We start from the raw sequence: 113,106 nt of genomic DNA on the forward strand, positions 1-113,106 counted from the left end.
ATTTTCCATCAATCTGAACTTAAATACAGGCTACATTAAAACTTCAATCGTAAACAAGTTGTTACCATGTTCTTTGGCTGTAAATCACAACCATCGTTATTTATAGAAGAGATGCACTTGCACTTGCATTCCAATGAATACAAACGTGTCACCAAACTTTGGACTAGTACACCAACTATCAATGGTTTTGATTGACAATTTAGTATGGAACAACTTGTTCATAGTTTATTGTCACATTAAGTACCAGTCAAATGTTTGTATACACTCCTGCATTGTCTTGAATAGGGAAGTGTCTCTACATTTTTGACTGGTACCCAATGTGCCAATAAACTATGTCAGTGGTTCTTCAATTATTTTCACCAAGTGCCACCTCAGAAAAAACACCATGATGACCAACATTACAATACAGTAGCATAGTAGGCCTAAGTAATCATTAAAACAAGGCAGATGTTTTATTTAACAATTATATTCAGTCATTTTGGCATCCGCACAGCAAACCACCTGCTTGCCAAATGTATAATTACAGACAGCTGTATCTTAACCACATAATGTGTGATGCATTGGATTTTTCTGACTGTTGTGGCTCTTGGAAATGACGATGAACCACAATATATATTTTTTGCTCGTTAAAATAACACATGTATAATAAAATATGTATTTTAATGTACTATGGTACGGCAGGTTAGATGTTTTTCTGTCACCTTGGGAAAATGGCTTATGTGTTCAAGAGTAAGATGACACAATAGTGTAACTTGGACAATGATGTACACACAACAGGGGATATTTACCGTATTTTTCGGACTATAAGTTGCTCCGGAGCAGGGACGTGCACATGATTATAGAGGGGCAGGGGCTCAAAGTCAGAAAAGGGCAGGAATTTTTTTTTTGGTCCTTTACACAATATGGAAATTAATGTAAAATTAAATTTGCTAATAGGAAGCTAACTACTTAGCTGTGTGTCCTTTGTAGGTAAAAGTGATTGCCAATTCTTTTGTGTCAACAAATGATGGTCATAATGAGTTAATTTACATTATCATAGGCTTGGAAGACATGAAAAGCAACAAAACACTGGTTTATTATTAGGCTATTTTTTGTTAAAGATAAGCCCTTTAAAATTGAACATTGAACAGTGCAACATGAACTTTGAAAAAAAATACAAAAATAAATACCCAAATGGAAAAAACTTCAATGTGAAAATCTGTCCTTCTTCCCTTAACTTGATGAAAACACCATCAAGTTGTAGCTTATGGTCTATCTCACTTAATGCTCAGACTAAACAACTGAAACGCAATACAGGGCCAAAAATATGGACCAGGGGCCAGTAGAGGGCTGTATCCTTTCTTGTTTTGGCTTTGGGCTGCAGGCATAATCAGGGCCGGCCCGTGGCATAGGCCGTATAGGCAAATGCTAAGGGCGCCGTCCATCAGGGGGCGCCACGCCAGTGCCACAAATGTTGGAGAAAAAAAAAAAAAAGTTTGTACTATTATTTTTTTTAAATAATCCCATGTTAATTAAAATGTAAAGTAAAGCCTATTTAATAGAAATATTATTTGTTACAACATTACGCCCCCCCCCCCCCACCCAGAGAGACGTGCGCTCTTTGTGTGTGTGTGTGAGAGTGTGAGTGTGGGGAGGGAAGAGAGAGAGAGGGGGGAGGGGGGCGTGTCTGATCATGGCGGAGCTGCAGTCGAGTTTGTTACATGGAGATATTTTCACTACTTTTCTTTAGTAGAGCACAAAGAAAATAACATTTTAGTTAAATGTAAATTGTGCTTTGGATCAAAGATCCCATCTACTGCCCAAAACAGCAATTCAAATGTGCTGAAACAAGCTACATAAGCAACATGCTTCGACGAAGCTAGTAAAGAGAGACGGAGACTCCAATGCTACTTTCCCTCCACCACCACCACTTAAGGATTAACTCTGCCTCTGCTCATCATTCAGCACTGAAGGTACACACTCTGTCAATCAATGTTCCCTGTAAGTGTTCATGTGTGAGCAAACACAAAAACTCCCTGAGCATTCAGTGGAGGCCATGTGAGCAACATCAGACGTGCACACTGTGGCTACACCAGCAGCACACCTGTCCCAAACCTGACTAAATAAAAACTTTAATCTCCATCCATCCATCCATTTTTTACCGCTTGTCCCTTTCGGGGTCGCTGGAGCCTATCTCAGCTGCATTCAGGCGGAAGGCGGGGTACACCCTGGACAAGTCCCCACCCATCGCAGGGCCAACACAGATAGACAGATAACATTCTCTTATTATTATAATCAAATTACAGCAGTCATTTCCATTTCTAATACAGTGTTTAGGCCCACTTACAATGACAATAACAACAAATATTGTTTTTCATGAACTGTGTACTTGTATTGTTTGTCTGGGTGGAGGTCCTGCTTTGGAAATAATTTGTACCCCTTTCAGACATTGCATTTAGTTCCCATTAAAACATTCACATGTTGCACAATGAGATGTAAGCAGGGGATCATGTGTACATTCCTGCAACTTAATATATTTTTATTAGTGTTTATTTAATATACTAACAGCATTTAATAATTAATATTTATAAATTAAGATTCCTAATAAATGACACTAGAATAAGCACACATTTGATTGGTAAATCATGGTGTAACGACCTGGAATGACACTTTATGTGTGGTGTTGGAGTTGTCCCACTTTTTGTGTGGCTGTAAACGCATCACTGGCTAAGTGCCATATGTGCATGTGTTGGCGCAAGTGAGAAAGAGCGAGTGGCTGCTGTTGATACAACAAAGTTGCTTTTGGTCTGGTTTGTACTGCAGAAAATGACCACTTTTGCTAGATATCATTTTTTTACTAATGTTTTGGTGATATGTTTATGGCCGACAATAAAGAGTTTTGCTCAGTAAAGTGATGGATGGAATTCATGTCCTCAAAGCGTCTCGACAGACGTTACAATATTTGAACAATGATGACGAAAACTGTTTTCTCTGTTGTGTCGAAAATTGTTATGCACTTATTTTTTTATTTGATTTTGTGCGTGGCATAGATTTGCCGTGCGCAGAGGACGCTTGAGCAGTGCGCAATTGCACAGGCGCGCACCATAGAGGGAACGTTGCTGTCAATTCTCTTATATACTCTTTCATTCTAGACTTCTAGAGTGTTTAATTATCGCATCACTCTAAATGTATAGACTATAAAGTTCACAAACATAAAGAGGGATGCTAGTGGGCCAGGCCAATCTTTCCTTATCTCTAAACTAAAACTGGGGAAATGTGTAGAGTGTTCTGGGCTTCAGTCATGATTTTGTGTCAGAATTCCTTGAGGAAAAAATGCATGGTTAGGCTTTGTGTATGTAATGTGTGCCTTTCTTGCTTTTCAGCTATGCTGTTATTATGCTGTTTGTTACTTATGTATGTTATGTTGCAGCTATTTAAAATAGTTTTGTCAATTTGTTCTGGCCAAAAACAAATTGGCCCTTTGAAACATATCTTTGTCTTTGTGTGTTGTATGTAGAGCACATTGCTTAGCAGAGTTCAGTGATGCAAATGCATGTCAAGTTGATCAACACATTGTATTATTCTCCAGTGCAATAACAGTACTGAAATGAAGGCTAAAAGGGCATTAATGGGAGCTTTAAAAAAAAAAAGAAGAAAAAAAGAAGTAACTAAATAGTTACTTTTCACAGTAACGCATTACTTTTTGGTGTAAGTAACTGAGTTACTTTTAAAATGAAGTAACTAGTAACTATAACTAGTTACTGGTTTTCAGTAACTAACCCAACACTGGTGATAGTAACCTGGCTTTTTAGCATTAGGCTAATGTTACATGATTCGGCAATTGCTAATCAATAAATAGCTAGTTCTGTTTTAACGTCGGGTTAATATTGTGGAGGGGGCTAAATTGTTATGGAAAATAATAATGTAACGTTAGGTAATTACAGTACTCCCACGGTCCCACCTTACATTCCTCAGGGACATTTGTATTAGATCTTTTAAGCAGGTTTTTTTTGTTTACATTGTTATTGCCTTCTGGTTATATAATGTTTGCCCTGCAGGTAATAGTCACTTGTCCACCCCTTTATATATTAGGTATAGTTGTAAGCCTAGTTGTTCAAGTGCACATCATTAATGTTAATTAAGCAATATCACATGAGAGGGAATGCTGTTTTTTAATTTGAGCACTGCTGTGATTCGGTTAAAGATAATCATAACATAACATTGTCATATAATATATTATACTGTTACTTTGCATTCTGCTATTCAGCATTTCACTGTAATGATGACAATAAATTGTTAGATATTCATTTTTTATTTTTTGTATTCATTTATTTATTCATATTTTTTTTTATCTTGTTAACTATTCTGATTGTTAATTTGCTTTCTTTAAGTAAAAAAAAAGGTCAAAGACAAAGCTATTCGGTTTCTTGTGAGTATATACACTTCACTGCCGATGTGGGGGGGCGCCACCTAAAATCTTGCCTAGGGCGCCAGATTGGTTAGGGCCGGGCCTGGGCATAATCAACATGAATCAAGTTTAAATACAGATGGCAATATTCCTAACAGATAACCTACATCTTATATCCCCAGAATGCTGAAATTATTATTATTATTATTATTAATAATAATAATAATTATTATTATTATTATTATTATCATTATCATTGTTCTTCTTCTTCTTATTATTATTATTATCATTATTATTATTATTATTTTGTTAACCCACACAGTAATAGCAAAGTCACAATAACCTTATATCTAAAACTCTACTGTGAGAGAAATGTGATCCGCCGTAAACGTGCATTTTATTTTGAAAATTAACCCGGTGTTTTATTTTGTACATTACTTCCTGTCCCGCACGATCCGCTCTGCTCTGTGCGGACTTGATGTGCCGTGCTCAATTGATGCGCCGTGCTCCGACGTCCGGCAAAAACAGAAGCTGACACATTGACTAATAGAATAATACAGCGTTTTTCTGAAATATTACCCATATTATATGCTGAATAAGTGGACGGCGACTAGACCATAACTCGCAGGTTCAAGTTGCTCCACTGTCACGTCTGAGTAACCATGGCTGCAGCCCGCAGATCGATGAGGGGCTAAACGTTTAAAGGAAGCGGCAGGCTCAAACAACCCGGTATTACAAGAAAACGTGGAGTTTTTGTACCGCTGTTTTTTTTTTGTTTTTTTTTTTTACATCCCTGAGAGGAATTTATTAATGTTGTTTAAAGAAAAGAAACAAACACACACACATAGGCAGAGTGTTGTGTTTCTTCCTTCTTCATTCATCTTCAATGAATACTCCAGTTGTATATATATGAAAGATGATGGTTTATTTTAAGAATGGTTCAGTACAATGCCTCACAGCACCGGGAAACAAAACATCGGTAACTGTGGGAAAAAGAACACAACTCCATCGAACTTTTCTGTGTGTGTGACGTCATTTCCTGGCGCGCAGTGAACCGGAAGAGATCACCTGACGATAGCGCGGATGAACCGGCACTACCGTATATAACCTATTGGAGGCGCATAACAACAACGGCAAGCCTCTCTTCTCATGATACACAGAAACAGCATTAATAACAATGAGATCACATTTACTCAACACCCCCCCTTGATCTCATGACCATGAAACAGTGAAACACATTAGTTTCCAAAAAAGAATAATTTGAATTTGTCAATCTTGGCTCTTGTAGTAGGTTTTGTTAAAATGTCTACAACCATGTCTTCTGTAGGACAGTAGACTAATGAAATTTTCCCTTCAGTGAGTGCCTCACGAATGAAATGATATTTAACATCAATATGTTTGGACCTCTGTCTATTAACTGGATTTTTGCTCAACAAAAGAGCCCCTTGATTGTCTCCATGAATTGTTGTACAATCATACAAACATTTGTCCATGCCACTCAACAGTTGGGTGATATAAATACTTTCTCGTGTAGTGGTGGATAAGCCAATATATACAGCTTCACAAGTTGACAATGCAACTGTTGGTTGTTTCTTTGATTTCCAGGATATAGCTGGACCTTGTTTTGTTAGACCGAAACAATATCCACTAGTGCTGCGTCGGTCTTCCACCGATGATGCCCAGTCTGAATCGCTAAATGCAATCAGGTTGAGGCCTTCCTCACTTTTCTTGAAACTTAGTTCAAAGTCTTGTGTACCCTTGAGATACCTTAGCACACGTTTGGCAGCAACTAGATCCTGTGCTGTTGGCTTTGCCAATGTTTGTGATAACCTACCAACAATCCAGCTGATATCTGGTCTGGTGCAGGTCATGGCATAGATCAAACTACCAATGATTTCACGGTATTCTTTGGGGTTTACCACTTCGGTAGTGTCACACTCATTTTCATTTGTAGTGCTCAGTTCTACTTTCTGTTCAGAAGGAGTGCTTCTAGGTTTGCATTCGGACATGCCAAATATTTCAAGCATCTTTTGTATGTACATCTTTTGATCCATTTTGATTTCATTCTGTTTCTGTTCAAAATGAATACCCAGGAAATACGATATCTTACCTAGGTCTTTCATGTTGAATTTGGCTTTCTTTGTGTCTTTGAATTGCTCAAGTGCTTCTTTGCTACTTGCAGCAATGATCAGGTCGTCCACCCAGATGATAACAATGACTGTTTCATTTTCTGTTTGTTTTCGGTAGACAAAATGATCAGATAGGTTTCTTTTGAAATTGTTTTGCTCTAAATGGTCATTTAGAAGTTTGTACCAATTTCTTCCTGATTGTTTTAGACCATAGATTGATTTCTTCAACCTAAATACTAGATTTTCACCTGTGTCCGATGTTTTCTGAAAACCTTCTGGTTGTTCTAGGTATATCTCTTCATCAATGGGGGCATGTAAATATGCCGTTTTCACATCCATCTGGTGGATGGTGAGGTCATTTTGGACAGTTATTTGCATCAATGCACGCACAGAAGTAATGTCTGCGGTTGGTGCAAATGTTTCTTGATAATCTATACCTTCAGTTTGACTGTATCCTTTGGCAACATATCTAGCTTTGAAAAGCTGTCCTTTCTCTGTGTTTTCTTTGAGAGCATAAACCCACTTTCCGCCTACTGTATTTTTCCCTTTTGGTAATGTTGTTAGTTCAAATGTGTCATTTTCTTTGAGAGATGCCAACTCGTCTTTCATGGCTTTTTCCCAGCTGGCTGCCTCTGATGACATCAGGGTGTCTTTATACATCTGTGGGACTCCACACACTGCCCTGCAACAGTGATCAATAACGTCATGGCTTTCATTGATATCATCAATGTTTGTTACATATTCCTCTAAGTATTTTGTAGGAACAATTCTCTCTCTCTCTTTGGGTAACGACCTCTTTGTTCTGTTCTAGTCTCTATGTTAGTTGTGGCATCATCTAACACCACATCTTCCTCTACTTCCAGAGTTTGTGTTTGGTTATCAACATCATTTTGAGCTACAGTTTGATTTTTGATGCTCACTGATTTTTCTGACACAGTGTCAGGTAGTTTGGTTTCATTGCTTTCACAATCTGGGATTTCCAAGTCATACGCATTTGTTTGTGTCTCTTTTTCTGCAGTGTTCTTTTTGGTGAATTTTAACAGTCTGTGTTTTGACACCTTTCTTGACCGTGGATCATAGACCAAGTATGCTGGACTATTTTTACTATAGCCCACAAATACTCCTTTCTCACACCTTGGTTCAAGTTTCTTGTGACTGTGAGTGTATGCGTAACACTCCGAACCAAACACCCACATTTTTGAAATGTTGGGCTTCTTTCCAGTTAGCATGAAATATGGTGTGTTCTTTGTTCTGTCATTGTAACATCTGTTCCGAATGTGGGCGGCACTTTGAACAGCATAAGGCCATAATGTTTTTGGTAACTCTTTTTCTAGTAGCATACACCTTGCCATTTCAAACAGTGTTCGCCACTGTCTTTCAGCTGTACCGTTTTGATGAGGAGAATAAGGTGATGAGGTTTCATGTCTGATACCTTTCTCTCTCAAAAGTGTTTGAAAAACGTTTCCAGTGAACTCAGTTCCATTATCTGAGTGCATACATTTTACGTTGCCATATGGGGAAACGTCTGCAATGAACTTCTCTGTCGCAAGGGTAGTTTCACTCTTATTTTTCAAGAAGTAAACAAATACTGCCCCTGAATAATCATCAGTAAATGAGACTGAATATTTATGCCCATCTAATCCAATGGGGTCAATGGGACCAGCCAGGTCAGTGTGCACCAGCTCTAGGGGTGCACTAGCTTTGACATCAGGTAATTTGTTCCTAGTGTTAGTGAATTTTCCTTGTGTACAAATGTCACATTCTATTTTTGCATCTCCTGTAACTGTCATGCCTGTCACAACATTTTGAAGCTTCAACACATCATTCACATTGCAGTGCCCCAAGATCTCGTGCCATGTTTTCACATCACAACATAGGTTCACTTTGTCTTTTGACATCATGTCATGCACAGAATCATCATACAGTTTTTGATGGTTTACCGTTTTGAGGTAGTACAGTCTCTCGTGTACTTCTATCTTGAAGGTGTTTCCTTCTTTCGTGATGAGCCGGTTTTGTCCTTCTCCGAAGATCACTTGAGCTCCATTAGTCGTGGCTGCTTTCACCGACATGAAGTCTTGTGGGTAGGTTGGGATGAACAAGGCGTTCTTCAGTGTGACGGGGACGCTTCTCCCCTCTGTGTTGCGTAGAAGAACCACTGCATCGCCTCTCTTCAGCGCCACGTTGTTCTTCCTTGTTCCATCGGCCAACTCCATATAGTGTTTGTTTGGGTTAAAAGTCTCATCAAATCGAGTGAATTTGCTCTTCTCAGTGATTATGTGTGACGTCGCCCCACAGTCCACCATCAGTCCATTTTGTTTGATGCCGTCTGGAAGCACCAAATGACTGGCTTGGAACACAAAGGAGGTGCCGATTTCCTTTGAATCTTCTTCTTTCTCCATAGTTTGTTTAGCAGAGTCAGGCTTGGTTTTTCTTCTGCACGTCGCGTCTGTATGTGTTGTGCTTCGGTGGTAGTTGCACCACTTTGGTGTTGTTTTGTGGGGACAATTTTTCGCCAAATGTCCACGATTCCCACATCCATAACAGGTCGCTGACGCTATGTCCACTTTCATTACATTGTCTGATTTTGGTTTGTGTTCAAATTTCTCTGTCTCTTCGTAGCTTCGTAGTTTGCTCTTGAACTCCACAAAAGTCACTTCATCGTTGCTCTGTGTCATGTGAATGACGAATGGTTTGTATGGTTCCGGTAGGCCCCGCAGAACCATAGCAATGCTCAACTCATCGCATATTACTTGCTTTGTATTTCTTAAAGCAGTCACTATCTTTTCAGCTCTAATGATGTAGTCTGTAATAGTTTCTTCTGAGTCTTTCTTCAGGGAACACAATTCGTTGTACAGGGAAATAATTCTTGGCTTACCATCACTGGCATAATGGCGCCGTAAAATTTGTAGTGCTTTGCGACCATCGTCAGCAGCGTCTCTCATCACCAACGACAGACTTTTGTCGTCTAGGAATTGGATTAGCTCTGCAAAGCATTCTGCATTCTTCTCTGGGTCCACCTCACCAGAGGAAAGTATTGTGTCCTTTAAACGTTCAAGTCTCATGTGACCAAGAAATTTTACTTCCCAAAGTTCGTAGTTGTCCTCGTCTCCATCGCAGATCAGGCGCTGCCATCTTCCTCCCGTTGCACGTCTGGGCCCATAACCTGTTGGGTTTCTTCCTTCTTCATTCATCTTCAATGAATACTCCAGTTGTATATATATGAAAGATGATGGTTTATTTTAAGAATGGTTCAGTACAATGCCTCACAGCACCGGGAAACAAAACATCGGTAACTGTGGGAAAAAGAACACAACTCCATCGAACTTTTCTGTGTGTGTGACGTCATTTCCTGGCGCGCAGTGAACCGGAAGAGATCACCTGACGATAGCGCGGATGAACCGGCACTACCGTATATAACCTATTGGAGGCGCATAACAACAACGGCAAGCCTCTCTTCTCATGATACACAGAAACAGCATTAATAACAATGAGATCACATTTACTCAACACAGAGGGCACTTTTTAAGACGAGGCAAAAAAGGGCAGGGGCTCAGGCACCCATAGGGCCCTATGTGTGCACGTGCCTGCTCCGGAGTATAAGTCGCACCGGCCGAAAATGCATAATAAAGAAGGAAATAAACATGTATAAGTCGCACTGGAGTATAAGTCGCATCTTTTGGGGAAATGTATTTGATAAAACCCAACACCAATAATAGACATTTGAAAGGCAGTTTAAAATAAATAAAGAATAGTGAACAACAGGCTGAATAAGTGTACGTTACATGACGCATAAATAACCAACTGAGAACGTGCCTGGTATGTTAACGTAACATATTATGGTAAGAGTCATTCAAATAACTATAACATATAGAACATGCTATATGTTTACCAAACAATCTGTCACTCCTAATCGCTAAATCCGATGAAATCTTATACGTCTAGTCTCTTACGTGAATGAGCAAAATAATATTATTTGATATTTTACGGTAATGTGTTAATAATTTCACACATAAGTCGCTCCTGAGTATAAGTCGCACCAAACTATGAAAAAAACTGCGACTTATAGTCCGAAAAATACGGTAGTTAATTTTAATTTTTAAGTAATTCTTGTTTTTTTTCTCAATCTCTTAATCATCCAGCTATTGATTTCTGGATTTCTTATTGAAAGAGAACAAATAAAGTGCAAGGTACCTCATGGTTTTAATTGTAGTGATACGCGCAATTACAGTCTGACGTCGCGAAGGATTGAACCCACGTCTTGTGGCATAAAAGGACTATGCGTACAATATTAGAGATTGTTGTACTGTTTGGTAAGCAGCTCAGCTCAACCTCTACCTGATCTGAACCAAAATTGATCCCCAGCAACTCTTCGAAGTATCAAACAGGTTTATATGTGGTTATAGTGTACATATATGTTCTCATTCTGTTTTGCACACTCTCGGAGTCATCATGTGCACAGTCATGCACATAGTGTCATGTACATAGTGTCTATACCCCACCCCTCATTTTTTGTATATATTGTTTTTCAAATCCCCTGACATGTATACTGTGTATATGTACATAATTTAGCAATTTTTTTAGTGTAATTGTTTATATACATGTTACAGGTTGTATATATTTTATTATTGAATGTATCCAATGTGATGAATATTTAATGGACCACAATGGAAACAAGCCTTTTGGCTTCTTGTGCCATTAATTTGCCTTTGTAAAGCATTAGATGGATTAAATTCTTTAAAATGTCAATAAACTTCTCAATCAATCAATCAATCAATCAAATATCAGCAGTTCTGTACTGCTGGCAAAACAGTAGACATCTTGAATTAAGTTTCCGTCAAATATGATCATAATGTGCTGTTATTGATTCTGTTGGCATTAAAAAATATATTTGTATTCTTTATCCAAATTCCAAACTGACTGCAACTCTCAAAAGCCCTCATTTTAACAGACTTAGGGGTGGTTCATGTGTATCTACCGGCAAACTGACCTGCGTCCTAAAGCAGTCACGTAGTACGGCTTCACTTATCATTATTTCCAGCTACTCACCCTACATGAAGCAAGCCTCGATCTACGCGTTTTTCGCAAACGCCCCTCCATTACTCGACACGCCTTGAAACCTTGCCACATTTTGTCCCATCACTACCATATCATGGCTCTGCATCTTGGGTTTACAGACTGACAGAAATAATGTAATAATATTGTCCAGCTTTTACCTTGGGGAGTATACACTTGTGTGGGCTTCTCATAGGAGCTGCTTCTCCGTCATGTGACAATAGGAACTGTTATTGATTTTTTATGTTGCACACGGACAAACAGGAAATGTCAAAGTTGACAGCAAACTGTGGCTGTGTACCAAAAGGTAATTGTCCAATTTGTGGATTTAGGTCAGGACCAAAGAGATCGAATTAAAACTGCAACGGTACAGGGAAAGAAGAAGACGGCACAGAGGCAGGGACGTCGTATAGCTCTAGGTGTATTTATTAATATAATATAATGACGTGTGTACTTAATCAAGATACGTATGGTGTGACTATGTGTTGTGTTTAACTGAGTTGTTGAAGGAACGTGTTTTCCAGGGAGGGCAAGGCAAGCTCGGAGGTCCTTGGGCAGGGGAGAGGTCAAAGGCAGGAGCGAGGCGTCAAGGTCCATGTCCAGGCGAGAGGTCGAGATCCAGGAAGGCAGCCAGGGAACCAGAGGGAATTCGGGGAGACGAGTCACACAGCTCGAGATCAGGAAACGGAGGAACGCTGCGGGATGACGACACAGGATACAAGACCATGAGCACAGAGGAGGAGGAACAGAGAGAGAGAGAGAGTGTACATAGGGGGAGAGCTAGAGACATGTAGGCTTAATGTAGCATACAGGGGGCTACGTTCTGGCACTGGAACGCAGGACACGCTGGCTTAACCTCTTAAGGCCCAAGCTATTTGTTAACATGATTTTTGGGTCACCCACATCTGCAGTCCTCTCCAAGGTTTCTCATTGTCATCCCACTGGGTTGAGTTTTTCCTTGCCTGATGTGGGATTTGAACCGAGGATGTCGTTGTGGCTTGTGCAGCCCTTTGAGACACTTGGGATTTAGGGCTATATAAATAAACATCGATTGATTGATAGGCGCCGATCCCATAGGTGCTTCGGGGCCCGAGCACCCACGTGGGACTGATGGCAACTTTCAATCTTTAAAATAATTTTTGAAAAATCTATCTTGTTGTAGTTAATTTTGTGGCAAGTTTGGTCTGTTTTACAAAATAATAAAGCCACAAATCATATGGGATTTTAAATTTGCTGAGCACCCACTGGCAGAAATGTAGATCGGCGCCTCTGGGTACCACTGTGTAATACAGCAAAAAAACAGATAAAAAGCTTTGTGTAGCACGTAGCCAGCCAGCAATTAGCATCGTTATTATGAACTTCATTCCCTTGGCGACCGGTGGTCAACTCCTGGCTCCACATGGCATCCTTTCAGTCTGGCATGGTCACTGAAATGCCGTGCAAGTAAGGGATGCGGACATCTTGCATGCTTTTTTACTGCAAAGTGATGTTTCTATGGGTCATGTTTATGAGAAACAAAAGGTAACGTTGAGCGCCTAAGGCCTGGTGGAATGTTGTCCTTTCCCGGCTGTGCCGTGACATCACGGAGGCCAGTGGCCATGCAATCATCTTCCAAAGAAAACACCTTCCAAAGTGCTGACTTTGATAACACAGGGGCCGTGATTGTGCCTGCGTGCACTTTAGCATGAAGGCAGCTTCCATTCCCACGTGAGCGTGTTTCCTAATGACTCGACTCTCCCTGTGAACATTTGTGCAAATGAAGGTTCGCCGGGTGCAACGTGGCTTTGATAACGTTTATGCACGGTGCACAGCGGCTTGGCCCGGGAGATCATGCACGTCTTTTGTGCTGCAAGAGGCGAGGGAGCGAGCGGTGGAGAAAAAGTGTTTGTGTGCGTGTGCGTGTGTGAGTGTGCGTGTGTGCGTGTGTGTGTGTGTGTGTGTGTGTGTGTGCGTGTGTGTGTGTGTGTGTGTGTGTGTGTGTGTGTGCACGTGCTTGTGTGTCAGGAGGTGGGAGGAGACTTTTCAACATGTTCATAAGTTAGATTTGTATCAGGGCAAAGAAAACATCACTACATTAGCTTGTAATTATTCTAATGTGAGTTCAACAGTTCTTCTATATCTGTATCTATTATGGACTATATTTATATCTAGAGAGTGGATTCATACTTGATTTCACACATCTCACTATGGTGAGAAGTGTTTTTTTTTTTTTTACCATGACAATAATTAAAAATAAATATGAAAAAAAGAAATTGAACAATGTGTGTTATAAAGACACTGTTTGTCCTTACATTTGAAATGCATTGTAAATTTAAACACATAAAATCAGTTTTATATTGTCTACATTAGAGATGTCCGATAATGTCTTTTTTGCCGATATCCGATATTTCGATATTCTCCAACTCTTAATTACCGATACCGATATCAACCGATACAATTTATACAGTTGTGGAATTTACACATTATTGTGCCTAATTTTGTTGTGATGCCCCGCTGGATGCATTAAATTATGTAACAAGGTTTTCCAAAAATAATAGAACAACTTCAACTCAAGTTATGGAAATAAGTGCCAACATGGCACTGCCATATTTATTTTTTAAGTCACAAAGTGCATTTTTTGTTTTAACATGCCTCAAAACAGCAGCTTGGAATTTTGGACATGAGAGCATTAGGAGGTTGAGGTGGGCGGGGTTAGGGGGGGCGGGATTGAAGTGGGGGGCGGGGGGTAAGGGGGTAGCGGGGGGGTGTATATTGTAGCGTCCCGGAAGAGTTAGTGCTGCAAGGGGTTCTGGGTATTTGTTCTGTTGTGTTTATGTTGTGTTACGGTGCGGATGTTCTCCCGAAATGTGTTTGTCATTCTTGTTTGGTGTGGGTTCACAGTGTGATGCATAATTGTAACAGTGTTAAAGTTGTTTATACGTTCACCCTCAGTGTGACCTGTATGGTTGTTGACCAAGTATGCCTTGCATTCACTTGTGAGTGTGCCAAAAGCCGTAGATAGTATGTGACTGGGCCGGCACGCAAAAGCAGTGCCTTTAATGTTTATTGGCGCTCTGTACTTCTTCCTACGTCCGTGTATTCAGCAGCGTTTTAAAAAGTCATACATTTTACTTTTTGAAACCGATACCGATAATTTACGATATTACATTTTAAAGCATTTACCGGCCGATAATATCGGCAGTCCGATATTATCGTACATCCCTAGTCTACATTATTAAAAAAATCATTATATGAAAAAAAACAAAAGTGCTTTTATCCAATAAATGTTATCTATATTATAGTTTCAGATACAAATAACTCAATACATCATAACTATTGTTTAATTATAATATTAAGTGCATGTTGAATTAAAAAAAAACTAAAATCATACTGTATTCAAAACATAAACATTTGTTTTATTAACTCATTTATTGTATTGTAAAATTACTTAACAATTATTGTATTGTTTCCCCTTTTCAGCAAAGCGAGTACATTTTTGGTTTATTTGCAATCAAGGAATGCACCGATCTATCTGCCACCAATCAGTATCGGTCGATTCCCATGAAAATGTACATGATCGGTCAATGCCGATTAATGCCCTTTCAAAGCCAGACACAAAAGTCGATGCCATCTGGATGATATTGAATTTATTTTTGGTCCCCCGGCTGACAGAGGTGGCCAACAGCGTAATATATGAGGACACACACATATATATATATATATATATATATATATATATATATATATATATATATATATATATATATATATATATATATATATATATATATATATATATATATATATAGTATAGAGCCAAACAAACTACATTTCTTGCAAGTACCACTATCACTGGAGGACTGGAGGAAGAGGCTAAACATGTTAAACTGCGAGAAAGAGCAAAGCAGGAGCAGACTCGAAGGCCTCCTAATCGTTAGGCTAGCTTGAAACCACACAAAAAATATGTGCTTAGTATACCTCGGGGAATTGTGATGAGCCGTAGTACAGCAGAAATTAACCAGCTATGAACAGGGAAGTAACAAAATTAATAAGAGTCTTGAGAAACGATAATATATTGATATTAATAATAATGGATTAGATGTATATACTCTATTGCTATGTAGCAGCCAGGCATACATGTAAGGGTAGGGCAAACTGATGTATATATGGGTAGTGTCGATACCAAAGAATGTTTCAGTATATGATTGATATTCGAGTGATTGTATTAATAATTATATTTTCACAAAACCATTTTTTAACATTTTTGTTATTATTTACAAACTCAGGAAATAAGTCCCTGGACAAAGAAAGGCACTGAGGGCCAAAACCAAAGGATTTTATCTTTGTTTTTGTTAGTTGTTGTGTACTACGGTCTTTGTTTTGCTCAAAGAATTGTATGTATAAAAGAGATAGGAACTACTGCATTTTAAATGTTGTGTTTATATTGTTAGACTTTCAGTAGCACACTCCATAAATAAATGATAACATTTACAATTAATACATGGGATTTGTATTGGACGATCTGGAATACCCTTTGTACTCACAGGTAGAAGTGTTTACCAAACCTAAATGTAATCATTTTTAACATCTCACATATTCTAGCGTAGTAACACATCGTCTTACGACGGCATGCTACGGCATAAGCCGTAAGTTAGCTTCTGCGTCAACAGTTGAATGGCGTTTGAGTTTGTAATACAATGTGATAGGACATCAATCTGTACTGACTGAAAAACATGAACAATCATCTTGCAGTATTTATAAAGTATTAGCCCAAATTTCTTGTTTTGTTTGTACACAGCTAGCTGTAAGTAGTTGTACTAACAATAGCATGACGTGCTGCATGTATCATGATCAATAGTATAATGACTCACTCAATGGTCTCTGTTTGGTTAAACCAGCCAGGATTTTGGGTAAGCACGCCATTTACGTCGACATAGTTTGACTCCAAGCTCCACATTTGCAGCGTCAAGTCACGCCGACCACACTCTCTCAGCTTCTGTCTGCTCCAACGTTCCTCTGTGTCTTTGTGCTGGCTTTTATAAGCAGCAGTTCATGTGTCGTACATTCAGCTTCAAAAAGATAATGTTGTGAATCCTCATTTGCCAGAAATTTAGTCTTCGTTGTCTATTACCAAGTCTGCTTTGATTAGAAAACACTTGCGTTTTTATCTGGAAGTAGGAAACCACATTTGATGCCGGAGCTCGGAAGTGCACTCCTATGGGAACGGAAATAAATGCGCCAAAGAAATACGTATGCATAAAATTTCCAAATTCTGGTAAATATTGTACATATTACATATTATGAATGTGTCTGTTATAGGGTTGTACGGTATACCGGTATTAGTATAGTACCCCGATACCAATGAATCATATTCGGTACTATACTGCCTCTGAAATGTACCGGTCCGCCATTGGTGGATAAACAAACGCCATTGGTAGATCTACACATATATCCACTGTAATGATACTAAGTACAGGAGTGTATGTAGTCGATACTACTATGAATTTGTCAATAATTTTTGGCATCACAACATCTTCTTTCTTTTTTAAATGTATATTATGTTTATAAAGTCAGGAAATATGTCCCTGGACACATGAGGACTTTGAATATGACCAATGTATGATCCTGTAACGACTGGTATCAGATTGATACCCAAATTTGTGGTATCATCCAAAACTAATGTAAAGTATCAAACAACAGAAGAACAAGTGAGTATTACATTTTAACAGAAGTACAAATAGAACATGTTAAAAGAGAACGTAAGCAGATATTAACATTAAATGAACAAGTAGATTACTAATTAATTTTCTACCACTTGTCCTTAATAATTTTGACACAATAATAGAATGGACAATGACACAATATGTTACTGCAGACTAATTAGGAGCCTTTGTTTGTTTACTTACTACTAAAAGACAAGTTGTCTTGTTTGTTCACTATTTTATTTAAGGACAAACTTGCTATTAGAAACATATGTTTAATGTACTCTACCATTTTTTGTTAAATTAAAGCAAATAATGCAATTTTTTGTGGTCCCCTTTATTTAGAAAAGTACTGAAAAGTTTGGTACCGGTACCAAAATATTGGTATCGGGACAACACTAGTCTGTTCCTACGTTTTATATATATATATATATATTTGCAAGGTGTATATAAAACGTTGATGGAGTTGTTTTAAATTGTTCTGGAGGGCTTTGAAGGCTGCATCTGCATCTTACAAGCGTTTTTATTTATCAGGTGTGTTCATGTCTCTCATAATGATTGTGAACGATAGTCAAAATTCCCAAAAATGTGCAGTTCCCCTTTAACACATTTTTTTTAAAGCATGACTTATCATGATTCATTGTACTAATTTATGAATTGTGGTGTATTTCTAGTTCTTTTTTTTTTCTTCTTTTTTTATTGTAATAGTCAAACACTTTAAAAGCACTTTATCCTCCAACCTTGAACATGTGACATTACCCTTCAAGCCTTTTCAAGAATCCATTGCACATGTATGACCCTCATTCCTCACTCATTCTTTCAGTTATCTCTCATTCCTTGTTTCCATTATGTCAGCATGTGTTGCATGCAATGTGTTCCAAGCATTGTTATCCTCTATGACCGAACGCTGCTGTTACACATTACAAACCTTCACATCTGCTTGTGATTATTGGCATTTTGTGGAGGTTTAAACTCTGAAGCGACAGCATAACCGACCGTAAAAACACCTGTTGCTCGCATATGGCGCGCGTGTGTGTGCGAACACAACACAATGAGAACAGAATTCAATAAGTGGCAAACGGAGGTGTATTTTAACACTATACGTCTGCATGCCTTTGCAGATGGTAATGTTGATTTTGGAGGCCTCACAGACGGCTGGCTGCTGCGGGCCAGGAAACATCACTAGCACTAGGGCCATGTGGGACCTCGCCTTAAGAAGAAGAAAAAAGAAACCTTTGGAGATTTTTTTCACAGCTCATTGTAAGCAATCAGGCAAATAGAAACTTGCAGTGGAGTGGAGTGCAGTGCACAGGAACTGACAGGCCAGCCAGCAGACGCTAAACAGACCACTGGGTCTCACGTAGCACTTCTCCTGGATTCACCATCTCTTGCTGACTAAGAAAGACCTGCAGATGCACCTGAGCAGAAGCCTTGCATCACCCCAAGTCAACCTGCGCACAAACCCTAGGGGATGTTTGTTTTTTTGACGGAGCTACAAGTGTTTTGACTTGAAAGACACTTTTTAAGGGGGAGTCATGATGTTGCCTGTCATTGTGGTATGTGCAGTGTTCATGCTAGCCGGGTCGGGACAGGCCCAGCGACAGAGCCAGCGACAGAGCCAGAGTCGGACCCCGAGGCAGGACGGCTCGACCACCCCGTGGAGGCAGGTGATCCAGTGGGAGAACAACGGCCATTTGTTCAGCTTGCTCAACAGTGGAGCTGAATATGTTCCATCCGGAACTGCCGCCCAGGACCGGGATCACACAATAGTGGTGGCCGACACCCGCCCTCAGTCGCCCCGAAGGACTCAAGGGGGCAACGTCCGCAGACAGGCGCCCTCGAGGGGATCCTCGGAGACGATCCGAGGGCAGGCCAGGCATCCTTTTGGCTTTGGGATAGTGCCTGATAACTGGAGACAAACTGCAGGTGCAACAGGTGGAACTCGCTTCCAGGGATCCACCGGGACTCGAGTAAGGCAATCCACATCCTCCTCATCTTCCTATCCATCATCTCCATACAACATACCGTCATACCCTCAGTATCCCGTCCCTCAGCAGCCTGTCTATCAACCAGTGCCATTCGACCCCAGTTATGGAGAGGCACCATACCAGAGCTACGAGCCACCCTTTCAGCCGGTTCCAGGTGGGAGTTATGGCGCTGGAGGATATGGTGCTGGACAGGGGTACACGGGTGGCGCCCCAATACTGCCAGGTGGCGCTCCCATACTTCCAGGTTCTACCTCTGAATTCACAGACGACAGTTACCTATACTATCAGCCTTATGGCTATGGGACCAACCCTGTGGCGGCCCCACGTCCTGCACAGCCACCCTTTCAAGACGGCCTCGATCGCAGATATACTCACAGTCTCTACAACGAGGACCCTGCCGCTGCAGCTGCTGCTTCCGCCGCCGCCGCCGCCGCCTCCGTCCCCGAAGCCACAGCAGTCCAGTCCGGACCAGGCCCAGGCCAACCCCCGGTGCACAGCCCTCAGTATGAGCAGTTCCCACCATTTGGAAGACCCCGGCCACCCTTCTTGCAGCCCATCCCATCCGGAAGAAACTCTCCAAACTCTGCCATCGAGCAAAGCAACGTCGGGAGCGTGTACCAACAAGATCGAAGAGGTAAAGTAAGCTTTATTTTTTGCTTCGGGTAGAAAGTGTACACATTTTGTTCAGGAAGTTGGAATGGATCTCTCAGGGGGAGAGAGGCTGGGTTTGAAGAAGACATATTAAATATTTCACATAGTCGGAACGACTTCACTTGCAGCCACTTGGGAGATTTCTGTCTTTGAGAAGATCATCATGATTCCTGGTAGGAATTTGCATGCAAAATCCAGCAGGTTTATCAGATGTCTTAAGCAATCAGTGTAAAAGTCATCCAAATTCTGCCTGTGCTGTGTTTTTAAATTGAGAAATCCCAGCACACTAGAAGCACTGTGTTTGCATATGAGGGAGGGGGGGGGGGGGGGGTTCTGTGCGTTTCACGTGCAGTTTGGTAACGCCGAGGGTGACCACATTGGGTCTGGCGGGAAGGGGGGAGGACAAACTCTGGCACTTGGGGACAGGAAAGAGTAAGCAAAGTTGGAGAGTATAGGGAGAAAATGGGAGGGGTACAGCAATTCACCACTCCCTGTGAACTAGGGAAGGAGATATGGAAAGTCCCCCTTCACGAGTCCTCTGAGGTACAATCATTTTGAACTTGCTTAACACAGTTACATTGAACATGTTGACATTTGCATAATTCAGCACGTCTGAAAAAGGAGTGGAAAGAAGGCTTTCATTAGGACTGTCAAAGTGAGCGTAAGTTAATAAAACATGTGGACCACAACAAGAACTACTTAAAAAAGCTTGCAGCTCTCAGGCGAGCCCCGCGAGTATAGCTGCTAATACCAAAAACAAAAACAAAATTGACGCGTACAATGTGAGATTTCCGAGGTTCCCCGTGCCTTCGGGCTGTTTGAAGACGAGGAAAACAAAAAAGCTTTTGTGACTCAACAATGTAGATTTTTGTTTTAGTGAGCAGCAAACACCAGCATTTGGCCTTTCGAAAAGTTGAGAGCGAAAGCTCCCATAGCGTTAAATAATATCAGGTGTGTCGACGTCACATTAATCTCTATAGTAGTTTTACACACACGGAATGGGAATTAGAACTATTACCGATAATAATACCATAGAGGATCTAAGTCTCTAAACACCAAATTTTGCGCTTGTCTTAATAACGTATTTAATTTACTTTAGAGTAGAATTTCACTGTGTTTGGTCAGTAGCTAAAAAAGCAAGAACAATGTACGTATATGCAAACTATCATAAACATTAGCGGGATGCTAGCGCGTGCACGACATTTTTCTTGAACTGAGCTCTAACATTTTGTTTGTACAAAATGTTTTTATATTTGTGTCCTTCTTACTACCATCACATTAAATGACTTACAATGATAAGTAGTGGTGATGCTTGCTATATGGTTTTATTCCGTTTTAAATAGGGATAGGTATCGTTTACATTTCAACAGATACCAGAACCAAATCGGTACCAAAGAAAAACGGTGCTGGTACTCTTAACAGTGCCTAAACCGGTACTTAAGAATGGAAAACATTCAACATTTTTGTAAAAAAAAAAAAAAAAAAAAACTCAACTAAATAAAACATGTTTATTCTTATGGAATTTTGTGATATCGTCTTAAAATCATAATACATTTAAAAAAAAAAAATCATAAAAGGCCCCTCAATTCCCCCCAAAAACGGATTAACTTGATGGAATATAAAGACAATATAACATACATCCTTAAACGTGGATGCATATGCCAAAGTGCAATATATTTATCTTTACAGTAATCTATCTATTTGTATCCTTACCTTATTGCACTTTTATCCTGCACTAAAACGAGCTAATGCAACGAAATTCCGTTCTTATCTGTACCGTAAAGTTCAAATTTGAATGATAACAAAGGAAGTGTAAGTCTAACTTTAAAACTCACTTTTGTTATTTTTGGCTTTTAAATCGGCATGAGTCTTGTGGTCCTCTGTGTCTTTCATTGTTTAATTTAATTGTATTTATTAGTTTTTTTTTTGTTTTATTGTATTTTATTGATGTCTTTTATTGTTTTATTCTTCTTTTTTTTTCTTTTTTTTTGCTTATTTAATTTTAAATGCTTGTAATTTGTTTACTTTTTATTGTTTCTTTTGATGTGCAGCACTCTGGAAACAGTTTTGTTGTTCATAGTGCTGCATAAAAGGGATACCTTACCTATTTTTTTCAGCTGAACTGACTAGTAATTGAATTACTTTAATGATATAAAATAAATGATAACTAAGGAAAACATTCAAAAACAAATAAAATACAATACAGAACATTGATAACGTGCAAAAAAAATTACTCAATACTATTTAACATAGGGAAATTGATCCACAGATGATAACATAATACCTACATCATAATATATTGGACATTAAAATGTGAAATTATATGAGGCTTGTATTGACACTGTAGTTATTTTGGGGTGAAATTATGACATATTGTTGTTTTGAGTACTGCTCCTCCATTCATCCAAGTGATGGATGACAGTTTATTGTAGGACTTACTCACTTGCTGTGGCAAAGACGTGTTTGAAAGTGAGTTTATCTAAAATAAATACACACTTTGCACAACACAGCAATATGGCCTTCCTCTAATATTCATAAACAAAGCCGCCGGCCATCAGGACTGAAGAATAATTAGACAATAATTGGCACTGATTAATTCATTAAAAGGACGCTGCAAAGCATGCTAAGTTATTTTGCTCATTAGTCGTAGCCTGGAAAACTACTAATGATCCAATCAAACAAATTATATTATACACTACAAGCTTGATGCCATGTTAAGGTTTATTCTATAGATGAGCTATAGTAATAGTCATAATAATATGTGAACTAATGAAAGGAAATGGACATCACATTAATTGTAAATAATTAGCATTGTGGTAATCAAATAATCACATCCAATAATATAGTGATTCTCAAACTGTGGTATGCAATATGAAGTATAATTGTTGAGGATGTTTGTGCTGTGTGTTTAATGTTATAGTGGCCAAAATATTAAGTATTTAAATGAAACCTCTGCCTTGTTTTTAATGAATACTTGGGCCTTCAATGCTACTCTATTTTAATGTTGGTCAGTATGGTGGTACTTGGAAAGCAAAGTTTTTTCTGAGATGCTACTTGGTGAAAAAGGTTTGAGAACCACTGCAATAATCCATTATAATGTTGTAACCTTATGATTAAAGTAATGTTTATTTTAAATAATCACAATAATTAAATTGTATCCACACCCTTTTTGTTCAGTGAAAAAAACTGTAATTAAATGCAATTAATATGCATAAATATCAGTGATTAAATTTATATTAAAATGCTGAGTTTATTTACTAAAACTAATATTTTCTATTTATTTAGACAAATCCCAAAAACCGAGTTTTCCCGCCTGATTTTCGCTGTGCCAAAACAAAATTGTATTTTAAGGAAAAAAATAAAGATAAACAAACTCAAATTACAATTATATTAGAAATAATCATTGTGTACCCGAACAGCATTTGTAAATTTGTTTTTTAAAATAATCGCAACGTTTAAATGATTTGCACTGCAGAAGATGAAATCCGATTGCACACCAAATAAATGGTTTTGCCTCATTTTCTAACCTGTACTTTACAAGTCGACACATCATTAAAAAAAAAAACTGCGCTAAAACTATGACTCACTTCTTCTTCGTCTTTAGTCCGACCTCAATAAATGTGAAATATCCGGATGTGTCGCTGCCTCTGTAGCTCACACAGTCTTTAGCTTAAAAGTATGTTAAAGGCAGCCTGCGTGTCCCTTATTATTATTTTTTTTTTTTTACTACTTCACTGGTAAAAACGCCTGGCAAGATCTAAGTTCTCCAAAGCGTGTCCCACTTAGAGCGTAATACTTGGTTTTGTCACATGCTGTTGAGAGCCGATCAGCTTTTGGTCTCTCCAAACACTTTATCCTTATAAAAGAGACCCAATTTCTCATTTGAAAAGATTAAAGAACAAAGTCTTCCTCGGTGGAAGAGAGAGAGAAAAGGGAGAGAAAAAAAATGCTGTGGTCTCACACGGCTCTTCCAATGTTTACATGGTCTGCCTCAGGAAGTGTGGCCCTGTCCTACTACATCTGCCTCAGAGTGGGAGCACTCAGTGGGGTGTTTGCATAAGAGCCGGCAACTTAAAGTTCTTGTTCAGACTGTGTCATGACGGCGAGACTCACCTGGTTGTGAAACACTTAGCAAACATTGCGTTTTGGAACGTCCAATGTGGTTTTTATAAGCACGCCATAAACATAATACCATAAAAATGTTGTTACAGATGCTTGAACATCTGTTGAAATTGTGTGAGCTCAGGGCAGCCCCTGGCTAAATTAAGGCCCTGAGGTTTTTCACACTCTTTTATTTATGTGAAAACATTTAATTTGATGCATTTTTTGTACTAAAACTAATTTATAGGAAATAAATTGTCCAATTGTTTTTTTTTTTTACTGCAAAATGACGTAAAATAATTAAAATACACTGTTGCACAGTACTACTGCCTTACAAGATCAGCACTGAGGATAGATAGATAGATAGATAGATAGATAGATAGATAGATAGATAGATAGATAGATAGATAGATAGATAGATAGATAGATAGATAGATAGATAGATAGATAGATAGATAGATAGATAGTACTTTATTGATTCCTTTAGGAGAGTTCCCTCAGGAAAATTAAAATTCCAGCAGCAGTGTACAGAATTGAGATCGAATTTAAAAAAGTAAATAATGGGGGTATAAATGGAAACAAAATAGAAAAATATTACAGTAGAATAAAAACAAAAAGCATCAATGAGAATACAAATATAACAGTAAAATAAGAATATAACAAGAGAAACTAGGCATTAGTGACCATGTTATGAAAACGTATTACACTGTTATTGTTTTGCATCCCGTCATTCTAGTACCCCCCTCCCTCCCAGAGAGGAGTTGTACAGTCTAATGGCGTGTGGGACAAAGGAGTTTTTTAGTCTATTAGTCCTGCACTTGGGATGAAGCAGTCTAGCACTGAACAGGCTCCTCTGGCTACTGACAACGGTATGCAGAGGGTGACTGGCATCATCCAGGATGCTCACTGAGGATGTGGGCCATGAAAACAGTGGAAATGTTGAGGGTAGTTTGCCATTATATTCTTATCGGTGATGGTGCAGGAAGGGGCTCAGAATACGTTCGAGGTCAAATTTCACGTGGAGCTAATTTCACATGCACGTCTTCATGCAAAATTGCACTACAAAAAGTCAGTGTTCAAAAACAAGAAAGCAAAAAACAAAAATTAGGGGTATTTTATTTGAACTAAGCAAAATGATCTGCCAATAGAACAAGAAAATGTGGCTTGTCAAGACTTTCCAAAACAAGTAAAATTAGCTAACCTCAATGAACCCAAAAATACCTTAAAATAAGTATATTCTCACTAATAACAAGTGCACTTTTCTTGGTAGAAAAAAAAGAGACCTTTTTGCTCAATATGTTGAAAAATATTCTTAAATTAAGTAAATTCTAGTGCATACATCAGTGTGTGAATGTGTGTGTGTGAATGGGTGAATGTGGAAATAGTGTCAAAGCGCTCTGAGTTCCTTAAAAAAAGGTAGAAAAGCGCTATGCAAGTACAACCCATTTACCATTTACCATCATGATTTTTTTTTCATGCTTGAAGTAAGAAATTATTACTTTAAAAAAGTAGTTTTATACTTGTGAGTGTTGATGACACAGCTTTGCAACAGTCTATATTCTAGTTTCAAGCATGTTTTACTCAATATAGGTCATGAAATCTCAGCTACAAGCTTTAATATCTTACTGAGATCATTTAGGACCAAAACCCTTAAAACAAGTAAAACACTGTAATATAAAATCTGCTTAGTGAGAAGAATTATCTTATCAGACAGAAAATAAGCAAATATCACCCTTATTTGAGATATTAAATCTTACTTAGATTTCAGTTTTTGCAATGGGGCCGCACCACGGTCCCATGCATAGCGTGTGATCTGCGTATATCTGTGTGTAGTGTCGAAATATGATGAGTGGAAATGCAAATCCCAGCAACCCATTGAAGACTGGATTCAAAACTACACTGAAAAAAACTTATTGAGATAAAAACATAATGTGGCTTTGATGTAGGCTTTCTTTTGCCTGTTTGCAGTCCCTACAATGTCAGGGCATGGTGTAGCTCTGTTCTTAATATTTTTTGACCATGTGGCCCAATGTTTCCAGTGCAGAGGGGCCCGCTCAAATATTAACAGTGAATTACAGTACACACTAAAAAAATGCTGGGTTATTTTGATAACCCAATTTATGAGTTGCGAGTGTTGGGTTAAATTTTGGAGTTAATTTTATGAAGAGCAATCCATTTTTTTATTATTTCAACTCAATTTCTGGGATTTTAAAACTATGAACCATTTTTGGACTGTTTTTCAATGAGTAACGCATTTTTGGGTAAAAAAAAAAAAGTACCTTTTTTTTATTAAAAAGGTACTTTTTTCTCGAAGGGAATTTTATTAAGGATTAATCTCATTACCATTATTTACAATCACACATCGTATGTATAGGGCTGGGTGATATGGCCTTTTATTAATATCTCGATATTTTTAGGCCATGTCACGATACACACAGATATATCTCAATGTTTTGCCTTAGCCTTGAATGAACACTTGATGCATATAATCACAGCAGTATGATGATTCTATGTGTCTACATTAAAACATTCTTGTTCATACTGCATTAATATATGCCAGATTCGCACCTTCTTTCTCTCGTACTACCACTCGCACCACTCCGCTAGCATCACAGCTAATGTTACCCATGCTGCTACCTCTCTGCTCCGCGAGAGCGTATGACGTTGTACGTGCGACAATATGTGGCGTATGTAAGAAGGTGCGCTTGTTTTAAGTCTCTGTGAGAAGGAGACAAGAAAGAGTGAAAAAAGCCTGTAGTGTAATGCCCGCAGCTAAAAGTAACTGCGTGAGAACGTATACTCGAATATCACGATACAGTCATTTTCTATATCGCACAGAGACAAACCCGCGATATATCGAGTATATTCGATATATCGCCCAGCCCTAGTTTTTATGTACATGAAAATATTTGAGCATGCTGTATAGAACTACTATTGTCATGATCCGTTGCCCGGATCTTGTTTGTTTAGTTTTTGACTCCCTCAGTTCTTGTTCTGAGCACTCCTAGGTTTGTGTTTTATTTGGCATGACTGAAGATTGTTTTCACCTGCCTCTGATTAGTGTTCATGACGCTCACCTGCTCCAGGGCACTAATCAGAGAACTACTTATTCCCTGCTTTTCGCCACACTCAGTCTGGCTTTCTTATTTGCTTCCACGCAACAGTTACGACGGCTACTGATTTGATTCCTGAGCTAAGCTTCGCCTTTTTGTTTGCCTGTTTACATGATAAGCTTTTCTTGTTCGCTATTCCGTTAGCTTCCCGTGCTATCGGCACGCTGGTGCTCTTTTGTTTGTATCCCGCATGATTTATGGACAATAAATCCCAATACAAAGGTCCTGGGTTCGATCCTGCGCTCGGGATCTTTCTGTGTGGAGTTTGCGTGTTATCCCCGTGACTGCGTGGGTTCCCTCCGGGTACTCCGGCTTCCTCCCACTTCCAAAGACATGCACCTGGGGATAGGTTGATTGGCAACACTAAATTGTCCTTAGTGTGTGAATCTGAGTGCGAATGTTTTCTGTCTATCTGTGTTGGCCCTGTGATGAGGTGGCGACTTGTCTAGGGTGTACCCCTCCTTCCGCCCGCTTGTAGCTGAGACATACTTGCCAACCTTGAGACCTCCAATATCGGGAGGTGGGGGGTATGGGGTGGGGGGAGGGGGCGTGGTTGGGGGCGTGGTTATTTACAGCAAAAATTCACCAACTAGTGTATTTCATATATATTTCATATATATATATATATATATATATATATATATATATATATATATATATATATATATATATATATATATATATATATATATATATATATATATATGAAATACTTGACTTTCAGTAAATTCTAGCTATAAATATATATATATATATATATATATATATATATATATATATATATATATATATATATATATATATATATATATATATATATATATATATATATATATATATATATATATATATATTTATTTTATTTACATAGAAAAAAGAAAAAAATACTTGAATTTCAGTGTTCCGGTGGCTATCCATTAGACGGCAGTATTGTCCTGTTTAACTTCTCCGTTCATGATGAGTATATAATTTCGGCCACCGTGTTCAATGGAGAAGTCTGTTCTACAAAATTTACAGGCAACATACACCTTCCCCTTCAAACTGTCCTGGATGAACTGAAATTCTTGTTTCCATTCGTTTTGGAACTTGCAAGCGTATTTCTTCATCGTGCTCGTCGACGGCATCGCCATGTCTGTAATTTCCTCGTTCTTCTGCTTCGTCTCCTTGTTGTGTGTGCAGTTGTGCACTCTACTCTCTAAAAGCCCTAGATGTTATGACGTCATTGGGCAGGCAAGCTGTTTATATTGTGGGAAAGCGGACGTGAGAACAGGTTGTCCCCACTCAGTCTCAGGTCCGCATTGAGCTGGAGGGGATGTGGCCTCCAGCTCCGGCTGAATACCGGGAGTTTGTCGGGAGAAAATCTCTGCCGGGAGATTGTCGGGAGAGGCGCTGAATACCGGGATTATCCCGCTAAAAACGGGAGGGTTGGCAAGTATGAGCTGAGATAGGCTCCAGCACCCCCCGCGACCCCAAAAGAGATAAGTGGTAGAAAATGGATGGATGGGATGGAAATAATTTCCTTACCTGCACCTTGCCTCCGGAGTTCCGTCTGGATCCTGGGAGAAAGATCCACGTATGACCATACACGGCAATTCATGTAAAAAAACTGTCACTCATGTCTTGCTTTTGAGTATATTTTAATGGAAAAAAAATAATTTTGACCAGTAGTTGGGAAGGAGTAGGACAAACCAGCAGTAAAATGTATAATTTTTAACCAACTATTGGGTCAAGGAGCGCTAAATTGCGCAACCCAATAGTTGGGTCTGGAATAACCCAACATTGCAGTGAGCATAACTCAGCTTTTGTGTGAAATACATTCAACCCAATAGTTGGGTTATGAATCAACCAACATTGATTTAGCATAACTCAACTTTTGGGTTAAATAATTCAACCCAATAGTTTGGTTGGGAATAACCCAACATTAAGTTATCATAACTCAACTTTTTGGTTAAATAATTCAACGGAAAAAGTTGGGTTAAAAAAATACACTGAAAATGTTGAGTTAAAATAACTCAAATAAAGTGTTTGTCTTTTTCTGAACCAGCAGTTGGGTTGAAATTGGGTTATGTTTTAACCCAACATTGTTTAGTGTGTAGTACCTCCACTTACGAGTAAGGATGTGTATTGAGTATTGATACTGCTATCAGTCATTTTTTATCCAACTGACCGTTGTAGTTATGACACTGTCATTTTAATTCAGGCGCTGCTGCAAAGCATGAAAAAGAACACGGTGGATCAGCCAATCAAAGTCGTTCTTTTAACGCCCCACTTCCCAGTATGCAGAAGTGAACAGAATCGCGAACGGAATCAATATTCGCTAAAAACAGAATCTAAATACGGAAAGTCTTGTCTTGTCGTAATGTGACTGAGATGCTGTCATTGAGAGGAAAAGGGAAACATATTTTCAGCGTAATTGACAAACACTCACCTCCATGGAGCCGTGCCAGCCTGCGGCCAATTCTCTATACACAGAAGCCCTGCAAGCCGTGCTTGCCTCCGGGACACACAGCCACCTCAAACTACCAAACTAAACTCTAAAATACAGAGCCAAACATTTCCCAAATTATTTTTAAGTGTCAGGTGTAATGTTTGTTTTCCAAATATGATGACTACTTGTCGCATTAAAGCTGTGTGTATACCTCTCACATGTCAGTAACTATCTCATTGTATCTTCACAACTGTAGAAATAGTTCATGAAATTCTTTACAATGTCACAGAGCATGTTTTGAATTCATGTTTGCCTCACTGAACTGCAGCATCGCTAGTCCTGGCAGCACTCATGCAGTCCCAGGCCACCATTTATACATTTAATCAATCAATCAATCAAAGTTTATTTATATAACCCTAAATCACGAGTGTCTCAAAGCCACAAACCTTGGAGAGGACTGCATATGTGGGTAACCCCCCCCCCCCCCTCTAGGGGAGACCGAAAGCAATGGATGTCGAGTGAGTCTGACATAATATTGTGAAAGTCCAACACATCAGCGAGAGTCCAGTCCATAGTGGGGCAAGCAGGAACCATCTCGAGTGGAGACGGGTCAGCAGCGTAGAGATGTCCCCATCTGATGAACAGGCTAGCGGTCCACCCCGGGTTTGGAGCAGAGTAGAAAAGAAAAGAAAAGAAACGGCAGATCAACTGGTCTAAACAGGGAGTCTATTTAAAGGCTAGAGTATACAAAGGAGTTTTAAGATGAGACTTAAATGCTTATACTGAGGTAGCATCTCTAACTTTTACCGGGAGGGCATTCCATAGTATTGGAGCCCGAATAGAAAACGCTCTATAGCCCGCAGACTATTTTTGGGTTCTGGGAATCACTAATAAGCCGGAGTTCTTTGAACGCAGATTTCTTGCCGGGACATATGGTACAATACAATCGGCAAGATAGGCAGGAGCTTGACTGTGTAGTATTTTATACGTAAGTAGTAAAACCTTAAAGTCGCATCTTAGGTGCACAGGAAGCCAGTGCAAGTGAGCCAGTATAGGCGTAATATGATCAAACTTTCTTGTTTTTGTCAAAAGTCTAGCAGCCGCATTTTGTACCATCTGTAATCTTTTAATGCTAGACATAGGGAGGTCCGAAAATAAAACGTTACAGTAATCGAGACGAGATGTAACGAACGCATGAATAATGATCTCAGCATCGCTTGTGGACAAAATGGGACGAATTTTAGCGATATTACGGAGATGAAAGAAGGCCGTTTTAGTAACACTTTTAATGTGCGACTCAAACGAGAGAGTTGGGTCGAAGATAATACCCAGATTCTTTACAGAGTCACCTTGTTTAATTGTTTGGTTGTCAAATGTTAAGGTGGTATTTTTAAATAGATGTCGGTGTTGAGCAGGACCAATAATCAGCATTTCCGTTTTCTTAGCGTTGAGTTGCAAAAAGTTAGCGGACATCCATTGTTTAATTTCATTAAGACACGCCTCCAGCTGACTACAATCCGGCGTGTTGGTCAGCTTTAGGGGCATGTAGAGTTGGGCAGAGGTGGGACCAAGTCATTGCTTTGCAAGTCACAAGTAAGTCTCAAGTCTTTGCCCTCAAGTCTCGAGTCAAGTCCCGAGTCAAGACAGGCAAGTCCCGAGTCAAGTCCAAAGTCAAGACTGGAAAGTCTCAAGTCGAGTCCCAAGTCCTGCATTTTGAGTTTCGAGTCCTTTCAAGTCCTTTTAACCACAGACTAATATTTTTACACAGATTGTGTATGCTTTTAAAACGCTGTATTTATTTATTAAAACAAGTGCATTTGAAATTGCAGGAAAAAAAATAGTGCTGACATTGCAATTCATAATAGCACTATTAACCAGTCATTTTAATAGTTTAAACAATTTTAAACATTTAACTCATTCCTTTACAGAATAAACACATTTGCAAAAACAAACATTAACATACTATTGGTTGTATTTTATGAAAATAATATTACCACAGAGTTGAGAAGGAGCAAAGATCTTCAATATTTGTATGTGAAAATCACAAATAAATCTTCTGGGGGAGGATGACGCCCCTACAGGGGTTTGGTTTACAAACTTTCAGCCCCACCTAAAACAAAATTCACCAGCCGCCACTGATTATGATGCATTCTCATTTTAGGCAAAATATAAGACAATACTTTCTTAACAGTATAATTGTAACCAGGAATAAGTCTTCAAGTAACAATATTCAAATACTAACATTGTTGGGTAAAACAGCATTTGGTTTTATTCTGAATGTAGTGAAACAAATTGGTGGTTTTAGCTGGTATAATGACTTTCAGGTGTTTATATATGTTTAAGTATTTGGCAGACGCTTTTATCCAAAGCGACATACATAAAAAAATACATACGTAACAATCACTGTAAACATGATCATTTAAGGGAAGAATGTAATACAAAATATCAATACAAAGTGTCAAGACAGAATAAACTCTCTGCTGCTGCAGCAACAGAGATACAGTCTATAGGTCCCTAAGATATATAGATATCTAATGTATTCATACATTGTTTATGTAGGATATACGCATGTATATATAACCTAATCATATTGTTTCTTCAATTTAAAAATAGCTTACCGTTTTTTCCCCCTTCTCTGGGATTATATTCCCAGTTTTGATCTCGGACGTCTGGTCACTTATAGCGTATAAGAATATTATATTACTGTTAAGCAAACTATGAATAATAAAACTTGCCAAAACATGTGTCCGTTATCATAGCTACACGTATGACAAAAAACCGCGTGAAAATCAGTGGTATTCAGTGAGGTAAAATGAATTAAATGCGCTGACAGTTCATTGCTCCTGCCAAATCAATTGCACTGAGTGGAGCGGATCACCACTCCAAGATGGCGGCCCCGCGTCTCGTCTGCGCCAGTAGGCAGTAGCGCTCGATGCTGCGTACCCTTAGAACATGTCTATGTTTATAACGTTAGCAGTGAGTTTACAGCCTCACTGATTTAAAGCAAATAAAAGTCATGTTACTTAGCCAATAAACGTTATCTTACATTCAAAACTTACCCTTCTTTGTGCAACTTCAAATGTCGAAGGAAGTTGGAAGTTGTTGCGTCTCCGTCTGTAATATTCGAACTGCGTGATTTGCATACGCAATTCGTTTTTTGTTGACCAAGTCGTAGTTTTTATACCCGAACGAAACCAACTTTGGCATAATTGTTTCTCTCTGCCGCATTGTTTGACAACTCTTGTTCGGTGGTTGTCCTGCAATTTGATTGGATGAATGCTGTCTGATGAAAACAACGTATAACTAATTTGATTGGCTGTTGTACTGACAGCGCACCAGCTGACAAGCAGCACACACGCTGATAGACAGACACACACGTACAAAATGAAAGATACGGAGCGCTCCCAAATAACTTTTTAAGCTTTGGGTTTTGGGGAAAGTAGCAAGTCATGTCAAGTCAAAAGGCTCAAGTCCAAGTGAAGTCACAAGTCATTGATGTTAAAGTCTAAGTCGAGTTGCAAGTCTCTTTACATTTTGTCAAGTCGAGTCTAAAGTCATCAAATTCATGACTCGAGTCTGACTCGAGTCCAAGTCATGTGACTCGAGTCCACACCTCTGGAGTTGGGTGTCATCAGCATAACAGTGAAAGCTAACACCGTATTTGCGTATGATGTCACCTAGCGGCAGCATGTAAATACTAAAGAGTGCAGGGCCAAGAACCGAACCCTGGGGAACTCCGCACGTTACCTTAACATAGTCCGAGGTCACATTGTTATGGGAGACACACTGCATCCTGTCAGTAAGATAAGAGTTAAACCAAGACAAGGCTAAGTCTGTCATCCCAATACGCGTTTTGATACGCTCTAATAAAATATTATGATCAACAGTATCGAAAGCGGCGCTAAGATCTAGAAGCAGCAACATAGATGAAGCATCAGAATCCATCGTTAGCAATAGATCATTAGTCATTTTTGCGAGGGCTGTCTCCGTAGAGTGATTTGCCCTGAAACCGGATTGAAAAGGTTCACAGAGATTGTTAGACGCTAAGTGTTCATTTAGCTGCTGTGCTACAATTTTTTCGAGGATTTTCGAGATAAACGGAAGGTGGGACACCGGCCGGTAGTTTACCAGGAGATCAGGATCGAGGTTAGGTCTTTTGAGTAGAGGATGAATAACCGCTTTTTTGAATGCTAGGGGAACAGTGCCAGAGGAAAGTGATAAGTTTATAATATTTAATACTGATGGACCTAATAATACAAAAAGCTCCTTGATAAGTTTCCCAGGAATTGGGTCAAGTAAACATGTTGTTTGTTTTGTCCCATTTACACATTTTGACAATTCCTCCAATGTTATTTCATCAAAGAGAGAGAAACTATTTTGGAGGGCAGTGTCCGTCGTATATACAGTCGTATTTGTGTTAATAGAACCCAGTTGTAGCTGAGATGCTTTGTCTTTAATCTCTTTTCTAATGACTTCAATTTTCTTATTAAAGAAATTCATAAAGTCATCTGCTGAGTGGGTGGAGCTACTGGGAGAAGTCCCTTGTTGGGTTAGCGATGCTACCGTACTAAACAGAAATTTAGGATCATTTTTGTTGAGGTGGATGAGATTTGAGTAATATTTAGCTTTAGCTGAGGTAAGCATGCGTTTATAAGTTATTAAACTATCACACCATCCTTGATGGAAAACCTCAAGTTTAGTCGCACGCCATTTGCGTTCCAGCTTTCTACATGATCATTTCTGGGCTTTAGTTTCTTCTGTAAACCATGGGGTACGCCTTTTAGGGGCCCTTTTTAGCTTTAGCGGTGCTACAATATCAATGGTGTCGCGCAGGGCGTCATTAAAGTTGTTAGTGAGGTTATCAATAGAGCCCACATAATTTGGGAATGGTGCTATTACCGAAGGCAGTAGGTCAGTAAGAGTCGTCGTTGTGGCAGCATTAATGTTGCGGGTGCTATAGTAGTTATTATTATTATTATTAGTTTGTTGACAATGAGTCAGAACTTCGAATTTTATAAGGTAATGGTCGGACATTACTTTAGTGTACGGGAGTATCGTAACTTTAGAGGTGGTGACACCCCTGACAAGCACTAGATCTATCGTATTACCGTTGCGATGCGTGGGTTCATTTATTATTTGTGTAAGACCACAGCTATCAATTATAGTCTGGAGCGCCACGCATGGAGGGTCCGATGGGGTATTCATATGGATATTAAAGTCCCCCATTATGATTATATTGTCGGCGTGCGTCAGTAGATCGGCAACAAACTCTGAGAATTCACTGATGAAGTCCGAATAGGGCCCAGGGGGGCGGTAGATAACAGCCAGGTGGAGAGGCAGCGGTGTGACAAACCTCAAAGTGAGCACCTCAAACGAGTTATATTTATTATTTAGGTTAGGTGTAAGATTATAGTTTTCATTGTATATTAGTGCGACACCCCCTCCCCTTTTAAGAGGTCTGGCAATATGTGTATTGGTATAGCCAGGAGGAGATGCTTCATTTAGCGCAAAAAAATCGTCTGGTTTGAGCCAGGTCTCGGCGAGACCAACGACGTCAAGTTTGTTGTCTCTAATGACTTCATTAACTAATAACGTTTTGGAAGACAATGATCTTATGTTTAAAAAGCCCATATTATAGGTAGTGGGCTGTTTTGAGGATTGTTTGTTGAAATTATCCGAAGTAGCAATATTAATAATGTTGCGTTTATTATGCGTATTGCACTTTAAATAGTTTCGACCATATCTAGGAATTGATACGACGGGGATATTCAGATTGTTTGCTTGATGTTGCGATAAACTGAACGCATCATAGTTAGCTACCTCAGTACAATGTATGTCTGCCTCTGACATGGTCACAAAAGAAAAAACATTATGTGAGTTGTGTTTTATTCTAAGAGAATTGCTATGTGTGCAGGGATCATCCAGCCTGACGCCAGCTAGTTCTAGTTTAAATGGCTTCTTACCCGGAGACTCCACGCTTCTTTGGTTAGCTTTTCTCTTTGTTGTTAGCCCAGCTCGGCATCCCCGCTTCTGCTTCCGCTCGCACCGCCTATGTCGTCTCCATTGGCGGTCACCGCTAGCACTTGACTCCGCTGCTACAAAGGCCGCTCGATGTAGCCCACGAAGTATTCCCATGCTAGCGAGGAGGTCCACCGTACATGCATCTTTCAGTCTATAACGACCCGATCCATCCACATCCAGAATTGTCTGTCGGTCATATGTGATCACAGAGTGTTCACGCTTTGAGCCAGCCATGAAATTGACAGAAATGACGGGTGTTTTTTGCCAAATCGCTCTACACTCCCAAGAGCATTAGTGAGCCGCAGCATTCTCATGCGCCGCCATTTTGTCAAAACTTTAGCCCGCAGACTTTTTTTTGGGCTCTGGGAATCACTAATAAGCCGGAGTTCTTTGAACGCAGATTTCTTGCCGGGACATATTGTACAATACAATCGGCAAGATAGGATGGAGCTAGACCGTGTAACCTTAAAGTCGCATCTTAAGTGCACATGAAGCCAGTGCAGGTGAGCCAGTATAGGCGTAATATGATCAAACTTTCTTGTTCTTGTCAAAAGTCTAGCAGCTGCATTTTGTACCAACTGTAATCTTTTAATGCTAGACATAGGAAGACCCGAAAATAATACGTTACAGTAATCGAGACGAGATGTAACGAACGCATGAATAATGATCTCAGCGTCGGTGGTGGACAAAATGGAACAAATGTTTGCGATATTACGGAAATGAAAGATGGCCGTTTTAGTAACAAGTAAAAAAAAAATATATGAATCAAATTTGCTTGGCATGGCTCTATTTGGATAAAAAGTATTTCCTTAAAGAAGTAAATATAGAAGATGCTCCATTGTTGTTGTGTTATAGTCCACAGTCTCTACATTGTTGTATTATCGCTGCCCTCACTCTCCTCTTGGATAAAAACTGTCTCCCTGTTACTTGTATTGTTTTATGAGCATATTATAAAGTCAGACATAAAGAAGTTTCTGGCAGGGAATAAAAATCTATCTTTCAGACTTGGTCAGTGTCCCAAACACCAGCGTGAGATTACTGTTGTTTTTCTTCCACCACGCACATTATTTTCTTCTCTTGTGTAAGCAAAGTACAACAAACATCGTCTCAATGGCAATAAAGCCCCCCCGGTACTAGCGTCTATGTTTCCGAGTTGAGCGTTATCCCCCAAAGATGGAACTCATAAAGCGGGGCAAACTTTATTAAAGGTTAACCCTAAATGGCAGGTTCATATTCAAATGCGAGTCAGGGAAGATCACATCAAATTAGCCAAGACAGCACAGCATCCTCTGCATAACGCATTTCCCTAATAATAATAATAAGCTCCAGTTAGTTAGAGGCTGAATGAGTGTGTTACGTTGCTCTGTTTTGGATGATTTTTACACAAATGTGACCCTTTGGCACCATCACCCCGATATCACCCTTAGTCTAAAAAGGCCTATGGAGCAGCTCGTTAGAAAAGCGTGATAATCATCTAGAATGCACAGTAATTAGTGGCCGACGGCTTTCGGCAACGCGACCCATTTTTGAACCGCTGACCCCGTCACGGTTTGCCCCTTATGCCATCCATCAGCGCTACGATAAATGCCAGGGATTTAAAAATGGATGACAAATATGTGATAATGTCGGGCTGAATAGCAGAAAGATCATGGAGATGATCTGTGTTAAATAACGTTGAATTACATGCGCATCAGATGCTGGTTGACCTCCAATTTAGTCGGAATTCTAAATGTTTCGATTTACAAATAAGGGAATCGAGTTTTTCGTTCAGGCCTGTTTGCAGATATCAAGGATCAGATCAAATAAGATAAATCCCTCCGGCAGTGAATTGTGGGAATAAAAGTTTTAAAAAAAAGGGTTATTCTTAGGGATGTCCGATAATATCGGACTGCCGATATTATCGGGCGATAAATGCTTTAAAATGTAATATCAGAAATTATCGGTATTGGTTTCAAAATGGTCGATATCGGTTTTAAAAAGTAAAATGTATGACTTTGTAAAACGCCGCTGTGTACACGGACGTAGGGAGAAGTACAGAGCGCCAATAAGCCTTAAAGGCACTGCCTTTGCTGTCGGCCCAATCACACAATATCTACGGCTTTTCACACACACAAGTGAATGCAAGCATACTTGGTAAACAGCCATACAGGTCACACTGAGGGTGGCCGTATAAACAACTTTAACACTCTTACAAATATGCGCCACACTGTGAACCCACACCAAACAAGAATGACAAACACATTTCGGGACAACATCCGCACCGTAACACAACATAAACACAACAGAACAAATACCCAGAACCCCTTGCAGCACTAACTCTTCCGGGACGCTACAATATACACCCCCCCCTCCCCCACACCTCAACGGATATCGAAATCAGTAATTAAGAGTTGGACAATATCAGAATATCGGATATGGGCAAAAAAGCCATTATCGGACATCTCTAGTTATACTTGTATAGTGCTTTTCTACCTTCAAGGTACTCAAAGCGCTTTGACACTATTTCCACTTTCACCCATTCACACACACATTCACACACAGATGGCGGGAGCTGCCATGCAAGGCCCAACCACTTCAAGGACACAACAGACGTGACTAGGTTGGTAGAAGCTGGAAATCGAACCAGGAACCCTCAGGTTGCTGGCATGGCCACTCCCCCAACCGTGCCATGCCATCCCCGTTCCACCGACTAATCTTCCTGCAATCCTCCATAAATAGTCATGCAATAACAGGTGATGAATATGGTGTGGATTTCAGGATCACATGTTGGACTCTCAATGAAAGAAGATGGACACAGCGACTCCAAAGAAGAAGGCGATATTTTCAAATTGGTGCTCCCTATGCCGCGTACCGTAACAAGATTATTTTTGGAGGGCCGAGTAACGTCATATAGTAGGAAGGGGATTCATATAACCCCATTCGTCAGGGTTGACCTGACACATGAAACATGACGAATTAGGGGGGTTCACCATCCACTTTAGTCGCCAGACGGCAGTAGAGTGTTGAATATCGCAAAATGTGTTTTGCTGCAATTCCAAGGTTTACTACAGCGTCAATTGCTATATTTTGATACAATTTGTACAGGAAAGATATTAAAACCAGTACAATATAGGTCAATATATGCCATAGTTGCCTTGCCTTGAGACCTCCGAATTCGGGAGATGGGGTGCGGGGGGGTGTTGGGGGCATGGTTTGGGGGTTGAGGTGCAGGCAGCATACCCCTTCCCCTTCGAGCTGTTATTGTAGCGTCCCGGAAAAGTTAGTACTGCAAGGGGTTCTGGGTATTTGTTCTGTTGTGTTTATGTTGTGTTACGGTGCGGATGTTCTCCCGAAATGTGTTTGTCATTCTTGTTTGGTGTGGGTTCCCAGTGTGGCGCATATTTGTAACAGTGTTCAAGTTGTTTATACGGTCACCCTCAGTGTGACCTGTATGGCTGTTGAACAAGTATGTCTTGCAGCGTGTCTGCAGAAACCGCATACAACATGTGACTGTTAGTATGGAGAAAAAGCGGACGCGACGACAGGTTGTAGAGGACGCTAGCAAATCAGCTGAGATAGGCTCCAGCGCCCCCCGCGACCCCAAAAGGGACAAGCGGTAGAAAATGGATGGATGGATGGGTTGTCCCGGGGAGGGGCACTGAAATTCGGGAGTCTCAAGGAAAAATCGGTAGCGTTGGCAAGTATGATGTATGCTAACCTACCTGAACAAAACATCCACATCTTAGCTTTTGTGTTATAAGTGACAAACATTGTTTATTAATTTATGATTGTTTAAAAGATGATTTTATTAAATTCATGATTTTATTGGCCTCGACCTCCAAGTCCGAGTCCATGGTTCTCGCCCGGAAAAGGGTGGAGAGCCATCTCTGTGTTGGGGAGGAGATCTTGCCCCAAGTGGAGGAGTTCAAGTACCTCGGAGTCTTGTTCACGAGTGAGGGAAGAGTGTATCGTGAGATCGACAGGTGGATCGGTGTGGCGTCTTCAGTAATGCGGACGCTGTATCGATCCGTTGTGGTGAAGAAGGAGCTAAACCGGAAGGCAAAGCTCTCAATTTACCGGTCTATCTACGTTCACATCCTCACCTATGGTCATGAGCTTTGGGTTATGACCGAAAGGACAAGATCACGGGTACAAGCGGCCAAAATTAGTTTCCTCCGCCGGGTGGCGGGGCTCTCCCTTAGAGATTGGGTGAGAAGCTCTGTCATCCAGGAGGAACTCAAAGTAAAGCTGCTGCTCCTCCACATCGAGAGGAGCCAGATGAGGTGGTTCGGGCATCTGATCAGGATGTCCCCCGAACGCTTCCCTAGAGAGGTGTTTAGGGCACGTCCGACCGGTAGGAGGCCACGGGGAAGACCCAGGACACATTGGGAAGACTATGTCTCCCGGCTGGCCTGGGAACGCCTCGGGATCCCCTGGGAAGAGCTGGACGAAGTGGCTGGGGAGAGGGAAGTCTGGGCTTACCTGCTTAGGCTGCTGCCCCCGCGACCCAACTTTGGATAAGCGGAAGAATATACATCTGTAAAGTACTTTGAATTGCCTTGTGTATAAGAATATACTATAATAGATCTTCATTGTCATTTTTCATTGTACAACGAAATTGCAAGCAAACCCATTAGTGCGCATTTATAGATGAAACATAAGAACATTGGTACTAAGATAAAAATAAATACCGGTACATAAAAAACATAAATACCAAGCACACAGCTCACATGCACAGTCATTCTTTTTTATGCATTGATTGTGTTCAGCGACACTGTTGCTCTCGGGTAGAAAGTGTTCTTGAACCTGTTTGTCCGGCATTTTATCGTCCTGTATCTCCTGCCCGAGGGCAGCAGTTCAAAAAGTTTATGTCCGGGGTGAGATGGGTCCCTTATGATGTTTTGGGCCTTTTTGAGGCACCTCACACTGTACAGTTCATCTAGAGAGGGGAGAGAGCAGTAAAAAATGTGTATAAGTACGAGTTTTGCTATACAATAAATTAGCCTTGCCTAATCTAATCCCCTTTAGATATTACATTTATTTTTTAACTAATAATATTATTATAAAACAATTTTGAGGGCTATAGCACACCCAAAAATGTACAATATCTTGCAAGGAGTTTGTAGACATCAAAAAACATGCGTTACTCTTCAGCTATTTTGGGGGAGTTGGACCAGTTTTCTTTTTTCTTAGTTTTTTGTGTAATGTTCTAATTCCAGGACGTGTTTATTTTGTCTTTAGCATTTGTCGCGGGCCACAAATGGCTTGGACACCCCTGTAATATTTAATATTATATATGTAATATATAATTTATCACCTACAATTGTGTTTGTGCGCAGTATCGAGTCCACAATTTTGTTTGGATCAAGTGGAAATGTTCTGTGTTTGTAAAAATACTTGCTATAACTTTGCTAAATTTTGAGGAAATTATGATCTTTTATTTAAACAACAGTTGATGGAAATGTGCCAAAAAATGCAAAATGTCTTTTTTTTTTTTTTTTTTTTTTTTTTGCTGCAGCAGGTTCATATACTGTACTATTGTACATAGTAATTGGGATTTGTTATATTTTGTATATATTACATACTGTATAATTATAATATAAAATAATACATCAGTATATATTATATACTGTATATATAATATGTAAATATTACATATATATTATATTTTGTATTGCTACTATGGTACATTTTTAGTCTACTTTATACCTGCATTATCCTTTCCATCCTTACCCTTTCCATGCTTTGTAACTGAGCTACTGTGTGGAACAATTTCCCTTGTGGATCAATAAAGTTTGTCTAAGTCTAATTTATGTTGCCGTCGTATACAACCAAGTACTTCCAGTTATCTTGGTAAACACACAATTTCTTCCTGTCTTCACCAGGTTTACCCGACCTGGTTCCCGATCCGAACTACATCCAGGCTTCTACGTACATTCAGAGAGCTCGCATGTACTCGCTTCGCTGCGCTGCCGAGGAGAAATGTCTGTCAAGGTAATGCTTTCAGCGGTAAAGGTAGACTTTATATCCAAAAAAAAAAAAAAAAAGGTAGACTTTATATCAAGCTTATTCTGAGTCAAACGTGGTTAGGTATCGGATCTGGCCGAAGAAATGACACTCGCCGCAGACTGCACAAGCCTTTATATTGCACGTTGACATTTAACTTTGATACACCCATGACCTTTAACAAGACAACAACACCAAAACAAAAGATTAAAAAGGATAACGATCTTAACCGGCCTATTTTTTTTATTTAACTTCTGTACTTAAAAGATTCTATTCAATGTTTGACCGTATAATACTGACTAGGGCACTGTTTGCTAAATACATGACCTGATGTGGATGTTTACTTTGATGAAGGACGACTGATTGACATCACAATCGATCGGTAGAACTGCAGGTAATGACCATCTAACCACTGCATGTACACTGTTAAAAAAAAATGTTGGGTTTTAGTCAGAAGAACTATTGTTGTCAAGTTGACAGAACAAATTGCGCTTCATACCGTATTTTCCGGACAATAAGGCGCACTTAAAATATTTGTTTCCCCTCAAAACTTGACAGTGCACCTTATAACCCGGTGCGCCTGATGTACGGAATAAGTTTGGTTGAGTTTACCCACCTCAAAGCTATTTTATTTGGTACATGGTGTAATGATAAGTGTGACCAGTAGACGGCAGCTAAACATAAAAGATAAGTGTAAATTGCCACAATGATGGCAATATGTCTCAAGTAAACAACACCAACATTTTAAATGTTCAATTGAAAATATAGAACATTAAACACGGCGCTCAAAAATCTATCAATTTGTTTGAGTAGGACTTTGGTAAGCTACGAAGCCGCACCGCTTGAAGGATTGTCGGCGCATTAAACATATGAGTATTATTATGGTGTGTGTATAAGGTAAGACATACTATCTGGCGTTTTGTTTCCTAGAAGAGATCTCAGGACCATTAATGTATATTAGTAATCTATCATTTCAAACAGGTACATTCCCAAACAAAATGAAAATAGCTAAAGTTGCACCAATTTATAAGACTGGAGATAAACATCAATTTGCAAATTATAGACCTGTTTCTTTACTTCCACAATTTTCTAAAATCATTGAAAAACTGTTTAATAACAGATTAGAGAGTTTCATAAATAAAAATAGAATACTCGAAGAGAACCAATATGGATACAGAGCTAATGTCTCAACTTCAATGGCTTTAATTGAAATAACAGAGGAAATTACCAATGCAATAGACAGTAAAAAATGTGCAGCAGCAGTTTTTATGGATCTAACTAAAGCATTTGACACAATTAATCACAATATTTTAATCAAAAAACTAGAACGATATGGCATCAGAGGGTTAGTCTTAAACTGGATAAGAAGTTATCTAACGAACAGGAAACAATACGTGAAGCTAGGCGAACACATGTCTACAACACTAAATATATCCTGTGGTGTACCTCAGGGATCAATATTAGGACCTAAATTATTCAATCTCTATATAAATGACATTTGTAAAGTTACAAAAGATTTAAAGTTAGTATTATTTGCGGATGATACAACAGCGTTTTGTTCAGGAGAGAACACACAGGAAATAATACAAATAATAACAGAAGAAATTAACAAATTAAAAAGATGGTTTGACAAAAATAGATTATCGTTGAATCTCAGCAAAACTAAAATAATGCTATTTGGTAACAGTAGTAGAGAAAGTCAAACACAAATACAAATAGACGGAATAGAAATTGAAAGAGTAAATGAAACCAAATTTCTAGGTATAATGATTGATGATAAATTGAACTGGAAATCTCACGTAAAAAATATACAACATAAAGTAGCAAGAAACACGTCAATAATGAATAAAGCAAAACATGTTCTAGACAAAAAATCACTTCATAGTCTATACTGCTCACTAGTGTTACCATATCTGAGCTACTGTGTAGAAATATGGGGAAATAATTACAAAAGTACACTTCATTCATTAACGGTGTTACAAAAAAGATCAGTTAGAATAATACATAATGTTGGATATAGAGAACATACAAATCCTTTATTTATTGAATCAAAGATACTGAAATTCCACGACATAGTGAATTTGCAAACAGCTAAAATTATGCACAAAGCAAACTATAACCTGCTACCCAAGAATATACAACAATTCTTCTCAACAAAAGAGGAGAAATATAATCTTAGAGAAAAATTTAATTTAAAACATTTGTACGCACGTACAACACTTAAGACCTTCAGTATATCAGTATGTGGAATTAAATTATGGAATGGAATAAGCAAAGCAATCAAACAATGTACTAATATGATCCACTTCAAGAAACTCTTCAAACTTAAAGTGTTTACAAAGTACAAAGAAGAAGAACCATGACAAACATTCTCAATTTAATTCATCCATCCATTCATTCATTCTTAAAGTAATCTTACTTATCTCAACACATGAAATATGACTTACTTCACCAATTATTATTATTAAATTCTTACTATTATTTATTTATTTATTTTTATTGTGATTACCTATGGAGTTATTGTGAATACATTGAGAACAGGAAGTGAATAAAAAAAGTTTCAGCAACTGTTATGTAAAGAAAAGGGGTAGGATTAAATAAGCTCTGCTTCTTCCTACTCCTTTTCGAACATGTTGAAAAGAGAAACTGGAAATTGTGATGTATCATGTTGTATGCTTGCATGTTCGAAATAAACTCAAACTCTAACTCTAACTCTAACTGTAATATTATGAAAAAGCAACTTTTCTTACCTTCTGGTACCTGCTGATCTGGATTTGGGATCCACATAAATCCTGAAAAATTGCGCACCGACGCCGTAGTTGATATGCTTCTTCTTTTTCTATCTTCTTGTTATGGGACAAGAAGGGCTTGTTTGTATGTCCAGAGAACATACAACCCCTTTATTTATTTGGATCAAAAATACTGAAATTCCACGACATAGTGGATTTGCAAACAGCTAAAGTTATACATAAAGTAAACTATAACCTGCTACCCAAGAATATACAACAGTTCTTCACAAAAAAAGAGGAGAAATATAATCTTAGAGAAAAATGTAATTTAAAACATTTGTTTGCACGTACAACACTTAAGACCTTCAGTATATCAGTATGTGGAATTAAATGATGGAATGGATTAAGCAAAGCAATGAAACAATGTACTAATATGATCCACTTCAGGAAACTCTTCAAACTTAAAGTGTTTACAAAGTACAAAGAAGAAGAACCATGATAAACATTCTGAATTTATTTCATCCATCCATTCATTTTCAAAATAATCTTACTCATCTCACCATATGAAATGTAACTTACTTCACCGAGTATTATTTATTTATTGATTTATTTATTTAGTATATTGTGAATAAATTGAGAACAGGAAGTGAACAAAAGTTTTAGCAACTGTTATGTAAAAGAAAAGGGGTAGGATTAAATAAGCTCTGCTTTTTCCTACTCCTTTTCGAACATGTTGAAAAGAGAAACTGGAAATTGTGATGTATCATGTTGTATGCTTGCATGGTCGAAATAAACTCAAACTCAAACGACTCGTGATCTGATTGGCTATCGCAACTGTCTATCAACTGTATGTGCCCCGTTCACCTACACTGCACAGAATATATCGCCGCATTGTTGATTCAGAAGGCCTCGGCAGATTTAATACAGTGCTGGCAACAAGCTAGCTGACTTCTAATTGGATAAAAGCTCTAATGTTAAAACAGCAACACTGGAGCCTAATATGACATGAATACACATTTAGGGTAAGTACGGTGAAAAAATGAAATCAACTTTAACCAATTTATGATCATGATTTATGTTAGGCCATGATTTATGTTGATTAACTCTTGGCAGTTTTAGCACTTTAATAGACTCAATGTGTTGAATTCCATCTTTGATTAATTCTTAAAATGTTGGCTATTTAACTGATTGTATGTTTAATCTTATGATACATCCGCATTGGTGCCTGTCTGTATCTCTGTGCATGCTTCACGTTTGTTCTTGAGCCTTTTTTTTACAGCGTTGCAAACTAAAGTAGCGTATTTTTCGGATTATAAATCGCTCCGGAGTATAAATCGCACCGGCCGAAAATGCATAATAAAGAAGGAAAAAAACATGTATAAGTCGCACTGGAGTATAAGTCGCATTTTTGGGGGAAATTTATTTGATAAAACCCAACATCAAGAATAGACATTTGAAAGACAATTTAAAATAAATAAACAACAGGCTGAATAAGTGTACGTTATATGACGCATAAATAACAAACTGAGAACGTGCCTGGTATGTTAACGTAACATATTATGGTAAGAGTCATTCAAATAACTATAACATATAGAACATGCTATACGTTTACCAAACAATCTGTCACTCCTAATCGCTAAATCCGATGAAATCTTCTTCCTCAGTGTCGCTTCTAAATAATATTATTTGATATTTTACGGTAATGTGTTAATAATTTCATACATGAATCGCTCCAGAGTATAAATCGCACCCTCGGCCAAACTATGAAAAAAACTGCAATTTAGAATCCGAAAAATACGGTACTTGAATTGATGTAGACAAAGCTGGCTGACTTTCAGTTCAGTTCAGTTCAGTTTCAGTTTATTTGGAACATGCATACGATACAATGTAATGCATCACCCAATTCCGGTTGTTTCATTACAGCACGTCCGAAAAGGAGTAGGAAGAAGCAGAACTTATTTAATCCTGCCCCCTTTTCATACTATAGCAATTTTAGCCAATTTCCTTGTCCTCTGTAACAGAACAGTGAACAAATAAATAATAAATACATAGTATACCATAGTAAGCAAACAAATATTAAATACATAAATAATCTTTGTCTCAATATAAAAAAAAGGAATAAAAAAGGCTAAAATGGCTAAAATGATAGTTAAATCTATTTTTCACACAACTTTGTCTCACACTTTTTAGCTAGCTAGCAAGGCACAAAACAAGCTAACAATCTTACCAAGGCTGGGACCGCATCCACTCTCCAGACGTCCGACATCAGGCCTCCGTTTTAAATGCTCGCGTATTACAGATCTACAGCTGTAAAAACAAAGTCCGCTTTGCAAAATGAGCAAGGTATTCATGTTTTTCACAAGAATGAGGGGAAATGTTCTCACACTTCATAAGTGTGAGAACATTTGTCGACTAATCGTTGCAACCCCTACATTCTACATGACAAAACAGATGAAAACTTGGAAAAGTATGGAGGTCTACAGCTTATTTGTGTGTGGGTGGGTCAAAGACATTGGTATCAAGACTCTACCACAGGTGTGTCAAACTCATTTTAGATCGGGGGCCAATCAATCGGTGGGAAAAAATATATTCCCAAGTGGGCCGGACTGGTAAAATCACGGTACGATAACTTAAAAATAAAGACAACTTCAGATTGTTTTCTTTGTTTAAAATTAGAACAAGCACATTCTGAAAATGTACAAATCATAATGTTGTTGTTGTTTTTTTACACTTACATGTTGCGGTTAATATTATTTGTCGTTATTTATACTTTGTGAATAAATGATGTGATAATGTTCATCATTCAACTTTATGGATGTTAATTTTCAATCTATCAAGATAAAAAAATAATTTCAAAATCAAATTACAGTATGTTATTTATGTAGTTTGCTCATTTTCCTCGACTGGTATACTAACATCATGTGGTTTATTTTGTTTTACATATGTAGTATAATCTACAAATATACAAATACTTGCTATTGCGACATCTAGTGGACACATTTAGAACAGCAGTTTCTTTCATCCAAAAATGTTGGCTCATTTTTATACTTAGCAAACGCATCCCGCGGGCCGGATAAAACCTGTGGCCCGCCTGCCGTATGTTTGACACCCCAAATATGCATCATTTTTGCTCGGGTAAGGTCGCATTTCATGATTCAACTTTGCGTCTTTTGAGGACGCGTCCATGTAAACAAACTACAAATAATAGCAACCGACATCTGACACCCATGACTGCATATCCATGGAACAAACTAACAATTACTGAATCATCTTCATATTTGATTTTTGTCCTGTTGTCATATGTACTCTGACACATTTGTGCACAAAATAAACAAAAGGAGAGATGCAGAAATACCTTTCCTGACAAAGTATCACTTGACCCTGACTTTCTGGTTTCTGTTTGTTAAAAAATAAAAATGCAAACAATATCAAGATAATACTTAATTTGGGAAATACTAAACCAGTAAAGTATATGAAAAGTATATCAAACAAACCTTTGATGAAGTGAAAACTGCAAATTTGTGCGTTAAGATTAAGATTAAGATTAGTTTATTTCAAAGGGGACAATGCAATTTCATAAAACACATGACTACACATGGTTAAAAAAGCCAGAATTAGCCTAGAAGGCTAGTTTTCCTCTGTAGTCCCCTGGCCATAATGTAAAAAAAGGCAGTAAAATTACTATTTAAAAGACAAATAAAAGAAAGAGAGAGAAAAAGAAAAATAGCACACATATGATAAAAAATTAAATACAACATAACAGAGTTCTTTGACTCTGCTCCCTTGGACTGGAGTGTGAGCTGCTTTACTCGTCGGCTTTCGTAAAATCTCGCACTCTTCCGCCCTTCTTGATGCCCTTTCGAGGAACTCTGAAGTAACATTTATCCTTTTCGTGATTTGAACGGGACGTACAGCCAAAAAAAACGCAAGCCTTTTTCTTCGAGAAAAGCAAAAGGCGCCTAATACCCACTAAAAACAGACACTGGCTAGACCACCGGGCATATTCGATGAGCCGGACCTGACGTCATGTAAATCCTAGCAATTCAATTAATTTGTCAGCATGATTTGATGTAAAAAAAAGTTCAGTTCCTAAGATTCAAACGCAAAAAATTCAATGTCCAAGAAAGCTTTTGTAATAGACACAAATGATCCTTCATATGAACCTAACACAAAACCAGACCTACAGTACCAGAGAGGTTGTGACACAGATTTTAACATTATTCCTGACTTATTTGTGGGGCCAAGGTCCTTTTGACTGACTAGCCACTAAAAATACTACAGGACTCCCTACGTTTGTGTTGCATCCTCACTGTATCATTTCCTCACAAGCGCACCGCCATCCCTCAAAGCCCTTTCATATCCTGTCTGAGTTTGCGGCAATCACCGCCAGATGGGCCGCTGTAATTTGCCGTACACTCCAATGTCAACAAGCCGCCGCAAGATGAATGGCTCGGATCTTCAGTCGGCAGCGCCAGCTCGAGGTTGCGCCTCCCTGGTTCACACACAAGAGAATGCCGTAACAAGAGTGTATATCACGCGGGGTTGCCTCTGCACACCGACGGCATGGTTGTGATCTGTCGGATGAATTATTTGCCACAAATCTCTCCAGCTTTTAAGTCTAATCTTTGTTCTGTGTCGTTTTTTTTTTTTTTTTATCTGTCCACCATTCAGCTCCGCCTATGACCCAGAGACCAAGGACTACGACATGCGAGTTCTGCTGCGCTTCCCACAGAGGGTGAAGAACAGGGGGACCGCTGACTTCATGCCCAACAGGCCACATCATACCTGGGAGTGGCACAGCTGTCACCAGTAAGCACTTCATTGAAAACACGTGTTTACCCTAGCTAGTCACGCAGCATTTTTATTTATTTTTTTCATGGCTTTTTTCATGGATGTGTTTGCTTATGTTGATATAAAACATCTGGCAGTGGTACAAACAAAGTGAGCTTACATGGTTTTCCATAAAATTGCAAGTGTTAGAAACGACAAACATTTTCTGACATGACCCTGGAGACTTTGCCTGAAATACCAATATTGTTGTTGTTGTCGTCAGTTAGAATAATACATAACGTTGGATATAGAGAACATACAAAGCCTTTATTTATTCATTCGAACATACAGTATTGAAATTCAATGAGGCAGCACGGTGGCACAGGGGTTAGTGCATGAGCCTCACAATACGAAGGTCCTGAGTAGTCCTGAGTTCAATCCCGGGCTCTGGATCTTGCTGTTTGGAGTTTGCATGTTCTCCCCGTGACTGTGTGGGTTCCTTCCGGGTACTCCGGCTTCCTCCCACCTCCAAACTCATGCACCTGGGGATAGGTTGATTGGCAACACTAAATTGGCCCTAGTGTGTGAATGTGAGTGTGAATGTTGTCTATCTGTGTTGGCCCTGCGATGAGGTGGTGACTTGTCCAGGGTGTACCCCGCCTTCTGCCCTAATGCAACTGAGATAGGCTACAGCACCCCCCGCGACCCCAAAAGGGACAAGTGGTAGAAAATGGATGGATGGGATGGATGAAATTCAATGATTTGGTGCATTTGCAAACAGCTAAAATGATGTACCAAGCAAACTATAACCTGCTACCCAAGAATGTACAACAATTCTTGTCAACAACAGAGCAGAAATATAAGCTCAGAGAAAAATTTAATTTATGGATTAAGCAGACAAAGAGCAGCTCGAAGACTTCTATGGAAATAGAAGAACCGAGACTCGGATTTCCCTCGCCCGGACGCGGGTCACCAGGGCCCCCCTCTGTACCCAGGCCCGGAGTTGGGGCACGATTGTGAGTGCCTGGTGGCCTGGCCTGTCCCCATGGGGCTTGGCTGGGCACAGCCCGACGAGGCAACATGGGTCCCCCCTCCAATGGGCTCACCACTCATGGGAGGGGCCATAGAGGTCGGGTGCGATGTGAGCTGGGCGGCAGCTGAAGGCAGGGCACTTGGCGGTCCGATCCTCGGCTACATAAGCTAACTCTTGGGATGTGGAATGTCACCTCGCTGGGGGGGAAGGAGCCTGAGCTAGTGCGCGAGGTGGAGAAGTTCCGGCTGGATATAGTCGGACTCACTTCAATGCACAGCAAGGGTTCTGGAACCAGTTCTCTAGAGAGGGGCTGGACTCTCTTCCACACTGGCGTTGCACGCAGTGAGAGGCGACGGGCTGGGGTTGCAATTCTTGTTGTCCCCCGGCTCAAAGCCTGCACGTTGGAGTTCAACCTAGTGGACGAGAGGGTAGCTTCGCTCCGCCTTCGGGTGGGGGGGATGGGTCCTGACTGTTGTTTGTGCTTATGCACCAAACAGCAGTTCAGAGTACCCCCACCCTGTTTGGATACACTCGAGGTAGTACTAGAAAGTGCTCTTGTCCCTTGTCCTACTGGAGAACTTCAACGCTCATGTTGGCAATGACAGTAAAACCTGGAGAGGCGTGATTGGGAAGAATGGCCGCCCGGATCTGAACCCGAGTGGTGTTTTGTTATTGGACTTTTGTGCTCGTCACAGATTATCCATAACAAACACCATGTTCAAACATAAGGGTGTCCACATGTGCACTTGGCACCAGGACACCCTAGGCCGCAGTTTCTTGATCGACTTTCTAGTGAGAAATCTCACCACACCTAGTCACCACACCTAATCATTGGTACATTAACTTTAATTAGCCACGGGTCAAGACCAGCTCCTTGTTGGAATGCAAATGTAGGTGTGTCTCCCTGAGCATGCATCGATTTTGAAAGAATTGTTCACGTGAATAAAATTGTCCCAGTGCTGCGGTAAATATTGCTGATCCGTTAAAAAAGGGAAATAACGTTACCCTATCTGATCTCAGGGTCTTAACAAAATACTTTTTTTTTCTTCGGTGTGCCATCATGATCAGATGTCCAGCGTAGTAGCGTATAGCCTCGGCCTCTTCTCAGGTCCCAAATCGAAGAGGCCGGCCTCTGAAGGTAGTTTGTACAGCGGTCTACTCTGACTCCCCTCACCCACATCATGCTCCGTTCGCCAACCCCCACTTCCTTAAAGATGATTTTAAGCAGCCGACCCAAATATGCATGCGGTTCAGCAGAGTCCATTGCCGGCGTGGCGATTCCTTTCTTTTAATGCCGCCTCCTGGGTCCTGGATGTAACAGTGGATGCGTGTGGGTCCGGCAGACTCCCACTCCTTATTCCAGGCTGCCGCCAGCCATGCCTCTGTAGAAAGGTCTTCAGGGATGGACCTGAGCAGCTCTTGTGCCGCCCCGGCATAAAGGTGGCGGGACTTCAGTCAGGCATCACTGCTGTGGTGGTGTTTTTCAGGATATGCCAATCATGTCTCTGGGCTTTCCTTGCTAGGGCGAGGGTAGCAGCCTCTTGTCGAAATCCTGCCCGGAGCAATTCCTGCTAGTATTGGCAGGTGGCACACTGGGGTGTTTTCAGGCAGCAAGTTATGGTCCAAAGAGTGTTGTTTGTGGCAACGTCAACCTTCGTGGCATGCAGGCTTCTGCACTAGGGATGGGCGATACCACACTTTTAGGATTCGATACGATACCAATACTTTTTCTTGCATTTTCATCAATATCGATACCGATACTGATACCATTAATTTCTTATTGCAATTTTTGTCAGTCAAAAATATTATTACTATTGTTATTATTTAAGACAAATCACAAGACAAATACAGACCATTTATACCACATTCATTATGGTCAATATATAATAAAAGTACAATTAAAATAAATAACATAAATATGAAAAATAAATTAAATATAAACAAAAATATACGCATTTTCACTTTTCTTATTTCTCAAAAAAAAAGTATTGGTAGAAAAAGCTTAAAAAAACATTTATTCATAACAATGTTATGTTTCAAACCTCTTTGTGGAAGTAAACTTATAACACTTCTCTGAAGCAAAGTCAATAATTTCCTTATCACAATAAACTAAGATTTCCTTGTCCTATAAACCTGCATACAAAAGACAGTTCCCTGAGAAAATGAACTTGGAAAAATGATCTACAAAAATGTCTGACACCATCACACCTTTAGTGTACTCGAGATATGTCGTCACACGTCACACTTTACTGAAGTCTCAGATTGCTGTTCAGGAAAAGTAACAACGCTGTCGGCTGGCTGTGTGTGTGTTGCACGTTGACAACGCTCATTCGCTGTCTCCTGTGACGTGACTGGGCCAGCTCTATACTCTGCCAGGTACAGGGGTGTCCCAGCACATAGTAAGTTAAGTAAGTAATCAAAAACATCTGAAAGTGATGCTTGCACCCCCCACACGCCGTTTTTTGGTTTATATCGATACTTTTTTCAGAAAAGGAATGCCAAATGAGTAGCGTGTGAGTATCGATATATCGATACCACAGGATCGATACGCACATCCCTATTCTGCACCAGGCTGTGGCACAGAAGACCAGGGCTTGCGTAGAGATGTACCCCAGCTAGTGCCGGCAAGACGCCGGATTAGTGGGCCTCTTGATGACAGTTTGGCCGTCACTTCTTCAAGGTGTTGATTGAAGGGGAGTGAAATATCCAGGTGTAAACCAAGGTACCGCAGGGATTTTTGGAACTCCAGGCGCTTGTGAATAAATACATTCAGTTCCCTTTTTGCTTCGCTGTTGTTGAGGTGGTAAGCTGCTGACTCTGTCTTGCCAATGCTAAGCTGTAGACGCCACTTGCGCAGGTAGGCTGCCAACATACTCATGTCCTGGTTTAGGCCATCTTCCATCGCCTTCAATGTTAGTCGATGCATCATGATGGCCAGGTCTTCAGCCATATTTCCAGGATGCTGTCTCCAGTGGATCATATATATATATATATATATATATATATATATATATATATATATATATATATATATATATATATATATATATATATATATATATATATATATATATATATATATATATATATATATATATATATATATATATATATATATATATATATATATATATATATATATATATATATATATATATATATATATATAGACTATTTCATCTCTACAGGCCTGTTTCATGAGGGGTTTCCTCAATCCTCAGGATATTTTAATGGAAGCATTCACATACCATGGTTTATATAGGGCACAGAGCGGGTGGGTACAGGCAGGCGTGGGGGCGTGGGGGCGTGGTGATTGACTCATGTGTTACCTAGGAGGTGTTTCCTTCTGTGACGGCATGCTGATACAATTTCGCTGCGTTTGTTGAGGGATGACAACTCTGGACGGTATATGATAAACAGTTTCTCTTTTAAGCATAGGTTGCATCTTTTGTTACCACTGTTGTAAGGTGTGCTGGATGCAAGAATTTGCCATGTTATTGAGTATTCAACATTATTGTCTTTGAGATTCCAAATGTGTTTGCTGAGTTCTGTAGTGTTCCGGAGTCTTTTGCATCTGAAAGAAGCCTTGTGATTGTTCCATCTGGTTTTGAATTCTCCCTCAGTTAATCCTACGTATGTGTCGGATGTGTTAATGTCCTTGCGTATTACCTTTGCTTGGTAAACAAGCAAGATGCAACCTATGCTTAAAAGAGAAACTGTTTATCCTGTACCCACCCGCTCTGTGCCCTATATAAACCATGGTATGTGAATGCTTCCATTAAAATCTCCTGAGGATTGAGGAAACCCCTCATGAAACAGGCCTGTAGAGATGAAATAGTCTTGTGATTTTTTTCCCACATATATATATATATATATATATATATATATATATATATATATATATATATATATATAATATATATATATATATATATATATATATATATATATATATATATATATATATATATGTTGAACATTATAGGTGTGAAGACAGACCCTTGCGGAACGACATTCCTCAGCCTCATAAGCCTACGTGTTGTTCATTACTGGTTTGTAGGGTGACAACTTCACAATATGCCAGTCTGGGATGGTCTTTAGTAGCTTTAGAGTCCACTGTGCCAGACGATGTCATAGGCAGCTATAAGATCCAGCAACACTGCTCCAGCCTTCTCGTTTTCCTGGAAGCTGTCCTCAACATCCTCATAGCAGTGTCACCTGGTCGACTGCTAGCGACAGAAACCGGCCTGTACAATTTACTGCACAATCATTTTATCATACTTCTACCTGTGGGGTTTTGCTATGTTTTGAAACATGCAGCAGATACCTAAAGTATGTACCACTTTTTCGGGGCATTTTAGAGACAGTCCTGCGGTGCATCTACAATGTAACCCACGTTTTTAAAGTCTGAAGGTGTGCTCTTGGAAGATGCTGGCACTAACTGACAGTGTACGCTGGAATGATCCAGACGCAAGAAAATGCATATGGCAAAAAGTTATTTTTGATATAAGTGAAAAAATGTACGTCATAAAAAAAGACAACGATACCAAAACGCATCAATTGAACTTGTTTTAATCATCCCATTAAGTCATTCAGCAGCTATCAAATAAGAACATTATACTGTAGAATAAACACTAGGTCTAATACCTTTATTTTTGACAGTCCAAGTATGTTGAAACGCATACTTTCTCACAGCTATTTCTGCGCAACTGTCAGCTTGCACGTCCTTTCTAGACGTACTAAATCAAGTTGCAAAACAGCGGCCGCAGAACAGTTTCGGTCTTCAAGCCAAATCAAAAAGGTGGGTCGAGCCTGCTCTTAAAAAAACATGAACGCTAATCAGTAGCATGTCAACTGCATAGCCAAAGTATATTAACACCTAGCTAGCGCATTTTTGGAAAAGTGGAGCCTTACTTAACTTACGTTGAAACAGTTTTTGAGTCAATAAAATATTGCCAAATTTGTTTATTATTTATTTGTTCACTGTTATATTACAGAGAACAAGGACATAGGATACAATTGCTATGGTATGAAAAGGGGTAGGATTAAATAAGCTCAGCTTCTTCCTACTCCTTTTCGGACGTGCTGTAATCAAATAACTGGAAATATGTATCTCATGCATGTTCCAAATAAACTGAAACTGAACTGAACTGAATTGCCTAGAGGTAGTTTGGCTCAGTCCGCTCTCAGTGCTGCTGGAGTGATCGCTTAGTGAGACGTGAGTGGTATAGCTCGGTTGGTAAAGTGGCCATGCCAGCAACATGAGAGTTCCAGGTTCGATCCCCGCTTCCGCCATCCTAGTCACTGCCATTGTGTCCTTCGGCAAGACACTTTACCCACCTGCTCCCAGTGCCACCCACACTGGTTTAATTGTAACTTAGACTATTGGCTTTCACTATGTAAAGCGCTTTGAGTCACAAGAGAAAAGCGCAATATAAATATAATTCACTTCACTTCACATCACTCGCAACCCAGGTATCGTAACATGGCACTGTTGGATTTGATGTTTATTAGTTTATTATTATTCTTCGGTCAATCGTCAACAAAATAAACAAACAGTTGTACATTCTTAAATTGAAAATGAAAATGTTGCAGACCGAAAGGGTTTAGGCTGAAGTTGAACACTTATTGCGCCTAACCCTATAAACAATGTCAAGTACAAAATAAACTTCCGAAAATTATTGAATGTCCATTGTACAACATATTATAAATACACATTATACATAACATAAACACAGTTCAATTATATACACAGTAAAGGCATGTGAAATATCCTTGTAGACATGTTAAACCTTTGTACCAATTTATATACTATGTACAAACAATTGTACTTCCATTATTATTTCCATTATTGAATGTGAATCGTGCCCGGTAGGACCGGCGGGATTCGGCCAGTGTCAAAAGAAAGAAGGGACACACAAACTTTTATTAGATCGGGCCCCTAACTGCCTTACTAGCAAAGCCATCTAGGGTTTTCTTTGAAAACATGCAGCATTCCATTCGACAAGAGTTTAAAGATTGTGGCCATAGAACTTTGAACCCGGTCCACTCCATGATTTTGCTTGATTCAACATCAGTAAAGTTCCTGTTTTGACAAGAAACACGTGGAGTAGGTGAGACCTTTACAAACAGGATAGCACAGGTCAGATTCCTGTATGCCGTGTCCTCTAAAGATATGTTATTGGCATCCTTGCCTCTCTCCATGTTGAAATATTTGCCTTGGCTGCGGAGAAGGCACTAGTGGAACAAATTGAATGTCACTCAGGAATTCCGTGTGAATTCTGGGGCTTATTGCTCATGTTTTATGACGTTATGCTCCATGCAGACGGGATGTTGTCTTAGCCAGCGTGCCCACCACCGACCAAGCGTGCCAAGCTCCCTTTTGCCTGACTATCTTCATCAAGAAGGAATGTGAGCGGCCATTAGGAGATTGTTTTTTTTGTTGTTTTTTTTTTTTCACTTGGCATTGACACAGCCAAAGCCAGTAGGCAAAAAGCCAAGGTAATCATTCCCACTGACTGTGTTCTCCGAGTTGACAAATCAATCTTTTTAAAAAAAAAATGTATTTGCTGTCAATCCGTGACACCGGATCACATAGCCGCTCAAGTACGATGGCATGAATATGGGTTACTGGGGCACGGTGTTTGCTTGTAAAGAAATCTCTTTAAGGGAGGAAAATCTCTTAGCTGGATTCTGGCTATCAACTGTGCTGGCCTACATTTCTACTCAATAAGCTCTGCAGTTGACAACTTGGCTTTTAACCACAAACGCTCACAGCTTTCTCAGCACGAGAACACTAAGAAAATGCACCGTCTGTATTTTTGAATGAACATCATATCATGTGGTGGGTATTTTTGAAACCAGTTATTGTGATTGTCAGTATTACTTTTGAAAATTACATTTTTTCTTCATGAAGAACGTGTTTCTTTTTGTCTTCCTACGATGCACTTTACCTTTCACATTCTCTACTATGTACAGTATAATATAAATACTGTAAATATTCAATATTAATACGTGGAGACTCATATTTACGAACTTAATAGGTTCTTGAACATGGTTAGCAAACTAAAAAAGTTTGTAGAGTAAAGCAGAATTCCCCATAAGAGTCAATGTAAACATCCATCCATCCATTTTCTACCGCTTATTCCCTTCGGGGTCGCGGGGGGCGCTGGAGCCTATCTCAGCTACAATCGGGCGGAAGGCGGGGTACACCCTGGACAAGTCGCCACCTCATCGCAGGGCCAACACAGATAGACAGACAACATTCACACTCACATTCACACACTAGGGCCAATTTAGTGTTGCCAATCAACCTATCCCCAGGTGCATGTCTTTGGAGGTGGGAGGAAGCCGGAGTACCCGGAGGGAACACACACAGTCACGGGGAGAACATGCAAACTCCACGACTACTCAGGACCTTCGTATTGTGAGGCAGACGCACTAACCCCTCTGCCACCGTGCTGCCTCAATGTAAACATAAATACCATATTTATCGGACTATAAGCCACTTTGAATCCTGCGGCTTATCAAACGGTGGAGCTAATTTATGGGGTTTTCTTTGCTAACAGACATAATGTTTTGGATTCAACAACAAACAATACAAAAAGTGTGTTATTGTTTGTGCTATGGCGCCATCTTTTGGACGAGTTTGCTCACTGCAGGTGTTGCGGTTTGAAAATGTACTTGCTGTTTTAATGCCTTGAACCGGAAGTAAAACAGTCCATAGCGTTCATTCATCATTCCAAACATTGTTTGTAAGTTGTACATTATAACTAAACCAATTCATGCTTAAAATGTGTGCTGTCTGTAGGATTGTTTTTATGCATATTTGTTCGTGCTATTGTAATATAGTCAAGCTAGAGACAATAGGGAATATGCTCACACAATTACAAGTGTCTGTAGTATTATTTCCTTACAATGACATTCTTTTTGTATTGTTTCAGTTTTGTAAATTCACCAAAACCTTACAGTGGAGTTATTGAGTCTGTTTAGCTGATTGGAGAGCTATCTTCCACAGCTAATAGTCCATGAGGATGACTTCTGTTTTGTTTGATCAGCCATTTTACTGCCATGTGACGGGCACCATTTGGAAACAATTAAGGTATGTAAATAAACATTGAGAGGAGCCAGATGAGTTAGTTCGGGCATCTGGTCAGGATGCCACCCAAACGCTTCCCTAGGGAGGTGTTTAGGGCACGTCCGACTGGTAGGAGGCCACGGGGAAGACCCAGGACACGTTGGGAAGACTATGTCTGCCGGCTGGCCTGGGAACGCCTCGGGATCCCCTGGGAAGAGCTGGACGAAGTGGCTGGGGAGAGGGCAACCCGACCTCGGATAAGCGGAAGAAGATGGATGGATGGATGGAAATAAACATTGACAAAATCTTTTGTTTAGGTATACAGGTATATCTGCGGCTTATGGTCTGGTGCTGCTAATATATGTAAAAAAAAAAAAAATTCTATAAAATGTGCTGGGTGTGGTTTTAAATACCTTTGCACTGTTCAGTGCATATATATATATATATATATATATATATATATATATATATATATATATATATATATATATATATATATATATATATATATATATATATATATATATATCCATTCATCCATCCATTTTCTACAGTTTATCGCTTTTGGGGTCCCGGGGGGGTGAAACATATATGTATATATATGTGTGTGTATATGTATCTAGATATATAGATGCATATATATATATATATATATATATATATATATATATATATATATATATATATATATATGTATGTGTGGGGAAAAAATCACAAGACTATTTCATCTCTACAGGCCTGTTTCATGAGGGGTTATCCTCAATCCTCAGGAGGATTGAGGAAAACCCCTCATGAAACAGGCCTGTAGAGATAAATAGTCTTGTGATTTTTTCCCCACACATACATATTACGCTCTACCACGGTATCGAGCACTATTTTTTGGATAATCTAATTAAGACATATATATATATATATATATATATGTATATATATATATATATATATATATATATATATATATATATATATATATATATATATATATATATATATATATATACATATATATATATATATATATATATATATATATATATATATATGTATATATATATATATATATATATATATATATATATATATATATATATATATATATATATATATATATATGTATATATATATATATATATATATATATATGATATACATACAGTATATATGTATCTCTATATATGTTTATATATGTATATATATACATATATATATATATATATATACATATATGTATATATATATATATATATATATATATATATACTGTATATACTGTATATATATATATTTAGATATATGTATATGTATATATATGTACATATGTATTTATTTATACATCAAACCAACATTACAGGGTGGTAATGGCTCAACAATCTATTTTTCATTCAAACAACACAACAACAACAGCCAGCTTAACTGTCAATGCGTGCGCACACAAAAAAGTCCCTTTGCCTTTGTTGCCCTCCGAAACGTTACCAACCATGTTGCTAAATTAACAAAAAAAGGAAAATCATTTTACCTTTATTCCTTGAGTTGAATAATAGTCTGGGAGTTTCGGAGTTGTAAACGGCGATCCTTCATTGGCTTGTGTCCTGGTTGTGCCTTCCCCTTGCTGTATTATATGTCTGCTTAAAGATATGTTTCCAAGTAAAACCTCCGTCCCATCACAGTTATAAAGACTTGCTGCACTAGAATCCCCCTTTGCCGATAAAATCCTCAAAGTCCTTGATAAACTCCTTCACGACAGCTTTGTTGAAGCCAGCAACCTCACCACGCCGCACCGGGCGGTGAATGCCGGCTCCTCTTTTTAAACTCTTCCAACCACCCATGGCTTGTCTGAATTGTTATTCCGTGCTGCTTCCAGCAGGCTCACTTTTGGACAACAAGTTGCTATATAAATGGCAAGCTTTCCGCAAATGATAGCCTCGACAATGCTGTCAGATACGAGCTGCTTCTCATTTCTCCATACAGCTTTTAGACCTGGTCTTGTACTTTCTCTCTGTCCTTTTCAAAATATGTAACCCCTTTGGCAAAGTCAGCAACCATATAAAAAACTTTTTTTTTTTTATAATAATGGTTGCAAATGTGGACTTGTTTATTCCATATTTGCGAGTCAATCCGTGCGCCATTGCAAATATGTAAACAGGATGTGGCGTAGGTGCCCAGGAAGTGATGTCATCAAAATGGCAGCGCCTGTAAGGCTTCCAGCGGCACACAAAATGAATGAATGACTGAATGAATGAATGAAGCGTTCGTACGCCGAGAAATTGTTCGCACACAGAAGCATATTTGGCTCGAACTAAAGGTTCGCAGACCAAAAAGGTCGCAAATGGAGGCATTCGTAAACGTTTAACATAACATGAAAACTATATGATTATTCAAATTTTTTTGTAATACTCTAGTACAGTGGTTCTTAACCTTGTTGGAGGTACCGAACCCCACCAGTTTCATATGCACATTCACCGAACCCTTCTTTAGTGAAATATATATATATATTTGTTTTCAAATTCAAGAAAAAGTCATATGTTTTTTTACTGGTGCACAAAATGAACATCACCTTGTTCAAAGAACAAAACCAACACAGTGCATGAACTCACAACAAATTACACACCTTACACACATTACCATGAATTGATTAACTTGGACCCCGACTTAAACTAGTTGAAAATGTTACCATTTAGTGGTCAATTGTACGGAATATGTACTGTACTGTGTAAACCAGGGGTTCTCACACTTTTTCTGCAGGCGAGCTACTTTTCAATTGATCAAGTCGCGGGGATCTACCTCATTCATATATATAATTTATAGTTATGAAATATATGTTTTTGTTAACAAGTTAAATGTGTTTAATGATAATGCAAGCATGTTTAACACATATAGTTAATATTGTTAATAAATTAAAGGTGTTTAAAGATAATACAAGCATGTTTAACACATATACTTAATATTGTTAATAAATTAAAGGTGTTTAATGATAATACAAGAATGTTTAATACATATAGTTAATATTGTTAACCAGTTAAAGGTGTTTAAAGATAATGCAAGCATGTTTAACACATATAGTTAATATTGTTAACAAGTTAAATGTGTTTAAAGATAATACAAGCATGTTTAACACATATAGTTAATATTGTTAACAAGTTAAAGGTGTCTAAAGATAATACAAGCATGTTTAACATATATAGTTAATATTGTTAATAAATTAAAGGTGTTTAATGATAATACAAGAATGTTTAATACATATAGTTAATATTGTTAACAAGTTAAAGGTGTTTAAAGATAATGCAAGCATGTTTAACACATATAGTTAATATTGTTAACAAGTTAAAGGTGTTTAATAATAATACAAGCATGTTTAACACATATAGTTAATATTGTTAACAAGTTAAATGTTTTTAAAGATAATACAAGCATGTTTAACATATATAGTTAATATTGTTAACAAGTTAAAGGTGTTTAAAGATAATACAAGCATGTTTAACATATCTAGTTAATATTGTTAACAAGTTAAAGGTGTTTAAAGATAATGCAAGCATGTTTAACACATAGATTCCTTTCTTTCATGAAGACAAGAATAGAAGTTGGTGTATTACCTGATTCTGATGACTTGCATTGATAGGAATCAGACAGTGGTGCTGATAACGTCCGCATTTTCAAATGGAGGAGAAAAAAAGCCCTCCTTTCTGTCCAATACCACATGAAAGTGGTTGGTTTTTGGCATCTTATTTGTCCAGCTTCCGTACTCCTTTGTATACACTTTACAAGAAATACATTGGCGACAAACTCCGTAGCTTGCTAGCTTGTGCACGCCAGCTTTCTGAGACTCCTATTTTGTTAGCGCAGGCAGGATGAAGCAGAGCTTTTATTGTGCAACTGTGCAGTCGGTCTTTGGAGTTTTGACGACAGGTACGGCGCCAGAGTCTGTTGAAATAAAAAGTGTTTCTCGCCTTCCTGTCGGTAATTTTTACTTAATAATGAGCTGGCAGCAGCCAGCGTCATCTCAGAAGACCCTCGGTGCCGTGAATGTCAATCAAGTGACGAAAGTGACGTCATAGTGAAGATTTATGATCGCTCATTTTTAGGACTATTTTTTTAATGCCTGGCTGGCGATCGACTGACACACCCTGCGTGATCGACCGGTAGCTCGCAATCGACGTAATGAGCACCCCTGCTGTAAACTGTACTGTGTATTCTCTTCCTTTGCAATCTGCTAGTAAAAGTTTCAATCAATCAATCAAAAAACCTGCAAATCAGATGGAAAATTAGATGGAACATTGTTTGGGGGTATCCATAATACGCTGATAGGGAGAAGTTTTTATTTACATGATAAGTCGGATGTCTCTTTACCTCCATGGCGGAGGCTCCGCCGAACCCCTGAGGGCGACTCACCGAACCCCTAGGGTTCGATCGAACCCAGGTTAAGAACCACTGCTCTAGTACAACCACAAATTATATATTTCATTTCTAATGTGTTACAGTACTCCCATTGCTGAAACTGACTAGCAACAAGTAGGCATCCCATCAACATGATGGAACAAGTAAAGAATCCAGCCTATTGTGTTAATTGATGTCTTTTTATTTGGGTTTTGGAACTTTATGATGAATCGCCAGACAAGTAGACTTTAAATAAAAATGTTTCCAATAAAAACACCCATGCTGTTCGGTTTCATTATGGCAGGTTCAGCCCAGGAGCAAAAAAAACATGAACTGCATTCTTCTGTATTGTCCATGGAATGTATCATTCTTCCACCACATCTTGTTTCCTGCAGACACATGACCTGTAGTGTCAAAGTTCATGGCTGTTGTTAGTGCAAGTGTTAGGACCTACACTCCACTTGTCTTTGTATCCTGCTTTCAGTGCATGGAGAACGGTCAAAACGGCTTTATTTGTTTTATTTTTTTACAAGTTGAAGCGATGCTACTTGCAACCCTCCTGGAAAAATGACTCATGACTGTGAGGGATTTGACTGATTTGTATATTATGATTACGAGCTATTCTTGTTAAAGCCGCTCCGTGTCCTTCTAACACGACATTCTCCGGAGCTTACGTAGTGGGAGAGAGACGGGGATCCAGGAATCCGAGCAGGCAGGGGACCCCTTCAGGCAAAGTCCTACTCCATGTTTTTTTTTATCCCATGCAGCCTGAACTCCTTCTCTCACACACACACACACTCACACTCGCACAAACACACACACACAGAATGACTCTACGTAGAATCCCTGCAGTAGACGTTAATGCTTGTTTAATGACATACATCAGGGGTGTCCAAACTTTTTCCACTGAGGGCCGCACACTGAAAAATCAAAGCAAGTGGGGGCCATTTTAATGTTTTTTATTTTAAAAACCAATACAATATATGTATAAAAAAATGTAAATTTAGGCCTCCACTCAGGCTTGACCCCAAAGGGTTTTGGTCAAAAAAATATAATAAAATGTGTCATTATTCAGTATTATTATTTGTATTATTATTATTCACGTTTTAAATCTCTAGATCAGGGGTCCCTAAACTACGGCCCGCGGGCCGGATCCGGTCCCCCAGCATCCAAAATCCGGCCCACGGGAAGTCCCAAGTAAAAAAAAAAGTGTTTTAATTTTTGTATTTATTTATTTATTTTTTTATTTTATCTTTCCTTTCTAATCCATTTTATGCTGCTTGTTACTATCAGTGTCTCCTAGCCGCTCAGGCAAATCATATTGTCTAAAAATGAATTTTTCCATCGATAACGTGACAATGTTAAATGACAAAACGGATTAACTCGCTGGAATATAAAGACAATGTATATATATATATATATATATATATATATATATATATATATATATATATATATATATATATATATATATATATATATATATATATATATATATACATATATATATATATATATATATATATATACATATATATATATATATATATATATATATATATATATATATATATATATATATATATATATATATATATATATACAGCCCGGCCCCCGGCCAAATTTTTTTAACCCAATGTGGCCCGCGAGTCAAAAAGTTTGGGGACCCCTGCTCTAGATCAACATTAGGTCTATCTGTCAATATAACGTTTTTAAAGATTTAAGTTTTATGCTCTTTTTGTCAAAGAAAACCCTGTTTTTTTTTAATGGAAAAAACACAAAACATGCAATATTTTCACCCAATAAATTTTTTAAATGTAATATTTGAGATGATATAATAATTGTAGCCTTAAAAAGGTCAATAACTCATAACACCATTTATTTTAATTCATTATTATTTTTAGAGCAATGACACTTAAAAACAAATCACACTAAAAGTATTGGGGATCCATTAGATGTGTTAAAAAAGAAATTATATTTTTTTTACTGTTTACTTTTAACACAATAATCTCGAGATCAACTTCAGATCTATCCGTCAATTATAAGTTTTATTGTTGTTTATATTTTTTGTTTGTTCGTTTTAGGCCCTTCTTTAAAAAAACAAAAAAACAGCTCAGTTTTTTTTTATGGCAAACACAAAATATGCAACATTTTCCCCAAAAAATATCTCAAAGTGGAATATTTAATGTGACGTAATTGGAGCCTTGAATAGGTCAATAATTCATAATGACATTGATTTTGATTTTTTTTTTTTTTTTTTAAAGAAAGAAACAGCCTGCATGGCAGCTTTGTGTTATTAGAGTAAACATTGCAACATTTTCTTGTTACATTTCACCTGTTTGTTCTTTCATACCACTTTTTATGTTTTGAATTTTTTTCAATCAAATTTTTAAAATGTGCCGTGGGGCCGTTAAAAAAATTAACTGCGGGCCGTTAAAAAAATTACCTGCGGGCCGCAATTTAGACACCCCTGCCATACATGCACTGGAATGAATTCCGCCAATGCCTCACAAATGAAACTGCAAATAATGTTAAGGAAGCGGGTATTTGAATTTAATCTGACCCACGATTTCCTGATAGTGCTTGAATAACAGGGTTTGCTAATTGGTCGCCATGGAAAGAGTGAGTGCAGGAATGGTCAATGCTAATGTGGCTCCATAAGCGGAAAGTAGCCAATCTTTAACGACCGTTCCCGTAATAAAAAGCAATATTTGCACAATAGCAGTTTGTGCGACTCAAAGATCTTTACAACTCAGCCTACTTTAATTAGGCTACATTCAAATAAACATGCATTTTATTGCTTCTACTTAATGTTATTTGTATGTGATGTTTATTAAATATATGTGTTATATAGTGCTTTTTAAGTGAGCGCTTTGTAAACACCAGAAGGTGACATTGAATCAGATGTTTCTATGTACTGTATGGCTGTGACTTGTACCAGTGTTTTTCAACCTTTTTTGGAGCCAAGGCACATTTTTGTTCATTGAAAAAAGGCAGAGGCACAACACCAGCAGAAAACATTAAAAAAGGAAACTCTGTAGTTAATATTGACAGTAAAAAGTCATTGTTGCAATTGTTGGATATGAATTCAAACCATAACCAACTATGCATCAATATAGCTCTTGTCTCAAAGTAAGTGTCACGACCCGTCACATCATGCCGTGACTTATTTAGAGTTTTTTGGTGTTTTCCTGTGTGTAGTGTCTTGCGCTTCTATTTTGGTGGCTTTTCCTGTTTTGTTGGTATTTTCCTGTAGCAGTTTCATGTCTTCTTTTGAGCGCTATTCCCCGCACCTGCTTTGTTTTAGCAATCAAGACTATTTCAGTTGTGCGGACGCTATCCTTCTTTGTGGGGACATTGTTGATTGTCATGTCATGTACGGATGTACTTTGTGGACGCAGTCTGCTCCACACGCTGTAAGTCTTTGCTGTCGTCCAGCATTCTGTTTTTGTTTACTTTGTAGCCAGTTCAGTTTTAGTTTCTTTTTCCATAGCCATCCCTAAGCTTCAATGCCTTTTTTAGGGGCACTCGCCTTTTGTATATTTTTGGTTTAAGCATTACATACGGCGTTTACAAAGCAATTAGCTACCTGCTGCCACCTACTGATATGGAAGAGTATTACACGGTTACTCCGCCGAGCTGTAGACAGCACAGACACTCAACAACGGCACTTTTTTTACAGATTAGAATTACTGGTTTGCATAAAATATTTTTGACCCAAATAGGTGAAATTACATAATCTCCCACGGCACACCAGACTGTATCTCACGGCACACCTGTGTGCCGCGGTACAGTGGTTGAAAAACACTGACTTATATAGTCAGTGGTGTCGAAGTGGGGGGGTAAGTGGAGATGTTGGACTGGTGCCCCAAGCAAAGGCGGGCCCCTGGGGTTTTGTAAAGTAGTCATCAAAAGTGAGTGTTTTTCTGTCAGTTAAATATTTCAGTTGTATAAAACATCATAAATGTTAAGATGAAAAAATAAAAAAAAAATTATATATCAAACCAACTTTACAGGGGTGTAATGGCTCAACAATCTTTTTTTTAAATGTGAATAATGATACCTTATATGATTACTTATTTAAGTTCATATTCCGGCCACTTTATATCGAATTTATTGGCACAACCTCACTTTTTTTTTTCCAAACTATTTAGGGGGTTTATCTAAAAGAGTTCTAGATATGTTATTCCCATCTTTGAAGAGTAAAAAACCTAATTAAGGTTTTTGAATGTGTTTTAAAAAAGATGCTTTCATTTGAATCCATGCAGTTATTCATTTTTTAGCGCATTTAAACATACCATGTGTTGGTGCATAGCACTAGATTTATTTTGTACATCAAGTTGTAGTTCTCGGATATATTACCAACGTCAGTGGGAGGCAAGTTGAATTTGATAGATCAGGGGTGTCAAACTCATTTTAGATGGGGGGCCAAATGGAGAAAAATCTTCTCCCAAGTGGGCCGGACTGGTAAAATCACGGCACGATAACTTTAAAAAAAAGACAACTTCAGATTGTTTTCTTTGTTTAAAAATAGAACAAGCACATTCTGAAAATGTAAAAATTATAATGTTGTTATTGTTTTTTTTACACGTTCATGTTGCGGTTAATAGTATTCTATCTTTACTTGTCGTTATTTATACTTTCTGAATAAATTATGTGATAATGTTCATCAGTCAACTCCATCCATCCATTTTCTACCGCTATCAGTCAACTCATCTGTGTCAATTTTCAATCTATAAAGATAAAAAAATAATATCAAGATAAAATTAAAGGATGTTATTTATGTAGTTTGATAATTTTTCACTGGTGCACTAACATGTGGTTTATTTTTATGTTTTTACATATGTAGTATAATCTACAAAGATTCAAATAATTGCTATTGTGCCATCTAGTGGACACATTCAGAACAGCAGTTTCTTTCATTCAAAAATTCCGGCTATTTTTTATACTTAGCAAACTCATCCCGCGGGCCGGATAAAACCTGTTCGGCCGTACGTTTGACACCCCTGTGATAGATCATCTTTGCACTTCTCCTTATGTGGGCTCTGTACCGAGAATGTCGTTGTGGCTTGTGCAGCCCTTTGAGACACTTGTGATTTAGGGCTATATAAATAAACATTGATTGATTGATTGATTGACATTGAATTGTGGCAATTTCGGAATATATTTTTTAGCATGCATTTGCATTGATAGAACCCAGCACAATTTTACCATAGAGGATTTGTTCCCGGTTTTCCTGACACATGAAACATGACATATTGGGGGCCGGAGGGGTGCACTATCCACTTCAGCCACCAGAAGGCAGTAGAGTGTTGAATATCATAAAATGTGTTATGTGGCAATTCTAACTTTGACCACAGCGTCAGTCGCTATGCAGAGCGCCACTTTCCATCATTTTCAGCCGACTGCATTCCTCTCACGTGAGATCCACCCTAGGAATGGGACTATAGCAATCCCTTCTCTAGTGTAATCGGCCATGGAAACATGTACTGCAACATCCCTAGCATGTTAGGAATGCCCTGCTGCTCTTGTATGTAGAGTATACTCTTGTGGTCTAAAGCAGTGTTTTTCAACCTTTTTTAAGCCAAGGCACATTCTTTGCGTTGAAAAAATCCGGAGGCACACCACCAGCAGAAATCGTTAAAAAACGAAACTCAGTTGACAGTAAAAAGTCGATGTCGCAATTGTTGGATATGACTTTTAACCATAACCAACCATGCATCAATATAGCTCTTGTCTCAAAGTAGGTGTACTGTCACGACCTGTCACATCACCCCCTGACTTATTTGGAGTTTTTTGCTGTTTTCCTGTGTGTAGTGTTTTAGTTCTTGTCTTGCGCTCCTATTTTGGTGGCTTTTTCTCTTTTTTTGGTATTTTCCTGTAGCAGTTTCATGTCTTCCTTTGAGCGATATTACCCACATCGATTTTGTTTTAGCAATCAAGAATATTTCAGTTGTTTTTAATCCTTCTTTGTGGGGACATTGTTGATTGTCATGTCATGTTCGGATGTACATTGTGGACGGTGTCTTTGCTCCACAGTAAGTCTTTGCTGTCGTCCAGCATTCTGTTTTTTTTTACTTTGTAGCCAGTTCAGTTTTAGTTTCGTTCTGCATAGCCTTCCCAAAGCTTCAATGCCTTTTCTTAGAGGCACTCACCTTTTGTTTGTTTTTGATTTAAGCATTAGACACCTTTTTACCTGCACCCTGCCTCCCGCTGTTTCCGACATCTACAAAGCAATTAGCTACCGGCTGCCATCTACTGATATGGAAGAGTATTACACGGTTACTCTGCCGAGCTCTAGACAGCACCGACACTCAACAACAACACATCATTTGCAGACTATAATTACTGGTTTGCACAAAATATTTCAACCCAAATACGTGAAATTACATAATCTCTCACGGCACACCAGACTGTATCCAGTATCCATACTCGTTGAAAAACACTGGTCTAGAGAGACGGGGGCTTGGGCGGTAAATCCAACTGTTGTCAAGTTCAGATGGTCAGCAGCCGCCACGTGCATCCCAGCTATCCTCAGCAGCCAAAGCTGTGCAAATACACACAAACAGCCGCCATGCAAATACACAGTGCCGCTCAAGCATACGCACGTTAATCCTGCAGGGACACACAAGCCCACACACATGCAAAAGTCCGTTGTCTCTACCTGATAAAACATCCATTCAGTAGGTAACGTGTTAATGTCCTCCATCGGCAAATGTGTCATTAATTAGCCTCCCCGGGTTGTGAAAGATCCCGTTCATGAGCGCAGTCACGGCACGCCATTACGCACATAAACACTAACACATGAGTTCATGGGGCTGAATATACAGTTTGAACAACATTGCAGAGGTTGCTGGAACAGGCTTAAAGTCTTAACTCGCTCACATGAACCACAGTGTTTGTTTGCCCTGTTGCTAAGAGACCGCTCTTTTTCTTCCTCTTCTTTTTTTTTCGTTGCACCCCCTCCCCCTCCCCCTCCCCCTCCCCCCAGGCACTATCACAGTATGGATGAGTTCAGTCACTACGACCTGCTGGAGGTCAGCTCGGGTCGCAAAGTGGCCGAGGGACACAAGGCCAGTTTTTGTCTGGAGGACACCACGTGCGACTTTGGACATTTGAAACGCTACGCGTGCAGCTCACAAACTCAGGTAACAGTATAAATCACGTCATTTTGTAATTGATGTTTGTGTCGCCCCCTATGGGCTGTTTTGATGTATTATTATTTGAAAACTATTTGCTAGCACTGATGGAATACTTATACTCACTTTTGAAATCAGTAGACAAATGGTCGATGACTTATCTGCAATTAGTTGCAAAGTCCCCACGACCCCGAAAGGGACAAGCGGTAGAAATCGGATGGATGGATGGGATGGATAGTTGCAAAGTCTCCCTGCAAAGACGTTCTAATTGATAGCGGCCATGTATTTTAACCAAACTTGCTTAAAATGTGTTCTTTTTAGTCCCCTTCGTGGGGTCAAAATTTGAGGTTCAAGACCCACGTTGTGGATTTGTTAGGGGAAATTATCGTTTAAAATACTGTAGGGGACTGCTTCTCAATTATTTTCTGTCATGACCCCTTAAGGGAAAACGATTTAAAGGCCTACTGAAATGATTTTTTTTTTATTTAAACGGGGATAGCAGATCCATTTTATGTGTCATAATTGATCATTTTGCGATATTGCCATATTTTTGCTGAAAGGATTTAGTAGAGAACATCGACGATAAAGTTCGCAACTTTTGGTCGCTGATAAAAAAAAGCCTTGCCTGTACCGGAAGTAGCGTGACGTCACAGGTTGAAAGGCTCCTCACATTTCCCCATTGTTTACACCAGCAGCGAGAGCGATTCGGACCGAGAAAGCGACGATTACCCCATTAATTTGAGCGAGGATGAAAGATTTGTGGATGAGGAACGTGAGAGTGAAGGACTAGAGTGCAGTGCAGGACGTATCTTTTTTCGCTCTGACCGTAACTTAGGTACAAGGGTTCTTTGGATTCCACACTTTCTCCTTTTTCTATTGTGGATCACGGATTTGTATTTTAAACCACCTCGGATACTATATCCTCTTGAAAATGAGAGTCGAGAACGCGAAATGGACATTCACAGTGACTTTTATCTCCATGAAAATACATCGGCGAAGCATTTTAGCTACGGAGCTAACATGATAGCATCGGGCTTAACTGCAGATAGAAACAAAAGAAATAAACCCCTGACTGGAAGGCTAGACAGAAGATCAACAATACTATTAAACCATGGACCTGTAACTACACGATTAATGCTTTCCAGCCCGGCGAAGCTTATCAATGCTGTTGCTAACGACGCCATTGAAGCTAACTTAGCTACGGGACCTCACAGAGCTATGCTAAAAACATTAGCTATGTGGGCTCTGTACCGAGGATGTCGTTGTGGCTTGTACAGCCCTTTGAGACACTTGTGATTTAGGGCTATATAAATAAACATTGATTGATTGATTGACTATCCACCTACGGCAGCCAGCCCTCATCTGCTCATCAACACCCGTGCTCACCTGCGTTCCAGCGATCGACAGAGCGACGAAGGACTTCACCCGATCATCGATGTGGTCGGCGGCTAGCGGCGGCTAGCGGCGGCTAGCGGCGGCTAGCGTCGGCTAGCGCGTCTGCTATCCATCTCAAAGTCCTCCTGGTTGTGTTGCTGCAGCCAGCCGCTAATACACCGATCCCACCTACAGCTTTCTTCTTTGCAGTCTTCATTGTTCATTAAACAAATTGCAAAAGATTCACCAACACAGATGTCCAGAATACTGTGGAATTTTGCGATGAAAACAGAGCTTTTTGTATTGGATACAATGGTGTCCGAATACTTCCGTTTCAACCATTGACGTCACGCGCATACGTCATCATACATAGACGTTTTCAACCGGAAGTTTCACGGGAATTTTAAAATTGCACTTTATAAGTTAACCCGGCCGTATTGGTATGTGTTGCAATGTTAAGATTTCATCATTGATATATAAACTATCAGACTGCGTGGTCGGTAGTAGTGGGTTTCAGTAGGCCTTTAAGTAATAGTAATTTACAAATTACAAATTAATATTGAGAACTTGATAATATTTATTTATGTGTTCCTGTGTACTTACTACTCTTACTGGGAAATAGTAGTAAGTACGCATGTGTTCCTGTGTACTTACTACTTCTACTGCGTAATGGTATTAAGTACACAAGTGTTCCTGTGTACTTACTACTTTTACTGGGAAATAGTAGTAAGTACACGTGTTCCTGCGTACTTACTACTTCTACTGCGTAATAGTATTAAGTACACATGTTTCTGTGTACTTACTACTTCTAATGAGTAGTAGTAGTAGTAAGTACACATGTGTTCCTGTGTACTTACTTCTTATCCTGGGCCATAGTGGTAAGTATGCATGTGTTATTGTGTATTTACTACCTTCACTGATAAATGGTAGTATTTATGCATGTGTTCCTGTGTACTTACTACTTTTACTAAGAAATAGTAGTAAACACACAAGTGTTCCTGTGTACTTACTACTTTTACTGGGAAATAGTAGTAAGTACACATTTGCCCCTGTGTATTTACTACTTCTACTGAGTAATAGTATTAATTATACAAGTGTTTTCTGTGTGCTTACTACTTCTAAAGAGTAATAGTAGTAAGTACACATGTGAACCTGCGTACTTACGGCCTTTACTGAGTAAGAGTAATAATTACACAATTATGTCTGTGTACTTACTACTTCTGCTGAGTACTAATAGTAACTGCATATGTGTTCCTGCGTACTCACGTCTTATACTTATAATTTTACACACATGTGCTTTCAAGTCCCCTTTGTGAGGTCAACACTTGAGGTTCAATAACAGGGTCACCACGTTGTGTATTTGTTAGGGAAATTTAGCTTTTAAAATACTGTAAGGGACTGCTTCTCAAATATTTTCTGTCATGACCCCTTAAGGGAAAAAAATTAAAGTAATAGTAATTTACAAATTACAAATTAATATTGAGAACTTGATCATATTTATTTATTCATGTGTCTGTGTAAGTACTACTTTTACTGGGAAATAGTAGTAAGTAAACAACTGCTTCTGTGTACTTACTACTTCTAATGAGTAAATCACCAAATGATTCCCGAGTGCAGCGCACGCTGCTGCTCACTGCTCCCCTCACCTCCCAGGGGGTGAACATGGGGATGGGTCAAATGCAGAGGACAGATTTTACCACACCTAGTGTGTGTGTGACAATCGTTGGAACTTTAACTTTAATAGAAGTAAGTACACATGTGTTCCTGTGTACTTACTACTTTTACTGATTAAGAGTAATAAGTACACAATTATGTCTGTGTACTAACTACTTCTACTGAGTACTAATAGTAAGTGCATATGTATTCCTGCGTACTTACTTCTTATACTGGGTAATAGTAGTAAGTACGCATGTGTCATTGTGTATTTACTACCTTTACTGAGAAATGGTAGTAAGTATGGATATTTTCCTGTGTACTTACTATTTCTACTGGGTAGAACATACACTCTAGTATCATTCTAACTTTAATACTAGAGTGTAGCCAAAAGTAAGGAAAATCTCTCCTGCTGCTCACTGTATCCCCTATAAGAGGCCCAACCCACTATTTGAGAAATGCTGTCGGGGTGCAATTTGACCAACGTTCACCCTTTTGTGCACACAAACAAATTATTCAAATTATATTTTTAATTTCAACATTTGAACTAGACTACTCTCGATAATGTCTTTTTTTCAATACATTTTAAATATTTTCATCATTTTTCTTTTTTGCTATTTACTTTAGATTTGTTTCAGATTGGATGCATATATTGAATGACTGGTCCTTTATTCATCTTAAGATCTCCACAAGACATTATGATAAACATCTATATTAATAAAAAACAATTAAAACATTTTTTTAATCCATATTTAAAATGTAAAATAAAATACCTTCTGTAACCATTACTTGAACTAAACCAAATGTGTTATTTGGTTATGATTTGTATCCATTTTCTTTGTTTTATTAATCCAGGTACAGTATTAAAAAGTCCAACTAAAAAAAGGTACAATTGGTTGAAAAATAGAATATCCTCATCAAATCCTATCTGATTTGAATAACAAATGTTAAATGAAGTTCGACAAAAGTCAAACATCAAAACAAGTTAAATCTGGATCCGATCTAGATTGCGTATTTGGTTTATCGTTTTAATACCATTGGGGGAAAAAAATGGACTTGCTTTGTCAAACTAAATTATGAAAAAGAAAAGCAGTAAAATTTAAATTTTTGTAGAAAAAAAAACAAAAAACATTTTAATATTTTTACAGGTTTACCACGGGTGTTCTTTGATTTAGTGGGTGTGTTGTTCGTCTAAACAGGCATGTGTGTGTGTGTGTGTGTGTCATAACCATGTATTTTGATGCTTGCAGGCTTGCGTGTTGTAGTCACATTATGTTTCAATTCCGATCTTGGCATATTCTATTTAGACAATAATAATAATGTCTTTATGCTGCTGGGACTCATATCGAAATTGGGCAAAATTGCACTTGAACCGTGTCCTGTAGTGTAAAGTCAGCTGAAGTAAATGTACACGATCCCTATTCCAATACATCAATAGTCTTACAAATGACTTTTTACTCAATATGTGTTTTGTCAGGGTCTAAGCCCAGGCTGCTATGATACTTACAACGCTGATATTGACTGCCAATGGATCGATATCACCGACATCCAGCCTGGAAACTACATACTGAAGGTAAGAACTTGGATGATTCTACATACCATGATATGAGAGAAACACGTTGTCTGGTTCTGATAAAACTGGCAACAGTGGTGCTATTACGTAACGCTCATAATGGCGTAAGTGGGGACTGAAAACTGACTGACCAAGAATATCAATTCTGTGTTGTGTTTTCAGCTTCAGGTCAACCCCAAATTCCTGGTGATGGAGTCGGATTTCACCAACAACGTGGTCAGGTGTAACATTCACTACACAGGGCGCTTTGTGACAACCACCAAATGCGAGATAACACAGTAAGTCCAACTGAGGATTAAGTTGTGTTTATTTCTAGGTTGGCTTGTACTTTTGAGGACAATTTATTTTCAAAGTTCACACAAACCAATACACTGACACATTATTAGGTCTGTAATGAAATAGTTTGTCTTTTTATTTGGCTAAATCCAGTCCCCAATTGAGGTTGTCGTTGACTAAATGGAAATTTAACAGGCCAATACAGACGATGTACCATATCAATGATATACATTTGGCCCATGATAGAGCTTTAATACTACTGTGATATCGTGATAATGGATGTTGATGACACACTCTAGCTCTGTCCCAAAAAATTGACAGTAACAAGCAAACGAGCACATCCTCAATGCAATGAAACGGCTAACGTCCCTCCACAGTGAAAAGCCACTTCTAAGTCAGCAATTTTCGCCGACATTGGGCAAGAAAACTAGATTTATTACAAGTAATCTTATCACTTGAGGACAAGGAATAGCTAAATATGTTACACCACACCTTTGGAGGATATGCTAACTCGAATGTAAGGAGAGGTGGACGGATCGATACAAATATCTACACTAACAATACCAATAAGTATTACCAAATACAATACCAAAGTATAAGCCAGATTCGCATATAGTAGTTCTCGGGACGCAGTTTTAAGAACTACCACACTCGAGTTTAGTTATAGGAACTACCCTTCCCCATTGGGACTTTTCCTTTTCACGTTCACACATGGCTGGGGATACTGGGGACCTTGGTAAGAAACACGTGTGACGCATATCCGCCTGCGACCCGTGACATATTAATTTAGCGCCTCACCTGCCACTGCAAAACCACCAACATCCCGTTCAGAGAAACCCTCACTGAATCTCCTCTGGGGAATAGGCGGCAAGGAGAGTTTTGACCTCCTCGTCGGTCCATTTATCGCTGGCTGTGTCCATTTTTCCTGTTGCTGTTGTGATCTCGTAAACAACTCTGTGGGGCGTAGCTCGTCAGGTCAACCAATCACCAAACACCTACGTATTATACTTCCTATAGGACTCAGTTTAGACCGTGCCTTAGAGTAGGTGCTAAAATGGTTATAGGATCTGAGGGCCGTAGTCCCTAGTTCCCGTATGTCGGAACACGACGAAAACGGCCCGGGTACTAAAAAGGTTATAGGAACTCCAAAAAGTCGTAAAATGGACTATGGTGTCAGTGTATGGTCTGATCGATATTTTTTATTGTCAAAAACACTTGTTGTCTGTTTTGTTATTGTTGACAAACTCATACAATAAGTCCCTGGGCACAGGAGGAGTTTAAGGGTGAAAACCAAAGGATTCAAATCAGAGCCAATAATAGGAAAACTATGTATTGATATTGTTACTCTGCCATACTGTGTTTTTGTCTGATTATAGGTGTTCTCAAAATTCAATGATGTTGAAAATGTTAAGTATCAATATCAGCATTGGTATGACCAGAACTGACCCTGTAACTACTGTATTTTCCGGACTATAGAGCACATCGGGATATAAGCCGCACACACAAAACTCACTTTTAGAAGGAAAAAAAATATGTTTCCATATATTGGCCGCACTGGACAAGCATGTTGCAAGATGATTTATTTACAAAGTAAGACATTCTGTAAATGTTTATTTATATACCTTAATTGTTTCCAAACGGTGTCTGTAAAATGGCTGATCAAACAAAACAGAAGTCAATGTCGTGGACCCACTAGCTGCGGAAGCTAGCTCTCCAATCAGCTAAACAAACTCCACGGTGACCTTTTGGTGAATTTACTGAGGAATTTGTAAAACTGAAAACAACACAAAAATGCAGATGTAAGTTAATAATACTAACGTAAACGTGTTAGTATATTAGCTACATTACGATAGCGCGTGCAAATGTGCATGAGAAACACTCCTACATACATCACACATGGGACTGTTTAGTAAGTATAACATTTTTTAGTTATATCGTAAAACTTAGAAACGTTGCTAGGAGTGATGAATGAAGAACCCATACAAGTAGAAACGCTATGGACGGAAAGAAGACTGAATGACACTTCGGTTGAAAAAAAAAACCCACACCCAGTAAATGGAAGGACCCTGCAGTGGGTGAACTCGTCCAAAAGATGGCGCCATAGCGCAAACAATAAAAAACATTCTCTTTTTTTTTTATATGTTTTATTATATATAATAATTGTAATCGTAATTTATGGGGACGGCGTGGCGAAGTTGGTAGAGTGGCCCTGTCAGCAATCAGAGGGTTGCTGGTTACTGGGGTTCAATCCCCACCTTCTACCATCCTAGTCACGTCCGTTGTGTCCTTGGGCAAGACACTTCACCCTTGCTCCTGATGGCTGCTGGTTAGCGCCTTGCATGGCAGCTCCCGCCATCAGTGTGTGAATATGTGTGTGAATGGGTCAATGTGGAAATACTGTCAAAGCGCTTTGAGTACCTTGAAGGTAGAAAAGCGCTATACAAGTATAACCCATTTATCATTTTATCATTATTATTATTTGTATTATTGCCGCCGGCTAAAAGTACTTGTCATTGGAGCAGAACCCTAATTTGTCGTAAAAGTAATGTAAAGTATCCAAAAAAACAGAAGAATAAGTGATTATTACAATTTAACAGAAGTGTAGATAGAACCATGTAACAACCATACATTAACAGTAAATTAGCAGGTAGATTAATAATAGATTTGATGAAATATTACAACCAGAAATTACGTTAAATGTACCGCTCCTTTGTAACCTGTTTTGAAATGCTTATATTATCCTTTACATGCCAAATAATACATGGTGATACTGTATGCAATATATATTTTTTTGGTAACACTTTAGTATGGGGAACACACATTCACCATTAATTAGTTGCTTATTAACATGCGAATAAGTAACATATTGGCTCTTAATTAGTCATTATTAAGTACTTATTTAATGCCTTATTCTATTATACAACCAGTAAGCCATTAACTAAGAGTCTTCCCTCAATAACCTCAGAATTATTGCTTATTAGTAACCCTAACCCTAAGCCTAAACCTAACCCTAAACCTAACCCTAACCCTTAATGGTGAATATGTTACCCATACTAAAGTGTTATGTTAAATATAGTATAAAATGCACAATATGTATTTATTTATTTTGATTAAGGTCTTTTTTGTGTGTGTTATGTGATACTATCATTTGTCCTATCTTATATTTTGCACTTTTATAAATCAATCAAATATGTAATATTGTACAATTACTATTTTAAAGATTATTTTTCCAGCACAATAGTGCAGATTAAATAACTTGCAATTATAAAAAATGTATCAAACATTATTTAGTCAAGTATACCTTCATGGCAGTTGCATTTAAAAACATTTCAGTTTTACATTAGGAGACTATTATCAACCCACAGTGTTGCTATAACAGATAGAGATTGTTGGTTTTTTTTCAATGAAGTTATGAACATATGGGGAAAATGCAGGAAAGAAGGGCAAAATACGGGAGTTTCCCGAGAAAACCAGGCGGGTTGACAGGTTTAATGTCGATGCATATTTTGATATTGGAGGTGTACCTAATGTAGTGGCCTGTAAAGGAGGTTCCACGGCATAGTGAATCACCGTACAGAATCGCAGTTCTCCTTAATGCAGCTCTGTGAAGAGCATCAAAGTGTATCAAATTACTTACGACTTATTAGCGTACTTAATGGCTTCTCGGCCAAACCATTTGATGATTTAACAAATGATGTTCTCGTTCTTCAATTAAGATTAATGGGCTCTGAAACTTTTCACATTTTCCATCGGAAGAGAAGATGCAGAGGTGTTGAACTTCCCTCAAGCTCTATTAGCGAGCGTAGAAGATAGCGCATGCAAAGTTGGGAATATGCAAGCCCAGGCATTTAAAGAAAGGAAAGTGGTCATAATGGCTCGCTTTGTAAGCAAATGAGATCCAAAAATTTAAAAAAGCAGATGTCGGGGGCGTGACCTCCATTATGACGGTCTGAACACTTACTTGACGCCAAACGATCCACTTAAATCAAGCCCATCTATATCGTAATCACGTCCACGCTATTGCACACCATGTGTGTCCAATTATTTGCGTGATTTCACATTATGAATATTCATGTCACCAATTACCCATCAAATCAGTAAAGAAAAGTAAATTATTAAATGTCACTGAAGATATGCACGAAAGCGACCTTAGAAATCTGCAACCTTGTACGCGATATCAGCAAAACGCCCCAATCTTCTTGCTGAGATCTCGAACAATAATCCATCGTTTAGTTCGGAATTGCGAGCAGCACAGCAAAACTAGCAGTTTTACCTCGATAAATGCTATGATAAATGTTTTAATTGCTGCTTTTTTTAGGGCTGGGCTGGTAAAACGATATCAATGTACCGTATTTTTCGGACTATAAGGCGCACTTAAAATCCTTTAATTTTCTCAAAAAACTCGACAGTGTGCCTTATAACCCGGGGCGCCTAATGTACGGAATAAATTTTGGTTGTGCTTACCGACCTCGAAGCTATTTTATTTGGTACATGATGAAATGATAAGTGTGACCAGTAGATGGCAGTCACACATAAGAGATACGTGTAGACTGCAATATGACTCAAGTAAACAACGCAAAAATGTTATATGTTCCATTGAGAATATAGAACATTACATATCGGGCGGTATAGCTCGGTTGGTAGAGCGGCCGTGCCAGCAACTTGAGGGTTCCAGGTTCAATCCCCGCTACCCCCATCCGAGTCACTGCCGTTGTGTCCTTGGGCGAAACACTTTACCCACCTGCTCCCAGTGCCACCCACACTGGTTTAAATGTAACTTAGATATTTGGTTTCACTATGTAAAGCGCTTTGAGTCACTAGAGAAGAGCGCTATATAAATATAATTCACTTCATATGGCGTTAAAAAAATCGATCAAAATTTTTTAGTACGACTTTGGTAAGCTATTAAGCCGCACCGCTTGATGGATTGTACTGTGTTTTGAGTATTATTATGGTGTGTGTATAAGGTAAGACTTATTATCAGGTGTTTTGCTTCGCAATATTATGCGAGAAAAACTTTTCTTACCTTCTGGTAACTGCTGATCCGTATTTGGGATCTGCATAAGTCCTGAAAATTTGCGCGCGTCCGCCTTTGTAGTACGTGACGACACTGTAGTCGATAAACTTCTTCTTTTCCTCTATCTTCTTGTTATGGGACATTCCTCCTCCGCTGTTGCCATTTCTAATATAAAGTAGTGTAAAGTTCTTACTTATCAGTAAACTCGCCATGAAAGCGCTAAAACATACCGGTTTAGTGAGTTTACATTATTCACTCAAGGAACTTTAGTTATTAGAGAGTTCTAATATAAAGTAGTGTAAAGTTCTTACTTATCAGTAAACTCGCCATGAAAGCGTTAAAACATACCGGTGCAGTGAGTTTACATTATTCACCCAAGGAACTTTAGTTATTAGAGAGTTCCGGTCGGACGGTTTTTCATGGGACACATTTCCGACTAGTTAACCATGGATGAGGAGATGCTGCTCCATTATTGATTTAAGTAAAGTCTGAATGTCATTAAAACAGTTAGCTCCATCTTTGTGACACTTCTTCCACTGCCGTCCTTGCACGCGACACCGCTACAACAAAGATGACGGGGAGAAGACGCTGCCGAAGGTGAGCCACGTAAATAAGACCGCCCACAAAACGGCGCATCCTGAAGCGACTGTCAGAAAGCGGCTTGAAGATGATCTGTAAAACATAATCTATGCAACATTTTGACCAAAGAACCACCATTACGTGTTATGACTCCGTTAACGCGCCCTATAATCCAGTGTAAAAATAGACCTCACTAGACCAGCTCATCGGCAGTGCGCATTATAATAATTTCTCTAAAAGTTATTGTTTATAAGTAAATAAAATATTTAAATGAGTGGCGAAAAATAAAAACCAAATGAATAATAATAAACTGGACTTTTTTGGGCCACAACACCAATAATATTATTGTACTGTTTGTGTTGCAGGTCTTGATCAAGCACTGGAAGAGCGACTAACCACACGAGGTGACCCTGAGTGCTCTTCATTGGAATGTGAACGGAACTCCATGGCTCACTCAAGTTGTTTGTTTGTCTTTTGTTGTTGTTGTGTTTTATTGTGCTGTTTTACATTCCCACATAGTGAAAGAAGTAGGATCCACTGGCACTGATTCAATCTGGGTTAGGGGTTATAAGACCAATGCATTATATTGTCTCATACACATTTTGTCCACGGTTATTGCCCAAAAAAATTATCTGCACGTGTTTTTTTTTTCCAAAGTGACATTGCCGACTAGTGGCCTGGCATGCATACTGCAGCCTTTTCAGTGCTTTTGGTCAGGCCCGGTGAATGTTTGACGACCTTTAAGAAGTGTAAACGTCCAGGAACTCAACTCAAGGTGCTCTCTTGTAAACAAGGCTCATTATTATTATAATTAGTAATAATAATGTGCATTTACACTGTCTTCTTTACTACCAACACTGGTCAGGTGGCACATACGTCATCGACGCCTTGTTTTTTGGAAGAATGTATAACCAAACTGACGCATGATTTACATGATGAATTACTTTTGTTTTGTTCTCATTGTTTTGTTGGCTGGTTGTAATGTCTTTTGTGAAGTTGAGCTATTCTATGTGTATTTCATGGGTTATTAGAATGTATGCGCTGTTGGGAGGGGGTGAAATAAATGCAAAATACCAAACAAAGGCCGCTCCGTTTTCCTCTCTGCACAATGTGACGTCACCACAAAAGTTGTATAAGGCTATTTTTTTTAAAATACTGTACATACAGTATGTACCAACTGCATGTGTTGTAGAAAATTCACACTGAATAAATAGAAACCAGTTTCATAGGAATAGAACATTTTTGGTATGAAGTATTGAAATATTTTTTTTTAATTTAAATTGTGTATGACACTTTTACTGAAGCAATGCATTCAAAAACTAAAAAGTATAACTACACACAATGTTAAAGAAAGAAAAATAAATACAATTATGAATTGTACTGAATTATGAAATGAAAATACACAAATTAATACATTATTTTTCAAGCTGATTAATGATGATATTAAAGGCTTACATTTATGTATTGTACTTGAATTCAAATAAACATTACCAAACGACCAAAACCTTGACTTGTAATTGTGCTTTTTTAAACAGACAAAAAGCAATACATTACTGTAGTCTCTTACTCTCTATTTGTTGTTTTATTAAAACAGGGCAGCGATTATATTTCATGCATTTACTACAGGTTTTTTTAGTCTTTTAACTGTTAAGTTGAATTTTACCCATACTATATAGGAATTGGTTTGAAGGGGACGACTTGAGGTTTCCAGGTTCGATCACCGTCTCTTGCCATCCAAGTCACTGCCGTTGTGTCCTTGGGCAAGGCACTTCACCCTTGTTCCCAGTGCCGCTCACACTGATGAATGAATGATAGGTGGTGGTCGGAGGGGCCGTTGGTGCATATTCCATCAATCTACTCCAGGGCAGCTGCGCCTGTAGCGTGTGCAAGACACTTTGTCCACCCTGCTCCCACTCCCACTGGTGTATGAATAATGTGTGTGGCAAGACTCCCTTGCAAAGGAAATTCATGGTCCCAATGGTACTTAAGAAAATATATTTAAAATGAATATATATATATATATATATATATATATATATATATATATATATATATATATATATATATATATATGCATACACATAATATATATATTTAAAATAATAAATAAATACATATATGTATGTATGTACGTATATATGTATATTATTATAGTACTTATATGTAACATATAATGAAATTTGTCCTCTGCATTTGACCCATCCCCTTGTTCACCCCCTGGGAGGTGAGGGGAGCAGTGGGCAGCAGCGGCGCCGCGCCCGGGAATAATTTTTGGTGATTTAACCCCCAATTCCAACCCTTGATGCTGAGTGCCAAGCAGGGAAGAATGCTGGTATGAGCTTTTAAACACAACCCGTTAACTGCTGCCAATAAAATGGTAAATAAGATACTCTTTAGGGTTCATATGTTTGTAAATCTGACTGTGATTAAGTTAGTGTCTCACCAGCCATGAACCTCACCGCACGTCACTGATATATATATATGTATATATATATATATATATATATATATATATATATATATATATATATATATATATATATATATATATATATATATATATACACTACCGTTCAAAAGTTTGGGGTCACCCAAACAATTTTGTGGAATAGCCTTAATTTCTAAGAACAAGAATAGCCAGAAAAAGAGAACTTTCATCTGAAACTCTGTTGAGTTTCAGATGAAAGTTCTCTTTTTCTGGCCATTTTGATCGTTTAATTGACCCCACATATGTGATGCTCCAGAAACTCAATCTGCTCAAAGAAAGGTCAGTTTTGTAGCTTCTGTAACGGGCTAAACTGTTTTCAGATGTGTGAACATGATTGCACAAGGGTTTTTTAATCATCAATTAGCCTTCTGAGCCAATGAGCAAACACATTGTACCATTAGAACACTGGAGTGATAGTTGCTGGAAATGGGCATCTATACACCTATGTAGATATTGCACCAACAACCAGACATATGCAGCTAGAATAGTCATTTACCACATTAGCAATGTATAGAGTGTATTTCTTTAAAGTTAAGACTAGTTTAAAGTTATCTTCATTGAAAAGTACAGTGCTTTTCCTTCAAAAATAAGGACATTTCAATGTGACCCCAAACTTTTGAACGGTAGTGTGTATATATATATATATATATATATATACATTTATAAACACATATATTTATATATATATTCGTTAGGTCAAGAAAAAACACAGAGGCTATTTCATCCCTACAAGCCTGTTTCGCAGGTATATATATATATATATATATATATATATATATATATATATATATATATATATATATATATATATATATATATATATATATGAAATAAAAAAAATTTAAAAAGAAAAAAATAATAATTAAATTGTTATATGTATCCAGTGATTATACTAAAGTTATTTTCCATTTAACTTCACCAGTTTTAGATTATTTTTATTTTTATTTTCACATTTGCCGTTCAAATACTGAAAAGAGACGGTGCGGTGATCAGCAGCCAGTTGAGGCACGTCACTGATTTGTGCCTCAACATGGATTGTGCACAATGACTCGGCTAACTGCTGAGCTGCTGTGCAGTGAGACTGTATTGCTATATGAATTATATCAGCTAACTAAACTGTGGCATAGTTTAGTTAGCTGAGGTATATAATGTACAGTGTATTTTGTCAACAACTGTATGTGGATAACGTATTTCTTGTGCTGAGCATTCATAAATCTGCTGCAAAAGACGTACTGGTTGAGGCTCGCAGTAATCCGGCCTCCTGGTGGTAGAGGGCGGTAGTGATCCCAGAGATCATTCCTCGGCCGCAGAAGAAAAAAAGAAAAGAAAAAAAAAGTTTGCAAGTCAATTAGTTGTTTATTTCTTCTCGCCTGGACTTTTATTAAAAACATGGAGGATTACATATGTAAAATAAAACAGTTTTCTGAACTGGACTTTCAATCGAAGCAGGAGGTAATAATTAGAGGTAGACCAACGCCGGAGCTAAAAGGTTTGCTTTTGACTTCGGGACAGAAGACCCGTTCTTTTCAAACGGCGTGGTACACACGCAAAGGCTGGCTGCGTGGATGTCCAGCAAAAAAGGTAAGACCATAATAATGTTTTTTTTATTAAATGTGCTTTTTTGTGTGCTACAGTTGTGTAAAGAATGCTGGTATGAGCTTTTAAACATAACCCGTTAACTGCTGCCAATCACATGGTGAATTAGATACTATTTAGGGTTCATATGTTTGTAAATCTGACTGTGATGATGCAGTGCCTCACCAGACATTAACCTCACCGCACGCCACTGATATATATATATATATATATATATATATATATATATATATATATATATATATATATATATATATATATATATATATATATATATATATATATATATATATATATATATATATATATATAGTTGGATGTTAATTTTTAAGTAATTGCTTTGTTTTTGTTTTTTGTTCTGCAATCTGTTTTTCATGAACCCTGCCCCCTGCTGTGTTCGACCCATCCATCTCCAGACAGGACAGGACTGTGCGTTGTGTCTTTTTATGTTTGTCACTTTACGTCAACTCCTCTGTCTGAAATGTGTTCACTTCATTGCATATTTCTCTATATTGTTATCATTTTTTTTTTCCAATTAGGTAACTTTATATATTTATTCCAACGACTCCCATCGGGCTTCTTTAGCTATATTGGTTTCTTGTTTTAATTAATATTATGGCCGCACCACAGCACTTTACTGACTAAAGGCCACACTTGCGAAACTATTTCAGTTTGGCACGTATACACAAATTAGAAGTGTACATTTTTTAATTTTTTTTTTGCATGATGAAAAGTAGTAAAGGGGCCAGAGTGTGCTTTAGTGCAAAAGTAAATGGCCCCAAGGCGTGCATAGAGCAAAAAGCCAGCAGACAGACAGGCAGCACACTGTGTTGCAAGGTCCGCCATATACATAATAACGCTGCCAGAGATACCAACGCCAGCTTGCTTTCGGGGAAAGTAGAACAGCGGGGGACTTGAAGTACAAATCAGCGCAACAATCTGCACGCTGCAGCGGAGGCATGTTGTTATGAATAACATCTACATGAGAATAATCAGCTGGCAATTCAACCACTGGTGATTTATACGATAAAGTATTACGTAATGTAATGTATTATGACAACAATGGCCAAAGAATAGCCTCAGCATACTTGCATTTGAAATGTTGTACTTTGTCACTTAATCTATTTATTTATAGCAACAAACTACAGTCATCAGCTACGACTTTTCATATATATATATATATATATATATATATATATATATATATATATATATATATATATATATATATATATATATATATATATATATATATATATATAAATATGAATATATACATATATATGTATATATACATGAATATATACATATATGTATATATACATATATATATATATATACTGTATATATTTTTTATTTTTTTATTTTATTTTTATATAATGTGATACTACACATTTCTTTACATAGTGTGACTTTTTGGTAACATTATACATGTCTTCTTCTAAAACCACACATTTTGTTACGGTTGCTCATTACCACTGGCGACATGATCCCAAGATGCAGAGACAGCAGGCGACGTGCAGGTAAAAAATATATTTAACGCAGGAAAAAGCAGGAAGATGAGGCAGTCCACCACGGGTAAATCAAAAACACAGAGCATGAAGTGCAGAGCAAAACTCCCGACAGGAACGTCAGCGTGTTACAATAATTATGTATATATTATCACACAACTCTTATGCTTAAGGGCCGTTGCTATAGTTATTATCAATTGTGCAGAAGTTGTACTTTTTCTATCTGTGCAAAGCGTTTATCATATAGCGTCTTTGTGCTTGCCACCATGTTTCAGCATTCCATGCATATACTGTCCTTTGGACCCCCTGCCAAAAGCTTCTTCTAGCTTATCTGGGGGACCCTTTCACTTACCACCATCCCAAAATGGATATTCACTACTGTTGTAATTGTAATATGGTATTGTGAATAAACTTGAAAACAAACAAGTCTCGTATCAGTGTTTGTTTCCAGAATCGGCCTGCTGACTGCCAAGGCCGAACATCGAGTGCCGTGACGCAGACAGAGCACAGACAGGGCGATATCACGAGTATCAACACATTCGCATTTCATTAATAGTCATATATTGTGTCTAACTGGAGCTGTCGAGATTACCCCCTTCCCTCAGCGACAGCTTCAGTGATGTAACCAGGGACCTCCCAAATAAATAGAGGAAGCATGTGGGCTGGACTTTAGAGCGTAGTTTGGATCTGTAACTAGAGTACAGCCCAAAAAACGCCTCTCCTCAATTGAGCAAAATTTAACTCTGTCTCTGCATGATTCCTTGCTTCTGGTCTGTTTAATAGATGTCATCAGTGTTTGAACCTGACACAGCGCAAACAAAGTACGGACTGCATACAACATGCAATGAACTTAAAGAAAGCAGCCGTTGGTATGAGAATGCTCCTAATTAATATTCAGAGAAAGGTGAGTCACTTGATCACTAACCAGGAGCAGGTGGGGACCGAGCGCTAAGCAGCAGACATAAAGTCAACACAAGAAAATCAAAACAGGAAGAGGGAAAAGAAAATAAGAGCGCACGGCAGGAAGTAGAAACAAAATATGGAAAGAAACAATACAAGTTCAAAACAGTTGCATTATAATATATCGAAGTATGTTCTTGAAATGTTTCATAAGGAAAGGAAATGTTATTTATAGAGCACAATTCGCACACAAGGCAATTCAAAGTGCTTTACAGAACATTAAAAGAAGGAAAAAATGTTCAAATTAAAATCAGAAAATACAATCATCATAGAAACAATCCTAATTAATTCAAATCAATCAGATGCTTTAGATAAAAAAGGCTCAGTTGTCATATGCACAATTCAATAAAAGTGTTTTCCGGCTGGGTTTTAAACATTGCCAACGTCTTCAGGAAGACTATTTTGGATGAAAGGAGCATAAAACTTCAACGCAGCATCACCATGTTTGGTCCTGACTCTGGGCACCAGCAGGAGACCACTCCCTGAGGTTCTCAGAGCTGGAGACGGTTCTTATGGTTCTAACATGAGATGTATTTTGGCACAAGACCATAAAAAGACTTGGACACCAGCGAAGTTGTTTTAAAGTCTGTTCATCAGGAAGTCAGTGCAGTGACCTAAGCACTGGACTAATATGGTCATTTTTCCTGGTTTTAGTCATGACTCGAGCAGCAGCATTATGGATGTACTGCAGCTGGTTTGCAGCTGGTTTAGAGAGCCCAGTGAGAAGGCCATTAAGTACGGTAGTCTAACCTGCTGGAGACAAAGGCATGGTTTAGTCTTTCTAAGTCTGATTTAGACATTATTCCTCTGATTTTGTCAATGTTTTTAGGTGGTCAAAAACTGCTGATGTCATTGACTTAATGTGGCTGTTAAAGTTCACATTATTTCTCTTTTTCTATGTTTTCATGACATGAAAATATTTTTCTCATCACGTTACGCTTTTCTCTGGCAACTTTCTCTTAATAGGATTTATTTTCATATAGAATACATTTTTCGTAACAGTACCATTTTTTTCCTAATAATACAACTGCTTTCTGCTGATGTTTGATATCTAAATGAAATTATGGGATTGCTTTCATCGCGGAAGCTCTTTTTTCCGTAAAGTTAGTTGTTCTTACACAACATTTTGTTATAACAGGATTCCTTTTCATATATTGTGACCTGTTTTTTCGTGACACCACCTCTTTAATGTAACTTTTTAAAATGTTTCGCAACATTATTCACAGTTTTTTTTGTCACAATGTAACTTTTATCGTAAATACCAATTATTATTGTCGTAAGAAAACAGATGGTTTCTCTTAGAGTTGAACTTTTAATTATACTGTGGCTCTGTTTGGATAAAAATATGAGCTTTTTAATCGTAAAGTTAGGACTTTTCTCTCATAATAACATAACTTTATTGTAATATAATTTATTTTCATACCTTTTCAGTAAAATCACAACCTCTTTCTTGTTCATATTGCAACCTTCTTTCTCGTAAGGTTACAACATTTACACATTTTCTCTTGTAACAATACAACCTTCTTGTGATCGGATTTCATTTCCTATTATGTTACCTTTTTCAAAACATTGCAACCTCTTTTTGTAACATTATGACATTTTGGCAGTGTTACAACTTTTTCTTGTATTACACTATTTTTACATTGTCACTTTTTTCAAAACTACATTGTGGAAGTTGCCTTCCAGTGGGTCCTCCAGACCACCAAGCATCTCCAGGCGAGCCCGTTTTATTTTTTCAAACAAGTCTCTTGGTGCTTTTCAGCAATCGTTTTTTTCGTAAATGTTCGTCATGCTCTCGCTCCCCCCCAGCTTCAACCACGTCTCTCCTCCCGGTTGCTGCTTATACAGAGCGACAGGTGATTAGATAACAATGCCCAGGTGGGCCATCTACGCACCTGTCGCTGACTTCGAGGCCGGTCCTGGCACACCCCGCCTCGCTGCAGGCCCGCAGGCCACGCCCCCCTCCACATACATATTTTATTTTAAGAAAACAATTTGTTGCTCTTCATGTTCAACTTTTCATCACATTATGGCGCTGTTCTGAAAACATTACAAGCGTTTTTCTTGTTTGTGTACGACTTTTCTCTCGTAACATTACAACTTTGCCGTAACAGGATTTCATTTTGGATATTGTTGCCTTTTTCGTAACATTGTAACCTCTTTCTTGAAATATTATGACATTTTTGGCAACATTACAACTTTTTCTCATATTACGATTGTCTTCATATTGTCATGTTCTTCGTAACAACTAATTTCTACTATTGTTTGACTTTTTCCTCAAGTTATGCCGTTGTTCTCATAACATTGCAAACTCTTTTCTCTTAAGGTTACGACTTTTCTCTTTCTCGTAATACAAATTATTTTACAAAAATTGCAACATGTTTCTTGTTGCATCATGACATTTTTACAACATTACAACTCCTTCTCGTATCATAATAGTTTTCATATTGTGACTTTTTTTAAATAATATTATAACTTTGCTGCTTTAACTCAAGATGAGTAATGAATCCTGTACTTTTATCGGTACCGACCAAATTATGTTACTACTACCACATATCGATTTACATAAAATCAAACTGTACAATATTTTGATACCTTTGATGCTATTCTATGACTCATACAGTAGGGAAGGGATTCGTATGGCCCCATCCTTGGGTGGATCCCGCATGAGAGGAAGAGGGAGGTTCGTCATTTTGCAATTCAGTTTGCTGAAAATTATGGAAAGCGCCACTTCTACATAGCAACTGACGTGGTCGTCCAAGTTGGAATTGCCGTAAAACACATTTTATGATATTGTACACTCTACTACCATCTGTCGACTAAAGTGAATAATGCACCCTCGCCCCAATTTGTCACGTTTCATGTCTCAGGTAAACCGTGCCAGATGGGGCCAAATAAATCCCCGTCATACTGTAACATTACAACATTTGTTTCATCGTAAGGCTAGGACTTATTTACTGTAGCGATACCTTTTTTTTTTCAAGAGCAATAAACATGCGGAGTAAAATTAACCCCTTCAACAACCACAACCAGCAGCAAAGGTACAGTATGTAAAGCAAAGCGACACACATTTTGCAGCTGCAAGCTTGCAGCATGATTGTGAAAACAGATTGAGAGAAGTGAAGCAAGACTGATTAGATCTTCCAAGCGTCCTCGCCGGTGGGACGTCACAACTTGCCAGGGAATTCTTCTGAAAGAACACCAGGAAGACACCTGTTCCTTGGAAACGCTGCGCTTTGTCGGGCTTGTCAATCAATGCTGGCCGGGGTGATGCAAAGAAATGTAAAACGCTGATACCTCACTATCAGGCATCAAAAGAACTGCATAGCATACATCCCAGCACAGAGCCGTCCTGTCATATTGAAGATCTTTTACGGTTACGCGTGACCCCAAGAAGCAGAGACGGCGGGCGATGTGCAGGTAAAATATATTCAGTGCATGAAAATGCAAGTAGCACCAGTGTGGACGAGGCAGTCGACCACAGTTGAGTCAAAAACTCACAATAGGAAAGCAACAGTGTGTAGGGGACTCATACGGCCCCATTCGTCACGGTTACCTGACACATGAAACGTGACGAATTAGGGGCGGAACACTGTCCACTTTCGCCGCGAGAGAACAGTAGATGTTGAATATCTTAAAATGTGTTCTGTGACAATTCCAACAGTTGCAATGTAGGGTGGCGCTTTCCATAATGTTCAACAGACTGCATTGCAAATGGTTTAACCCTCCACCTTCTTATCAAGATCCATTCAGGGATTCCTTCCTTACTGTACAGGTTACATACAGTATGCAATGAGGCAGCACTGCAAGAAAGCAGCCGTCGGTATAAGAATGCACCTGATTAGAATTCCGGGACAGGGGAGTCTCCTGATCACTAATCATGAGCAGGTGGGGACCGAGCGCTACGCAGCAGAGGTCAAGTCAATGCAAGAAATGCAAAACAGGAAGAAAATATGACTGCAGGAAGAAACAATAGAAGTCAAAACGTGTAATGACATGACATGATTTTGCCATACTCCATTTTGTTGACTTATTGTTTATGGAAGAAAAAATATAATTATATGACATTTTTCGTCACATTATACATGATTAAGTCACAGGGCTTTTTTTAATGTATTTTTTCCAGGAGATTCTTAAAAGCAGCATAGCACTCCTGTTGCTGCATATAGAGGATCTTTGACTAGCGATTTATGCAGTGCAGCGGTATTTTGAAAACAGCAGAGCTCTCATGTTTAATAGTGGATCTTTGACAAGTATTCTGTTGCAGTGAAATAACAGTAAAGCATTCCTGACATATAGAGAACCTTTTGCTCCTGTCATCTAAAGGATTTTTGCCAAGGGTTTCGGCGGCAAAAAAAAAGAAGAGTAAAACTCTTTTTAAAAAATGTTGTACTACATAGAGCAGAGCACTGCTGTCATGCAAAACATATTTGACTACAGTTTTGTTGGGTGTTTGTATAGCCCGGGGGCCGGCAACCTTGTGGTTCCTTGGATATTTTTCAAAAATAGATGAAAATGGGAAAAAGGTGGGGGGGGGAATATATTTTTTGTTTTATTCTGGTTTCTGTAGGAGGACAGACATGACACAAACCTCCCTAATTGTTAGAAATCCCACAGTTTGTATTGAACATGCTTCACTGATGAGAGTATTTGGCAAGCGCCGTTTGGTCTTACTAGTTTTGGCGGTCATTGAACTCACCATAGTTTGTGTACATGTACAACTTTCTCCGACGCTGCCACAGCAAGACATGTTTTCTGCCACTCCTTCTTTGTCTCATTTTGCCCACCAAACTTTTTGTGCTGTGCGTGAATGCACAAAGGTGAGCTTTGTTGATGTTATTGACTTGTTGGAGTGCTAATCGGGCATATTTGGTCACAGCATGACTGCAAGCTAATTGATGCTAACATGCTATTTAGGCTAGCTGTATGTACATATTGCATCATTATGCCTATTTGTTTTCTTTTACTTATGTCCTCTGTGTATTTAATTTATATTTGCATGTCTCATGACACATTATCTGTATGTAATATTGGCTGCATTTCTGACCCAAGGACGCAGAGACAGCAGGCGAAGTGTACGTAAAAAACATTTAATACAGAGGTCTTCAACGGAGAGTCCACGACCTCCAGGGGGGCCGTAAAATGTTTTTGTAATTTAAAAAATATATATATTTCCCCCTGCAGTTTTTCCACAAATGTAAATATCTTCAAATATACAAGAACATTGAGCCAACTGTCATGTAGTTGAATGCGAAAAAATATCACAGCATGAATAAATAACTTTATTATTACATTCATGTTGCCATTTAAGATAGCTAGCGCTAGTTACCATGTATATATATATATATAGAGAGGTTTATTTGAAATAGGGACAGATACAAAAACATAGACATCTGAAACAGTTATCCGATGTATGCATCATAGTGTTTGTAGCCAAAGCTAATTTACAACACTTGTCCCCAAAAACAACAACAACACAGATCCAACATCATTAAAATAGGAAAATAAAAACTAGAATGAGTCGATAATAATGATAATAGTAATAATACATGTATGTAGCGATTAACGCGCTAGTTGCCGGCTAGTGATTAATGTCCTAATTGGCTGCTACCGATTAGCGCAATTGTTTTTCAGGTAGCGATTAACGCAGCAGTTGCCAGCTAACTATTAGTCGCACAATACTGGTAATATTTGAATATTGTTAGTATTGTATAATGACACTTTCGGACCAGCTTAATATAAAAGACAATGATAATTTCAGACAAGATATACTGTATAAGTAGGGGTCCCCGTAGTTTGGGGGTCCTTCGCCTGGAAGAAGCAGCCTGATTGGCAACCAGGGACAGGTGTAGGAGTCAGCGCTCAGACTAAAGAAGTGGTGCCAAATGGAGAAAATACCAGAAGTGAATAAAATAAGAGTGCTGGACAGGATATAAAACAATGTGTAATATTACAGTAGGAAGGGCATTCATATGGTCCCATTTGTCGCGGTTCACCTGACACATGAAACGTGACAAATTGTGGGGGTTGCCCTAAACCACTTTAGCCACCAGATGGCAGTAAAAGGGTTGCATATCTTAAAATGGGTTATGCGGCAATTTTAACTTTGACCACAGCGTCAGTCGTTATGTAATGTGGCGCTTTCCATCATTTTCAGCAGACTGCATTGCCCCACCACCACCACCCACCTCTTCCTCTCACGGGAGATCCGCCCAGGAATGGGGCCATATGAATCATTGAGGTCATAGCGTGCGGATACCTCCTCGAGAGCCTCCTCCAGTTTCTCATATGCACTCACCGGCCACTTCATTAAGAGCATTGTGATGCTAAAAACCCCTCAACAGCGCCGCCATGCATCCTGAAGTGGCGACGCGACCTCTCCGAAAAGGTAAAAAAAAGGCCGTCTTTAGTGTAAGTGTCCTCCAGCTGGACTACCTGTGTGTACATCAATAAAGAAATGCAGATCAGCTGATGCTTCACCGCCATATTTAAATCTCAGTAGTCCTCCATAGCATGACTCTGGCTTGGCTTAAAACACGACTTTAACCCTCCATTGTTTCCCTGCTTCAGCGGCTTTACGCGAGGATAATTGAATTTTATGCGGAATGTGAGTCTGCCAGAAAGCCCACCTCCAGACATGAGGTCTCGGTTCTGCAGGTGCCCACCGAGTGGCTCAGTACCAAAGCCACAGGTAATTTATCTCTCCGCCCGTATGCAGCTCTACTTTGCGGCCCAATTATACAAATAAGGATGCAAAAAGTGAATCTTCATTTTCCCCGGAAATAAACTCATCCTTGCAGGGAGGGTAAAGGGGTAGCAAAAAAAAAAAAGTCACTTTCTTTCCACTCAATTCCCAGTTTTATGGAGTATGCAAATGGCCGTCCTCGAGTCCGCATGGTTGCAACAAGGGCAATAAATTCTGATAACACCTTGCCGTCCTTTTTAAAAGGATATTTATGGCGGGATGATACCTTGTGAGGGCGAGCCCCACTATCGGGGAAGGTGGAAGGCGAAGTCAACAACACCCGGGCACCACATCCTCTCCACATCAACTTATTTAACCTTCTCTCTGTCACCTTTCCTGCGCTGTCAACAGGGGACGACCACAAATGTGGAACTTCGGAGACATTTAATGAAACTAAAGATGCTTCTCGGTTTAGTTGAGAGATCTTATAGGTACATTTTGTGTCATTCACTTTCTTTTGTTTGCATAATCAAACCTTTTTGTCCGTGTTTAATTAATCGGGTCAATAATATTATTAGTAAATGAGCAAAAAAATGGCAAAGCAACATGAAAACAGCAACATGTACCATGCAGTCAATAATGTTGGATCCCACGTTTGGCTTAAAGGGTTCATATTATCCACAGCAGACCTGGTACAGTAAGTGATGTTTTATTATGTTTGTTGGCTCTCATAAAGTCTGTGGTGATCTGTGATGAAGAAAAAACGCAACTGTTGATGCGTTTTTAAAGTGAATGCGCCGCTTAAAATGATCAAAATATGTACATTTTAAATGTTAATATAAATGTGCCCATTACTACATTCCATATATACTTACATCATGTATATAAAACCTCAGTGGAGGTGTTTGGATGCTTTTTAAGGGAATTGGGCGTCTCCTACAGGCTGGATTGAAAGCGACATTTTGATCGCATTTATTTAATAATTAGAATGCCAAAAAAATAACATCTATCGTCATATCTCTCATAATTATTGTGAACGATAGGCAAAATTCTTTAAAAAAAAGTTCCCCTTTAAAGTCTCCAGTCCATTCACTCAGCTCCAGTAGATTCCTGATGCTTCACCCTTCCAGTCATGTTCATCTCCCCTGCTTTGTCTCCACTCACGCCTCTCATTTCTGTGGCTGTGCCGCGTAGTGGTAACTGTTTCCTCTCTACACTTTTTCTGTGCTTTCTTAGTTGTTTTTTTTCTCGTTCCTTTCTGAGTGTGTTTTTTGTTATTATTCTTATTTCTTCTCTACGTCGAGATCCCGATCGTGACAAAATGTCTTTCAGCAAGGGAGTCTTGCACCTGAAATTATTTTTGTGTGTCGATACTTTTGTTGGATAATGGTGTGTTTTATTTAGTGGTGCTAAAAAAATAAAAAATAATAATAATGTCATACACATTATTGACAATAAACAATATTATTGTCAGCACTATTTGAGACAAAATAAAGCACTAATATAACCATAATATGTAATAATTATAATGCAAATAACCCTTTCAATTACAAACCCCGTTTCCATATGAGTTGGGAAATTGTGTTAGATGTGAATATAAAACGGAATACAATGATTTGCAAATCCTTTTCACCCCATATTCAATTGAATGCACTACAAAGACAAGATATGTGATGTTCAAACTCATAAACTTTATTTTATTTTTTTTGCAAATAATAATTAACTTAGAATTTCATGGCTGCAACACGTGCCAAAGTAGTTGGGAAAGGGCATGTTCACCACTGTGTTACATGGCCTTTCCTTTTAACAACACTCAGTAAACGTTTGGGAACTGAGGAGACACATTTTTTAAGCTTTTCAGGTGGAATTATTTCCCATTCTTGCTTGATGTACAGCTTCAGTTGTTCAACAGTCCGGATGTTGTTACGGACCGTAGATGGTGAAATCCCTAAATTCCTTGCAATAGCTGGTTGAGAAAGTTTTTTCTTAAACTGTTCAACAATTTGCTCATGCATTTGTTGACAAAGTGGTGACCCTCGCCCCATCCTTGTTTGTGAATGACTGAGCATGTCATGGAATCTACTTTTATACCCAATCATGGCACCCACCTGTTCCCAATTTTCCTGTTCACCTGTGGGATGTTCCAAATAAGTGTTTGGTGAGCATTCCTCAACTTTATCCGTATTTATTGCCACCTTTCTCAACGTCTTTGTCACGTGTTGCTGGCATCAAATTCTAAAGTTAATGATATTTTGAAAAAAAAAAAAGTTTATCAGTTTGAACATCAAATATGTTGTCTTTGTAGCATATTCAACTGAATATGGGTTGAAAATTATTTGCAAATCATTGTATTCCATTTATATTTACATCTAACACAATTTCCCAACCCATATGGAAACGGGGTTTGTACAATAAACTTGTATTCCTCAATAGTATTTTTTTTTACAGTTGTAGTTGTAGTTGACTTTAAATAAGTAAACAAATATAAAATAAAATGGACTATCAATCGCCGGTAGCAAACATTTTACTAATAAATATTGAACATTGATATTGAAATGAATATTTAGATTTTGACTGAATATTGAAATATTAAACATCTTGAAGTGCAGTTTTTCCCCCAGGTGGAAAAACTGGGTCAGGTGGGTTGTTTTGTTTGTTTGTTTGTTTGTTTGTTTTTTGTTGCCATTACTTTCCAACAAATTTGGCATAGTGGCTCATATGTCCAAGTTCATGTGCTCATCTTGCCCATTCGGTTTGAAGTTGAAATATTCCCACACCAGACATTTGGCTTTGCAATCATCATTTTTCCTCCTAATTGTTGTTACTTTGCGGCGCTTATCATTAGTGAGTATGCTCTATTGTGCATTCTATGTGTGTACGCTAGCGGTCTCGCCTACGCCCACCGAGACAAAGATTGTGGATGGCCAACAAGAGGATGCACTTTGACCATTTTATTATTCTGTTATTGAAAAAAGATGCTCAGGTGCTCAGACCAATGCACAGAGTGAACCCTCTTGTAGCCTGCATGGAAGCAACGGACGTAGAAAACAAACACGGGGACATGGCAAATGAAGTTATCGGGTTCTTTTTTACTTACAGTGTCATTCGATTAATTGATTTTTTGGACTGTAAGCCCAGACCTGGCTATGTGAACACACTTGTCTTCAAAATATGTTTATTTCAGGCTGCCGTAGCTTTAGAAAAGATTGACTTGTTTATTCGACAAAAAGTGAAGTGATGACTTTGGCGAAAAAACATTTTGGTCAAAAAATGGCTTAAGTTAATATTTTACGTGCGATGTATGAAAACAATGTCATTGCCAGCTACTTTAAGTTTATGAATTTTAGGGTCTAATTACTCCAGTAAGCAAAATACTCTCTAAAGTACAGTTTTACCTCAACGTAGTATCTAAACTTAGCTGTAAGTTGAGATACTACTACAAGCTGTCTCTGGGCTTTTTGTTATTCTTTAAGTTGTGAGCATAATTTAAGTTACTTGATTACTCCTTGGACTTTTGAAGTGTTGTCCCGATACCAAAATATTGGTAAAAAAATTATTTCCATTATTTTCGGTACTTTTCGACACTTTTCTAAATAAAGGGGACCACAAAAAATTGCATTATTGGCTTTATTTTAACAAAAAAATCTTAGGGTACATTAAACATGTTTCTTATTGCAAGTTTGTCCTTAAATAAAATAGTGAACATACAAGACAACTTGTCTTTTATTAGTAAGTAAACAAAAAAAAAGGTTCCTAATTTAGCTGCTGACGTATGCAGTAACATATTGTGTCATTTTCCATTCTATTATTTTTGTGAAAATCCTTAAGGACTTGTCCATGGTGTACCCCGCCTTTCGCCCGATTGTAGCTGAGATAGGCTCCAGCACCCCCCGCGACCCCGAAAGGGATAAGTGGTAGAAAATGGATGGATGGATGGCATTAAGGACAAGTGGTAGAAAATGAATTAATCTACTTGTTAATTTACTGTTAATATCTGCTTACTTTCTCTTTTAACATGTTTTATCTACACTTCTGTTAAAATGTAATAATCACTTATTCTTCTGTTGTTTGGATGCTTTACATTAGTTTTGGATGATAGCTTTTTTTCAAACAATAATATTTTTCACATTACATAATACGTACAAGCATACGTACACAACTTTTGTTTGTTTTGTTTTTTTCAAGATTAGCCGCACATTCAAAAGTACTTCCACCACTAGTTCAAAGGTATGATTCCTATTTTCTTGGTGCTGCAGAAAACCCATTAGATTTTGACAATGATCCAGAAAAAGGCAGATTTTTTAAAAAATTTTTTTAACCATTTGCATCACAAAGGCGTGAATCTAACTCTGTCACCTCAGAATGGTGCGGGCTGTTTTTACTTTATCATCTGCATTTATGAAGTTGCCATCTGCAAACTACCCCTTTGAACGGCAATAGGTAAGAGCAGGGGTGACCTTGCGTGGCCCGCAGCTATTTTTTTACGGCCTGCTGCACAATCGTTAGCATTGTATACACCTGAGCGTCAAAAATGTTGTCACTCGACGAATTGCACATGTTAACTTTAGTATGCTAATTTTGTAGGTATGCACTTCAGTCATATTTTGGTACTTGATGCATGTTAACGTTAGCATGCTTGCATTTTAAACACATTTTTCAGGCACACACCTCAGAGTAATATACAAAACCAGTGAAATTGGCAACTTGGCTAAATCGTAATTAAAAACAGAATACAATGATTTGCAAATCCTTTTCAACTTATACTCAATTGAATAGACTGCAAAGACAATATACTTAACAGTCAGACTGGAAAATGTTTCAAAACTCATTTGGAATTTGATGCCTGCAATATGTTTCAAAAAAGCTGGCACAAGTGGCAAAAAAGACTGAGAAAGTTGAGGAATGCTCATCAAACACTTATTTGGAACATCCCACAGGTGAACAGGCTAATTGGGAACAGGTGGGTGCCATGATTGGGTATAAAAGCAGCTTCCATGAAATGCTCAGTCATTCACAAACAAGGATGGGGCGAGGGTCACCACTTTGTGAACAAATGCGTGAGCAAATTGTCAAACAGTTTAAGAACAACATTTCTCAACCAGCTATTGCAAGGAATTTAGTGATTTCACCATCTACGGTCCGTAATATCACCAAAAGTTTCAGAGAATCTAAAGAAAGCACTGCACGTAAGCGATGATATTACGGACCTTCGATCCCTCAGGTGGTACTGCATCAAAAAGCGAACATCAGTGTGTAAAGGATATCACCACATGGGCTCAGGAACACTTCAGAAAACCACTGTCAGTAACTACAGTTTGTCGCTACATCTGTAAGTGCAAGTTAAAACTCTACTGTGCAAAGCAAAAGCCATTTATCAACAACACCCAGAAACGGTGCCGGCTTCGCAGGGCCCGAGCTCATCTAAGATGGACTGACGCAACGGGTAAAAGTGTTCTGTGGTTTAAAAGACCACATTTCAAATTGTTTTTGGAAACTGTGGACGTTGTGTCCTCCGGACCAAAGAGGAAAAGAACCATCTGGATTGTTATAGGCGCAAAGTTCAAAAGCCAGCATCTGTGATGGTATGGGGGTGTATTAATGCCCAAGGCATGGGTAACTTACATATCTATGAAGGCACCATTAATGCTGAAAGGTTCATACAGGTTTTGGAGCGGGTACTAGACTGGCCTGCCGGTAGTCCAGACCTGTCTCCCATTGAAAATGTGTGGTGCAATTTGAAGCCTAAAATACCACAATGCAGACGCCGGACTTCACCAACTTCATTGGTTTTGGGCTTTGTATTTTGATTCTTGACACATTTTAGCATGCTAACATTTTGCAGGTAAACACGGTGTCATAATTCTAACCATAAGCATGCCATTGTTAGCATTGTACTCTTAGCATGCTAGCTCATTTTGCTTATATATTTTGTTACTTTACGTTATCTGGCCAGCGTGCTAACTGTTAGCATTTTTAGTTTGACTTGTAGATCTTCAGCGTTCACACAAAATTTCTATTGAAATTGCATTTTGTAGTTCTCTGGAACAAAAAAAATCCATATATCATATTGGTTTTGAAGGTGAAGCCTACTAAAATGGCCCCCGCGTCCTTTGATTTGTCAATCATACAATCAATCAAAGTTTATTTATATAGCCCTAAATCACGAGTGTCTCAAAGGGCTGCACAAGCCACAACGACATCCTCGGCTCAGATCCCACATCAGGGCAAGAAAAAACTCAACCCGATGGGATACAATGAGAAACCTTGGAGGGGACCGCAGATGTGGATGCGTCAAGTGGATCTAGTTAATAGTGTGAGAGTCCAGTCCATAGTGGGGCCAGCAGGGGATCATCTTGAGTGGAGACAAGTCAGCAGCGCAGAGACGTTATCAACTGATGCACAGATGAGTGGTCCACCCCGGGCCCCGAATTTGAACAGCTAGCGCTTCATCTGTGGTAACCTATTAAGCTCTCCACGCAGGAGAGGGAAGCTGAGCAGAAAAGAGACGGCAGATCAACTGGTCTAAAAGTTAAAAAGTTAAAGTTAAAGTACCCATGATTGTCACACACACACTAGGTGTGGCGAAATTATTCTCTGCATTTGACCCATCACCCTTGATCACCCCCTGGGAGGTGAGGGGAGCAGTGGGCAGCAGCGGTGGCCACGCCCGGGAATCATTTTTGGTGATTTAACCCCCAATTCTAACCCTTGATACTGAGTGTCAAGCAGGGAGTTAATAGGTCCCATTTTTATAGTCTTTGGTATGACTCGGCTGGGGTTTGAACTCCCGACCTACCGATCTCAGGGTGGACGGGGGTCTATTTAAAGGCTAGTGTATACAAATGACTTCTAAGATGGGACTTAAATGCTTCTAAATGATTTGTCAGTCTGTGGCCCCCAGTGGAAAAGGTTTGTGCACCCCTGGGTAAGAGTTCTACCCTCATATGTATTCAAATTGGTGGTGTAGTGGTTCACATACGGTACTTGGCTCTTATCGTCCCGTACACAATCACCTTGAACTGCAAAAAGTCAGTGTTCAAAAACAAGAAAAACAAATACACAAATTAGGGGTATTTTATTTGAACTACGCAAAATTATCTGCCAATAGAACTAGAAAATTCGGCTTGTCGAGACTTTCCAAAACAAGTAAAATTAGCTAACCTCAATGAACTCAAAAATACCTTAAAATAAGTACCGTATTTTTCGGACTATAAGTCGCAGTTTTTCTTCATAGTTTGGCCGGGTGTGCGACTCATACTCAGGAGCGACTTATGTGTGAAATTATTAACACATTACCGTAAAATATCAAATAATATTATTTAGCTCATTCACGTAAGAGACTAGACGTATAAGATTTAATGGGATTTAGCGATTAGGAGTGACAGATTGTTTGGTAAACGTATAGCATGTTCTATATGTTATAGTTATTTGAATGACTTACCATAATATGTTACGTTAACATACCAGGCACGTTCTCAGTTGGTTATTTATGCGTGATATAACGTCCACTTATTCAGCCTGTTGTTCACTATTCTTTATTTATTTTAAACTGCCTTTCAAATGTCTATTCTTGGTGTTGGGTTTTATCAAATACATTTGCCCAAAAAATGCGACTTATATATGTTTTTTTCCTTCTTTATTATGCATTTTCGGCCGGTGCGACTTATACTCCGGAGCGACTTATACTCCGAAAAATATGGTTTCTTCTCACTGATAACAAGTGCACTTTTCTTGGTAGAAAAAAAAGACCTTTTTGCTCAATATGTTGAAAAAGATTCTTAAATTAAGCAAATGCTAGTGCCATTATCTTGACATAATGACATGCGCTCGGCATCATGATTTTTTTCTTCTCGCTTGAAGTAAGAAATGATTACTTTAAAAAAGTAGTTTTATACTTGTGAGTGTTGATGACACAGCTTTGCATCAGTTGATATTCTAGTTCCAAGCATGTTTTACTCAATATACTGTAGGTCATACAATCTCAGCAACAAGCTGTAATATCTTACTGAGATAATTTAGGACCAAAACCCTTAAAACAAGTAAAACACTCCAACATAAAATCTGCTTAGTGAGAAGAATTATCTTATCAGACAGAAAATAAGCAAATATCACCCTTATTTGAGATATTTAATCTTACTTAGATTTCAGTTGCCTACTGAAACCCACTACTACCGACCACGCAGTCTGATAGTTTATATATCAATGATGAAATCTTAACATTATAACACATGCCAATACGGCCGGGTTAACTTATAAAGTGACATTTTAAATTTGCCGCTAAACTTCCGGTTCGAAACGCCTCTGAGGATGACGTATGCGCGTGACGTAGACCGGGGAACACGGGTATGCCTTCCACATTGAAGCCAATACGAAAAAGCTCTGTTTTCATTTCATAATTCCACAGTATTCTGGACATCTGTGTTCGTGAATCTGTTGCAATCATGTTCATTGCATTATGGAGAAGGAAGCCGAGCAAGCAAAGAAGAAAGTTGTCGGTGCAAAATGGACGTATTTTTCGAACGTAGTCAGCCACAACAGTACACAGCCGGCGCTTCTTTGTTTACATTCCCGAAAGATGCAGTCAAGATGGAAGAACTCGGATAACAGAAACTCTAACCAGGAGGACTTTTGACTTCGATACACAGACTGTAGAGAACTGGGACAACACAGACTCTTACCAGGATTACTTTGATTTGGATGACAAAGACGCAGACGTGCTACTGTGAGTATGCAGCTTTGGCTTCTAAACATTTGATCGCTTGACCGTATGTGCGCAACTTTTTTTTGCGTATGTACGTAACTTTATTAAAATATATAAGCTTTATGAACCTTGGGTTAGGTGAACGGTCTTTTGGGCTTAGTGATTGTGTGTGTTGATCAGGTGTTTGAATTGTATTGGCGTGTTCTATGGAGCTAGGAGCTAGCAGAGGAGCTAGGAGCTAGCATAACACGTACCGTACCGTACGTGCGCGTCACGTACGTAACTTTTTAAAAATATATAAGCTTTATGAACCTTGGGTTAGGTGAACGGTCTTTTGGGCTGAGTGATTGTGTGTGTTGATCAGGTGTTTGAATTGTATTGGCGTGTTCTATGGAGCTAGGAGCTAGCATAGGAGCTAGGAGCTAGCATAACACGTACCGTACCGTACGTGCGCGTCACGTACGTAACTTTTTAAAAATATATAAGCTTTATGAACCTTGGGTTAGGTGAACGGTCTTTTGGGCTGAGTGATTGTGTGTGTTGATCAGGTGTTTGAATTGTATTGGCGTGTTCAATGGAGCTAGGAGCTAGCAGAGGAGTTAGGAGCTAGCATAACAAACACGCAGGTGTTATTATGCAGGATTAATTTGTGGCATGTTAAATATAAGCCTGGTTGTGTTGTGGCTAATAGAGTATATATATGTCTTGTGTTTATTTACTGTTGTAGTCATTCCCAGCTGAATATCAGGTCACCCCCGGCTCTCACAGCATCTTCCCTATCTGAATAGCTTCAACTCCCCACTAGTCCTTCACTTGCACTTTACTCATCCACAAATCTTTCATCCTCGCTCAAATTAATGGGGAAATTGTCGCTTTCTCGGTCCGAATCTCTCTCACTTCATGCGGCCATCATTGTAAACAATAGGGAACTTTGCGTATATGTTCAACTGACTACGTCACGCTACTTCCGGTAGGTGCAAGCCTTTTTTTTATCAGATACCAAAAGTTGCAATCTTTATCGTCGTTGTTCTATACTAAATCCTTTCAGCAAAAATATGGCAATATCGCGAAATGATCAAGTATGACACATAGAATAGATCTGCTATCCCCGTTTAAATAAAAAAAATTCATTTCAGTAGGCCTTTAAACAGCAAGTATAGGCAGAACAGTGAATGGGGGACACGTCCTCCTCCGAGCAGTTCCATCACTAGGCGGATGCATGACTGACGCTCACATGCCCGGAGTCTGGGCGTGTGCCTGTGTCCAACCTTGTCCAGACGGCAATGTGCATGTTTGTTCACCAGCGTGAAAGGAGACCTCTATCCTCACCTCTCTGGAGACATGAAACAAGAAGGTACTCTGTGCTCTGTCAACTTGTAGGTCATATACTGCACGTTTACTGGGAAAATACCCCAAATAACACCCCTCCCTTCAATCCTGCTCCAGTTCACTCATTAGGAAAGGGCTCTCTGTGCGGCATTGTGAAACGCCACGATTACCTCAGTGTTGACTTCATGGCTTCACCGTGAGAAACAAAATGACTTTTTAGGTTGTTGTTGGGACGAGAAGCAAAAAAAGGAACCACAAGTAATGATGGCAGGTGACAGTTTTGGAGTTCCCTGCAGAGCAATAAGTAGAAATTGGCTACCTCGGGCATTTTGGTTTGGATTTATATCAACATCTTGAAAATATTAGAGTGACTGGCAGAACGCTGAAAACAAACTCACAGACCTTTTGACCTTGGTCGCTTGTCATTGTCATTTTGTCTCAAAACTCTTTTTATACCCAAACTTTTGTTTGGCCATGTTTCAGTTAACCTGCTTGTTGGAAGATAGTTTGCAGAGAAACAAATTGCAATTAATCGCAGTTTGTTCAAAGTTAACTCAAAATTATTGGCGATTAATTATTCATTTGATCAATAAGTGTGCGCTAGACAGATACTCAAACATTAGGCTTTTTTTAAATAGCTCTACGCAAAAAGGACATAAACGCGCTTTTATGACAATAAAAAAATATTTCAAAAATCATAGTAGTGCGTTAGTGTCTTGACAGATTATGTATTTTTTAGGAATACAGAACTTGTATTCCTGCTGTAGGAGCACTTGCATTCAGAGAAGAAGAGCTACACCATGTTTAGATACCAGTTCCCTGCATTAATAACACAAAATGTGGATTGTTTCTATCATGGTTTGATTGACAAAAATGTTTGGTAATGTTCTGTTTCAAATCTTAACTCATATCTGCTACAAGGATCGAGTTTTTTTAAACGCTTCTTTGAAGGGAACACTTTTTTTTTAATTTTGCATATCGTTCACCATCATTATGAAAGACAAGAAAACAGAAGTTTTTTTTGTTGTTGTTTTTTTTCACTTTCTAACAAATAAAAATCGGCTTGCTCTTGTTGGCTAGCAATGCGGCAATCGATTCTACCTCTATAAATCACTTTAAACATGAGAATTGTGCGACTTTGTGCATTTTTCTTTTGGATTTCTCTTTGGTTTGGTTGAAAAATGTGACTGATAGAACTAGGGTTGACAGATGTAGACGATATTCGATATAAATGAGATACATTTGGCCGACAATAGAGCTTCTAATACCATCATTACATTGTGATAATGCATGTTGATGACACATTCTTGCTATGTAGATGTAGCAAGTTTCTTACAAGTATCATTTGATTTTCCAGTGACATGCTCCCCATTAGTTTTACATGGCGATTTCAACCAAATTTGGTAATGAAAACTACAAGTAAGGTGCATTTTACGATCAAACAGCTGGTGTGTGCTAAATATAATACTTACAGTTTAAACACTTTATAGGGCACAACAAAAGAAAAGACACTTAATGGCAAAGACTACTTCCTGGATAGGGCAACAGACTGTATCCTTTACACTACTGCCTAAATGATTAATTTAATGTTTTGGAATTGCATGCAAAGTCTACCATATAAAACATTCAATAATAATAAATAAAAAATACATATATATATTTTATACAATAAACATTTATTACTTACAATTCTTCAAATGCACTTGCTGTTGCATTATGGGAATGTTTTATGACTGGACGCTTATTAAAGACCCAGATGGTTAAGGACGTCTCTGGAAACATGTCACACTTTTTACGTGAAACAGTCTTTATATATATATTTTTTTTTTTATCAAATAGGGTTGTACAGTATACCAGTACTGGTATACCGTACAACCGGTACTAGTATGGTATCACGGTACTAATGAATCAAAAACGGTACTATACTCTGTTTCCAAAGTACCGGATCCCGGGCATGATGGCACGTCGTCACGTCGTGACATTATTGGTTTTGCGAGCAGAGGAGCATGTTCGGCAGCGCACAATCACAGAGTACTTACAAACAGACACAGTGTGTAGACAAAAAAGGGAGAACTAACGCATTTTGGCCTGAAAACTGACGATAAAGGTGAAATTATACTGTAACACTGAAACGCCCTCAGGAAGAGGTGCTTTAAGACAAGGCTGGCTAGCTAGCAGCTAAAGTCCATCCGCAGTCGGCAGTGTTTTAGCTACTTGTTGGCTAGCAATGCGGCAATCATGTCACACTTTTTACGTGAAACAGTCTTTATATATATATTTTTTTTATTTATCAAATAGGGTTGTACAGTATACCAGTACTGGTATACCGTACAACCGGTACTAGTATGGTATCACGGTACTAATGAATCAAAAACGGTACTATACTCTGTTTCCAAAGTACCGGTTCCCGGGCATGATGGCGCGTCGTCACGTCGTGACATTGTTGGTTTTGCGAGCAGAGGAGCATGTTCGGCAGCGCACAATCACAGAGTACTTACAAACAGACACAGTGTGTAGACAAAAAAGGGAGAACTAACGCATTTTGGCCTGAAAACTGACGATAAAGGTGAAGTTATACTGTAACACTGAAACGCCCTCAGGAAGAGGTGCTTTAAGACAAGGCTGGCTAGCTAGCAGCTAAAGTCCATCCGCAGTCGGCAGTGTTTTAGCTACTTCTAAATCACTAATCCTCGCCTCCATAGCGACAAATAAAGTATGTTTCTTACAAGTATCATCCCTGCAGGACGAGGAATAGCTAAACATGCTTCACTACACACCGTAGGAGGATACAATAGCTAACTGCTAACAGCAAGCTAGCACGCTGCCATCTACACCTGACATACACTGTAATGATACCAAGTACAAGAGCGCATCTAGTCGATACTACTATGATTACATTGATATTTTTTATCGTCACAATTTTTTTTTCCTTTTTTTAAAATGTATATTATGTTTGTAAACTCAGTATATACGTCCCGAGACACATGAGGACTTTGAATATGACCAATGTATGATCCTGTAAGGATCCATACCCACAATGTGTACAATCACCTGAAACTAATGTAAAGCATCCAAACAACAGAAGAATAAGTGATTATTACATTTTAACATAAGTGTAGATAGCACATGTTAAAAGAGAAAGTAAGCAGATATTAACAGTAAATGAACAAGTAGATTAATAATCCATGTTTACAGTTTGTCCCTCATAATTTTGACAAAATAATAGAATGAGAAATGACACAATATGTTACATAACACATGTCAGCAGACAAGTTATGAGCCTTTGTTTTGTTTACTTACTAATAAAAGACAAGTTGTCTAGTATGTTCACTATTTTATTTAAGGACAACATTATTCTTCGATTGAAACAAGAAACATATGTTTAATGTACCGTAAGATTTTTTGTTAAAATAAAGTCAATAATGCCAATTTTTTTTTTGGTCCCCTTTATTTAGAGAAGTACCGAAAAGTATTGAAGATCCAGCGCCTGTTCTGTTGAAGTACCGTAAGCGATCTTCGTGCTTGATGCAACCTTACTCTTGCTCTTTGTGTTTTTCTCTCCCATTATGTTTGATTTTGGTCCCGTGTCTTCCCTGTCGTCCTTCCAGCGGTCTGCCTTCGTTCCCGTGTTGACGAGCTGCACGTCTCGTCATTTCCTTGTTCCTTTGCTTCCCGGACTGCCTCTTGGATCTCGACCCCCCCGCTTGGACACGGACCTTTTGACACCTCGCTATCGCCCTGACCACCTGCCTGCTCACGGACATACGAGCCTGCCCAGCCCCTTTAGGACTTGTCTCTCACTCAACACTCTGGTAACACTCAGCAATCAATTCCTTACACCATATACACTCTTGGATCTAGTCACACTCCATACCCTTGTTTAGATTATATTATATTGTTTGATTATTATATATATATATATATAGTGCATATATATAATAAATCAGAGTTCAATACTGCCCCCCTTGTGTCTGTGCCGTATACTTCCCCCAGTAAACATAACACAAAATGAATTTTGCTACTGGTACTGGTACTAAAATATTGGTATTGGAACAACACTAAATTCCAACTTGAATTTAATATGACGCTTGTTTTGTATTAAATTCATAGGAAAGACATTGTTCGATGATTTGTTTTCCCATGCAAAATAACATTTAACAACAATTTGCACGACACGACTGCCTCGCAAGACTAGCACTAACGCCGTGCGCCGTTTTGCCAAAATATTGATACATTTTAATGTCGAGTTTTATATCGGTACTTCTTCCTTTCCAGCATTCTGCAACTTTTTACATGCTTTTTATTAGGACAGGAGCCAGCCGCAGCTTTTTGAAACCAGCTCCACACTTTATTTTTGAAAAGACTAAAATGTAGAGTTTCATCTTTACTTGATGGTTGTTGACGCGCCCACTCGTCCTCCTAACTTCAGATGACAAAACAATCAGAAAAAGAAAAACAGCACACATGGTGAATTGTTGTTAATCAGCTGCTTTTGTCTGCAGCTGACAGCCTGTCCTGTTTACCTGAAGGCGTGCGCGTCTTGCATGGCGGTGCTGTCACCACCACCGTTCTCCCGGGACTTCCCTATGTGGCAATTAAAGTGTTTCCTGTGTCCAGCGGGAATATGCGGTGCCGTATAATATCATCACTATATGTTGGGATGGATGAATAACAAACTATGATAATCACCATCGGTGTCTGCCTGCAGTCTACCCATGCAGGTCGGTGTACCTAATGTTGTGGCCGCTGAATATGAACACCAACAATGCATTAGAGGATTTAGATTAACATTATAATGCCTGGAAGAAGAAAAATAAGCCACTGATGATGCATGACAATATCCCAAATGTTTTGCATCATAGTGCCTCATTGTGATGCAAATTATGGCTGGGAAAATATGTCACAATATTAGAGACGCCGGCAGAATGTTGATTATCTCGGTTTTCCTGGACTAAAGCGGGCAGGGAGACAGGAAACAGGAAATGGAATGCACTGGCATACATTTACACACTTGTTGGTGAAGGATGAATGAAGGTAACTTGTTCATGGTGTTTTGGTGTGTGTCGTAGTAATGCCCATAGCGCCTCCTGGTGGTCAACCCGGCACATAGCAGGATGTCCAATTTTTTTTTTTTTTTTTAAAGCTATTTGATAACAGTGCAGGTTTCATCTTGAACTGCCATTTACACTATAGCAAATACTTATATTACATACAATAGACTGAAAGTGATTAATATTTATGTATTTATTTATTTATATAATAAGCAGTTAAGCTACAATAAAATGTTGTTGTTTTTTTACTATAAGCCACACAAGGATGTAATGTGACAAGAATAAAGTTATAATACCAAGGCAAAAGTAATAGAGTGGCATGAAATGTACTAATGTCATAATATTACAACAAATAAAAGTGTATAAATGCAAAGAAAAGAGTATAAACTCGTAAATAAATTAAAAAAAAAGTTCAGTCAGAATTCTTACACAAACCTAAACACAACATTGTTCTCCTCATAATATATTTACTTTGTTTCTATAATATTCCAAGATTAAATTTGTGACTTTAGTCTTGTAAAAATAATAAAATGGATGAAAATGTACTTTACTACTTCATTTTAGTTCTATTTTTGTTCTCATGATATTACAACTCTTTGGAAAACTAAAATGACAACTTTTGTCTTATTTCTTTTAAATTTGCAAAATTATTCCCATACAGTTTTTCTAGTAATACGTTATCTTTACCTATTAATACATTTGTTATCTTTATTTTTGATATGATTCTTGTAAACATACAACTATTCTCATAAAGTCCTAACTTTAATATTTCAGATTTACTCTCATAAAATTAAGACGTTATTCTCTATTTTCCTTGTTATATCGTAGATATTTTTTCCATGATAGTGCATATAACTTTATTCTCAGCAATTAGCAGCTTTAGTCTTATTATATTTTTCCTTTATTATTGTAACCGCTTAACTATAATTTTCTAAATATTCCCGTAGCATTATGACTTTTTTGTTTCAGCTTGATTATGAAAAGAAAAAAAACTAATTTTTTTAGTATTTTAAGTTTTTCTTCTATTTTTACTTATTTTCAGAACAATAGGTGACAGTTTTGTAGTTCCCTGCAGAGCAATAAGTAGAAATTGGCTACCTCTGGCATTTTGGTTTGGATTTCTATCAACATCTTGAAAACATAAGAGTGACTGGCAGAATGACTAAAACAGTAAATAAACACAAGACATATATATACTCTATTAGCCACAACACAACCAGGCTTATATTTAATATGCCACAAATTAATCCTGCATAAAAACACCTACGTGTTTGTTATGCTAGCTCCTAGCTCCTCTGCTAGCTCCTAGCTCCATAGAACACGCCAATACAATTCAAACACCTGATCAACACACACAATCACTCAGCCTAAAAGACCGTTCACCTAACCCAAGGTTCATAAAGCTTATATATTTAAACAAAGTTACGTACGTGACGGGCACGTACGGTCAAGCGATCAAATTTTTGGAAGCCAAAGCTGCATACTCACGGTAGCACGTCTGCGTCTTTGTCATCCAAATCAAAGTAATCCTGGTAAGAGTCTGTGTTGTACCAGTTCTCTACAGGCGTCTGTGTATCGAAGTCAAAAGTCCTCCTGGTTAGAGTCTCTGTTATCCGAGTTCTTTGATCTTGACTGCATCTTTCGGGAATGTAAACAATGAAACACCGGCTGTGTTGTGTTGCTGCTGACTTCCTTCGCAAAATACGTCCGCTTTGCACTGAGAACTTTCTTCTTTGCTTGCTCAGCTTCTTTCTCCATAATGCAATGAACATAATTGCAACAGATTCACCAACACAGATGTCCAGAATACATCCAGAATGAGATGAAAACAGCTATTTCGTATTGGCTTCAATGTGGAAGCCATACCCGTGTTCCCCGGGCTACGTCACGCGCATACGTCATCCTCAGAGGCGTTTCGAACCGGAAGTTTAGCGGCAAATTTAAAATTGCACTTCATAAGTTAACCCGGCCGTATTGGCATAAACTATCAGACTGCGTGGTCGGTAGTAGTGGGTTTCTATAGGCCTTTAATCGCAGATTGTTCAAAGTTAAAATTATTGGCGATTAATTATTAATTTTGATCAATAATAAGTGTGCGCTGGACAGATGATTTTCAAGTTTTTAATACTATGACTGGACAATTAGTTTGTTTTAATGAAATGTTTTTAAACATTAGGCTTTTTTTAAAATAGCTCAACTCATAAAGGACAAACATGCTTTTAATGACAATTACAAAATATTAAAAAAACTTGTAGTGTAGTGTCTTGCCAGATTTTTTATTTTTAGGAATACAGAACTTGTATTCCTGCTGTAGGAGCACTTGCATTCAAAGGAGAAGAACTACACCATGTTTATATACCAGTTGCCCGCATTAATGACACAAAATGTGAATTTTTATGATCATGGTTTGATTGTCAAGGATGTTTGGTAATGTTCAGATCCGAATCTTAACTCATATCTGCTACAAGGATCCAGTTTTTTAAACGCTCTTTAAAGGGGAACTGCACTTATTTATTTTTATTTTTATTTTTTTTGCATATGAGAGACAAGAGGACAGAAGTTTTTTTGTTGTTGTTTTTTTTTTTGCTTTCTAACATATAAAAATCGTCTCGCTCTTGGTGGCTAGCAATGTAGCTGGAGCAATCGATTCCACCTCTAAATCACTTATAACATGAGAATTTTGCGACCTTGTGTATTTTGCTTTTGGATTTCTCTTTGGCTTGGTTGAAAAAATGTGACTGATAGAACTAGGGTTGACGGATATTGACGATATTTGATATAAATTAGATAAATTTGGTCGACGATAGAGCTTTTATTACTATCATTATATTGTGATAATGCACGTTGATGACACACTATTTTTCGTATTTTTACTTTTTTCTTCTATTCTTACTTATTTTCAGAACAATACTGTCATAAAGTTCATTCAATGACGTAAAAATGCTCAGGCAAAGTAGCAGCGTTGTTAAAAAAAATACAATATAAACAATTGAGAATTATATTGATAGACATTTTCATTTCGTATAAACGTTTATATATCGTAATATCGCAAAGTACTAGCTGACTTGTCGTGTGGTTCTTTAGACTACAAACGATACAAGTACTGATATCATCTGCGTGTGTGCGGCCAACAATAGAGCCTATAATATCGTGTTGACACATTCTAGCTGTGTCCCGCTAATTTGACAGCAACAAGCGACAAAATGGTAAATGGGTTATACTTGTATAGCGCTTTTCTACCTTCAAGGTACTTAAAGCGCTTTGACACTATTCCCACATTCACACACACATTCACACACTGATGGCGGGAGCTGCCATGCAAGGCGCTAACCACCACCCATCAGGAGCAAGGGTGAAGTGTCTTGCTCAAGGACACAACGGACGTGACTAGGTTAGTAGAAGCTGGGGATTGAACCAGGAACCCTCAGGTTGCTGGCACAGCCACTCTCCCAACCGCGCCACTCCCCTCCAAAATACTAGTGGTTAATGTGCTTTTTTTCCCCTCATAATTGTTTTTACCTAAATGAAAACAATTATTTTCATGGAATATTTCAACTTCACTGTCAACATTTTTACAACTTTCCTCTCCAAGTTTATTCGTCTTTTTTCTCATTCTCCCCCATAAAGTATTACAACACTATTTAACTGTACAGTGCAAAACAACTGCATATAAATCAGTGAAACCATGCTGAGGTCAAACAGAGAATCTTCATCCTTAAATAGGAACATTCAAGTCCTACAGAAGTTTATTAGTCCTAGTACTGTACATTCAAATGAACTAATACATAAATAAATCAAAAAACAAAACCTATATTACTGTTTGTAAAAACCTGCACTGCAACCATATAATGTCCCCTCTCTGGGATGAATGAAAATCTAACTAACCATTTAAATCAGGGGTCCCCAAACTTTTTGACTCCGGGGCCGCATAGTGGTAAAACAATTTGGCTGGGGGCCGCACTATATATATATATATATATATATATATATATATATATATATATATATATGTGTGTGTGTGTGTGTGTGTGTGTGTGTGTGTGTGTGTGTGTGTGTGTGTGTGTGTGTGTGTGTGTGTGTGTGTGTATATATACAGTATATATATACTGTGTATATATATATATATTATATGTAAATGTGTGTGTGTGTGTGTGTGTATATGTATATGTATATGTAAATGTGTATATATGTGTGTACATATGTATATGTCTATGTATGTATATATATGTATATGTGTATATATATGTGTATATATGTGTATATATGTATATATGTGTCTATATGCGTGTATATATATATATATATATATATATATATATATATATATATATATATATGTCTATATGTGTGTGTATTTATATATATATATATATATATATATATATATATATATATATATATATATATATATATATATATATGTCTATATGTGTGTGTATTTATATATATATATATATATATATATATATATATATATATATATATATATATATATATACACTACCGTTCAAAAGTTTGGGGTCACCCAAACAATTTTGTGGAATAGCCTTCATTTCTAAGAACAAGAATAGACTGTCAAGTTTCAGATGAAAGTTCTCTTTTTCTGGCCATTTTGAGCGTTTAATTGACCCCACAAATGTGATGCTCCAGAAACTCAA

The 113,106-nt window shown here is 38.4% G+C and overlaps 1 protein-coding gene across 1 annotated transcript; it reads left to right on the plus strand.

Annotated features, from left to right (window-relative positions):
• The first annotated feature begins 18,520 nt into the window (after positions 1-18,520).
• Positions 18,521-81,552, plus strand: loxl1 (lysyl oxidase-like 1). Its single transcript, XM_062024293.1, has 7 exons — positions 18,521-19,871; positions 41,416-41,524; positions 48,937-49,074; positions 69,508-69,664; positions 74,160-74,255; positions 74,418-74,533; positions 80,493-81,552. Exons 1-7 carry the CDS (start codon positions 18,785-18,787, stop codon positions 80,497-80,499), a joined length of 1,710 nt encoding a protein of 569 aa, XP_061880277.1. The 5' UTR covers positions 18,521-18,784; the 3' UTR covers positions 80,500-81,552.
• Positions 81,553-113,106: the final 31,554 nt, after the last annotated feature.

The sequence above is a fragment of the Entelurus aequoreus genome, linkage group LG02, assembly GCF_033978785.1.
Source record: "Entelurus aequoreus isolate RoL-2023_Sb linkage group LG02, RoL_Eaeq_v1.1, whole genome shotgun sequence".
Taxonomy (NCBI): Eukaryota; Metazoa; Chordata; class Actinopteri; order Syngnathiformes; family Syngnathidae; genus Entelurus; species Entelurus aequoreus.

What these genes read in the sequence shown, in the direction of transcription:
- loxl1 (XM_062024293.1), top strand. Translation starts at nt 18,785, where the DNA reads ATGATGTTGCCTGTCATTGTGGTATGTGCAGTGTTCATGCTAGCCGGG. An exon ending in GAGGAGAAATGTCTGTCAAG is followed by an intron (nt 41,525 to 48,936) that starts GTAATGCTTTCA and finishes TCCACCATTCAG; the next exon opens with CTCCGCCTATGACCCAGAGA. An exon ending in CGTGCAGCTCACAAACTCAG is followed by an intron (nt 69,665 to 74,159) that starts GTAACAGTATAA and finishes GTGTTTTGTCAG; the next exon opens with GGTCTAAGCCCAGGCTGCTA.